This window comes from Oncorhynchus keta, chromosome 21, assembly GCF_023373465.1.
Source record: "Oncorhynchus keta strain PuntledgeMale-10-30-2019 chromosome 21, Oket_V2, whole genome shotgun sequence".
NCBI classification, from domain to species: domain Eukaryota; kingdom Metazoa; phylum Chordata; class Actinopteri; order Salmoniformes; family Salmonidae; genus Oncorhynchus; species Oncorhynchus keta.
Window position 1 is genome coordinate 16,104,479 of NC_068441.1, and position 121,896 is coordinate 16,226,374.

General features: G+C 42.5%; 2 protein-coding genes across 3 annotated transcripts; both read left to right on the forward strand.

The window, feature by feature from the left end:
• Positions 1-48,127: 48,127 nt before the first annotated feature.
• On the forward strand, positions 48,128-67,013 carry LOC118400172 (protein FAM107B-like). 2 transcript variants are annotated; one of them, XM_035796740.2, is made up of 5 exons: positions 48,128-48,354; positions 50,093-50,212; positions 59,351-59,579; positions 65,175-65,337; positions 65,442-67,013. In XM_035796740.2, the coding sequence occupies exons 1-5, from the start codon at positions 48,273-48,275 to the stop codon at positions 65,553-65,555; spliced, it is 708 nt and encodes a 235-aa protein (XP_035652633.1). In that variant the 5' UTR covers positions 48,128-48,272; the 3' UTR covers positions 65,556-67,013. The 2 variants fall into 2 exon arrangements, with proteins under 2 accessions (XP_035652633.1, XP_035652634.1); XM_035796741.2 differs by lacking the exon at positions 50,093-50,212 and having other exon boundaries at positions 48,132-48,354.
• Positions 67,014-83,015: 16,002 nt separating this feature from the next.
• Positions 83,016-121,161, forward strand: LOC118400173 (coiled-coil domain-containing protein 3-like). The gene is made up of 3 exons (XM_035796742.2): positions 83,016-83,730; positions 104,766-104,940; positions 117,915-121,161. The coding sequence occupies exons 1-3, from the start codon at positions 83,375-83,377 to the stop codon at positions 118,197-118,199; spliced, it is 816 nt and encodes a 271-aa protein (XP_035652635.1). The 5' UTR covers positions 83,016-83,374; the 3' UTR covers positions 118,200-121,161.
• Positions 121,162-121,896: the final 735 nt, after the last annotated feature.

The following is a 121,896-nucleotide window of genomic DNA, read 5'->3' on the forward strand; positions in this document are numbered from 1 at the left end:
TAATTACTTCTTGCATCTACACGCTCTCTTCCTTTCACCTTTTCCCTTCGCTTGCAGACTTCAGTGCACAACACATCAGCTGTCTGTGACCAGGTGAAAAACCTTTCCAAGCCAAACCTTCATATCATAATTGCTAACAGCTACACACAGCCTACATCGTTGTCATCATATTCGCTAATGTCAAGTCAACATAGCTACTAAAACGAACGCGTTAGTAAACCTGCTATAATCATGCAGTACAGTGTACAGTTAGCAAGCAGTTTAGCAGTTACACTGGCGAGCTCGGGGGCAATAAATAATAAAAACCAAAACCGTACCTTGATTTGGAAGAGTTCCAGTGCTTGATAGTCCTACCCGCTGTACACTGACACTTGAGAGAAACACGCACCACGATATGGAGTCAGCAGGTACACCCAGTCCTCCATTACCAGTGGAGGAGCGAGTCCAGCAGCACGTGACAATGCTTTAAAATCTTAGCACAGCCATGGATCGCGTGGCACCCCCTGCCGGATGCCAGGGGTTCCTGCTCCAGTTGGAGCTCTACCTGGCGACCGTCCACCCGGCTCCCTCGGGACTTGAGAGCGTGTCCGCGCTCATCTCCTGTTTGTCGGGGAGAGCACTAGAGTGGGCCAACGCAGTATGGGGGAGAGAAGGCGCAGCGTTGGTCCACTACGAGGATTTCACCCGCCGTTTCCGGGCGGTACTCAATCATCCACCTGAGGGGAGAGCGGCGGGGGAACGGTTGTTCCATCTTCAACAGGTGATGAGGAGCGCACAGGACTTTGCACTGCACTTCAGGACCCTGGCAGCCAGCGCGGGATGGAATGAAAGGGCCCTGAACGACCATTACCGGTGCAGTCTTGATCTGGCACCGTGGCATCAGATCCACCTGTGGTGGATGAATGGTTTCTGCGCTCGGAGGAGACATGGGACACTGCCCATGTGCACCTGCAACAGGCCATCAGGTCGTCAGAAGGCAAAACCTACCCCTTCACATGCCCTGCCGGAAGCTGGCTGGAGCTGGGTATTAACCCCTCGTTCCATGTGTCTCTCCTCAGGCCAGTGGTGGCTGGTCAGCTCCAGCTGTCTGAGGTGCGGGAGGTTCCTCCGCCCCCTCTGGACATCGAGGGGGCCCCAGGGTTAGCTGTGTGAGCCATCGTGGACTCGAGGCGTCGGGCGAGGGGCCTTCAGTACCTCGTGGAGTGGGAGGAATACGGTCCGGAGGAGAGATGATGGGTGCCGGTGGAGGACATCCTGGACCCTTCCTTACTGCAGGGATTTCACCGTCTCCACCCGGATCGTCCTGCACCTCATCCTCCGGGTCGTCCCCGAGGCCGGTGTCAAGGGGGGTTACTGTCACGACTTCCGCCGAAGTTTGTGCCTCTCCTTGTTCAGGCGGCGTTCGGCGTTCGACGTCACCGGCTTTCTATCCGCCACCGGCTTTCTAGCCTCCACCGGCTTTCTCGCCGCCACCGATCTACGTTTCTTTTTCCATTTGCTTTGTCTTGATTGTACACACCTAGTTTCCAATACGTTATAATGTATTCCCTATTTAACTCTCTGGTTCTCACATGGTTTTGTGCGTGTTTGTTCTTTGTTAAGTGGTCGTTCTTTTGTGTCGAGCTGGAATATTTTCCCTGTATGGAATTAGTTTGTGATTTATTTGAGTAAAGTACGTTTTTACTCAGTTCTGTGTCCTGCGCCTGACTCCGTCCTACCCGCTGCACACTGACACTATATATATATGTATAGTGCCTTCAGAAAGTATTCACATCCCTTGACTTTTTCCACATTTTGTTGTTTTACAGCCTGAATTTAAATAAAGATTTTTTTTTGTCACTGGCCTACACACAATACCCCATAATGTCAGTAGAATTAGTGGAATCTGATTAGTTGATTTGGCTATTTTAGCCCCCCCCCCAGGTGCTGGCAGGTGTATAAAATTGAGCAAACAGCCATGCAATCTCCATAAAAAAATTGTCAAAAAAAACTGAAGACCTCAGTGACTTTCAATGTGGGACCTTTATAGGATAACATTTCTGTCCTGCTAGAGCTGCCCCGGTCAAATGACTCAGCAGTGAAGTGGTAGGCCACACAAGCTCACAGAACGGGATCACCGAGTGCTGAAGTGCGTAGCGGGTAAACATCACCTGTCCTCGGTTGCAATACTCACTACCGATTTCCAAACTGTGTCTGGAAGCAACGTCAGCACAATAACTGTTAGTCGGGAGCTTCATGAATTGGGTTTTCATGGTTGAGCAGCCGCACACAATCCTAAAATCACCATGCGCAATGCCAAGCGTAGGCTGTGGTGGTGTAAAGCTCACCACGATTGGACTCTGGAGCTGTGGAAACGCGTTCTTTGAAGTGATGAATCACGTTTCACCATCTGGCAGTCCGACGGACAAATCTGTGTTTGGCAAATGCCAGGAGATTGCTACTTGACGCAATGCATAGTGCCAACTGTAAGGTTTGGTGGATGAGCAATAATGGCCTGGGGCTGTTTTTCATGGTTCCTTAGTTCCAGTGAAGGGAAATCTTACGATGACATCATACAATGACATTCTAGACAATTCTGTGCTTCCAACTTTGTGGCAATAGTTTGGGGAAGGTCCTTTCCTGATTCAGCATGACCATGCCCCCGTGCACAAAGCGAGCTCGATACAGAAATGGTTTTTCGAGATTAGTGTGGAAGAACTTGACTGGCCTGCACAGAGCCCTGACCTCTACCCCTTTGGGATGAATTGGAACGCTGACTGCGAGCCAGGCCTAATCGCCCAAAATCAGTGTCCGTTTTGACTAATGCTCTTGTGGGAGAAGTCCCTGCAGCAATGTTCCAACATCTACTAGAAAGCCTTTCCAAAAGAGTGGAGGCTGTTATATCAGCAAAAAACTTCATATTAATACCTAAGAATTTGGAATGAGATGTTCAACAAGCAGGTGTCCACATACTTTTGTTCATGTAGTGTATGTTAAAATGACTAAAATCAAATCAAAACTGCAGAAATCATAATGGACCTATACTCATACAGTTGCTTGGCTGTCCCGCTCGTTAATAATCACTAGACAATCAGGGAACATAGACAATTTCAAAAACAATGGATAGCTGCTGTAGCTCAGACTCACATAACCTCCAGGCTACCATATCACACCCAAAAGTACAGATACACAAACCCAGAGAAATAGCAGAGAGAGTAATTGTCTCATACTATAATTTCACCAGTATTGAGTCATGGTCCAAGTGTGTCTGTTGCTGTAGGCATTGGCATGAGTAAAACATTGAAGGGACTCCACAGGGAACCCCTCATCCCTAACTCCAATCCCCTTCCTCATACAAAAACAAACATATCAAAATAGCCTACCTCTTAACTGTAAACAATCCTGCAGTTAGTTACTTCAAATACATTCCAATTAGATTGTAACCTTTTTCATTCTAATCACTCAGGAGTGGTGTTATATTCAAATTACAATCATTTTGATTTCAATCTCAATTGGTTTTGGGACAAATTACTATGTATATTTGTAAGGACATGGATGTGAACAAAAAAAAAACAATACCTAATGGACACATACTGCTTATGGAATCTCAGAGCTAGATAATCAATTTCTGCTGATGGTCATTGTGACATCTAGCACTCTCACACACAGTACAGCAGTCAACATTGAATGCTTCATAATGGAGTGCAGATGTATGCTCTGTACCTGTATACACTCAGTTTAAAGCTCTTTATTTATAAAGCCATCCCAGCTTTTCACATAAGATGCTTTCCTCACCCGCAGTAACAGAATCATACAGTTTGGTGGGGAGAAGATATAGCGAACACGATTGGAGAGGTAGAGAAGAGGAGAGATAGAGGAGAAGCGACAATAGGGTGATCTACACATCTCTTGCTTTACTCCAATCTCCCAGGAGGAAAAAAGAGTAAACAATGTATAACATTTCCCACGGCATAGTCGTGAAAAAGTTACAACTCATAGTGGATTCCATCCTCACCATGTGATCTTGGTGGTGAGCATTATCTGATCTATAGTTGTGTTATTTACTCTCAGCCTCAAATAACAGTCATGGCTATGAAGATAACTCTGGATCAGCGTTATAGTAAATGTTTATTAAGAAACACTGGTATAAGGCCACACCATGCTGGAGGGCTTGTAAAAGTACATTTAATCAAGGGTAAAAAGCAAGGATGTAGCCCTGGTCAACCATTAAAATGTTACACTTGGTGGACTGTTTTCACTCTGTACCTCTTCACAGCTTTCAGCTAGGTCAATTATTCCCTCACCCCTGTACTTAAGAAAGGCTGTGTTTTTAACCTTTGATTTTGTGTGTGTGCGCATGGGTGTGTCTATGTGCACTGTCTGTTCTTCATCCATATATACTCAAAACAAAATATTTGAAGCCTTTCTCAGTTAATAACATAGTACTGTATGGTCTCAAACACCTTCTCTCCTAGCCTATATAGAGCTCAGGTAAAAATATGCTCCAGGGCTCAGGTGTTAGACATCCAATGCCCAGAGGGACTCTATTAGCTCAACAAATCATTAGATAGGCCAAGCTGACAGCCCAAATATCCCTGGATTTATGTCTGCTGAGACCAGCTTTAACTTTTTGTCTTCTAAGACTTAAAACCTCTCATTGTGTGACTGGTGCCATCCCTGAAATGGAAAACCCTTGTTTCTCACTTTTCTTTGAACATAACATGTGAAGTATAATGCATTTGGTCTTGGCATTTACAATCTGCTCTTCAGGTTGCTCTACATCTGAAGAGTGTATAGGTACTATATAGCTTACTGGTTCGTGATACAAGGTTCTTAAACTTCTGGAGAGAGTTTGCTGCACTGAAAGTAAAGGGGCTGAATAATTTTACACGCCATATTTTTCAGTTTTTGATTTGTTAAAAAAGTTTGAAATATCCAATAAATGTTGTTCTACTTCATGTTTGTGTCCCACTTGTTGTTGATTCTTCACAAAAAAATACAGTTTTATATCTTTATGTTTGAAGCCTGAAATGTGGCAAAAGGTCGCAAAGTTCAAGGGGGCCAAAAACTTTCGCAAGGCACTGTATCATGGCTGAGCTTGGATAGGGCTTTAGTTCCAGGCAGACAGCAATGGACAACCATTCCCCACTGGACAGGTAAATAAGCCTTTTTCCAGTTTTAAATTACATTACGATCCAATGACTTTCTGTACAGCTGAGTAATTGATATGCAAAGTAATGAGAGTTACTATAGGGCAGAAGGGAAACTTAATTTATACATTTTTGCAGAGCTACTTTTAACTGTGTGTAGGTTGCATGGTTGCAGTTTCAGATGGCAGCTTCAGTCATGGGGTATTTTCTTGTGCGTTAAAATAAGTCAGGACATACTTTGGCAGCTTGTAGTTTTACGCATCTTAAATTCACCATCATCTGTTTATTTGATCCCTTAGTCAGAACAGAACATTCTCACGGGACCAAACAGTCAAGATGAGGTTAAAAGGTGAGATGCAACATCATTAGAGTATGTTAATGTGTACATATTTAGCTGTTCAGCAGACAGGGTGAATTGAAAAAGGTTATACTCCACATAGAGGGAATCTGCATAGAATGCCTAGAATTTGTCTACCATCAACAAAATCCCAATTTAACCCGATATGCAGCCAGATATTGCTTTATCTATGTGTTGACCATCCTAATGTCTTCCAGTGTTCAAAGGCGCTGCATATATTGGGGTGCTATTGTCCACACTCATCTTTTTGTGCTTCATCTGGTTCAAGTCAAAAGTATTTGGGTACAGAATTATTTTCTAACACTCATAACAATAGGTTATCACTATAGTCATTTCTTATGACGTCTTAGAGGAACATGGATGGTAAAAAATATTTTTCTTCTTGTCTGCTGCATCACTTTAATTTTTTAGGTGTATTGAAGAGTGAAAAAACTCAAACACAAGTAAGTATAACACCGGAAGTAATCTACAGAAGCATTTGTTTGTAAAATAGAGATTCTGAAAGCCTATAATTACCTACTACTGGAACCAATGCATAAAATTAACAACTGCCAACCGCCAAATGCGGTTGATATAGGTATTGGCGGGTAAGAAATATGAATCCGATATCCCAATTTGCGCAGAAACAATACCTGACAGGGGAGCTGTGCGCCCTGAGTGAAGTGCTGATAGATTCATATTTGGAGGTGTTGTGCACAGGCATAAAAGTTGGTCTAATTTATTCTAAAGTTTACAAAGTGAAACTTTGTCCTCATGTTTCTTGGATATTTACATTGTTAGGTTGTTTCCAAGCTAGGTTGTTTCCAGCTTTAGTTTGAGTCTGTTGCTTCAACTGATAAAAGAGATGACCTACTCAGATCCCAAATCTCACACACACATACAAACACAGGCTCGAGCAGTGTTGCCAACTAAGTTGCTAGAGGCAAGTTGATTTGTTGCTAAAAGTTGCTAAATGACGTTGTGATGTCATTGCGTAATAGAGTAAATTGCGTCATTACGTTGAAAACACAATAACGTTACTCAAATTGACTGGCCAGCTCGGCAAAAAATATGATTTGACATTTGTTCAGGTACAGAACCCCACTCTTTTCTGTACTTCTGGCTGTACAATTTTGATTGAGACATGTTGATTGATGTTGTAAGTTCTGTTCAAGATCAAACATTCGTGAGCAACTATATTCATTGGGTAAACCCGTACTTCTGCTGCTGCAGTCAGCCAACAATGATTTGCAATTTGCTGAAATTGCTGCTGGCCTGCTGCTGCCTGTGCACAAGCTGAGCGCCTGCTGCTGACATCACTCACAATGCTCTTTTGCAGCCAGTGTTGTGACTGAGAGTGTGACAGAGAACATTGTTTTTGTGTAATTTAGAGGGAAATTGCATGAATTTTAGCGTTTGAGTCACTTTTCAAAAGTTGCTAAAAGTTCCAAATACATTTTTAAAAGTAGCTACAGTAGCCGCCAGTCTGCCCAGCGCCGCCAGTGCCGCCAGTCTGCAAGGAGCCGCCAGTGCCGCCAGTCTGCAAGGAGCCGCCAGTGCCGCCAGTCTGCAAAGAGCCGCCAGTGCCGCCAGTCTGCAAGGAGCCGCCAGTGCCGCCAGTCTGCCAGGATCCGCCAGGATCCACCAGTGCCGCCAGTCAGCCAGGATCCGCCAGAGCCGCTAGTCTGCCAGGATCCGTTAGATCCGCCATTCAGCCAGGATCCGCCATTCAGCCAGGATCTGCCAGAACTGCCAGTCAGCCAGGATCTCTGCCAGTGCCGTCAGTCATCCAGGATCCGCCAGTCAGCCAGTATCCGCCAGTCAGCCAGGATCTGCCGGGGGGGGTCACTGTCACGCCCTGGCCTTAGTATTCTGTGTTTTCGTTATTATTTTGGTTAGGCCAGGGTGTGACATGGGGATTTATGTGGTTTGTTTTGTCTGGGGTTGTTTGTAGTAATGGGATTGTGGTTAGAGTAGTACTCTAGGTAAGTCTATGGTTGCCTAGAGTGGTTCTCAATCAGAGGCAGGTGTTTATCGTTGTCTCTGATTGGGAACCATATTTAGGCAGCCATATTCTTTAGGTCTCTTGTGGGTGATTGTTCCTGTCTTTGTGTTTGTGGCACAAGATAGGACAGTTTTGTTTTTTTCACGTTTCTTGTTTTGTAGATTGTTGTATTTTCATCTTTATTAAAGATGTACAAAACTAACCACGCTGCATTTTGGTCCGCCTCTCTTTCACCAGAAGAAAACCGTTACAGTGGGATTCATAACAAACCATTACTAAATGGCCTCCTCTTTTTTTTTTTTCAATATACTCAGTACTTTGATGTTCTCCCATCGGTGAAGGTAACACATTAATCATGACAAAGAAATAATTTATTTAATGAACATTTAATTAAACAAAACTAAATAAATGGCAATGTGATGTCAAGCAGCTGTCCTAATCTATCACTAATGAGCACAGTAATTCCCTCACAGTTGAAATTGACCTAAACTCATAATCATCGCTTATTTATAAATGTAAATAATGCAGTTTTTGTTCTGTCAGTATGAGAAAGATGGCTAATTGAATCTCAATTGATACATTAATACTTCAGGGTGACATGACAACAATTTAAGTTAGACATCCTTTTGTCATTCTCATACATTATTGATCATTTATTCTATCTCTGGGGAAAATAGCCCAATGCCTGCAGGCCATTAGATTTGTAAAGAGTCAGAATGGATAGGGAAAGGCTATCCAGAGTGTTAAATACTTCTGCTAACAGCCCGGATATGAATGGCTTTGCATGTTAAAATGTTTTTACTTATTTATTTAACCTTTTATTTAACTACGCAAGTCAGTTAAGAACAAATTCTTATTTAAAATGACGGCCTACCTAAAATGGCATGTTTTATGTATAAAAACAAATTTTCCATCTCAATAACCAGAGCAAGTTGAACAACCTCGAAAACCAAATGTGTCTTCAGTGAATGTCCACCAACTAACTTTGTCTTGTAAGAAGTGGTGTGGCAAATATAGTCGGACCCAGGATCTGCTTCGATGGCAAGACGTGAGTAGAGAGAGTGAGGTTCTGAGAACAGGCCCATTTTGAACTGGGCACACATCTCAATTTAACTGATGTGTCTGTGCAAGAGTTGAATCAAACACACAGGCTGCAGATGGCAGTAGAAACTCAATTTGTGTCATTGTCGCCCAGTTTGTTGTACTGAGATCCTAGAGCTAGGGCTAACTACAAATGAAGAGAAAGTGTAATTCTGTATAAATGTCTGTGCCCTAACGCTCTTAATTACCTGACTTTCCTCATCTCTCATTCTGCATGACCCTTGATCTGAAAATGAATAAAACAATCTAAAGAAATTCATGATCAAGGTCAATTACTCATCCAGGAAGGGAGTAGAAGAGGGTAAATATACTATTCCAAAGTATTGAGACATAGCCAGGGAATGTATGAAATAGTGTGTCATAGTGTAATATGACACCTTTTAATCTTTATAGCATCATGAGTGGCATTTACAACATCGGAGTTGGGCTGAATATTATCCTTCTGAATGGTGAGTTGCATTAGAGAAGCCCTACTGTGTAATAAAAACATTTACTGTTAAGGCACTATGCCAACTTTTAAGTATTTTAGTAAGTACATTCAAATATCTTTTGTCTTCCAAAGTGAAAGTGGGGAATTTGAAAAGATTGGTTCCTTCAACATGTATTCTGAAAATAAGTGCCTCTGCCCTGTGTGAAAAAAAATAAGCTTGAAATTTGCTGATTCACAAGTGAAATAGCTGTGTTCAGTTGTTGAGCTTAATTTTTTCACATGTGAGGACAATAACATGTTTTCACCTCACGTGAATTGCAGTTTCACATTTGAAAGTTGCGGTTTCACATTGTAAAAACATTCACATGTGAAAATCTAACTTTCACATGTGGAATTGCAAGTTTTCACAAATTTTCACAATCACATTTGAAAATCCCACGTGATGTTTCACATTACAAAACTCCACATGTGAAAATCCAATTTGCAGTTTCACATGTTAAAAAACTCCACATGTGAAAATCTCACTTATACGGTGCATTCGGAAGGTATTCAGACCCCTTGACTTTTTCCACATTTTGTGACGTTACAGCCTTTTTCTAAAGGGGATTAAATAGTTTTTCCCCCCTCATCAATCTTCACACAATAGTCCATAATGACAAGGCAAAAACTGTTTTTTTGCAAAAATGTTGCACTTTTATTGAAAATAAAAAATGTAATACCACATTTACATAGGTATTCAGACCCTTTACTCAGTACTTTGTTGAAGCACCTTTTGCAGCGAATACAGCCTTGAGTCTTCTTGGGTATGACGCTACACCTGTATTTGGGGAGTTTCTCCCATTCTTCTCTGCAGATCCTCTCAAGTTCTTTCAGGTTGGATGGGGAGCATCGCTGCACAGCTATTTTCAGGTTTCTCCATTGATGTTTGATCGGGTTCAAATCCGTGCTCTGGCTGGGCCACTCAAGGACATTCAGAGACTTGTCCCAAAGCCATTCCTGTGTTGTCTTCGCTGTGTGCTTAGTGTCGTTGTCCTGTTGGTAGGAGAACCATCCCCCCAGTCTGAGGTCCTGAGATCTCTGAAGCAGGTTGTCATCAAGGATCTCTCAGTACTTTGCTCTGTTTATCTTTCCCTCAACCCTGACTAGTCTCCCAGTAACTGCCACTGAAAAACATCACCACAGCATGATGCCACCACCATGCTTCAACCTTGGGATGGTGCAAGGTTTCCTCCTGACAGGATGCTTGGCATTCAGGCCAAAGAGTTTAATCTTTGTTTCATCAGACCAGAGAATCTTGTTTTTCATGATCTGAGAATCCTTCAGGTGCCTTTTAGCAAACTCCAAGTGGGCTGTCATGTACCTTTTACTGAAGAATGGCTTCCATCTGTCCACTCTACCATAAAAGCCTGATTGGTGGAGTGCTGCAGAGATGGTTGTCCTTCTGGAAGGTTTTCCCGTCTACAGAGGAACTCTGGAGTCCGATTGCTCATCACATGTAAAAATAGCATTTGCAGTTTCACATGTTCGAAAACAACACGTGATTGATTGTTCATGTGAAACTTTTTTTTTACGGAACCAAATACCATAGGATTTTTTCAGGTGATATTTTTGTAAGGGTGGTATCTGCATGCAAAACAAGAATGCAACATGATAGATAACTTCAATTTAACTTCCTGGTACTATTTCCATGCATCCCAAAGAGACCACTGTGTAATATTTAGGTAATTAACATTTCACATTCTCAAGCAATTCTCAAGTACCTGGTAAATAGTGGACAGTAAAACACAGTATAAAAAGCATGTTTGGTGTATTTCCTGTGGTCTCCTTAGATCATCCAGCTACAAAGTAAGTTGTCAATAAAAATAAGCTGAATTGACATAACTGATCCCAGCTCTGTATGGTAGCTCCAACTCTAGGTCGGGATAGAGACTAATGAAACTTTTCTGACTAGCATGCCATTAAAAACCCGACTAGCCAAAATCGTAAACTGTTTGATGCCATCTCTCAGGATGACCGACACAATCAGGGAGACGTTTGTCAGTATGGGGAGCACTGGGGCGAAGTCACTGGAGACCAGAGATGGCTGAGTCTTTGTTGGAGCAGGTTACATGAATGGACAAAGACCCTTGAAAAAGTACAGTAAGCATGTACTTTTCAATAAAGGTTGTAGAATATCAAATAATGTGTGCACTTTGCTTCAAGGAATCATACATGTTCTTCTTTGTGTTTGTTTGTTTTTGTATTCCTGCATATACTGTAGGCAGTGAAGCACAACGTTGAGACAAATGTATATGATGGCTGGCCAGGGGTGGTGGAGATGGGAGGCTGCATCCTGAGGAAGAGCAGAGAGAGGGGAATAAGATGACTACACGGAAGAGTTCCTTTACAGAGCTGTCCTTATTATTCAATTTGTAAAACATTACATGTTGATGCTTAGTTATTTTTTTCAGTTTACTTCAACTGTATCAGTTTATCTATCCTTTCAGACTTCAAATTAAAGTGTGTGTCTTGTAAACAGTTTAGCAGATATTGTCACGCCCTGACCTTAGAGAGCCGTTTTATTTCTCTATTTGGTTAGGTCAGGGTGTGATTTGGGGTGGGCATTCTATGTGTGGTCCTTCTGTAGCTCAGTTGGTAGAGCATGGTGCTTGTAACGCCAGGGTAGTGGGTTCGATTCCCGGGACCACCCATACGTAGAATGTATGCACACATGACTGTAAGTCGCTTTGGATAAAAGCGTCTGCTAAATGGCATATATTATTATTATTATTATTGTGTATTTCTATGTTTATCGTTGTCTCTGATTGGGGATCATATTTAGGCAGCCCTTTTTCCCACTTTCTGGTGTGGGATCTTGACTATGTTTAGTTGCCTGTCTGCACTAATTTGTTTAGCTTCACAGTTCGTTCGTTGGTTTTGTTGTTTTTGTTAAGTGTTTCATTCATTAAAAGAGAATGTACGCATACCACGCTGCGCCTTGGTCGATCGTGACATATATTATAGCGGGTGCAGCGAAATGCAGATGTTAGTAGCTCCTAACTATGCATTAACGTCAAACAAGGGCACAAATAATACAAAAATAAAATACGGGGGTCACGTGACCCTTGAACGAGATGGCTGCATGAACTGAGAGCTCCACACAAGTAATATCCCATTCTTAATCTGACCTCCACTTCAAGTTAAAACCCCATTAGCTTTAGTCAAAAAGTCATGGCGGATACAAAAGGTGAAATTACATGTGACATTTTTACCCGGACTCGGAGCAATAGTCGTGGAATAAGCCTCCAAGAAACAGCTACCTTCAGAAAAAGCTAGCACCATTTGCCAGGGGCAAGAGGACCCATCCCTTCCCGGGGCCAAACAACTGCCAACCGTCCTCAGAGAGAATAAAGTAGACGGCGTGTGTCAAACGTCTGATTTATGATCCTATGTCTGGATGTCGCGTACATGCCCAAATATGGGCATCCGATCAGGACATCCTGGCGGAAAGGTGTCACATGGTTATACCTATATAAGTGCATCTTGTTCCTGTTGTCACGTGTTAGAGTGTGTGTTATTTTATGGCTATATTGCATCTATTCCTTTGAAGTTGTCATGATGATTGATGTGTATGGACCTCGTTGAACTGGGGGTATGTGTTTGAACATTTCAAAGAGAATGGCCCCACAGCCATCCTATTTTATTGCCCTTAGGGTTGTTGTCTATGAAGCAGCAATGTCCGGGGGGATTGTGTTGGCGGCAGACACATTATAAATAAGGCCCAGAAAAACACATGCGACCCCAGAACACTAGATTTTAAAAATAAAACCCAGAACATTAAACAGAAAATGATGTCTCGTAGGCCAATTCTTGGGGTGCTATGCGTCTCTTGTCCTGAACCTAATGATAAAAGCATCGAGGACATTTTGTATGATGCCCCTGAATGTTTTAAAGGAGTTTTGGATACGAGTGATGGACATATGGCTTACATATTCCAACCTGAGGATTCAACTGTGAAGGTTTTCACAGACGGCGGTCCCAAACCCCTTTATCATGCAAGAGTTTTTCTCCTGCACTGCGTATGAGAGAATGGCTTAAGATAAGGCTAGCGCTCTGTCAAATTGAACAGGCCCTGAGTGGTACAACCCTGCCAGGCTATGCATTGGAAGAGCTTGTGTGCGGGCGCAGTGATTTGAAAGCCATAAGGATCTCTTCAATGGCGTATAGCCCCGACTCCAAAGTGACAATTTTAGCATATGAACAATTTGATAGTACAAATGCAACGAAGTCTGTCAGTTCATATGTATTTTCCAAAGCCTGCAAGGATGTAAACCTTTTATGCCAGTGTTTAGCTTTAGATGGATTGATTACCCTATATTCATAACCCTGATGAATAAGCTGGACAGTCTTTTCCAAAATCGCGAACAATTACATCGCTGGCCGCTTCTATCCTTAAGATCCATGGAGTGAAAACTTACGGAGCCTTGACGGAGCGTGTGTGGGATATCCTGCGAGCAAGAGAGTCTGTCTTGACAATGGTGAATTGGAGACGGATGGATGTATAAACATATAGCCGGGCCCTTTATCTGTAATAAAGGAATAGTAAAAATGTTTAAATAATTATAGCATGTTTTTAAAGGTCTGTACTAAAGATTTAGAATTAAATGGTATTAATGCTATATCTCAGCCCTTAACGAACGTGAATCTCTCATTTTCTCTCTCGCCCCGGTCTGTCGCGGAGAAATGCAATGTCTTAAAAAAAACAATGTCTTATGGAGGAATACCTAGGATAGGGTAAGTAATCCTTCTCACCCCCCCCCCCCTAAAAAGATTTAGATGCACTATTGTAAAGTGGCTGTTCCACTGGATGTCCTAAGGTGTATGCACCAATTTGTAAGTCGCTCTGGATAAGAGCGTCTGCTAAATGACTTAAATGTAAATGTAAATGTTAAATGTCTTATTTTATACGAATAACGTCTTTCCTACAACCGCATGTTATAAATATTTAAAGGTTAAAAGTTTAGTACTGTGTCTGGTAATGATGTATATGTATATGTCGATACATAAAAAACATATGTTCATGTTTCAATATTGCGCAGTAAAAATGTTATAAAAAGGTCTGTACTAAATATTATGAATTAAATAAATGGTTTTAAAGCAGTATCTCACCTTTAACCTGGCTGAAAAAGAAGAAGGAAACATGCCACTGATCCGCTAACTGTAAGACAAACTTCGTAGTGGCTCCACCTGTCCACCGACAAGCCCATAAAACTCGCTCACCGAGCACAATCACCATACGTTTCCTGAGATTCACCGAAAAGGAGTGAGTCCTGTCAGCTGAAATATGCTGAAAGCACTGAGAGTTTGACAAGGTTAAGAAACACTCCATTGACCGAGGCATCATCAGGGGATGATTGAGCTCAGGATTCTTCACCCAGAAGCCCTGCGACACTTCAAAACTCCCGAAATGGCATAACATTTTTTGAAGGACAGTCCTGCCAACTGAGAAATGGAACAATGACTAAAAGCGATTACTGTTATTACTAATGGAGGTAAGACAACATATAGTCGCCATCCAATGACCCACCCGCCCCGCTAAATGTCTTTATAGCCGTCTAATCTTTATTTTATTTTAGCTGAGAGAGGAATAGGCCCTATAGCCTAACCTAGGCCTACTAACGTAACCCCTTTTATGTCAAGTAAGAAAATTAGCCATGTAAAACCTGTTATCTTGTCTGTAGAACAAATTGACTAGTTGGCAGACAAAGTGATCAGATAATGTGAGTTTATATTTGGCCTATTTTTTTTGCTGTTGTTGTATTTATCATTGTCACATAGGCCATCATTTATCACCATTTATAGCCTTTCGATTAAGACACATCTACAGACCTAACGAGAGGCTCAGTGTGTCAATTATCTCCATGCCGCCTAACAAGTCCCCAGGCCCAGACTGATTTCCCAGAGAGTTTTACGAAGCTTTTTGGCCCCAGATAAGCCGTATTTTCATTCCAATGCTGGATGAATTTTGCAAAAACGGAGCTCTCCCAGACTCAGTCCGAGTTACAGTGTTGCTCAAAAAATACAAGAACCCTCTATCCTGATCGTCCTTTCAGCCCATAAACTTGTTGGATTTTGACCAAAAAATGATTACCAGATTGAACACTTTTCTTCCCAAAATAATAAAAGGGGAGCAAACTGGATTTATTAGAAACAAGTACTCTTCTGATAACATTCACTGTTTTTTTCCATATTATAGATCAAGTAAACGCACAGAAGACCCCTGTCCTGCTGGCTTCACTGGATGCTGAGAAGGCGTTCGACAGGATAGAGTGGAGCTTTCTGTTCTCAGTCTTAGAAAAGTTCAATATGGGCCCAAACTGAATCCAGTTGTACGTTAGAATGCTTTCCCTGGGACACTTGCCCGATTTGTGGCAGCTGCTCCGAGTGGCCAAGTTCTCAGACAGGGACGACACCCAGAACCTGGGACTGTATTTCAGTCAGTAAACGAAAGGAATACCTAGGATAGGGTAAGTAATCCTTCTCACCCCCCTTAAAAAGATTTAGATGCACTATTGTAAGTGGCTGTTCCACTGGATGTCATAAGGTGTATGCACCAATTTGTAAGTCGCTCTGGATAAGAGCGTCTGCTAAATGACTTAAATGTAAATGTAAATGTAAATAAGGGCATAAGCGAGGGAACACCTTTCTGGAATTAAATGCAGCTCTAGCAGATCCTGAGAAGGTCAAACTAAAGAGGTGAGAAGCAGAAAAGACCATAACAAACAGTTATAAACTCCCACACACACTCACACACCTAGGCATGGTCCGTCCAGCCCAGTGATTTCCAGCTCCTGGTAGTAGCCAGGGGGATGACTGGAGACATAGCGACAGTGACAACCCTGGCTGGAGCTTCTGTCCCACGGTGTGCTTTCTCCCTGGGTTCCTGCACTGTCAGGTCCAATTAGCATAATCCCCCCCTACTGTCCTTAAGTCTGCTAAGAGTGGGGAGTCATCCAGCAACAGGTGGCTACAGTACATACACTCCTCGCTCTCTCTCTCACACACACACACACACACACACACACACACACACACACACACACACACACACACACACACACACACACACACACACACACACACACACACACACACAGACACATACTACCCAGCCGTCTCATTCTTACTCTCCCTCTCTTTATACAATCTAACTGATAGCATGACCTTGCAATAGTTGAGGTTTGATTTGTGGAGTTATGGATCCCTCCTCAACCAGCCAGGACAGCCAGTCTTGAGGAGCACCTTGTGAACTAGCCTTGTCTGGAGTACAGTACAGCACCCCTGTCTGTTGTTGTCAGCGTGCCAGAGGGAAAGCTGGGAGGCCCCTCTTCTCTACCATTCATCTGATCCCTCCCTGGAGCAGGCAGGCAGGGTGGACAGAGCAGAGCAGAGCTGAGGGAGAGCCTGGAGCCTGACCCTGCCTGGAGGAGTAGAGGGATGTAGGTGAGGGAGTGGTGAGGGAGATTCAAAAGAGCCACATCTGGCCAGGCATACAGACATTTACATTACATTTACATTTAAGTCATTTAGCAGACGCTCTTATCCAGAGCGACTTACAAATTGGTGCATACACCTTATGACATCCAGTGGAACAGCCACTTTACAATAGTGCATCTAAATCTTTTTAGGGGGGGGGGGGTGAGAAGGATTACTTACCCTATCCTAGGTATTCCTTGAAGAGGTGGGGTTTCAGGTGTCTCCGGAAGGTGGTGATTGACTCCGCTGTCCTGGCGTCTACATGCAGGAGCATGGGGGCATGTTATTCAAAGAAAGTAAGTCGGATTCCTCTTCTAAGACGGGCTGGAGTTGCTGTTCAACACTTAATATGTCTTACTATAATGCCTCAATACATCTTGTTTTTGCAGACAATCTCTTTAATGGCTTAGAAGAGACAGAAATACCTGTGTCTGTTTGCTACAATACCATGTTCAGTATAGTAACTGTGGACTTTACAGACTAACAAATTAATTGAATCACTTGGCTGAACATCACACAGAACATAAGCAACTTTTACTCGTCAGCCTTCAGCTGTTTCAATGGCAGGATTAGCAACATTGACCTTTCTATTGTTTACCGTCACACATCCATGCATGAATGTAACTGTGGATAATGCTGGGCATGAAGGCATGCATAGAGAATATAAATTCCACAAATACTCCAGAGGTTGCTGATTAACTAGGGAACTTCATTGTTGGCCATTGAGCAAGCGACCATAATCAAAATCAAATCAAATCAAATGTTATTTGTCACATACACATGGTTAGCAGATGTTAATGCGAGTGTAGCGAAATGCTTGTGCTTCTAGTTCCGACAATGCAGTGATAACCAACAAGTAATCTAACTAACAATTCCAAAACTACTGTCTTATACACAGTGTAAGGGGATAAGGAATATGTACATAAGGATATATGAATGAGTGATGGTACAGAGCAGCATACAGTAGATGGTATCGAGTACAGTATATACATATGAGATGAGTATGTAGACAAAGTAAACAAAGTGGCATAGTTAAAGTGGCTAGTGATACATGTATTACATAAGGATGCAGTCGATGATGTAGAGTACAGTATATACATATGCATATGAGATGAATAATGTAGGGTAAGTAACATTATATAAGGTAGCATTGTTTAAAGTGGCTAGTGATATATTTACATCATTTCCCATCAATTCCCATTATTAAAGTGGCTGGAGTTGGGTCAGTGTCAATGACAGTGTGTTGGCAGCAGCCACTCAATGTTAGTGGTGGCTGTTTAACAGTCTGATGGCCTTGAGATAGAAGCTGTTTTTCAGTCTCTCGGTCCCAGCTTTGATGCACCTGTACTGACCTCGCCATCTGGATGATAGCGGGGTGAACAGGCAGTGGTTCGGGTGGTTGATGTCCTTGATGATCTTTATGGCCTTCCTGTAACATCGGGTGGTGTAGGTGTCCTGGAGGGCAGGTAGTTTGCCCCCAGTGATGCATTGTGCAGACCTCACTACCCTCTGGAGAGCCTTACGGTTGAGGGCGGAGCAGTTGCCGTACCAGGCGGTGATACAGCCCGCCAGGATGCTCTCGATTGTGCATCTGTAGAAGTTTGTGAGTGCTTTTGGTGACAAGCCGAATTTCTTCAGCCTCCTGAGGTTGAAGAGGCGCTGCTGCGCCTTCTTCACGACGCTGTCAGTGTGAGTGGACCAATTCAGTTTGTCTGTGATGTGTATGCCGAGGAACTTAAAACTTGCTACCCTCTCCACTACTGTTCCATCGATGTGGATAGGGTGGTGTTCCCTCTGCTGTTTCCTGAAGTCCACAATCATCTCCTTAGTTTTGTTGACGTTGAGTGTGAGGTTATTTTCCTGACACCACACTCCGAGGGCCCTCACCTCCTCCCTGTAGGCCGTCTCGTCGTTGTTGGTAATCAAGCCTACCACTGTTGTGTCGTCCGCAAACTTGATGATTGAGGTGGAGCGTGCGTGGCCACGCAGTCGTGGGTGAACAGGGAGTACAGGAGAGGGCTCAGAACGCACCCTTGTGGGGCCCCGTGTTGAGGATCAGCGGGGAGGAGATGTTGTTGCCTACCCTCACCACCTGGGGGCGGCCCGTCAGGAAGTCCAGTACCCAGTTGCAAGGGCGGGGTCGAGACCCAGGGTCTCGAGCTTGATGACGAGCTTGGAGGGTACTATGGTGTTGAATGCCGAGCTGTAGTCGATGAACAGCATTCTCACATAGGTATTCCTCTTGTCCAGGTGGGTAGGGCAGTGTGCAGTGTGGTTGAGATTGCATCGTCTGTGGACCTATTTGGGCGGTAAACAAATTGGAGTGGGTCTAGGGTGTCAGGTAGGGTGGAGGTGATATGGTCCTTGACTAGTCTCTCAAAGCACTTCATGATGACGGAAGTGAGTGCTACGGGGCGGTAGTCGTTTAGCTCAGTTACCTTAGCTTTCTTGGGAACAGGAACAATGGTGGCCCTCTTGAAGCATGTGGGAACAGCAGACTGGTATAGGGATTGATTGAATATGTCCGTAAACACACCGGCCAGCTGGTCTGCACATGGTCTGAGGGCGCGGCTGGGGATGCCGTCTGGGCCTGCAGCCTTGCGAGGGTTAACCCATTTAAATGTCTTACTCACCTCGGCTGCAGTGAAGGAGAGACTGCATGTTTTCGTTGCAGGCCGTGTCAGTGGCACTGTATTGTCCTCAAAGCGGGCAAAAAAGTTATTTAGTCTGGGGAGCAAGACATCCTGGTCCGTGACTGGGCTGGGTTTCTTCTTGTAGTCCGTGATTGACTGTAGACCCTGCCACATGCCTCTTGTGTCTGAGCCATTGAATTGAGATTCTACTTTGTCTCTGTACTGACGCTTAGCTTGTTTAATTGCCTTGCGGAGGGAATAGCTGCATTGTTTATATTCGGACATGTTACCAGACACCTTGCCCTGATTAAAAGCAGTGGTTCGCGCTTTCAGTTTCACGCGAATGCTGCCATCAATCCACGGTTTCTGGTTTGGGAATGTTTTTATCGTTGCTATGGGAACGACATCTTCGACGCACGTTCTAATGAACTCGCACACCGAATCAGCGTATTCGTCAATATTTCCATCTGACGCAATACGAAACATGTCCCAGTCCACGTGATGGAAGCAGTCTTGGAGTGTGGAGTCAGCTTGGTCTGACCAGCGTTGGACAGACCTCAGCGTGGGAGCCTCTTGTTTTAGCTTCTGCCTGTAGGCAGGGATCAGCAAAATGGAGTCGTGGTCAGCTTTTCCGAAAGGGGGGCGGGGCAGGGCCTTATATGTGTCGCGGAAGTTAGAGTAACAATGATCCAAGGTTTTACCACCCCTGGTTGCGCAATCGATATGCTGATAAAATTTAGGGAGTCTTGTTTTCAGATTAGCTTTGTTAAAATCCCCAGCTACAATGAATGCAGCCTCCGGATAAATGGTTTCCAGTTTGCAAAGAGTTAAATAAAGTTTGTTCAGAGCCATCGATGTGTCTGCTTGGGGGATATATACGGCTGTGATTATAATCGAAGAGAATTCTCTTGGAAGATAATGCGGTCTACATTTGATTGTGAGGAATTCTAAATCAGGTGAACAGAAGGATTTGAGTTCCTGTATGTTTCCTTCATCACACCATGTCTCGTTAGTCATGAGGCATACGCCCCCGCCACTCTTCTTACCAGAAAGATGTTTGTTTCTGTCGGCGCGATGCGTGGAGAAACCCGTTGGCTGCACCGCATCGGATAGCGTCTTCCCAGTAAGCCATGTTTCCGTGAAGCAGAGAACGTTGCAGTCTCTGATGTCCCTCTGGAATGCCACCCTTGCTCGAATTTCGTCAACCTTGTTGTCAAGAGACTGGACATTGGCAAGAAGAATGCTGGGGAGTGGTGCGCGATGTGCCCTTTTTCGGAGTCTGACCAGAACACCGCCTCGTTTCCCTCTTTTTCGGAGTAGTTTCCTTGGGTCGCTGCATGCGATCCATTCCGTTGTCCTGTTTGTAAGGCAGAACACAGGATCCGCGTCGGGAAAACATATTCTTGGTCGTACTGATGGTGAGTTGACGCTGATCTTATATTCAGTAGTTCTTCTCGACTGTATGTAATGAAACCTAAGATGACCTGGGGTACTAATGAAAAATAACACGTAAAAAAACAAAAAACTGCATAGTTTCCTAGGAACGCGAAGCCAGCCATCTCAGTCGGCACCGGAAGTCTACGGCGCCGACTCAATTCAATACATTTTGAATTAAGGCTGTAACAGCAACAAGTAGAATATGTCAAGTGATATTAATACTTTCTGAAGGCACTATATACTCTGTAAGAGAGCCTTCAATCACCAGTGAGTTAGGTAGATCTGCTTTAAGTTTTTTTGCACCTTACGTGTGGAATGATCTATAGTACACTTTAAAATTGGAGGAATTGGTACATTTCAGACAGTTGTTAGAGGAACTAACATAATTTGTTATGATGGTGTTCTGCCTTTTGTGTATTGCTGTGTATTATAACATGTATTTTAATGTGTATATGAATGTTACTTTAATGTGTTCATTGAATTTAGATGTGTATTGTGTTGCTATACAGGCCTCATCTGGAAAAGAGAACTTGGTCTCAGCATTGACTCCCTGTCAAAATAATGTAAAAAAATCCCTAGCCATCCAATGAGAAAGAATTGGGAAAGATCAAAACAAAAGGGTTAGACTGAACCAATCATGTTACAGTTGGTTGTCTACTGAAGTGTATTCTGTTATGTAACCCGTTAATAATAAGGAACATTGCTTTAAAAATTAATTAGAGCATAATTTCCTCATTATAATGCCCCTTAGCTTCTGTAAAGAGGCACATAATACAGAGTGAGTATGTTTCTTAATGCCTCACTTCTAACGTTGTTTTACAAAAATTATTGCTGCATTTGGGCCATAACACCCAAACACCCATGGGGGTAATTCGGATTGGGACTATGCAGTTAAAATGCTGTGATATTGGGCAAGGTTGAGTCATTTCATTTGTAAAGATGGGAAGAGATAGCGGAAGATACAGTCACACTGTGTTGAGATCCGTGAACGTTATGGAGTAAATATTCTAGTCCTATGATGGTTGTATTTCATCACAGTATAAGACTATTTGTATGTGGTGTGTGTACCTTTTCCCCTTACTTGGTGACAATGGTATGGTAAACATAGCTATGCAGAAAAATCTGCAACAGACTGCAGGTGTCTGATATAGGTGATATTGTAATGTGTTTCTCTTATGACAAACTTCCTAACTTTTGCACTTTTCATATTTATGTGCTGGCTTCACCATAGCTCATAAATAGATACTGTGTGAATTACAGTCAGACATACGCCTATTAATCTGACTCGGTCATAAATTCCCCTTAGATATGACACAGGCCCCTAGGGTGATGAGAGGACACATGCATCCCATAATGCTCTAGTAACCCTCTGGGAACCCCAGCTGTCAGCTGTCATCCACTGGCTCCATGGTAACACAACCTGATCCACACCCAAACAGGCGCGTCCCATCCCATAGTTCAAATGTTTGTGAATGCAGCCCTATGCATACTCTATTGGACATGGTCCTGTGTTCTGCCTTACAAACAGGACAACGGAATGGATCGCATGCAGCGACCCAAGGAAACTACTCCGAAAAAGAGGGAAACGAGGCGGTGTTCTGGTCAGACTCCGAAAAAGGGGCACATCGCGCACCACTCCCCAGCATTCTTCTTGCCAATGTCCAGTCTCTTGACAACAAGGTTGACGAAATCCGAGCAAGGGTGGCATTCCAGAGGGACATCAGAGACTGCAACGTTCTCTGCTTCACGGAAACATGGCTTACTGGGAAGACGCTATCCGATGCGGTGCAGCCAACGGGTTTCTCCACGCATCGCGCCGACAGAAACAAACATCTTTCTGGTAAGAAGAGTGGCGGGGCGTATGCCTCATGACTCGAGACATGGTGTGATGAAGGAAACATACAGGAACTCAAATCCTTCTGTTCACCTGATTTAGAATTCCTCACAATCAAATGTAGACCGCATTATCTTCCAAGAGAATTCTCTTCGATTATAATCACAGCCGGATATATCCCCCCCCCCAAGCAGACACATCGATGGCTCTGAAACGAACTTTATTTAACTCTTTGCAAACTGGAAACCATTTATCCGGAGGCTGCATTCATTGTAGCTGGGGATTTTAACAAAGCTAATCTGAAAACAAGACTCCCTAAATTTTATCAGCATATCGGTTGCGCAACCAGGGGTGGTAAAACCTTGGATCATTGTTACTCTAACTTCCGCGACGCATATAAGGCCCTGCCCCGCCCCCTTTCGGAAAAGCTGACCACCACTCCATTTTGTTGATCCCTGCCTACAGGCAGAAGCTAAAACAAGAGGCTCCCACGCTGAGGTCTGTCCAACGCTGGTCAGACCAAGCTGACTCCACACTCCAAGACTGCTTCCATCACGTGGACTGGGACATGTTTCGTATGCGTCAGATGGAAATATTGACGAATACGCTGATTCGGTGTGCGAGTTCATTAGAATGTCGTCGACGTTCCCATAGCAACGATAAAAACATTCCCAAACCAGAAACCGTGGATTGATGGCAGCATTCGCGTGAAACTGAAAGCGCGAACCACTGCTTTTAATCAGGGCAAGGTGTCTGGTAACATGTCCGAATATAAACAATGCAGCTATTCCTCCGCAAGGCAATTAAACAAGCTAAGCGTCAGTACAGAGACAAAGTAGAATCTCAATTCAATGGCTCATACACAAGAGGCATGTGGCAGGGTCTACAGCCAATCACGGACTACAAGAAGAAACCCAGCCCAGTCACGGACCAGGATGTCTTGCTCCCAGGCAGACTAAATAACTTTTTTGCCCGCTTCAATACAGTGCCACTGACACGGCCTGCAACGAAAACATGCAGTCTCTCCTTCACTGCAGCCGAGGTGAGTAAGACATTTAAACGTGTTAACCCTCGATGCAGGCCCAGACGGCATCCCCAGCCGCGCCCTCAGAGCATGTGCAGACCAGCTGGCCGGTGTGTTTACGGACATATTCAATCAATCCCTATACCATTCTGCTGTTCCCACATGCTTCAAGAGGGCCACCATTGTTCCTGTTCCCAAGAAAGCTAAGGTAACTGAGCTAAACGACTACCGCCCCGTAGCACTCACTTCCGTCATCATGAAGTGCTTTGAGAGACTAGTCAAGGACCATATCACCTCCACCCTACCTGACACCCTAGACCCACTCCAATTTGCTTACCGCCCAAATAGGTCCACAGACGATGCAATCTCAACCACACTGCACACTGCCCTAACCCACCTGGACAAGAGGAATACCTATGTGAGAATGCTGTTCATCGACTACAGCTCGGCATTCAACACCATAGTACCCTCCAAGCTCGTCATCAAGCTCGAGACCCTGGGTCTCGACCCCGCCCTGTGCAACTGGGTACTGGACTTCCTGACGGGCCGCCCCAGGTGGTGAGGGTAGGCAACAACATCTCCTCCCCGCTGATCCTCAACACGGGGGCCCCACAAGGGTGCGTTCTGAGCCCTCTCCTGTACTCCCTGTTCACCCACGACTGCGTGGCCATGCACGCCTCCAACTCAATCATCAAGTTTGCGGACGACACAACAGTGGTAGGCTTGATTACCAACAACGACGAGACGGCCTACAGGGAGGAGGGGTGAGGGCCCTCGGAGTGTGGTGTCAGGAAAATAACCTCACACTCAACGTCAACAAAACTAAGGAGATGATTGTGGACTTCAGGAAACAGCAGAGGGACACCCCCTATCCACATCGATGGAACAGTAGTGGAGAGGGTAGCAAGTTTTAAGTTCCTCGGCATACACATCACAGACAAACTGAATTGGTCCACTCACACTGACAGCGTCGTGAAGAAGGCGCAGCAGCGCCTCTTCAACCTCAGGAGGCTGAAGAAATTCGGCTTGTCACCAAAAGCACTCACAAACTTCTACAGATGCACAATCGAGAGCATCGTGGCGGGCTGTATCACCGCCTGGTACGGCAACTGCTCCGCCCTCAAGCGTAAGGCTCTCCAGAGGGTAGTGAGGTCTGCACAACGCATCACCGGGGGCAAACTACCTGCCCTCCAGGACACCTACACCACCCGATGTTACAGGAAGGCCATAAAGATCATCAAGGACATCAACCACTCGAACCACTGCCTGTTCACCCCGCTATCATCCAGATGGCGAGGTCAGTAGAGGTGCATCAAAGCTGGGACCGAGAGACTGAAAAACAGCTTCTATCTCAAGGCCATCAGACTGTTAAACAGCCACCACTAACATTGAGTGGCTGCTGCCAACACACTGTCATTGACACTGACCCAACTCCAGCCACTTTAATAATGGGAATTGATGGGAAATGATGTAAATATATCACTAGCCACTTTAAACAATGCTACCTTATATAATGTTACTTACCCTACATTATTCATCTCATATGCATACGTATATACTGTACTCTACATCATCGACTGCATCCTTATGTAATACATGTATCACTAGCCACTTTAACTATGCCACTTTGTTTACTTTGTCTACATACTCATCTCATATGTATATACTGTACTCGATACCATCTACTGTATGCTGCTCTGTACCATCACTCATTCATATATCCTTATGTACATATTCCTTATCCCCTTACACTGTGTATAAGACAGTAGTTTTGGAATTGTTAGTTAGATTACTTGTTGGTTATCACTGCATTGTTGGAACTAGAAGCACAAGCATTTCGCTACACTCGCATTAACATCTGCTCACCATGTGTATGTGACAAATAAAATTTGATTTGATTTGATTTGATATTCACTTTCTTTTCTCACCCATCTAAACACAATACCCCATAATAACAAAGTGAAAACATGTTTTTAGAAATGTTAGCTAATTTATTGTTAAATTGGTTTTTGATCATTGCTAGACAACCATTTTCAAGTCTTGCCATAGTTTTAGAAGTAGGTTTAAGTCAAAACTGTAACTCGGTCACTCAGGAACAATTTTGGAAAGCAACTACAGTTTAGGGTTTTAGGTTTTAGGGTTTTAGGTTATTGTCTTGCTAAAAGTTGTATTCATCTCCCAATTTCTGGTGGAATGCAGACTGGACCAGGTTTTCCTCCAGGATTTTGCCCGTGCTTAGCTTCATAACGTTTATTTTTTATTCTGAAAAACTCCCCAATTCTTGATAATTACAAGCATACCCATAACATGATGCTGCCACCACTATGTTTGAAAATATGGAGAGTGGTACTTAGTAATGTATTGTATTGGATTTGCCCCAAACATAACATTTTGTATTTTGGACAAAAAGTGATTTGCTTTGCCACATTTTTTGCAGTATTACTTTAGTGCCTTGTTGCAAACAGGATGCATGTTTTAGAATATTTGTTATTCTGTACAGGCTTCCTTATTTTCACTCTGTCAATTAGGTTAGTATTGTGTAGTAACTACAATGTTGTTGATTCATCCTCAGTTTTCTCCTATCAAAGCCATTAAAATCTGTAACTGATTTCACCATTGGCCTCATGGTGAAATCCCTGAACAGTTTCCTTCCTCTCTGGCAACTGAGTTAGGAAGGACACCTGTATCTTTGTAGTGACTGGGTGTAAATATACACCATACTGTCACGTTCTGACCATAGTTCTGTTATTTTATCTTTGTTTTAGTATGGTCAGGGCGTGAGTTGGGTAGGCAGTCTGTTTGTTTTTCTATGTTGGTTTTTGAGTTCGGCCTTGTATGGTTCTCAATCAGAGGCAGCTGTCAATTGTTGTCCCTGATTGAGAATCATACTTAGGTAGCCTGGGTTTCAGTTTTGGGTTGTGGGTGTTTGTCTTCCGTGTCAGTGTTTGTCGCCATACTGGACTGTTTCGTTCATTTCACGTTTATTGTTTTTTATTTCGTAGTGTTCAGTTTATGTTTTAAAATAAACGTTATGGACACTTACCACGCTGCGTTTTGGTCCTCCGATCCTTCTCGCTTCTCCTCCTCAGAAGAGGAGGACGAGGTTCGTTACACATACAAAGTGTAATTAATAACTTCACCATGCTCAAAGGGATATTCGATGTCTTATTTTTAAAATGTTACCCATCTACCAATAGGTGCCCTTCTTTGCGAGGCATTGGAAAACCTCCCTGGTCCTTGTGGTTGAATCTGTGTTTGAAATTCACAGCTTGACTGAGGAAACTTACAGATAATTGTATGTGGGGGGTAAAGAGATGAGGTAGTCATAAAAAAATGTATGTTAAACACTATTATGCACAGAGTGAGTCCATGCAACTTATTTAGGCTTGTCATAACAAAGGGGTTGAATACTTGTTGACTCAAAACATTTCAGCATTTACTTTTTAATTCATTTGTAAAACTTTAGAAAAACATAATTACACTTTGACATTATGGGGTATTGTGTTTAGGCCATTTTATCACTTGTAAATTCAGACTGTAACACAACAAAAGTCATGGGGTGTGAATACTTTCTGAAGGCACTGTAGATTGTTAAAACTGAATCAGGTTGACCTTACTAAACTCATCTTAATCATAGAGGGGAAGAGATGCATGTAACACCAGGGTCTTTTATTTGACTGCAACCATGATGAGACAGAGCATGGATATGGCTCTCAGTTTCTTCACTGATAGTACTGCATTTTCCCTACTGCTATCTGGGACATCGAGTAGAGTTAAATCTGTCTTGTGCCAAAAATCCACTGAGGCAGATTAAGGCAATCAGAGAAAATCCCTGTCCACATTACCCAATGGGCAGACTAAAAATACTGGCTACCTCTTTAGAAAGAATTTAACTGCAAAGTAACTGGTGTTATGGACTCAGGCATGCAGAGAAACTACAGTATCAGTGCTATGTTTTTTTCACAGGTCTAAAGTTACCCTAAAGCTTGCCATTTGTATTGCACAGTAATGTACACTGCTGGTCCCATGTTTCATGACCTTAAATAAAAGATCCCCAAATTATTCCTATAAGCACAAAAAAACGTATTTCTCTCAAATTTTGAGCACAAAAGTGTTACCATGCTGGGGAATCTAAAATGTGCAGTTTTTTCCAACAACACAATGCCGCAGATGTCTCGGGTTTTGAGGGAGTGTGCAATTCGCATGCTGACTGCAGGAATGTCCACCAGAGCTGTCGCCAGAGAATTTAATGTTTATTTCTCTACCATTTCTATCATAAGAATTTGGCAGCACATCAGAGCTGCCTTACAACCGCAGACCACGTGTATGGCGTTGTGTGGGCAATGTCAAAGTTGTGAACAGAGTGCCTCATGGTAATGGTGGGGTTATGGTACGGACAACAAACACATTTTATCGATGGCAATTTGAATTCACAGAGATACCGTGAAGAGATCCTGAGGCACATTGCCATGCCATTCATCCACCGCCATCACCTCATGTTTCAGTATGATCATGCATGCCCCCATGTCGCAAGGATCTGTACACCATTCCTGGAAGCTGAAAATGTCCCAGTTCTTCCATGGCCTGCATACTCACCAGACATTTCACCCATTAAGAATGTTTGGGATGCTCTGGATCGACGTGTACGACAGCGTGTTCCAGGTCCTGCCAATATCCAGCAACTTCTCACAGCCATGGAAGAGGAGTGGGACAACATTCCATAGGCCACAATCAACAGCCTGATCAACTGTCGCGCTGCATGAGGCAATTGGTAGCCACACCAGATACTGACTAGTTTTCTGATCCACTTCACTACCTTTTTTTAAAGGTATCAGTGACCAACAGATGCAAATCTGTATTCCCAGTCATGTGAAATCGAAAGATTAGGGCCTAATTTATTTATTTCAATTGACTGATTTCCTTATATGAACTTGAACTCCGAAAAATCTTTGAAATTGTTGCATGTTGCATTTATATTTTTGTCCAGTGTATTTTATAGAACAGCTGTAAGCGATTTCTTCCATTGACGGAGAGGCAGACCAAAGCGCAGCGTGGTTGTTTAGATTCATGTTTTAATAAATCACTTCAAATGAACAAACTAACAAAAACAAGAAACGTGCAAACCCAAAACAGCCCAATCTGGTGCAAAACACAGAGACAGGAACAATCACCCACAAACACACAGTGAAACCCAGGCTACCTAAGTATGATTCTCAATCAGAGACAACTAATGACACCTGCCTCTGATTGAGAACCATACTAGGCCGAAACATAGAAATACCCCAAAACATAGAAAAACAAACATAGACTGCCCACCCAACTCACGCCCTGACCATACTAAATAATGACAAAACAAAGGAAATAAAGGTCAGAACGTGACAACAGCACTGTAATAATTCTGCTGAGCAACCATTCGTCTGTTACCTACAAACCCAAATATTTGTAGGTATTTCTTACATAATTGTTTAATTAGACTTTCAGACATAAGACCCGACCCATGCAGAAATGTGGAATGCTGATCATTGATGGGGTTCTTTAGTCACTATTGTCTGTGGCCACAGACAGTGTCTAAATGAGGGAAGGAAGAGAAAGATGGTGGAGGAAGGTGAGAGTTGATGGGTAGTAGCCTACAGGTCTGTCCTCAAAGTTCTGGGTCATGGCTAATTAGGTGCTAAAAGTGTTTAAAAAGGGAAAGCATTCTTAATCCCCAAACAGTTTACAGTCAATTAAACATCTATTCATTTAATTGAAATGTCATGGAAACAACGTTGATTCAAGCAGTGTGTGTCCAGTGGGAATGCACAATGGAATTGGAGTACACTGGGACACTAAAGAAAACATTAACAACCTATTTTGAAATGTATTCAATACTCTTTTTGTTATTTTCTATAGGTACCATTTGATCAGTTGTGGAGCTTTGAGTAAGCAGTCGCAACATTCTCCTTGAGAGTTTTTGGGAGTAAATCAAGGCATTGTTGAGGTGAGGTACGGTAGGTGCGAAAGTATTCACCCCCTTGGCATTATTCCTATTTTGTTGCCTTTTATTTATTTTTTATTTTTTTATTTCACCTTTATTTAACCAGGTAGGCTAGTTGAGAACAAGTTCTCATTTGCAACTGCGACCTGGCCAAGATAAAGCATAGCAGTGTGAACAGACAACACAGAGTTACACATGGAGTAAACAATTAACAAGTCAATAACACAGTAGAAAAAAAAGGGGGAGTCTATATACAATGTGTGCAAAAGGCATGAGGTAGGCGAATAATTACAATTTTGCAGATTAACACTGGAGTGATAAATGATCAGATGGTCATGTACAGGTAGAGATATTGGTGTGCAAAAGAGCAGAAAAGTAAATAAATAAAACAGTATGGGGATGCGGTAGGTGAAAATGGGTGGGCTATTTACCAATAGACTATGTACAGCTGCAGCGATCGGTTAGCTGCTCAGATAGCTGATGTTTGAAGTTGGTGAGGGAGATAAAAGTCTCCAACTTCAGCGATTTTTGCAATTCGTTCCAGTCACATGCAGCAGAGTACTGGAACGAAAGGCGGCCAAATGAGGTGCTGGCTTTAGGGATGATCAATGAGATACACCTGCTGGAGCGCGTGCTACGGATGGGTGTTGCCATCGTGACCAGTGAACTGAGATAAGGCGGAGATTTACCTAGCATGGACTTGTAGATGACCTGGAGCCAGTGGGTCTGGCGACGAATATGTAGCGAGGGCCAGCCGACTAGAGCATACAAGTCGCAGTGGTGGGTGGTATAAGGTGCTTTAGTGACAAAACGGATGGCACTGTGATAGACTGCATCCAGTTTGCTGAGTAGAGTGTTGGAAGCCATTTTGTAGATGACATCGCCGAAGTCGAGGATCGGTAGGATAGTCAGTTTTACTAGGGTAAGCTTGGCGGCGTGAGTGAAGGAGGCTTTGTTGCGGAATAGAAAGCCGACTCTTGATTTGATTTTCGATTGGAGATGTTTGATATGAGTCTGGAAGGAGAGTTTGCAGTCTAGCCAGACACCTATGTACTTATAGATGTCCACATATTCAAGGTCGGAACCATCCAGGGTGGTGATGCTAGTCAGGCATGCGGGTGCAGGCAGCGATCGGTTGAAAAGCATGCATTTGGTTTTACTAGCGTTTAGGAGCAGTTGGAACCTGGAATTAAAATACAAATATTTTTTGGGGGGGTGTATCATTTGATTTATACAAGATGCCTACCACTTTGAAGATGCAAAATATTTTGTATTGTGGAAGAAATAAGACAAAATAACAGAAAACTTGAGCGTGCATAAGACCCCCCCCAGGTGTACAGCAATCTTTAAATCATACCACAGGTTCTCAATTGGATTGAGGTCTGGGATTTGACTAGGCCATTCCAAGACATTTAAATGTTTCCCCTTAAACCACTCAAGTGTTGCTTTTAGTAGTATGCTTGGGGTCATTGTCCTGCTGGAAGGCGAACCTCCATCCCATTCTCAAATATATGGAAGACTGAAACAGGTTTCCCTAAAGAATTTCCCTTTACTTTTTTAAAATTTTTATTTTTTTTACCTTTATTTAACTAGGCAAGTCAGTTAAGAACAAATTCTTATTTTCAATGACGGCCTAGGAACAGTGGGTTAACGGCCTGTTCAGGGGCAGAACGACAGATTTGTACCTTGTCAGCTCGGGGGTTTGAACTTGCAACCTTCCGGTTACTAGTCCAACGCTCTAACCACTAGGCTACTTAGCACCATCCATCACTCCTTTAATTCTGACCAGTTTCCCAGTCCCTGCCAATGAATAACATCTCGATGAAAAACATCCCCCACAGCATAATGCTGAACCACCATGCTTCACTGTGGGGATGTCTTTCTCGGGGTGATGAGAGGTGTTAGGTTTGCGCCAGACATAGCCTTTTCCTTGATGGCCAAAAACCTACAATTTAGTCTCATCTGACCAGAGTACATTCTTCCATATGTTTGGGAAGTCTCCCACATGCCTTTTGGCGAATATCAAATGTGTTTGCTTATTTTTTACTTTAAGTAATGGCTTTTTTCTGGCCACTCTTCCGTAAAGCCCTGCTCTGTGGAGTGTACGGCTTAAATTGGTCCTATGGACAGATACTCCAATCTCCGCTGTGGAGCTTTGCAGCTCCTTCAGGGTTATCTTTGGTCTCTTTGTTGAATCTCTGATTAATTCCCTCCTTGTCACGTCTGCTCCCACTCTTCCCTCCCCCTGGCGCTTGAGGAAGCCAGGTTGCCCTGCATCACACACTCCTGCCATCCATCACGCACTGCCTTCCCTCGTCACACACATCAGCGTTATTGGACTCACCTGGACTCACTTATCACCTGTTTATTTCCTCCCCTATAGTTCCCCAGCTCTGTTCCCCACTGTTGCATTGATTGTTTTTTGTCTTTGTTTTCTGTATGCTGACGCTGTTCCTGTCTCGTTATATGTCCGTTATTTCTTAAATGTTACTCCCCATACCTGCTTCGTCTCTCCAGCGTCAATACATGTGACACTCCTTGCCTGGTCCGTGAGTTTTGGTGGGCGGCCCTCTCTTGGCAGGTTTGTTGTGGAGCCATATTCTTTACATTTTTGAATAAGGGATTTAATGGTGCTCCATGAGATATTCAAAGTTTCTGATATTTTTTTATAACCCAACCCTGATCTGCACTTCTCCACAACTTTGTCCCTGGCCTGTTTGGGGAGTTCCTTGGTCTTCATGGTGCTGCTTTATTGGTGTTGCCCCTTGCTTAGTGGTGTTGCAGACTCTGGGGCCTTTCAGAACAGGTGTAAATATACTGAGATCATGTGAACGATCATGTGACACTTCGATTGCACACAGGTGGACTTTATTTAACTAATTATGTGACTTCTGAAGGTAATTGGTTGCACCAGATCTTATTTAGGGGCTTCATAACAAAGGGAGTGAATACATATGCATGCACCACTATTCCATAATATATATTTTTTGAATTTTTTGAAACAAGTTCTTTTTTTCATTTCACTTCACCAATTGACTATTTTGTGTATGTCAATTACATGAAATACAAATAAAAATCCATTTAAATTACAGGTTGTAATGCAACAAAATAGGAAAAATACCAAGTGGGATGAATACTTTTGCAAGGCACTGTAGGCATGAAGGTTTTAAAACAAATGTTCCCATTCATGGTTAAGGTTGTATATGTTGGCTCAATCAGAAATTACCTTTACAAGCTGCAATGCCTATAGCCCATGATAGGATGGAATCCTGGCATAATTTAGGAAGAACATTTTTGGGGAATAATGCGAAGGGGGATTAGTACTTTTACAAGACACTGTATCTGTAATGATATGGCTGTAGTGAGAGGGTGAGGGTAGGGTATCTTGGGTAGATGGCTACATTGAAATAGGAAACATCCATTAGCTATGTTTGTTGACGATTTGTGGGCCCCTATGTCAACCAGATGAACTGCTTACTTATTAAACACACAGAGGTGGTAATGATGATAGGACTTCTGCCTAAAACCGACTGACAATAAACTTAGAATCTGTAATGTAATGGTTTACTGCAACGCCCTAATGTCCAAGATGCTCCAAAGACCAAGCTCTGGGCAGGACAAATTCCATGCCTGAAAACCAAGTCACATGTTTAAAACTGTGAGACAGAAGACTAGCACTTGCTATTTAAACTGAACACAGGTCAAAAAGGACACTCAATATTAAGGTTAATTAAAGAGGAAGCCACATACTAACCTTTCCCTGACCCTCTGCAAATGCTTACTTATAGGCCCCTACCAGAGGGCAATGCATAATTCCTGTCATAGAGCGGAAATTGTTTAGGTTCCTTGTTTAGGTCCCAACTCTGAAGAATGACGCAGGCTGCTAATACTTATTCACAAATTGAGGGTTGGAACGTTGTGGTGATTTCCACATGGAGTGGAGAAATAACAATGAGTAGGGCATTGACAGCTATCAGTGTAGCTAGCTAGCATATCTAGCAAGCTAATGCTATCTGTTTCTGTTTTTTTTTATGACACCATATTCAAAGGATTAGCTACCTGACTAGGCTATCACACATGGAAAAAGACTATAGTGCATACTATGTTAGGAATATTATAGTTCACTGTAGTGTTTTGCAGACTGAAGTATGGTATACTGTAGTATTTACTATAGTTTTTTTGCAGACTGTGGTGTACCGTAGTATTTACTGTAGTGTTTTGTTATTATCTTTAATATATACATGGGGGGCTTTCTCCTTGAGAAAGCATACTTATGAACATTGATAAAACATCTTATTTATCAATGTTACCAAAATAATTCTGATTCTGCCACAACAGTAGGTAGGTAGGTATAAAGGAAGGACTGGGGTCTGTACATTCAGCACTTCAGCTGTCTTCCATAACCGTAGGGAACACTATATATGGCCTATACTTGGCATGTAGGTTTCTTACTTATGGGTGGCACATATTAGGATATGGGGGACAGGAATGGGTAGGGTATATGCTAATTAAATACTGTAGTATTTACTATAGTTAAAAATATATATATGTTTTTGTGGACTGTAGTGTTTTTGTCAACATTTATGAAATATTGTGTGTGGATAATACTTTAGTATTTCGTATAGTGTTCTACAGTATACTACACAATTCTATACTAAGTACTACACATGATCGAGGGATAGCCTACTACAGTGTGTAGTATAGTATTCTACTTAATTGATAATTCCCGAGAAGCGGGTGTTTGGAGGACATATTGGCACGGATGTTGGTCAAACCGTGCAAATATATCCTCCAAACACCGGTTTCTCGGGCATTATCACAATGGGTTACCAACATATTCAAATAATGATTTATATATTTTAATTTTTTTAACATTTTGATTAATTTATTCACATTATTTCATCCTTCCACAAGATATAGTCCTGAAACAAATCTAGGGTTGCTACCCAAGCCAGCTGATCGTTCGTTCTATTGGTTCAGTTGCCAGAGACGCGACCCAGTTATTTAGTCTTTTTGTTCTGTATCTATGGACGTTCAGTCGTTCGTTCCAAATGTACCATTGCCATACTGGCTAGCAACATTCTCATCCATTGCTTGCTAGCAAGCCAACGACAGCTAACTTACAGTCAGGTCAAATAGTGCAGCCAGAATAACAAAAGTAGCTGCATTTGCATTTGTTTAAGCTGTTTTCTAGTGACATTTATTTGGATACATCCATAACAATGTGCTAATGAGGCACCTGGCATAGAAAATGTGCTCGCTCGTCAGGACGCTGTTGTTCAGGGGAGCTAGCCAACAACACAGCTCACACAATCAATTCAAACTGAAGCTGAAAAGACAAACTAGCTGCACCGTTTAGTTTTACCTTCTTCAATTTACATTTACACTTTGTATATATTCATAAAAATGAGGCCAGCTGTTCCATGATTTCGACTGGCTGAGAAACATTGCCTGCCTGTCTGTCTCTACCTGACTCCTGACATGTTGCTTACTATGGGACAGCTGGAGATCGAATTTGAATATTGAAACAATGTTGCAAAGACAGAGAGCAAGGTTTATACAAATCTCTGCTGTGGAAAACTAAATGTTAGTCTAAAATAAATGTGTGATTGTAACGGTTTTCATGTGGTGAAGGAGAGTCGGACCAAACTGCAGCGTGAAGATTGCGATCCATGTTTAATAAACAACGTAGACACAAATAAACACAAACACTACAAAACAATAAACGTAACGAAAACCGAAACAGCCTATACTTTGTGTAAACTAACACAGAACAAGGACATCAGGACACTAAGGACAATCACCCACAACACAACCAAAGAATATGGCTGCCTAAATATGGTTCCCAATAAGAGACAACGATAAACACCTGCCTCTGATTGAGAACCACTTCAGACAGCCACTTCAGACTTACCTAGAACACCCCACTAAGCTACAATCCCACTACATACATACCACATACAAAAACCCATGTCACACCCTAGCCTGACCAAATAAATGAAGATAAACACAAAATACTTCGACCAGGGCGTGACAGTGATAATGTCTAGATTTATTTTATTGTGGATATAAAGTTTATACATTTCCTGGCTAGGCTGATGAGACAGTGGATTGCACAGTCAGATGGAACAGAGTAAATAGGAATTTTAAAGTCATAAATTTAGCCGGTGGTAACTTGTGGAATAGACACCGTCTGGAATGCAGTTTTAACCAATCAGCATTCAAGATTAGAACCAGCCACTGTATAAAGTATACTACAGTTTACTCTAGAATTCTATAGTAAGTACTGTAGTATTTTGTATGTGGGATAGCTGGTTTTGGAGCAGGATTTGTCATATGCATTTAGGGAAAACTTCGCCACAGTTGGATGGGGAAACCAGCATCTATTGTTATCTCCATAGTTGTGTCATCTTACATATTGCGGATGCAAATATGCCATAGAAATAGAAGGTATAAGATGAAGCTCAGGTAATATGCATAGCCTAACTACTGAACGGTTTGGACTAGAGACAAGTTTTTCTACATTGTAATTTACACAGAGCAACCTTTGGTAGGCTGCTGGCAGGATATTCGGCTGCACTACGGCAATGCTACACTGGACTCGCTAAATGTACAGTAGCCCTTAGGGTTCTAAGCAACTAACAGGTCCAGAACAAATGCTAAGTCAGCCAGTGCTCATACCATGATTCTCAAAGCGAGGGGAAATGGAATGATAGGCTCAATGACTTTGCTCATGATGCACGCCGCAAATGACATGTAACAACGGTCCTTCTGTAGCTCAGTTGGTAGAGCATGGCGCTTGTAACGCCAGGGTAGTGGGTTTGATTCCCGGGACCACCCATACGTAGAATGTATGCACACATGACTGTAAGTCGCTTTGGATAAAAGCGTCTGCTAAATGGCATATATATATAACAACACAGTGAGCTCATCAGACATGAAATGAAACACCAATACAAATGTAACAACAGCACAACAAAACAGAAAACAAGTTTGTGGAATCTTCTTTCGTGGATGCCTTTCCATTATAGGATACACACTTGTGGATTCTAGCTGAACCAATCAAAGGAGTGGGCATCGTCTTTCAGCAAAACAAAAATGTAATAATAATAATAATAATTCCGCTCCTGTCTGCGTTTAAAGGTTCCTTACGTATCAACAGGTGCTCGGGGAGTATCCTTCACCCTTTGTGATACAGCAGGGGGGGAAGACACATGAGAAAGCATGTGTGTTCAAATCTCTTTAGGGCATCTACAGGACTCAGCCCCCTTGATGGTTTGCACATAGTGTTGAGCAGGGGCACAACTTTCACTGGGGACGGTGGGGGGGAAGTCCTCCCCCCACTTATAAAACCAAAGTTGTGCCCATGGTGTTGATTGGGTGCTGTTGGACATGTTGTGGTGAGGAAAGAAAGGGTTGAAAGCACCTCAGACACCAGCCTGGCCTCAGAGCCATACAAAATATACTTATATTTCCGAGGACCTCCAAGACATATGACACCTACTAATGGTCTAGTTACTTTAGCCAGAAACGAAAGTAGGGAGGTTGGTCAGGGAGGATAGGTGGGCGTAATCCACGACGGTCTAGCAATACAAAGGTGAATGTTCGAGTTACGTCGGGGACAACTGTAGCATTTTAGCTAACCCTTCCCCTAACCCTTATTCTAAACTTAACCCCTGCTACGTAAATTGTCATTTTTGTTTTCCTAACCGCCAATGTAAATTTTCCCTGTAATTCTCCTTCGTTTATGGCGCAACAAGCAACCTGGTCTCAGATAAAGATGTGCAATACTATACGTCCTCCAAGAGGAATCATAAGATCGTAAGATGTATGATACTATACGTCCTTTGATTTGTATGATATTGATATTGTATCCATTCATTATGTAACCTAACATAATTTAACTTATCATACTAAATGGATTGCCACATATTTACATACAGATTAATACAAATTGTCCTGAGACCACGTTGCAGACACAGCTTGCCCTGGCAGTATCCGTAAGACTTCATTAAACAGGAGGAATTCAGGATCAGTCTCAGTGAGTACAGAGACGTCTGTGAATAATGGGCTTAAATATGGCCAAAACAGCAGTTTGTGTCCTGTGAATTTCTATATAAGGCAATGTGGAAAATAAAATTATACTTTAGTATACACTTGCCAAAAGTGAATGAGGTGCGATGTGGATGTCTGGATCTGTTGTTATTGTTAAGGTTCACTGAATGTTTAAAAGGAAGGATTGACCATTGCTCTCTGGGCCATGACATTTAGGATGATGTCTTTGATGCATTTTGAGCTGTAACCTTCCCAGGGCCTCCAATCCACCAATCGCCAGTCACTCCCTCAACCATGAAGCCAGTGTGATGCTGTATTTAAACAAAAAAGATACACTCCAAGCAGGAGAGAACACTTATCACAGGGAGAGAAAACAGAGAGAACCATAATGTTGCTTCATTCCCATATCTGAGAAGAACTGGGCTGGACGGAATGTGCTGTAGCTGTGTCTTTCTATTACATATTTTAAAGCTCCTATAGGTTCATGTAACCTACGCTCCTATGATTACATGCTTCTTCAATAAACTATCATGACTATTATTGTTATCAAGAAAACTGACACCATCCATGTTTTGTAATAAACTAAATTGTACTCTATAATATGTTATGGAAACAGTACTGCAATTATGACAGTGCTGCTGATTAAAAAATATTTCACATGTAAACATTACAATGGCGGTTTGTCCTTGAGAACATTTCAGTCATTCTAGAATTCAAAAAATGCACCAACAGCAACAGAGAGAGAGGTTTACACAATAATGTCTGTATCATGGCAATAATGATAAGATCAAAACAAAACTCAAATTCTAAATCCACTTGAGCCCAACCCTGCTGGACAGCCAATCAATACCAAGCTGGCAAAGCAGAAAACCCAGACAACATCATACCAGCCAGGCCTGGTCTCTCACCTGTGTGCACACATTTGGATCCCAGGCCATGCCAGGCTGACGCTGGTGTCAGTGCAGCCTGTGATGGAACTTCAACCTGCCCTGTGTCGTCCGTCCTTGTGTGACATGCTGTCAGACATCTGTCCCTGTTGCTGGCATGTGACCTACAGTCGCCCAGCTGCAGATCCATATGACCAGATGGTGTTTGTGTTTACCTGCATGCTCCTGTCCCCATTACAACTCTTCTGGCTCCACCATATAGGACATTATTTTATTTCTATTTTATTTCACCTTTATTTAATCAGGTAGGCCAGTTGAGAACAAGTTCTCATTTACAACTGATTTGATTTAAAATACTATACCATCCAACAGTTAAAATCCCTCAGATATCGGTTTATTCACCAAAGCTGCAACATGGACCTGAAATGGTACTGTAGCTGTAATGAGAGTAGAGGGCCTCACTTGGACTGGCTCTGAAGGTGCTGCTATCACAATCAGTTGTGGCAGATATATACTGAAAGTACAAAACATTAAGAACACCTTCCTACTATTAAGCTAGCCCTCAGAACAGCCTAAATTTGTCAGGGAATGGACTCTACATGGACTCTGTTGAAAGCATTCCACGGGGATGCTGGCCCCTGTTGACTCCAATGCTTCCCACAGTCAATTTGGCTGGATGACCTCTGGGTGGTGGACCATTCTTGATACACACAGGAAACTGTTGAGCATGAAAAACCCATCATCATTGCAGTTCTTGACACAAACCGGTGTGCATGGTACCTACAACCAAACCACCTTCAAAGGAACTTAAATCTTTTGTCTTACCCACTCACCCACTGAAAGGCACATATACACAGTCCATGTCTCAATTAGGATCATATCTTTCACCTGGATTCACCTGGTCAGTCTGTCATGGAAAGAGGTGTTCTTAATGTTTTGTACACTCAGTGTACAGTAGGTGTGTTTCTCCACTAGGGGGCAGAATCAGTAGTCTCAACAGAGTTCAATCTGATAATGCAAAAATCTGAATTTGTATGACCATTGCATGTTGTGTAGTGTTTCTGTTGTTATTGATGTTGTTGCTGTTGTTGTTGCTATGTGTGTGCGCACATACATGTGTGCGTTAATGTGGGTGTATGTTACAGCCTGACTCAGGAAAGTGAACACTTTGCAGTTTAAAATTGTCTTTAAAAATGTTGTTCTGCCTGAGTACATTAGTTTTCCTTCCTTTGATGACTTGTGGTGTAGAATCCCCTTACTGGGATCCCAGATAGGGGGCAGTGAGAGTAACACTAATGTACTGTCCTGAGGTGTACACTGCCCCTGAGCACTGATCTAGGATCAGGTTCATGGAGTGGTTTTCAGATTTGTTTACTTTCAGTAAACAAAAAAACTGTCTATTCAGGATCCTGACTTACCAAGGAACTAGCTCAACTTCTCCAAGTCCTCAAGGGAGTCGACAGTGGGTTAACAGCAACACTGACTGTGTCACTACCCATTATCAAGGGGCAATGCTGAAGGGCCTGTCACCAGCTGTCCTACTACATGTGTCAGGTTCTAAATCAACATTACAGGTTTTAAATATGCACACTCTCTTGGATAGTTCCCTCTGTCTCTTCCAATGAACTAGTCCTGAATACCTCTGACAATCTCTCTGTTTTTACTGCTCTTTCATCGTATCTAGAAAGCAATGCGTTAAGGAACTCCATATGACTCAGGAGGATCATGTAGGGTACTGTACTGAGGCAATGTGTCAGCCACAAGACTTGATTGTGTAAGATATAGATATTTATATACATGTTTTAAATGGCCAATGATGACACTGCGTCCTTTCAATGTTGAAATATGTAGTAATACTATTCAAAGGGTATAATGCAAACATAATTATAACGTTGTGTAATTATCATGATATACTCACATTGTGGGTGTGGACGTGTTTAACAAAAACACAACAAACAAACATTTCACCAACTAGGGATATTTTGTTAGTCCCAACAAGGTCAAATGCTATTTCTAGGGGGTTTAGGGTTAAGGTTCGATTTAGTGTTAGGGTTAGAATTAGGTTTAGGGTTAGGAGCTAGGGTTAGTTTAAGGGTTAGGGTTAGGGTTAGGGTTAGGTTTAGATTTTCGGGTTAAGGTTAGGGTTAAGGGTAAGGGAAAATAGGATTTCAAATGGAACTGAATTGTGTGTCCCCACAGGTTAGTTATACAAGACTGTGTGTGTGTGTGTGTAACTGAATGCATAACACTGATCTCTAATGGGCCAGCTAACCAGTCCTGCTCCTGGCGATATCAACCAGGCAATATCAAGGTTAGGGTTAAAGTTAGAATTAGTGGTTGGAAGGTGCCATGGTTGTGTACTTCCTAGCAACCCTGCTCTCCCGTCCGGAGCCTCTGCTACCAGCCTGTGTCGTCTGGGTAACCTGAGCACCCTAAGGTGTGAAACCAGAGCACCAGATCACCGGACCAGGGTCCAAATCGATTTGACAAAAAAAGTCCAACCTCTTTGTCTCAAACCTTATTATGGGGTAGAGGCATAGAGGCACTTTCTCAGGATGCTTAATAAAACCTGAGAAAAATCAAACAGGACTCTGAATGGAAAGGTCAAATGACCACTGGTGGTAAGGAGACACTGGGCCAGGGCAATAAACAACATAATATTCTAAACCCAGGTCAGACAGCCTGTAGGCATATAATAAGATGCTTTATGAACACCGTGTTTCCCGCTATCTATTGCTGTTCACTGGACCCTATGATTACTTGGCTACATAGCTGATGCCTGCTGGACTGTTCACTAATCACGGTACTCCATTTTGTTTATTTTGTTTATCTGTCGGCCCCAGCCTCAAACTCAGGCCACGTGTGTAGTTAACTGACCCTCTCTGTCCATTCATCGACATTTTACCTGTTGTTGTCTTAAGCTGATTAGTTGCTGTCTTACCCGTTGTTGTCTTAGCTAGCTCTCCAAATCAACACCTGTGATTACTTTATGCCTCGCTTTATGTCTCTCTCTAATGTCAATATGCCTTGTGTACTGTTGTTTAGGGTAGTTATCATTGTTTTATTTTACTGCAGAGTCCCTAGTCCCACTCAACATGCCTCAGATAGCTCTTTTTTCCCACCTCCCACACATGCGGTGACCTCACCTAGTATAACTAGTGCCTCCAGAGATGCAACCTCTCTTATCATCACTCAATGCCTGAGTTTACCTCCACTGTACCCTACCATACCCTTGTCTGTACATTATGCCCTGAATCTATCCTACCACGCTCAGAAATCTTCTCCTTCTATTCTCTGTCCCCAACGCACTAGACAACTAGTTTTGATAGCCTTCATCCTACTCTTCCTCTGTTCCTCGGGTGATGTAGAGGTTAATCCAGGCCCTGAGTGTCCCCAGGTGCTCTCTTTTGTTGACTTCTGTAACTGTAAAAGCCTTAGTTTCATGCATGTTAACATCAGAAGCCTCCTCCCTAAGTTTGTTTTACTCACTGCTTTGTTCTACTCACTCCGCCAACCATGATGCCCTTGCCGTGTCTGAATCCTGGCTTAGGAAGGCTACCAAAAATTCTGAGATTTCCAACATTTTCCGTCAAGATAGAACTGCTAAAGGGGGGTGAGTTGCAATCTACTGCAGAGATAGCCTGCAAAGTTCTGTCATACTTTCCAGGACTATGCCCAAACAGTGCTTCTAATTTTTTTTTATGAATCTCTGCAGAAATAAGTCTCTCACTGTTGCCGCCTGATATAGACCCCCCTCAGCTCCCAGCTGTGCCCTGGACACCATATGTGAATTGATTGCCCCCCACCTATCTTCAGAGTTCGTTTTGTTAGGTGACCTAAACTGGGATATGATTAACACCCCGGCCGTCTTACAATCTAAGCTAGATGCCCTCAATCTCAAAAAAAATTATCAAGGAACCCACCAGGTACAACCCCAAATCCGTAAGCATGGGCACCCTCATAGATATTATCCTGACCAACTTGCCCTCCAAATACACCTCTCCTATTTTCATTCAGGATCTCAGCAATCACTGCCTCATTGCCTGCATCCGTAATGGGTCCGCGGTCAAACGACCACCCCTCATCACTGTCAAACGCTCCTTAAAACACTTCTGCGAGCAGGTCTTTCTAATCGACCTGGCCCAGGTCTCCTGGAAGGATATTGACCTCATCCCGTCAGTAGAGGATGCCTGGATGTTCTTTAAAAGTAATTTCCTCACCATGCCCCTTGCAAAAAACGTAGAACTAAGAACAGATATAGCTCTTGGTTCACTCCAGACCCTTGACCAGCACAAAAACATCCTGTGGCATACTGCACGAGCATCGAATAGTCCCTGCGATATGTAACTTTTCAGGGAAGTCAGGAACCAATACACACAGTCAGTTAGGGAAGCAAAGGCTATTTTTTCAAACAGAAATTTGCATCCTGTACTCCAAAAGGTTTTGGGACACTGTAAAGAACACAGAGAATAAGAGCACCTCCTCCCAGCTGCCCACTGCACTGAGGCTAGGTAGCACTGTCACTACCGATAAATCGAGAATTTCAATAAGCATTTCTCCACACCCGCCGCAGCTACTTGCCCAAGCCTCCCCAGCTTCCCTTCTCCCAAATGCAGATAGCAGATGTTTTGTAAGAGCTGCAAATCCTAGACCCATAAGCCCTTTATTTAACTAGGCAGTTAAGAACAAATTCTTATTTTCAATGATGGCCTAGGAACAGTGGGTTAACTGCCTGTTCAGGGGCAGAACGACAGATTTGTACCTTGTCAGCTCGGGAGGTTTGAACTTGCAACCTTCCAGTTACTAGTCCAACGCTTTGACCACTAGGCTACACTGCCGCCCCGCTGGGCTTGACAATCTGGACCCTCTCTTTCTAAAATTATCCGCCGCCATTGTTGCATCCTAGTCTGTTCAACCTCTCTTTCGTATCGTCCGATATTCCTAAAGATTGGAAAGCTGTCGCGGTCAACCCCCTCTTCAAAGGGGGAGACACTCTAGACCCAAACTGCTACAGACCTATATCTATCCTACTCTGTCATTCTAAGCCAAGATAAACAGAACACTGACCATCTCGAATCCCACCGTACCTTCTCCACTATACAATCTGGTTTCAGAGCTGGTCATGGGTGCACCTCAGCCAAGCTCAAGGTCCTAAACAATATCATAACCACCATTGATAAGAGCCGTATTCATCGACCTGGCCAAGGCTTTCGACTCTGTCAATCACCGTATTCTTATCGGCAGACTCAACAGCCTTGGTTTCTCAAATGACTGCCTCGCCTTGTTCACCAACTACTTATCAGATAGAGTTCAGTGTGTCAAATCGGAGGGCCTGTTGTCCGGACCTCTGGCAGTCTCTATAGGGGTACCACAGGGTTCAATTCTCGGGCCGACTCTTTTCTCTGTATATACCAATGATGTCGATCTTGCTGCGGGTGATTCCTTGATCCACCTCTATGCAGACGATACCATTCTGTATGCATCTGGCCCTTCTTTGGACACTGTGTTAACAAACCTCCAAACGAGCTTCAATGCCATACAACACTCCTTCCTTGGCCTCCAACTGCTCTTAAACTCTAGTAAAACTAAATGCATGCTTTTCAACTGATCGCTGCCCGCACCCGCCCGCCCGACGAGCATCACTTCTGGCTTAGAATATGTGGACAACTACAAATACCTTGATGTCTGGCTAGACTGTAAACTCTCCTTCCAGACTCACATTAAGTAATATAATATAATAATAATAATATGGTCCTCCTGTAGCTCAGTTGGTAGAGCATGGCGCTTGTAACGCCAGGGTAGTGGGTTCGATTCCCGGGACCACCCATACGTAGAATGTATGCACACATGACTGTAAGTCACTTTGGATAAAAGCATCTGCTAAATGGCATATATTATTATTACATTAAGCATCTCCAATCCAAGCCTCCTTCACTCACACTGCCAACATACTTTTGTAAAACTGACTATCCTACCGATCCTCGACTTGTCATTTACAAAATAGCCTCCAACACTCTACTCAGAAAACTGGATGCAGTCTATCACAGTGCCGTTCATTTTGTCACCAAAGCCCCATATACCACCCACCACTGCGACCTGTATGCTCTCGTCGGCTGGCCCTCGCTACATATTTGTCGCCAGACCCACCGGCTCCAGGTCATCTATAAGCCTTTGCTCGGTAAAGCTCCACCATATCTCAGCTCACCGGTCTCCATAATGACACCCACCCGTAGCACGCACTCCAGTAGGTATATCTCACTGGTCATCCTCAAAGCCAACACTTCATTTGGCCGCCTTTCCTTCCAGTTCTCTGCTGCCAATGACTGAAACGAATTGCAAAAATCGCTGAAGTTGGAGACTTATATCTCCCTCACTAACTTTAAGCATCAACTATCTGAGCAGCTTACCGATCGCTGCAGCTGTACACAGCCCATCTGTAAATAGCCCATCCATCTACCTACCTCATCCCCATATTGTTTTCATTGACTTTTTTGCTATTTTGCACACCAGTATTTATACTTGCACATCATCATCTGCACATCTATCACTCCAGTTTTAAATGGCTAATTTGTAATTACTTCGCTACTATGGCCTATCTATTGCCTTACCTCCTTACGCCATTTGCACACACCGTATATAGATTTGTATATAGATTTTTCTATTGTGTTATTGACTGTACTTTTGTTTATCCCATGTATAACTCTGTTTTGTTGTTTTTTGTTGCACTGCTTTGCTTTATCTGGCCAGGTCGCAGTTGTAAATTAGAACTTGTTCTCAACTGGCCTACCTGGTTAAATAAAGGTGATTTTATTTTTTTATTTTTTTAAGTAGGGGCTATGTCCAGTGCTTACAAAAGGGATTTGGCCCAGGAATCCTCTACTGTAACTGGGATTTCTGGAAAACATGGTAATTTTGGGAAAGGTACCAGAATTTTGCAACCCTAGTACTGAGACAGACCTGTTATAGGACAGGTTGAGCCTGCTTGGATTTGATTGTCCACTTATAGAGGCAAGGCATGAACCTCGATACACTCCTGGGGCAGGAAAATTAAGAGGATAAAGTTATGGACACTCATAAGCACTGGAGATCAATACAGAGCTTACTGTTCATTATTCAGACAGTATGAGTTGACTCATCATTGACAGAGGGGCTTATACAGTGTGTGGCTGTAACTATAGAGGGATTTTATTCTACACTAAGCTCATCTAAAACTCGACTCTATTGTTATTGGCACAGGCTTTTCTTCTTATACCTTCTCAGAGAGCCCCCTGGTAATTGTAATACTGCTTAGAGCAACTCTGTTGTACTTCAAAGCAATGAGAGAAAGCATTAATATAAAGAGCAATGTATTGCAAAAAAAAGTGAATATTTTTTATTATAACTATTCAATTTTACAAAAATGTATTCCATTTACCATGAAAAAAATCTTTAGACATTATCATGACTGAAGCCTCTACTTTGATCACGTCACAACAAAAATGTGTATCATAGTACTTGATACAATCAACAGATATTATGTATTTTCCATGTGAGAACATGTATTATTTATAATTTGTCATATTCACAGAACATTTTAGAGTTGGGAGTACATGAGGAACACCCTGTCCCAAAACAGTGACAAAGGCAGATTTAGTAGAAACCTCAAAACCTTCATCCCCCAACTCTCCATTTCCATGCAAGACACAGAATTCACCCCATACCCCACCAGTGGATTAACAGAAATATACCCACCCCAGTAATGCCAGGATGTGGGTTGGTGGGGGGACTCAAGACAGTAAGGGCCTTGTCACCACACCAAGCCTGAGAAGGCCTCACCTAGCAACCGTAGACGGCAACACAATAACCTTTCACACAGCCGACAGGACGTCCAAAAGGCCCTTTTGAACGGAGCTCAGCTCACCCCTGTGAAGAGGCTGTGCTGCAATGCTTCATTATGAACAACCAGGCCTCTGGAGCCCTGCCAGAGGGAGGGAGGGAGGGAGGGAGGGAGGGAGGGAGGGAGGGAGGGAGGGAGGGAGGGAGGGAGGGAGGGAGGGAGGGAGGGAGGGAGGGAGGGAGGGAGGGAGGGAGGGAGGGAGGGAGGGAGGGAGGGAGGGAGGGAGGGAGGGGGAAAGATGAAGCAATTACAGAATGGAGTAGAGGTATGGGGAAGAACAGGGATAAAAGGTGAGGAGGATGAAGGAGAAAGATGAAGAGAGGAATGGATAGGAGTAAAATGAGTAAGAGGAGTAGAAGTGAGAGGGACGGAGGAGGATGGGAGGGGAGAGAGGGACAAGACACCAATGGAGGAGTGTTTCAGTTCTGTTGTCACTGTGCCAGTGGCCTTCAACTGTTTATAGTCCCCAGACCGGTAATGTCCATTTAAAATCAATGAGGAGAGACACTAATGACGTCACAAACATGGTGGGCGGATATGATCAAAATGTATCGATGTATCGTCTGAACTGATCTCTGCCCCCTCCCCCCTCTCTCTGCAGAAGGCGTACAACATCAACCAACAGCAGCAGCGTGTGAAAACCGGAAAGCACCAGAATGGCACAGGTACGTCTGGCCTTCTAAGTGTGATGAAACAACAACAGACCTGGGAAGAAAAGCCAAGCACCTCTGAGTTACCATCCTGTGTTATCAGCCTTTCCATGTACATAGGTAGAGTAATGGACCTGGCCCACCACTCACCTGTCTTCCACACACTTGGCACATTTGACTGTTTTACTGGTCTGGTTACAGTGTTTGTGTTATGCATGAAAACATGTTTTTAAAGGGTCCAAATTATCCAGCAAGAACCATAAGGGTCTTACAAGAGTCTTACAATTCAGGAACTGTGCTAACATGATAAACTCTGATTGCGTCGATTTTGTGAAATAAAATGGACTATGTGGTACTCGACAGACTTAAGAGTCCAACTTTAAGTCAACATGTCTTGAAGAGTTTTCTTCAGAGTGCTAAAGAGATATTTTTTAAAAATCCCAATCCCATGTCTCACTTTGTTGAAAAACTAAGGATATGTTTAATGAAAAGCAATATTTATAACTGTAATAAATAAGTCAGTGAACAACTTGTCACCCAGTTATCTTTTCCATAGTGGTAAGTAACCCTCTCTTTGTCAGGAGAAAAATATCACAGTGATACTGATAACCCTATGGGTGATGGCAGGCTAGCTCATCATCTCTATGTAGCCTAGCTAATGCTGTATACATTATACATCCCCTTAAAGCAGAGGCATTGGAAATTTGTGTGGAGATGAACAGCCCAGTGTGCTCTTCCACAGTACAGCCAGCCTGTCTACTGTACTACACTCTGCTGAGTATGAAAGCACCCAGATGATTTATGGTTAATATGAGCATTGGGCCAGAGAGCTTAAACTCTCTGCTAATCCTACGAGCTATAGACCATTGAGGATCAGAGAGAGGGGGAGAGATGGAGAGAGACAGTGGGGGGGATAAGGAACTAGAGAGAGGGGGTAGTGAAAGAGAAAGAGAGAAAATAGTGAGAAATAATTTAAAAGAGAGAGAGTAGGGGAGAGGGAAATGGATCATGAGTGGATAGAGGAAAAGTGAGAGAAGATTAAAAAATGTGTAAGAGAGAGCATGAGAAAGGGAGCGTGAGAGGGGGAGAGAGAATATCTAACAGCATGTTAGAGAGGGAAGGGAGAGGCAAAAGAGAGAGTAATAATATTAGAGGGAGAGCGAGAGAGCACAGAGTGGAGGGAAGGAGAGCGGGAGGGGCGGGACAGTGGAATGCCCAGGGTCATGTGACTGTTTACTCTAGCCTGGGCACAGAAGTTTAAAGGAGTGCTGCACCAGCCCTGCCTCTGACGGGCTTCTACACAGAGACATTTAGGTTTCAGAGACAGGACACACTGAGACACCCGGATAGAGAGAGAGAGAGAGACAGACACAGAGAGAGGCATGGCACAGAGAGTCACCCACAGCCACAGCCTGTTACCTCCTGGCCAGTCTGGGAGGCCCAGGGACGTGATGGTCAAGTCAGGTAAGACCCATGCAGAGCCAGACTCCACTCTGTCACTATGGCAGAACAGCAGGGCTGACACAGAGGAATCAGCAAAAGACAGATTTTGCAGGACAGTGTTTTATATGTTATAGACTTTATTTAGGGAAAAGGGGCATTGTGCAAGTACAGAGAAGGTAGTGAGATCTGTACAGCATGTTGATAATACAACATGGTTTCGCAAGGACAGTGGGATGTATTATTGAGGTTAGCTGGTGGGAACTTTGTAGATACTGTATAGATGTTGTTGTCGGTTTCTATTTATGAGGGAGAACGTGTTTCAGACAAATCTAAGAGGGTTCATTGGCAGTGCCTGGAACAGACAAACAGAGCGAAATATACTCGAAGTTGTGACGCAAAAAGCATTAGATCAGTTTCACAGAAAATCAGTTGTGGACAGTTAGCTTATATCTATGACTGATGCAATGGCACAGCAGCACAGATTGTCATGTTAACCGACAGCATAGCAATTGTAATCACCTAATTTGATTATTCTCTAATCCGTAATCCTTGAATAAAGTGTTTTTTTTAATGTAAAAAATCTACTTTATTTAACCAGGTAGGCCAGTTTAGAACAAGATTAAGCAAACCAGTGCGACAAAAACAACAGCACAAAGTTACACATAAACAAACGTACAGTCAATAAATCTATGTACAGTGTGTGCAAATGTAGACGATTAGGGAGGTAAGGCAATAAAAGGTCATTGCGGCTAAATAATTACAATTTAGCATTAACACTGGAGTGATAGATGTGCAGATGATGATGTGCAAGTAGAGATACTGGGGTGCAACAGAGAAAAAAATAAATGACAATATGGGGATGCGGTAGTTGGGTGGGCTATTTACAGATGGGCTGCGTAAAGGTGCAATGATCGGTAAGCTGCTCTGACAGCTGATGCTTAGTTAGTGAGGGAGATATAAGTCTCTAGCTTCAGTGATTTTTGCAATTCGTTCCAGTCATTGGCAGCAGAGAACTGGAAGGAAAGGTGGCCAAATGAGGAATTGGCTTTGGGGATGATGTTTATTTCAGATAGATTAATTTAGATAATGTCCAAGCAGAATTTTCATGTGTGTACCCTTGAGAGTCTTGGGACATTAACATGTGCTCTGTGCAGAAAAGCCTCACGTCCTCTGTCTGTCAATTGGACAGTGCTGGCCTCCTAAGTGCACTTTAAACTGATCAATGGTTGTTCTGTTGTCATATGTTGCTCAAACTGTATGAGACTTCCACCTTTCGCAAGCTATTTTTCTGTGATTTCACTTGCAGTATCTGGATGTATTGTTTATTTAAGTAGAATAACACTGGGTTCACCTCTGTGTTGTAATGGCAGAGTTGTGATCAAGTCAAATAAACTGTATTGCCTGGCGGGCATGTTATCAGAGGGTGTGTGACCGACTGCCCTGCATGAGTATGGCAACAGTAACATACTCTACTTAAACATACACACCATGTACCTTATTCAAGCAGAATGTGTCTACCGTTTTATCTGTATCACTAATTTATCTAGTGACCCTGAGTGAATAATTTGCTTAATTCAACTCTACAGTCACAATTCTAAGTAGCGTACTATATGATTCTGATGGCCTGTCTGGTTAGGCATAACATCCGTCATCCTTGGCTGCTGCTGATACGAGGTTAGACCCCTGCCTTTTTTAATGATAATGACTTCATGGAGCCTCAGTCTGAATTTCATGGTGTGTCGTCAATCTGTATTCACAGTGTATTCTGGGAAAACAACTCTCCCACCCTGCCCCGTGGGAGCCTGCGTTGCCACGACGACAACCAGTGTTCTGTTTGTATACAATCTGAGAACTCTTTCGTCTGATTTTTCCTCCCAAGGTGCGTAGCGTCAGAACTAATAAATTCCCTACCCAAGCCATTTGCATGCACTTCCTAGAATACCAGGGAAGTAAATCTCACTGAAAAACATTAGAATGTGCCTTGGTTGAAAGTCATAAGGAAATAATTGATTGACAGGCCAACATATTTCACCTTTATTTCCTAAAGATGTGTATAATCAAACAATGTGTAGCCTGCTTTCACTACAATAACCACTTACTCAGGATAACATAACTTAGTGGCAAAAAAAGCATTTAAAAGTACAAACAGCGACTCAAACTACATTGCCATAAAATGGTTTGCTGTAGAATGTGGGAGGATGGGGACTGAAAGGGCTCATGTTTCTCTAGCCACTGTAGCCTGAGCCTGCTCTCCTGCCACAGACACCAAGAGGAAAGTAGTATTTCCCATGCTCTTCGAGGGTTTTCAGAGAACCTTCTAAACGCATTGTCCCAATGCAACTGGATGATGGACTCAGGGCACAGAGGTACAATTAACTTACCCAGGGTGCATTGAGATGACATCTAGCTTGGTCTAAATGTCAAATCAATACAACCACAGTCAGGATTATATGATTGAAGGACTATTGAATTCACCCACGTGTCCGTCTCCCACGTGACACTCTGCATCTCGCTCTTGATCTTTTGGGAGTCGTGTCTATTTCACACACACACACACACACACACACACACACACACACACACACACACACACACACACACACACACACACACACACACACACACACACACACACACACACACACACACACGCACACGCACACGCACACGCACACGCACACGCACAATACATACACAGTACACCCATAGAGAGCACATTCCTCTCACTGTATGAGTGGTTGTGTAGAGATGTGTAGAGATCCAGCAGAGAATTGGAGTACAGTAAGCTTCTTTATAAATCGCTACTGCTTTAGAAACAGCCAGAGGTGGGACCAAGTCATTATTACTCGAGTCACAAGGTCTGAGTCTAAAGTTGAGTCCCAGGTGGTGAAGGTAGGAAACAACACCTTCACTTTGCTGAATCTCAACACAGGAGCCCCACAAGGGTGTGTGCCCTGCCCCCTCCTGTACTCCCTGTTCACCCATGACTGCGTGGCCATGCATGCCTCCAACTCAATCATCAAGTTTGCAGACAACACATTGTCGGTGATCAGGCCTACCACTGTTGTATCATTGGCAAACTTAATGATGGTGTCGGAGTTGTGTTTGGCCATGCAGTCATGGGTGAACAGGGAGTACACGAGGTGACTGATCACACACACCTGAGGGGCCCCCATGTTGAGGATCAGCATGGCAGATGTATTGTTACCTACCCTTACCACCTGGCAGTGGCCCGTCAGGAAGTCCAGGATCCAGTTGCAGAGGGAGGTGTTTAGTCCCGGGGTCCTTAGCTTAGTTATGAGTTTTGAGGGAACAATGGTGTTGAACGCTGAGCTGTAGACAATGAAGAGCATTATCACATAGGTGTTCCTTTTGTCCAGGTGGGAAAGGTTCATGTGGAGTGCAATAGAGATTGCGTCATCTGTGGATCTGTTTGGGTTGTATGCAAATTGGAGTGGGTCTAGGGTTTGGGGATAATGGTGTTGATGCGAGCCATGACCAGCCTTTCAAAGCACTTCATGACTACATACGTTAGTGCTACGGGTCGATAGACATTTAGGCAGGCTACCTTGGTGTCCTTTGGCACAGGGACTATGGTGGTCTGCTTGAAACATGTTGGTATTAAAGACTCATTCGGGGACAGGTTGAAAATGTCAGTGAAGACACTTGCCAGTTGGTCAGCACATGCTCAGAGTACACGTCCTGGTAATCTACCTAGCAATGTGGCCTTGTGAATGTTGACCTGTTTAAAGGTCTTACTCACATTGGCTACAGAGAGCATAATCACACAGTCGTCTGGAACAGCTGGTGCTCTCATGCATGTTTCAGCGTTGCATGACTCGAAGCACGCATTAAAAGTCCTTTAGCTTGTCTGGTAGGCTCGTGCCACTAGGCAGCTCACTGTGCATCCCTTTGTAGTCTGTAAAAGTTTGCAAGCCCTGCCACATCCGATGAGCGTCGGAGCTGGTGTAGTAGGATTCAATCTTAGTCCTGCATTGACGTTTAGCCTGTTTGATGGTTCGTTGGAGGGATTCCTTATAAGAATCCAGGTTAGAGTCTCGCACCTTGAAAGCGGCAGCTCTACCCTTTAGCTCAGTGTGGATGTTGCTTGTTATCCATGGCTTCTGGTTGGGGTATGTACGTATGGTCACTGTGGGGACGGCGTCATCAATGCATTTATTGATGAAGCCTGTGACTGATGTGGTGTACTCCTAAATGTCATCGGAAAAATCTGTGCTTGCAAAACAGTCCTGTAGCTTAGCATCTGCGTCATCTGACCACTTACGTATTGAGCGAGACACTGGTACTTCCTGCTTTAGTGTTTGCTAGTAAGCAGGAATTAGGAGGATAGAGTGATGGTAAAAAATAATTGGCAAATGGAGGGCAAGGGAGAGCTTTGTACGTGTCTCTGTGTGTGGAGTTAAGGTGGACTAGAGTTTATTTTCCTCTGGTTGCACAAAAATATAGATGAAACAATCTTGGTAAATAGTATGGTCTACAGCTTATCATGAGATTCTCATGTGAGCAAAACCTCAAGACTTCATTAATATTTGATATTGTGCACAAGCTGTTATTGACAAATAGACACAGACGCCACCCTTCGTCTTACCGGAGGCAGCTGTTCTATCTTGCCAATGCATGGAAAATCCTACCACACTGTCATCGTTCACCGACGACTCTGTGAAAAATAAGATATTACAGTTTTTAATGTCCTGTTGGTAGGATAGTCTTGATCGGAGCTCATCCAGTTTATTATCCAATGATTGCACGTTGGCTAATAGGACTGATGGTAGAGGCGGGTAACACACTCGCCGTCGGATTCTTACAAGGCCTCCCGACCTACGACCCCTATATCTCTGTCTCTTCTTCATGGGGATTTGGGTCTTGTCCGTTGTCTGAAGTAAATCCTTTGCGTCTGACTCGTTAAAGAAATAATCTTCGTACCAGTATGAGGTGAGTATTTAGATATCCAGAATCTCTTTTTGGTCATACGAGACAGTGGCAGAAACATTATGTACAAAATGAGTTACGAATAACGCAAAGAGACACAAACAATAGCACAATTGGTTAGGTGTAACGTCGTTCTTCGTTTGTCGAAAGAGAGTCGGACCGAAATGCAGCGTGGTGGTTACTCATGATCTTTAATGAAGGATCGCGATACATGAAATAACTATTACAAAATACAAAACAACAAACGGAACGAGAAATCTAATTACAGCCTATCTGGTGAACACTACACAGAGACAGGAACAATCACCCACGAAATACACAGTGAAACCCAGGCTACCTAAATACGGTTCCCCATCAGAGACAACAAGAATCACCTGACTCTGATTGAGAACCGCCTCAGGCAGCCAAGCCTATACTAGACACACCCCTAATCAACCACAATCCCAATGTCTACAAAACCCCAATAAGACAATACAATAACCCCATGTCATACCCTGGCCTGAACAAATAATTAAAGAAAACACAAAATACTAAGACCAAGGCGTGACATTAGGAGCCCATAAAACGTCAGCCATCTCCTCTGGTGCCATTATATCAATTACAATCAATAAACTGGTTCTACAATGTAAAAGGTCATTTAAAGATCCTTTGTTACATTGGTACGTTCATCTTAATCAGACTTAATGAATATTAATGATACTTCATACGTTCATGGAACAATCATTTTCTCTTAGTCAACATTCTGACTGCAAAGCGTGGAGTGCAGGCCACGTAGCCTATTTCTATACTCACTGAGGTGCACGCGCTCCTATTACGCACAAACATGAATGACAAGCGACATAGGACACAGACACACGGAACTCCGACATTACCCGGAAAATATGAACAAAGGAAACCATACATTGAGTTAAATAAACATAACTTCTACATGAGTCTTGTGAACGTTCATGTGCACAATAAACGTTACGCCCACTCAGTGGGTAAGAAATGGTTGGCTAAATTCAAATGTATTGTTGGTCTATCAAACATGAAACATAAATGTCTACGTGTTGCACTGCAAGGTACAGGGATGGAATGTTGAAACGCTATAAATTATTGTAGTATTAGATGGAATATAGATTTATCACATAGGGCCGATGCAAACGTGTGAAAGCAAGAACACACATTTCAACAAGAGAAAAATAGCACTCCCCATTGGCGCGAGTTTGGAGTGCGCAAGTGAAGAGCCGTGCCTATGATGGGTCTTCTCCACAGTAATAATTCATTTTAAACAAATTCCAAATGCAAGCTTCATAAGTACAAAAAAAAATTATAATACCAGTAGGCCTATATTAGTAATTGTTGCCACATTGCTGATGAGGTTGCAAACTAAAAAGTTAATATTCTTGAATACCAAACCATTTTTGGAGCTGCAAATGTATTTATTACGGGACTAGCCAATCTGTTGCAGGTTTTTTTGCAAGGGCGATGCTGCGGCTTCAGTCTCTGGCTGCATGTGGAGTAATCCAACTAGACTCTGTGCCACAAAATGAGTGACAAAACATTACAAAACCTGGCCAGATAAGTTCAAGTCATCAGTCTCAAGTCAATGTCGAGTACTGAGTCTTGAGGCTCCGAGTCCAAGTAAAGTCTCATGTTATTTTATTTTCACCAAATTTGTGACTTGTGGACTAGTGTCCACAACTCTGGAAACCGTTCCCTCCATGTACCACCAAGGCTCATTATAGAAGGCATCTGTGATTACAGCGAGTTTGCATTGCTGGACCAGCACTCATAAAAAACAATGACTCTGGTTTTCTCTTTCTGTATGTCTATATTTTTATTAATTTCCATGTATACCTCCCTCCTTTCCTGTGTTGCTCACTTACTTTCTATGAATTTGTTTATCCCATCTCTCTCCCTACTGTACTTCCCTCTCACTCAGCTCTTTGTGTACTGCTCTCTTTCTTTTGATTACTATATCTCTCATATTCTCCTTCTCTCTATTGCTTTCTCTCTTTCTATTACTTTCTATCTTTCCCTCTCGGTGAATTGCATTTTGCATCTCATCTCTGTAGACTGACAGGCCCACACTGTTCAGTGACTAATAATGCCCTTATAATCCTCAGACAAACAGGACCGCCTAGGTCATATACTTCTGCTGTTGTTCTTTACAAGTTACTGCAGGTTACTGCACTGTACACATGTAACGGTTGTCTTCGTCGTCTGACGACGAGTATGAAATATCAGACCAACGTGCAGCGTGGTATCTGTTCATGATGTTTATTACTGAACACTGAAATACAAAATAACAACGTGAAAAAAACGAAACAGCTCTGTCAGGTGCAAAACACACTAAACAGAAAATAATCACCCACAAAACACAGGTGGGAAAAGGCTACCTAAGTATGATTCTCAATCAGAGACAACGAAATACACGTGTCTCTGATTGAGAACCATACTAGGCCAAACACGTATAAAATATAACATAGAAATATGAACATAGACAACCCAATCACCCAACATCAGTGACCGACCTCGCTAATGCTGTTGTGGCTGAATGGAAGCAACAATGTTCAAACATCTAGTGGAAAGCCTTCCCAGAAGAGTGGAGGCTGATATAGCAGCAAAGGGGGTCCAACTAAATATTAATGCCTATGATTTTGGAATGAGATGTTCGACAAGCAGGTGATCACATACTTTTGGTAATTGAGTGTATCTGTGTATGTTCTGATGGGACGATTTACATCCTAACAATGGAACCAACATTCTATGAATGATTCTATAACTTCCATTGAGAGCACTGGAGAGTGACTAAATCCCATGCACTTCCCATGCCACTTAGGTTTGAGTTTTAGTCACCCCACCTTTATGAAGTTATTAAAAATAAAATAAAAAGTCAAAGCTCGGTGAACCTGGCATTCCCTCTGGGGTTTGCTTGTGTGTACAGTCGTGACCAAAAGGTTTGAGAATGACACAAATATTAATTTCCACAAAGTTGGCTGTTTCAGTGTCTTTAGATATTTTTGTCAGATGTTACTATGGAATACTGAAGTATAATTACAAGCATTTCATAAGATTCAAAGGCTTTTATTGACAATTACATGAAGTTGATGCAAAGAGTCAATATTTGCAGTGTTGACCTTTTTTTTCAAGACCTCTGCAATCTGCCCTGGTTGACCACAAGTTCTCAATGGGATTAACTTTTTATGGCTGCAGGGGCAGTATTGAGTAGCTTGGATGAAAGGTGCCCATATCAAACGGCCTGCTCCTCAGTCATAGTTGCTAATATTTGCATATTATTAGTATTGGATAGAAAAGACTCTGAAGTTTCTAAAACTGTTTGAATTATGTCTGTGAGTATAACAGAACTCATATAGCAGGCAGGAGGTGGCAGATTTTCAACCAAGGTCTCATTGAAATTACAATGATCATTTCCTACGCCTTCCACTAGATGTCAGTAGTAAATAGAACTTTGTCTGATGACTCTAATGTGAAGGGGGGTCAATTGACACAGGAAATAGTCACCACAGCCATGAGTGGACCATGCTTTCACCAGGTGCGTTCACAGGGGAAGGACTTGCATTCAACCGCTCATCTGAAGTAATTCTAATTCTCCGGTTGGAACGTTATTCAAAATATATGTAAACAACATTCTGAAGATTGATTCAGTACATTGTTTGACATGTTTCTACTGACTGTTACGGAACTTTTGGACTTTTCGTCACGTTATAGTGGACGCGCTTTGTGACTTTGGAATTGTTTACCAAACGCGCTAACTAAAGTAGCTAATTGGACATAAATAACGGACATTTTCGAACAAATCAAGCATTTATTGTGGACCTGGGATTTTTAGGACTGCATTCTGATGAAGTTCATCAAACGTAAGGAAACATTTATCATGTATTTTCTGGTTTCTGTTGTCTCCAACATGGAGGCTAATTTGGCTACTGTTCTGAGCGCCGTCTCAGATTATTGCATGTGTTGCTTTTTCCGTAAACTTTTTTTGAAATCTGACACAGCGGTTGCATTAAGGAGAGGTATATCTATAATTCCATGTGTATAACTTGTTTTATCATCACCATTTATGATGAGTATTTCTGTTGAAACGATGTGGCTATGCAAAATCACTTGATGTTTTTGGAACTAGTGAATCTAACGCGCCAATGTAAACTCAGATGTTTTGATATAAATATGAACTTTATCAAACAACACATGCATGTATTGTGTAACATGACGTCCTATGAGTGTCACCTGATGAAGATAAATCAAGGTTTGTGATTAATTTGATCTTTATTTATGCTTTTTGTGAATGCTATATTTTGCTGGAAAATGGCTGTGCTTATTGTGGTTGGGTGGAAACCTAACATAATCATTTGTAGTGCTTTCGCTGAAAAGCCTATTTGAAATCGGACACCTGGGTTGGATTAACAACGAGAATAGCTTTAATTAAAATGATATAAGACACGTATGTTTTAGGAATTGTAATTACGAGATTTCTGTGGTTTGAATTTGTCGCCCTCTATTTTCACTGGTAGTTGTCATATCGATCCCGATATCGGGATTGCAGCCATAACAAGTTAAGGTCTGGGGGGTTTCCTGGCCATGGACCCAAAATAGCGATGTTTTGTTCCCCGAGTCATTTAGTTATCACTTTTGCCTTATGGCAAGGTGCTCCATCATGCTGGAAAAGGCATTGTTCATCACCAAACTATTGTGTTGGTACCATTCTTTATTCATGGCTGTGTTCTTAGGTAAAATTGTGAGTGAGCCCACTGCCTTGGCTGAGAAGCAACCCCAAACATGAATGGTTTCAGGATGCCTTACTGTTGGCATGACATAGGACTGATGGTAGCGCTCACCTTGTCTTCTCCGGACAAGCTTTTTCCTGATGCCCCAAACAATCGGAAAGGGGATTCATCAGAGAAAATGACTTTACCGCAGTCCTCAGCAGTCCAATCCCTGTACCTTTTGCAGAATATCAGTCTGTCCCTGATGTTTTTCCTGGAGAGAAGTGGCTTCTTTGCTGCCCTTCTTGACACCAGGCCATCCTCCAAAAGTCTATGCCTCACTGTGCGTGCAGATGCACTCACACCTGCCTGCTGCCATTCCTGAGCAAGCTCTGTACTGGTGGTGCCCCGATCCTGCAGCTGAATCAACTTTAGGAGACGGTCCTGGCGCTTGCTGGACTTTCTTGGGCTCCCTGAATCCTTCTTCACAACAATTGAACCGCTCTCCTTGAAGTTCTTGATGATCCGATAAATGGTTCATTTAGGTGCAATCTTACTGGCAGCAATATCCTTGTTTGTGAAGCCCTTTTTACGAAAAGCAATGATGATGGCACGTGTTTCCTTGCAGGCAACCATGGTTGACAGAGGAAGAACAATGATTCCAAGTACCGCCCTCCTTTTGAAGCTTCCAGTCTGTTATTCAAACTCAATCAACATGACAGACTGATCTCCAGCCTTGTCCTCGTCAACACTCACACCTGTGTTAACGAGAGAATCACTGACATGATGTCAGCGGGTCCTTTTGTGGCAGGGCTGAATTGCAGTGGAAATATTTTGGGGGGATTCAGTTAATTTGCAAGGCAAATAGGGACTTTGAAATTAATTGCAATTCATCTGATCACTCTTCATAACATTCTGGAGAATATGCAAATTGCCACCATACAAACTGAGGCAGCAGACTTTGTGAAAATTAATATTTGTGTCATTCCCAAAACTTTTGGCCGCGACTGTTTGTTTAACAGTTAGCGAAGAGGGTGTAAACTAGCATTTCAGCATCTCAACCCACAGCTCCAAAGAGCCCAAACAGAGCCAAGTGCCTTGCGGATCACCTGCCGTTGCTCAGCTGTTGCTAATGTGTGCCAATCAGCAGGAATATTTTCCCATCTCCTGTTTTGTGGATGCAGCGGCTATTGCCGCTTTATGGGTATGTGGAACCTATGGCCACCTTCCTGTTTCCCTCGCTCAAGCCTCAATTGCTAGTATGTGATTACCCTGTTTCCCTTCGCAATCACTAACGCTGGTATCTTTCTCTGTTCATTCATCCTGTCCCACCCTCTCTTCTACTCTCTGTCCTACAGCATCGGCCTATGCGAACCTGCAGTGGGAGCAGCAGCCCAGGCAGGATGGGAGCCACCCACCTCAGGACTACCCTCACAGGGACCAGCCCCCAGTGGCTGGCTACATCCCCCAGCCCAATTACATGGAGGGAGATCATGATCTCATCAAGCCCAAAAAGCTCCTTAATCCAGTGAAAGCCTCCAAAAGCCACCAGGACCTCCAACGAGAGCTGCTAATGAGCCAGAAAAGGTACAACTCCCACCCAACAGAGTCCCATACAAAATCTTGTATGAGACAGCTGATTGAGGTTATTATCCAGAAATCTAGCTATCAGTGTTTTCCAGCTCTTCTGTGTCTACATCTGTGTGTACACACAGGTCAACCTGACAAGGCATTCAGCATCCTTAGCCAAGCCCTCTGTAATGTTTTGCATCACTAATACTAATTTTAGATGAGATGGATTTTCCTACAGTAATGCCCCATTACAGATCCATATGATGACATTAAAGACACATACCCATATCAAGGCATTACAAAATTAAAGAGATCCAGGATTACTCATAATCACTATATGTACCTAAACATGTACGGATTTACATAAAAGGAGAAGTACATTCTAAAACATAGACATCATTAGTCACGAAAGGTCAGATTACAACTGATCGTAATATTACAATGGTGTAATCCCACTTCTCAATTATATAAACCAAAGGTACTTTATTGTAACAACATAACAAACAGAAAGGATTGGATTTAAAAAGGGTCATAATGATTGAAACAAAGTGTTACAGCATAGGCAACATTCCCATTTCCCCTCTCTCCCTCTCCTGACTAGAACCCGATAAACTGCCCCTCCAAAATGATTTCTGAAAGGGGTCTTGGAGATCCACTCACAACATATGCTGGTAACTATACTTAAAAGTCCCCCAAAACAATTGTTCCCAGGAGGCAGGATATTTTCAACATGCCAGGTTGGGTACACTCTTATAAAAAAAGGGTTCCAAAGGGGTTATTCAGAAAACCCTTTTTGTTTCAAGGTAGAACCCGTTTTGCTACCTATAACCAAAAAATGGTTCTTCAAAGGGTTCTCCTATGAGGACAGTTGAATAACCCTTTAAGGTTCTAGATAGTACCTTTTTTCTAAAAGAGTTTGGGGGAGATGGGTGTTAATCTCCCCCACCCACTATTTAAAGGGTCTCAAATAGGAATTCTAAATGACTACAGAGAATCAGCTGTGTTTGGATCTTGGGATGAAAAAAATGAAACGATTTTTGCTTGAAAAACAAAAAAAGCGACAACAGTTCTGTTTGTTCATCTTGAGATGCCGTAGCCAGTATACACTTCCTCAAAATAGTCAGAATTAATTAAAAAATAACTAAAGAAATCTGTCAATAATTTAGACGTTATTGCAGAGGAGATCATAGTTGCGCAATTTTACATTAAGATGTTTGTTGCAGTAATTCTCTAGTGAAATTTGCATAAAAGGAGTCGTCTATCATTGTATGACAACAAACACTTCATTGAAGAATCCCTAATGTTGACCAATGGCCGACGAAGGGGCAAGGACAATTTTTGTGTGCACGAACAGCCCAAAAAAACCTTGCTGAAGACCAAAACGGACAAAAACGTCTTAAAATGTTGTCATAATATGCACGAACTTGCCTTAAGGCATATAAAATAGCGACTAACCAAACAGAGCAGTGTTTTCTCTCCATTGAAACCTGTCGTCTGTCTCTCTCTTTCTCTCAACATTCAGATCTCTTTAATTAGCAGGCCAATTAGAAGCCAGTTATTGCTAGGTGACAACCCCTCAAGACACTGTCCCAATCACTGAGTTGTTTGGAACTGGGCAAATCCCCATGGCTCAAGCACTCCAACCATCCTTTAGGGGACAGTGGGAACTCAAGCCTTTAACTTCTTACGGCTGCAGGGGCATTATTGAGTAGCTTGTATGAAAGGTGTCCAGAGGTACCCAGAGTAAACGGCCTGCTCCTCAGTCCCAGTTACTAATATACGCATATTATTATTGGTAGTGGATAGAAAACACTCGGACGTTTCTAAAACTGTTTGAATATGTCTGTGAGTATAACAGAACTCATATTGCAGGCAAAACCCTGAGAAGAAATCCAAACAGGAAGTGGGAAATCTGAGGTCGGTCGATTTTCAACCCAGCCCCTGTTGAATACACAGTGGGATATTGGTTATGTTGCACTTCCTAAGGCTTCCACTAGATGTCAACCGTCTTTAGAAACTTGAATGAGGCTTCTACTGTGATGTGGAGTCGGATGGGAGCTGTTTGAGTCAGTGGTCTGGCAGAGAGCCAGGTCCTGGTCACGCGCATTTCACATGATAGCAGGTGATAGCGACCTGCATTCCATTGCATTTCTACAGACAATGGGATTCTCCAGTTGGAAAATTATTGAAGATTTATGATAACAATACCCTAAAGACTGATTCTATACTAAGTTTGACAAGTTTCTTCAACCTGTAATATAACTTTTGAAGCTTTCGTCCGACGTTCGGCTGGACCTGCACAACCTTTTGGATTTGTGTACTAAACACGCTAACAAAAGTAGCTACTTGGACATAAATTATGGGCATTATCGAACAAAACAAACATTTCATTTATTGTGGAACTAGGATTCCTGGGAGTGCATTCTGATGAAGACCATCAAACGTAAGGGAATATTTCTAATGTTATTTCTGATTTCTATTGACTCCAACATGGCGGAGCATTTTTTTTCTGAGCGCCGTCTCAGATTATTGCATGGTTTGCTTTTCCGTAAAGTTTCTTTGAAATCTGACACAGTGGTTGCATTGAGAGGTATATCTATATTTCCATGTCTAACAATTGTATTTATCGACATTTATAATGAGTATTTCTGTAAAATGATGTGGCTCTCTGCAATATCACCGGATGTTTTTGGAACTAGTGAACGTAATGCACCAATGTATACTGAGATTTGTTTTATATAAATATGAACTTAATCAAACAAAACATACATGTATTGTGTAACATGAAGTCCTATGAGTGTCATCTGATGAAGATCATCAAAGGTTATTGATTAATTTTATCTCTATTTGTGCTTTTTGTGACTCCTCTCTTTGGCTGGAAAAATGGCAGAATTTTTCTGTGAGTTGGTGGTGACCTAACATAATCGTTTGTGGTGCTTTCGCTGTAAAGACTTTTTGAAATCGGACACTGTGATTACCTTTAAAACGGTATAAGATACATGAATGTTTGAGGAATTTTAATTATGAAATTCCTGTTGTCCCAGGAAGATAGAATGCAGTACATAACAGTGACATACCTCCCCTATCTGCTCTTCTCTTTCTGTAATCAATCTCCAGTATGTTAATTAATTTTCATGGTGTATCTGAACTTGATTACACTGTAGGTAGTCTGTTAATCAATCAGGTGCTAAATAGGTTAGAATAACAACATCATCATACAGGAGAGCCAGACCAATCGTTTATAGCCCACTAGTCTAGTAATACATAATTCACTCTAAAGGAAATCTGTTAAAGAAAGGACATGCATGTCTCACCTGCATCCTCTATTCTAGTAATATGACCATTATTAAATATGTCCACCGTCCAGTGTTGATATGACAGAGAGAGGAAAAACCAGTACACTAAACATGGAGTGTTCTTAGAGTGAGAAATTGGAAGAATATAAAAACATAGAAATTAATTGATAAATGTAGCAGGAATTTCCGGTCTAACATACAGTATTCCATATATGTGCTTGGGGCTATGTAAGGTTATCTTTCACTGAGCCTGCTTTGGTGCTTCTGTCAATGTTCATCTAGAACAAACAGACACCACATCGAGGGACCCATTTGGCCGTGATCAGCAGATTATTATATTTCCCTTGAGATGCACACAAATGCATTAGCGTCTGCTTTTCTACAGGCAGACAGGCAGGCAGATACTCAGAGGTAAGCTGGCATGGCACCATACTTTCAATTAAGCATTTATCTGCAGGGCTTGGGTTGGCACTGCTACTGGTGCTAAGAGGGGTATGGCTGTGAGAGTCAAAGCCCAAAAGAGGCAATCTGTGTTGGGCACCATGACAGAGAGAGCCCTAACAACGCTGGGAGATAAGCCACACCACAGAGGTGGGGGTGCAGGAATTAGGTCATCAAACTGAACAGTCTCTCTTTCTAACTGATTGGTCTCCACTCTCTTTTCTCTGATTGCTTTTTCTCTCCTCCTCTCATTCGCTCTCTCGCTGTAGATAAGGCTTTTTATATCATTGAGTGGCATTGATGGCTGGGAGATCTGAGGGGGCGGATAGAAGAGAAAAGAGGGACTAAAAAGCATTGACAACAACACACAGAGAGAAAAAACATGTTTGGGTTCAAATGTCACTCCAGTTCACAATGCTGCGTAGCTAGGAAGGAAACAGGAGCCTATCTATGGATTTCTAAGCAGTGAGGAGGTATAGAGGAGTCAGTGGTCCCAGGGTCATGAGTATAGACAACAGAAACCAGAAAGTAATATAGTGGGCTCAGATATCAGCCCTTTTAATGTGCTATGCTTGTCCTATGGTTGGCCAGCGAACTATACCTTCCATAGATTTCTTGGGGAAAATAGATTGTAGTCAATTCATAGACAGGCTGCTGCTATACACAGCAGTCTAGTAGTGTGTGCATGAGAGTGTGTGTGTGTGTGTGTGCGTTTAGATACTACTGTACTGTTGGAGCTAGCATTTCGCTACGCGCGCAATAACATCTGCTAAATATGTGTATGTGACCAATAAAATGTGATTTGATTTTTATTTGTTTTGTGTGCAGAGAAGCGGGTGAATGCCGATGAACACAGAATCACTCTATTTTAATCACCTCCATGTTTGTTTGTGTACACCTCTCCGACTTATTCGATGAGCACAGACAAAATTAATGAAAACACTAATCACACCTCCCATAGCAGCCCTCCCTCTATCTGCCACGTAATACAAACCTGTGACTGCACCTCCCTAAGGAAGAAGAAGGCACTACATTGATTTAATTAGCCGTCTCACAGAGGAGAGCTGAGAGGAGGATTGCCAAGAGTCCCACTGTTTTGATTTACATTTGGTTGAGTTGTCAACTAACATGAGTTAAAAGTGAAACCAACCAAAATGTCACCATGTCATTGGATTTAGGTTCAAAGTTAAATCCACCTAAAAGTTGGATTTAGGTGGATTTTTGCAAATCCAATACGTTTTTCACATTGATTCAACGTAATCACGTATTTTGGGGTGAAATGACGTGGACACAACATGGATTCAACCAGTTTTTGCCCAGTGGAGAGTTCAATACCTATCTTATCCTGAGTGTAATAGCTTGTCACTCTGAAGTTAGCTGATGTGAGATATTGAGGGTAGAGATTGAATGTATTCTTTATCAGTTTTAGAGGCCACGTGCAGTGATTGAGTAAATTCAAAGCATATTAACAATTGAGAAGGATGGTTTTTTTGCCATCCTGATAGAATAAAGGTCCCACAAAGGCTTTTTCTATCTAATTTGAAAAGAGGCTGCCAATCTAAATGGATTAGCATCACCATAGAGATTCAGAGACACACACAAAAACACAGCTCGTGGATCACCAGTCCCTAGTCCCTAGGAAATTTTGATTTAGGCTACTTCTACGCAATTGTTGTTTCCTAAACTGCAACTTAATCCTTTCACGTTTGGTTGTATCAATGGGTGAGGACAGGATATCAGATGACAGAGCAAAATCAGAATTTAGCATTTGGCATGATAAGAGTGACCTCTGCTGGAGACAAGATGAAAACATTGAAGTTAAATTCAAATGCATATGACCTTAGTAAATACCTTCTGTCCCGCCGGCTCATAGGGGTGGCGTTGTTGGTGTGGAGTCTAAGCCGGAGCTGCAGCGAGTGTTAGAGGCCAGGAAGAGGGAAAAGGTGATAAAGCAGAGGAAGGAAGAAGATGAGGCCAGAAAGAAGATCTCTCCTCTGGAACAAGAGCTCCTCAAGAGGAAGGATAAGCTAGAAGTGGTAGGAATCATCAATCGGTCAATACAATTATATTGCTATAGAACATTTTACAAAGGCATCAGTCAAAAATTGATTGAATAAACTCCCTTGTGTTTCTGATACAGTTGGAGAAGGAGCAGGAAAAACAAGAGGAGACAGTGAAAGCCCCAGAGTTTGTCAAGGTCAAGGAGAACTTGAGACGTACGTCCTTTCACAGTAATGGAGAGAAAGAGGTGTAGAGACCAACCGGTCCAGGTATACAATTTAGTTGGAATCTGCTGGAGTTTGCACGCATGTGTGTGTTATACGTGTGAATGGACAAAGAACTGCTGTGATGTGCTCCTCTGACTGCACAACTCAGACAACAGCAAGGAACTTCTACCTGTTACAAGGACTGGTCGACAAGCCATGACACAATGCCTTCACTATCCTCCTCAGAGCAGAGACACAGAGAGAGACAGAGAAGGACGGTTGACTCTGCATTGGGCTACTGTTACAGTCAGTAACATAGGCCAAACTACAGCTGTGATATCTCAATCCAGAGTAACTGGCATGAGTGTGAGGGACAAAGAGGGGAGCAGCTATTCACTAGTGGACATAGTGTTCCGTATTGCAACGACTCTAGAAATAAAGCCAAAGTGGGTGTTCTTCTACAGTGTCACAGCAGTGGCTTCTTTTCATTTTAAGCTGTGTATATCCAAGAGTCATTCTCTAGGATACAGTATAAAAAGCACACTGTACCTGCACATACAATCAATAATAGTGTTAACAGGAAACAATCCTATTAACTTAATGGCACATTCAAAATCTTCTCATGCAATTTAAGGTCACGCATCTCAATGTGAATTCTCTCACAGAGAAAGTTCCTATCCCTAACAGTGCCTTCCTAGTTGCATGTCATCATAATCCAAAAGTTCAAAAAAAGAAAAGCTATCATTATAAAACTGTATACTATCAATCATTTAATGTCACCTGGGCATCATACTGTATGTAGGTGAATGTGAGTGTTGGTGTGATTTTGAAGAGACACGAGGCACAGATATTTATATTACCTCCAACCCCATCTCACCTTTTTTTCGGGAACATTTACATATTTTGGAAAGTGATATTTATGTTTTGTGCTAAAGGTGTGAGACAAGGTAGATATTCTCACATTTGTAATTCTATCACAGCTATTTTTAAATAGTATTATGTAGCGATACACAATTAAATGCAATCAGTTGAATAATTTTATTTAAAAACGGCACTTTAGAAAATTAAATGATGTATCTGAATATGTATTTTAGTGATCAAATATGTATTAGTCATTTTTTAAATAATGTCTTCTTAAAATCCAATGATTAAGTTTGAATTTGTTTTTAACCTGATTGCGTATATTTGTATTTTTGTGTTTTTTTACACCACATATTGTTCTCTGCCTTTACTGACTCCTGAACCACTTACAATGTTTAATGGTATAAAACTGTACATGATATAAACATGAAGACATTACTTCTCGTTTATTTTTCAGTCTCTTCATTGCATAAAAGTACGTCTCTATTAATGCATGATTATTTCAACAGCTTTAATAACAGCAATATGATTGTTATGAATAACAATAAAAGATCAAATTACTACATATCTGAGAAGGGAGGTACAAAGGGCTTAAGTAAGATTGCTTTTCTTTCTGAGAAAATAAATAAAGGACTAACAATGCATTGATAGTAGTACTGTGACCATTCATTTGGATGGAGAATGTCTAGACTCATTGGAAGTTTATTGAATGCTGTTGAAGAAGAGATTAATATCTGGTGAGCTACATTAGAGAGACAAACACACCACTGATCCAGCCTACTACCATCATGGCTGAAAGTTCTAGAAAACAAAGTTCCATCAGTAAGTTCGCAACAGTGTATCGAGTTTAGTGTCCTTATTGGGTCAATTTAGGCAAAGCCAGGAAGCTGTCTCTTGTGCCAAACAACCAGAACACAGGGCACTCACTACAGTGCCACTTCCCATGGAATGTTACAAACCAGAGAGTAAGATGCTGAGCAACAATTCATCAAGGCTGGAATTCTGGACCGGTGACACCTGAACAGGTAAACAAGCCAAAGCCTGGGAGAGAGTGAGTGGCAACTCTACTAAGCCTTCATTAAGAAAGGAAGATTGTGGCAGTACAGAGTACATTGTCACTGAAATTCTAAAGATGTGTCTGTCTGTGACATTTTTGTATCGGTTTGAGCCCTCAATGTAATATCCCAACTTTGACCAAACATGCAAATTCTCCAAGGTATCCAATGGAATGGTTTCATGAGAGTAGGATTTTTGCCCTGAGAGAATAGTGAAATGCACAAGAGAATGATTCAGAATCAGTCCCTGACCTAAGAATACTTGATGGCTATGAGTAATACAGACAGAATATCTCGTTTGAAAATTATTTTTATGGTGATTTTTTAAATTATGCTAATTATATTTCCGCGGGGGTGAGGACATCGACTCTAGGCGTTTTGCTAAGCATTGCGAGACACCATTAGACATAGTCCCCTGTGCCCTCACTAAATTCTTTGGCCCCATAATTATGGGGGTAGAGTAATGCGACACTGCATCACAAGAAGACTCTTTGTCCTCAAACCACTATCACCCTCCTGTGTGCTTAATCCTAAAGAATCTTCAGGATCCGATTTGTAGTGCTCCGCTACACAAGAGCCAAATTGTTTCAATGTTGCCTTGGTGAACCTGAACTGAAGGGTAGAGCGAATGGAACACCTATAATGAAAGTGCCCACATTCAGTCCTGACTCCTGAGTAAGAGCTGAGTAATAGAATTTGCTATTCTTAACAAAGTGACTAAATACAGCAGTGGAAGTATCCTATTTTAGATTATACTATAGAAACGGATAACTACCGATAAGTTCAGCCAGATAAGCAATTTCTACTTTTTAAATAGAACACAAAATAAATGTTACTTACAACTAGTCTGTGTCATAACTGTTGTGGCGATGGGGATTGACATGGATACACACCATGTTACATTTGTGTCTGCTCTTCAGGTTGATTAGTGCAGTGATGTGTGATTGTTTATATATTTGTCCTTATTGAACAAGCTAATTTGACCTGAAATTAAGCTGCTCGTGGCGCATCCATAAGTAAATGCTTAGAAATAGAGCACCCTCTTTGGCCTTGTTCCACCTGTCTAGATTCTACACAGACACACATATACACATGCTCACACACACACACACACACACACACACACACACACACACACACACACACACACACACACACACACACACACACACACACACACACACACACACACACACACACACACACACACACACGATGAACGATGTTGTTGAGGTGCTTGGGGGGGGGCGTGGTGTTTTCTCAGGTAACATACAAAGAGCGAGGGCTTTTAGGGGCATTGTACTTTGCTTGTTGAGAGGCAATGAGGCTGTGTATGGATATTGCTGTGCCACTGCTGGCTATGGTGCACATGACCTACATCTGTGAAGCAGGTAAGAGTTCATATATTATCTCTATTATAAGTATATTTAATCCCGTGAACTGGAAACAGCTCAGTTGCAGGTGTTTCAAGAACAAATAATGGAATTTGTCATTTAATTGCCACATGAGGGTTTCAAAGCACCATATAATGGCTATAGAAGTAAGTTATTGTAACATCTGTCTCTCTGCAAGACTCAGAGCTGGTGATCGATATCAAAGTGATGGTGATGCAAGGACAAAAGATAAACAAATATATGGAGTAAAAATTGACTCATATTTAATTTGATATTATTTGACTTGGTTCTATCACTATTTTCACCATTGTCATCCGGTACAACATTTGACATTGATATTTGAGTTACTTAGTACATTATTCCTACGGACATTAAGTACTGTGTGTTGGTGCAAATATTCCTCTGTGGGTTTTTTATTGTTTTTGTAGCTCTGCTGAGGAAATCCACAGCGGCTGACTTCCTAAGACCAGTAAGAGAGAAGCGTGCTGCAGAGTGTTTCCCTGCAGGCTGCAGTATGGAGGACAGTGATGTTGAGGAGCTACTGGAGGCCAACTCACACTACGTGAGTTCAGGCTAGCAGACACACTGGAGTATAGACAGTAAATATGGGTCACTCAATATCAGTGTTCCTCCTTTTAGGATCACTAAATCAAAGCTAGAACTGATTAAATCTGTTTCAGCTAACTGGGTCTCTACTGAAATGTTTTATTTTATCAATATATACGGGTCACAGACTGAGAAACACGGCTCTGTAAGTTGATCCTCCAAGGCAGTGGGGCATCTACCACTACTGCACTCTAACATACAAGAGAACAAAGACAAGTCAGGACATTGACCCTGACATCTGTTTCATTTGCACCAACTTGAAATATCACATTTCTAGTATGAGAACTGTTACTAGACCTGAACTTGAACAACTCTGACTAACTCACCAACAGACAGAAATAATATGCAGTACTTTATATTTTGTAAAACCATAAAGCCATCTATGTGTAACGCAATTTGTGAGGATTACATAACTTTCTGAATTCGCAGAAGGACAGTCCGAAGATGCTGTTGAATGGTGGCACTGGGGCAGGGGTGAACTCTGTAAGTTCCAAATTTCCACGGTTTTTTTAATGGAAAACAAGGTGCACACAGTCCATAATATGTAGTTTTCTGGTTCTTGTTTTCAGAGTCCTGGTAGTGAGGCTACGGTGGAGGAAGGCTCAGGGATGTAGCCCTGGGATGTACTGTAGCATCATCAGGCCAACACCAGAAGAGCTGCAGCAGACAGACAGGAGATGCATGGGTCTTATCTATAACGAATAACAAAATGCAAGGCCAAATATTCCACTTTATTAATCATTATCTTTTGGGATGAGTGGATTTATAAAAACTTTAAATAATGGAAATATAGAATTCCAAGGTCTTTGTGAAAGATGGATTTATTATAATATTGTTATTGTCTCTGCTTTGTCAAACCATTTGATTTATGATTTGGGAGTCTACTAAGATTTGTTTCACAGTACTTCTTGATATTTAACAAAAAACGGCTAACACTTGTTATATTAGTTAAAGAATCATATAATTGCCTACCTTCATAATGGTGCTTCGTAAGAATGGTGCTCAGTACCTCATTTATTTTGCAAGTTATCTTTGTAGAATCATAGATCTTAAACTGCATAAGTACAGCTCTTTATAAGCCATGAATTGTCCAAAGGAAATATTACCCACTTTGACAGTTAAGAATGGTAAAACCTGAACTATGAGAAGTAATTGAAGTTGATATACTAAATTACATTATGTGGAGCAATGGAAAATATTTGTATAATATTTTGACAATGTACTTTTTAAAGATTTGCAAACAAAATGTTTTTACCATTTACAACTAATTTTACAATATTTCATTGTAATGTCCCTACTCCCAAGTCAAAAATGATAGGGAATTATCCCTGACCTGTATCACCTGTATTTAAATATCCAACTTACTGATTTAGAAATATATAGGCAGGCCTACTTTAGAAATGTCTGTGTAAATATCTCAATAAATGCATATTTTAATCAATTGTTGTTCGATAACTTTTGTATATGTGGTATCCAAGACATTACCAACATAGATTGGGGAAATGAAAATATGTGCTATTAAGTGTGAGGCAATATTATTTCACATGAAGAGATCGATGGAAACAGATATGTAAGCCTGTGAAGAGGTAATATAGAATGAACCATCTGTACACCTGGGAAGACAAAGGGCATTTTTGACAAATGTGTAAATCTGAACTATCTGTGTATATCAAGCCTCTGCTTCCCTCCTCAGGTAAAATATGAAACCTCAGGCAAAAGATGAAACCATGCTTAGAAACATGACTCAGAAAGGAACATCACATATTACTGATTAGATAGAATAACTATCCAAAACAATACATGCATGGAATCTTCATTCCATGCATGTAAGAGATCACTCGTTCACAATGGAAATTCATTTTCCTACCAGGAGAGAGAAACTGCATGTGAATCTAATTCTATCTGCACCTGTCCATTGTCCTCCCCAGCTCTAGCAACTCAGTGAAAGCATGTTGACAAGGGGTGGCTGGGCTGGTCCATACAAGGCTATCAGGGAGAACTACAGTATGGACACCAGACACCGTGTTCTGACACTGTTCCTACCTGTCCCTGGTGAGATGTTGTTAGGAGAAGCCAGGCAGGGAAGTATGGAGGTCTGTCAGCTATACCGTGGGAGAAGAAACGCTCCAGCGAGTCGGAAAATTGATCATGTCGAGAGCTGGGCTTGGGAAAGGAATGGGAGAGGGGTTGTAAGAATGGAGGTCTGAGAAAAACGGAACACCAGAAAAACCAACAGGACAGACAAAGGGTACTTTGATTTTCTAGAATGTAAACTGCTGGAGCTATTGTTAGCCCTCTGCTTTAGTGAGTTAGGGTATTCATCCTTGTAAATAAGAATTTGTTCTTAACTGACTTCCCTAGTTAAATAAAGGTCAAATAAAAATAGAAATCCCATGAGCTAGATAGTAATAAGGACCGGAGCACATAAAACGACGTTGTACATTTGTTTTTTAAGTAATCTTATTGTCATGCAGGATCTTTTCATGCTCAATGTCATAAAGCAAAAGTAAACTATATTTTGATATGGCTCCAGAAAAACCAATGGATCAATGTGACTGAGTGGGTTCAAACCAAGGTCTCCTATGCACCACAAACATTGGGCTCGTTTGAGTGGTAAGGCTGAAGCAACCGACTGCAGACGAGAGTCGAAGAGTAATGTCGGGGGAGGTGCATTTGCAAAAGGAAAAATGCATCATGGCAGTTTGCCATTGTTTATAAAAGTGTTTTCTTTTTCATGTTGAAACCCCCATATTACACACTCACAAACTGTTAATATATGTGTGTGCATTGTACTTGGAATTCAATTGGTGAGGGAGCTTCACATATCACATTCAGTTGTACATTGAAGTCTACACAAAGCTGGTTCCCGTTTCAGTCAAGTCTTTGGTCAAGCTCGCGTGAGTAAAACAAAAACACCCTATATAGAGCCTTCCACAATGCAGGCGCTGGCTGCAGGAGGAAGTTAATGATGAGCAACAGCAGAAACTTGCAGTCAACTGCAGTCAAAACTTCATGACCTTTGATCACTTGGTTTTTGTAAAGTTTATGTTGTTGTCAGGTAGACGACACAAGATGGACAATTTATTTGGAAGGTGGTGACCGACTTTGTGTTAGACTGCTGAGCAAAAGTCTAGGGCCAAGATTCAATCAGATCAAGCGGTGTTGGAGGTGGAACTGCATTGGAGGTGGGAAATTGGTTAGCAGCTGCTCTTGTGATTATTGTCACGAAGCTCCACTCGCGTTAGAAGTTCAGAACGATAATGTGTAGGCTATATAGAAATAATTATGCTCAAATGTAAAAATCATTCAAACTAAATAATGAGGATTTCTATCATCTTAATCGAGGTGTACATTGCATCTCTCATTCCAGTGTTTGTCACACTTTGGTCTTAGTATTTTGTGTTTTCTTTATATATTTGTTCAGGCCAGGGTGTGACATGTGTTATTGTGGTGTGTTTTTTGTCTTGGGGTTTTGTGGGGCGTCGACGTAGTCTATGGCTGCCTGAGGCGGTTCTCAATCAGAGTCAGGTGATTCTCGTTGTCTCTGATTGGGAACCATATTTAGGCAGCCATATTCTGTGAGTGTTTTCGTGGGTGATTGTTCCTGTCTCTGTGTAGTGTTCACCAGATAGGCTGTAATAGGTTTTCGCATTTCGTTTATTGTTTTTGTATATTATAGTTATTTCATGTATCATGCTATTCTTTATTAAGGAACATGAGTAACCACCACGCTGCATATTGGTCCGCTTCTCCTTCAACTGACGAACGATGTTACAGAATCACCCACCACAGACGGACCGAGCGGCGTGGTAACAGGCAGCGACAGCAGGAGCAGCGAAAAGAGGAATGGACATGGGAAGACGTGTTGGATGGCAAAGGTTGTTACACTTGGGAGGAGATACTGGCCGGAAGAGATCGCCTCCCATGGGAACAGGTGGAGGCACTTAGGAGAGCAGAGGCAGTCGGAGATAGGAGCCGACGATACGAGGGAACACGGTTGGCAAGGAAGCCCGAAAAGCAGCCTCAAAAATGTATTGGGGGGGGGGCTCAGGGAGAGTATGGCAGAGTCAGGAGACAGACCTGAGCCAACTCCCCCTGTTAATCGCGAGGAGCAGCGTTCAAAGGACTTCTGGATTCGGGAAGAGATATTGGACGGAAACGGACCATGGGCACAGCCTGGAGAATATCGCCGCCCCAAGGAAGAACTGGAGGCGGAGAAAGCGGAGAGGCGCTGGTATGAAGAGGCAGCATGGCGACGCGGATGGAAGCCTGAGAGTCAGCCCCAAAAATGTATTGGGGGGGGATTACAGGGAGTATGGCTATGCCAGGTAGGAGACCTGCGCAAACTCCCTGTGCTTACCGGGGGGCTAGAGAGACCGGGCAGGCACCGTGTTACGCTATGGAGCGCACAGTGTTTCCAGTGCAGGTGCATAGCCCGGTGCGGTTCATACCAGCTCTTCGTATTGGCCGGGCTAGAGTGGGCCTCGAGCCAGGTAAGCTTGGGCAGGCTCGGTGCTCAAGAGCTCCAGTACGCCTGCACGGTCCGGTCTATCCAGAGCCACCTCCAAACACCAGTCCGCCGGTGGCAGCTCCCCGCACCAGGCTTCCTGGGAGTGTCCTCGATCCAGTACCAACAGTTCCAGCACCACGCACCAGGCCTTCAGTGCGCCTCGCCTGTTCAGCACAGCCAGAGACATCCTTCTCTCTAGCGCTGTCGGAGCCTCTCGCCTGTTCAGCGCAGCCAGCGTTTTCCTCCTCTCCTGCGCTGTCGGAGTCTCCTGCCTGTTCAGCGCTTCCAGAGCCTTCCTCCTCTACAGCGCTGCCGGAGCCTCCTGCCTGTTCGGAGCAGCCTGAGCTGCCAGTCTGCATGGAGTCTGCCTGTCTCCTGAGCTGCCAGTCTGCCTGAGCTTCCTCTCAGTGCTGAGCTTCCTCTCAGTGCTGAGCTTCCTCTCAGTGCTGGGCTTCCCCTCAGTGCTGAGCTGCCTCTCAGTGCTGGGCTTCCCCTCAGTGCTGAGCTGCCCCTCAGTCCCGAGCTGCCCCTCAGTCCCGAGCTACCCCTCAGTCCCGAGCTACCCCTCAGTCCCGAGCTACCCCTCAGTCCCGAGCTGCCCCTCAGTTCCGAGCTGCCCCTCAGTCCCGAGCTGCCCCTCAGTCACGAGCTGCCCCTCAGTCCAGTGGGGTTCTGGGTGAGGACTACTAGGCCATGGTCGGCGGCGAGGGTGGACTATCCCAGGACGCGAAGGGGAGGAACTAAGACATTTATGGAGTGGGGTCCACGTCCCGAGCCGGAGCCGCCACCATGGACAGACGCCCACCCTGACCCTCCCTATGGTTTTGAGGTGCGTCCGGGAGTCCGCACGTTAGGGGGGGGTTCTGTCACGCTTTGGTCTTAGTATTTTGTGTTTTCTTTATATATTTGGTCAGGCCAGTGTGTGACATGGGTTATTGTGGTGTGTTTTTTGTCTTGGGGTTTTGTGGGGCGTCGACGTAGTCTATGGCTGCCTGAGGCGGTTCTCAATCAGAGTCAGGTGATTCTCGTTGTCTCTGATTGGGAACCATATTTAGGCAGCCATATTCTGTGAGTGTTTTCGTGGGTGATTGTTCCTGTCTCTGTGTAGTGTTCACCAGATAGGCTGTAATAGGTTTTCGCGTTTCGTTTATTGTTTTTGTATATTATAGTTATTTCATATATCATGCTATTCTTTATTAAAGAACATGAGTAACCACCACGCTGCATTTTGGTCCGCTTCTCCTTCAACTGACAAACGACGTTACAGTGTTGTAACTTGTGAACAAGGCTGCATGGGATTTCTGTTAATGTGACTCCGTGCAGCAAATGGCAATGTCTGCTTTAGGTGTAATGCTGAGAGCCACTTGTGGATTTGACAGCTCTAATGCAGTTCCACCTCTGACACCACCAAAACAACTGCGATTCGGATGTTGGCTAAAGCGGATCTGATAGAATCTAGCCATAGCCCTAACTGTGGGTGTGTTCCAGTGGTAAGCCTAACAAAGCCGACTGTAGACGAAAGTCAGTGAGTGAAGTTGGGGGTGTTGCATCTGTGATCAACATTGCTGCTATTGTTTACATACATTTTTATTTTCTTCTAAATAAACTTTTCTATACTCACATATCACACACTCACAAACTGAAAACATAATGTGAAAACAATTAATTGGTCAGATCTCGCTCAAATGTCACTTTCATTTGTAGCTTTAGAATCGCAGAAAAGTTGGATCATGTTTCAGTCACGTCTTTGGCCAAGTTCAGGTGGGTCAAACAAAAACACCCTAATCATTGGTTGACAAACAATGCCTCCCACAATTCAGGTGATGGCTGCATGGTGCAGGTGGTGAAAAGCAACTAAAGCGACTTTAAGGTGAATTCAACTAAACAGCATGATTTTTGTAAAGTTCATGCAGTCGACATATAGTCAAAAGTCAGACAATACTTTTACCCATAATGCAACACACTTTGAAAGGCAGTGATCAACATCTTGACAAAAGTGATCCACTCCAACGTGCCCTGCCTGAAAACCATATAACATGTTTGGCTGCCAGTGGCTAGGTTTCCATCCAATTGGAAACCGATTTTAATGCGAATATTCTAAAATAATGTGCTTTTTCAACCAGAGATGTGTTTCACCCCAAAAAATTGCAGACCACAATATATCATCGCTTAGATCCAAACTTACTTTGACATGATGGTTATTATCAAATAAATGTTTATTTATGTTCATGTTGTCACATGCGCCAAATACAACAGGTATAGATAGACCTTATTGTGAAATACTTACTCATGAGCCCTTAACCAACAATACAGAAATGTAAGTAAGAAATATTTGCTAAATACACCAAAGGAAAAATAGTAACATAATTAAATAACAATAACGAGGCTATATACACTGCTCAAAAAAATAATGGGAACACTAAAATAACACATCCTAGATCTGAACGAATGAAATATTCTTATGAAATACTTTTTCTTTACATAGTTGAATGTGCTGACAACAAAATAACACAAAAATTATCAATGGAAATCAAATGTATCAACCCATGGAGGTCTGGATTTGGAGGCACACTCAAAATTAAAGTGGAAAACCACACTACAGGCTGATCCAACTTTGATGTAATGTCCTTAAAACAAGTCAAAATGAGGCTCAGTAGTGTGTGTGGCCTCCACGTGCCTGTATGACCTCCCTACAACGCCTGGGCATGCTCCTGATGAGGTGGCGGATGGTCTCCTGAGGGATCTCCTCCCAGACCTGGACTAAAGCATCCGCCAACTCCTGGCAGCCCAATATACCATTTTGTTTTTATATGCCAGCTGATTCATGATTTTGACTGGCTGAGAAAAGCTGCCTGCCTCTCTCTTGTCACGACTCCCAACCCCTACACGTTGGAGATTGAATTTGAATATTGAAACAGACAGAGAGCAAGGTTTATACAAATCTCCACTGTTGAAAATTAAATGTTAGTCTAAAAGAAATGTGAAATAATGTCTACATGCTTTTTATATTGGAGATCAAATTTGTAACTTCCCTGCCTGTGATGATGAGACAGTGGATTGCGCAGTCAGATGGAACAGGATAAATAGGCATTTTAACGTCATCGATTTAGCCGGTGGTAAACTTGTGGAATAGACACTGGCTGGAATACACTTTTAACCAATCAGCATTCAGAATTAGACCCACCTGTTGTATAAGTACGCTCTAGATAACAAGTAAACAGCCTAACCAGCTCTGCTAGGGTAAGTAAAATGGTCAGAGATCATCCTGCCGGGCTATATTACCGCCTGGTATGGCAACTGCACCACCCTCAAGCGCAGGACTTTCCAGAGGGTTGTGGGGTCTGCACAACACATCACAGGGGGCAAACTACCTACCCTCCAGGACACCTACAGCACCCAATGTCACAGGAAGGCCAAAAAGATTGTCAAGGACAACAACCACCCGAGCCACTGCCTGTTCACCCTGCTGACATTCAGAAGGCGAGGTCAGTACAGGTGCATCAAAGCTGGGACCGAGAGACTGAAAAACAGCTTCTATCTCAAGGCCATCAGACTGTTAAACAGCCATCACCAGCACAGAGAGGCTGCTGCCTCGGTACAGACTTGAAATCATTGGCCACTTTAATAAATGGAAAACTAGTAACTTTAATAATGCCACTTTAATAATGTTTACATATCTTGCATTATTAATCTCATATGTATATACTGTATTCTAATCTATCTTTTGCATCTTAGCACATGCCGCTCTAACATTGCTCATCTATATATTTATATTTATATATTCTTATTTCATTCCTTTACTTAGATTTGTGTGTATTAGGTATTTGTTGTGGAATTGTTAGATATTACTTGTTAGATATTGCTGTAGTGTCGGATCGAGAAGCACAAGCATTTTACTACACTCGCAAAAACATTTGCTAACCATGTGTATGTGACCAATAAAACTTTTTTTTATTTGAGGTGTTCTCTCATTTGTGTCTAGAAGTAGTTAGCAAGCGAGACAACTTTAGCCAGTTAGCTTGGGTGCTTGACTACCTTTGTGAAAGACGCTCGGATCAACCCTACTCCTCAGCCAGCATGTCCCATGTCAATAGTGTAGAATTCGCTCTGAAATTACAAACAGACCATCTGACAAAGGTCTGAATTTATTTACAACCCAGAGCGCCCTGTGACACACTGGAGTCCATTTCTGAACGCACCCTTGGTTATCAATTAAATGTATTTTGCATCAATCAAATGGGAGGGCAGGCAAGCTCCCATTAAGATGTTAAAATGTAGGTTGGGACAAACATGCATTGGCAGGCAAGCTGCAGAAGGACAAGCAGGCAGGCCATTATTCCCCATCGTTTGTTGAAACCTTGTCTAAAAGCATTTTATAATATTCTCGACGTTTATCGGAGACACTCCATTTAGTATAATTCAGTGCATTTGGAAAATCATCAGACCCCTTTATTTTTGTTCCACATTTTTGTCTGCTAAAGCCTTCTTCTCAAATTGATTAAATGTTCAATCTACATACTACATACATCTACATACTTCATAATGATGAAGCAAAAACAGATTTATATAAATTCTTGCAAATTTATGAACATTTTTAAATGGAAATATCACATTTACGTACTGTAAGTACTCATACACTTTACTCAGTACTTTGTTGAAGCACCTTTGGCAGCGATTACAGCCTCAGGTCTAGTTGGGTAGGACGCTACAAGCTTGGCACACCTGTATTTGGGGAGTTTCTCCCAATCTCCTATGCAGATCCTCTCAAGCTCTGTCAGGTTGAATGGGGAGCGTTGCTGCACAGCTATTTTCAGGTCTCTCCAGAGATGTTCGATCGGGTTCAAATCCAGGCTCTGGCTGGGTCACTCAAGGACATTCAGAGACTTGTCCCGAAGCCACTCCTGCGTTGTCTTGGCTGTTTGCTTAGAGCCGTTGTCATGTTGGAAGGTGAACCTTTGCCCCAGTCTGAGGTTTTGAGTTCTCTGGAGCAGGTTTTCATGAAGGATCTCTCTGTACTTAGCTCACTTCATCTTTCCCTCGATCCGGACTAATCTTCCCGTTGAAAAACATACCCACAGCATGCTGCTGCCCCCACCATTTTTATTTTATTTAACTAGGAAAGTCAGTTGAGAATAAATTCTTATTTACAATGACGGCTTACCGGGGAACAGCGGGTTAACTGCCTTGTTCAGATGCAGAACGACACATTTGTTTTCACCGGCAGGATAGAGAAGTTACGTCTGTGTAAACATTTGTATGAACAGAACAAAATTCAACAACTGAGACATAAACTGAACAAGTTCCACAGACATGTGACTAACAGAAATGGAATAATGTGTCCATGAACAAAGGGGGGATCAAAATCAAAAGTTACAGTTAGTATCTGGTGTGGCCACAAGCTGCATTAAGTACTGCAGTGCATCTCCTCCTCATGGGCTGCACCAGATCTGACAGTTCTTACTGTGAGATGTTAATCCACTCTTCCAACAAGGCACCTGCAAGTTCCCAGACATTTCTGCGGGGAATGGCCCTAGCCCTCACCCTCCGATCCAATAGGTCCCAGACGTGCTCAATGGGATTGGGATCTGGGCTCTTCGCTGGCCATGGCAGAACACTGATATTCCTGCCTTGCAGAAAATCATGCACAGAACGAGCAGTATGGCTGGTGCCATTGTCATGCTGGAGGGTCATGTCAGGATGAGCCTACAGGAAGGGTGCCACATGAGGGAGGAGGATGTCTTCACTGTAACGCACAGCGTTGAGATTGCCTGCAATGACAACAAGCTCAGTCTGATGATGCTGTGACACACAGCCCCAAACCATGACGGACCCTCCACCTCCAAATCGATCCCTCTCCAGAGTACAGGCCTCGGTGTAACGCTCATTCCTTTGACGATAAATGCGAATCAGACCATCATCCCTGGTGAGACAAAACCGCAACACAAATGGTTCCTTAACAGCTTCAAACCCCCAAGCCATAAGACTGCTGAACAATTAATCAAATGGCCACCAAACTATTTACATTGGCACCGTCCCCCGCATTTATTTTTTTACACTGCTGCTAAATTACCTCGACTAACCTGTACCCCCGCACATTGACTCGGTACCGGGTAGAGTTCAGTAGAGATGGTTGTCCTTCTAGGAGGTTCTCCCATCTCCACAGAGGAACTCTGGAGGTTAATTAGTGAACATCGGGTCTTGGTCACCTCCCTGACCAAAGCCCTTCTCCCCTGATTGCTCAGTTTGGCCGGGCGGCTTGATCTAGGAAGAGTCTTGGTGGTTACAAACTTCTTCCATTTAAGAATGATGGAGGTCACTGTGGTCTTGGGGACATTCAATGCCGCAGACATTTTTTGGTAGCCTTCTCCAGATCTGTCAGTTATGAACAAATTCTTATTTTCAATGATGGTCAAGGAACAGTGGTTTAACTGCCTTGTTCGGGGGTAGAATGACACATTTTTACCTTGTCAGCTCAGGGATTCAATCTTGCAACCTTTGGGTTACTATTCCAACACTCTAACCACTAGGCTACCTGCCACACCGATTCCTGTAACATATGATGTGGTTAGCTGATATGTAAAATACTTATCCATGCATTGTAAGATCTGATATGTGTCAGCAATTCCTGGGTTGCAGAGGAACATGCCCATGAAGAGTTACTAGAACAAGGACCGGAACGAGGAGCTCCACCCCCTCTCTTTGCAAGTTACAGGCAAGTCTATGGGCCAAATGTCCCTTTCCCTTACGAAATTCGAATGACCAGTGATGGAAAACCCTATGCCCAGGAACTATTGCTGCTCCTTAGCTATCGGTGGTCATAGTATAAAGGCAAATCTACGGTACCATTTATGTTTACGTAGTCTGCCCATGAGAGATTACTAAAGAACCAGGCAAACCTGCCCACATTGGCCCCATGTAGGCTGCCCACATAAGGATAATGTGCCTTTGCTTATCGGCTCCACATGTTCTCTGTGTGAGCAGCCCATCTCTGGTGAGAGCGGCCCTCACTTTGCCTAAATAAGACCATCTTTTCCCAGCAAACATGCCCACATTGGCACGATGTGGGCCAAATACAGACTCAAATAATGCCCCTCCGGTATGTACTGTAGGCAGCCCACATTGGGCCAATGCTCCTTTTCTATTTTGTTTATGTATTTTTTGTACGTTTTACACTCCTTTCTCTCCCCAATTTCGTGATTACGATCTTGTCTCATCGCTGCAACTCCACAACAGGCTCAGGAGAGGCGAAGGTCGAGTCATGACCCACCAAAAACATGACCCACCAAACCCGCTTCTTAACACCCACTCACTTAACCCGGAAGCCAGTCGCACTAATGTGTCGGAGGAACAAAGTCAGCCTGCAGGCGCCTGGCTCACCGCAAGGAATCGCTAAAGCGCGATGAGCCAAGTAAAGTCCCCTCGGCCAAAACCTTCCCTAACCCGAACGATGCTGGACCAATTGTGCGCCGCCCTATGGGACTCCCAGTCACGGCCGGTAATGACACAGCGAGGGATCAAACCACAGGCTGTAGTGTCGCCGCAACACTGCTTTTTAATAGGAATTAGTTTATTTATAATTGAATTATTATGTTTATGTATGGCACAAACGCAATCAAATTTCCTTCCCCAATGACATCAGTCGATTGGTCCAACTGCAGAGAAGATGGACCGGAATTAATATTTTTTCAGCACTTGATCAACAATATCAACGCCCATGTCCTCGATCATACAGCACACTATGTTATTTGACAATGGTACCATCTTCAGTGCATCAACTGCTGTCTTATCAATCATAGTTTCTGCGAGGATAACAGCAGCAGGCACACTAGCGCACAGAGCAAATGATCACGTGCACTCGGCACAAGCAGAGGATCAACCATTGACCCAAAGCTCGGGCGCGCAGTAGCAGAAACTCTAGTTTCAAAATAGGCCTATAAATATAAAATAACTAGAGATCTCACACCAGTGACCTCAGTAAATGTTTTCCTGCCTATTAAGATTTAAATAACTTGAACATATATTTTGTTGGTAATATTTTTCCCAATATCTTTTTTCTTCACATTTAAAAAAAATCTTCCCACTTACTCACTGGGGACTGTCCGTGTACCCCCAGTTGGGAAACACAGAGCTAGCCTATATGTTGGGTTTAGGCTGACCCATGTCTGGCTGATGTGGGATTGATATGGGCTAGCCTGTGTTGAGCTTGTTGTCGGCTAGGCTGTGTGGGGCTGGTGTGGGTTTAGTGTGGGATACCCCTGCCCACCGAATAACAACATATGGGTCATGTTTGCTGGGTAATCTCGTTCCTGGATGAGGTTACTAAAGAGAAGACAACTGGGGGCTCTTCTGCTGGGAAGGACATTCCCATGACAGAGGTGCAATGCAGGGACACAGACATGATGTTACATGTCAATGTATGAGCCTACTGTTCTGCCTGGGGCTTTTGAACCGAAGACACTTGGGAAATATACAGTATTCTTGACCTCTGACACTTAGCAGCAAATCATATATTTTTCATTTACCAGACTGATTAGATAGTTATCTGGTGGTCTAACTTGCTCTTATTTGCCTAATTTGTGACTGCACCCTCAACTTGTTATCACACGTGGAGTGACCCCATGACCCCATAAGACATAGTTTGTGTCTGTGATAAGGTTGCTGTTGTGAGGGGCTGAAAACAAATTTCTTTTAGTACATTTTACAAGGCTTATTGTGATCGAAGAAATACAGAAGTACAGAAATAAACCCAATATTATGTGATGTTGGAAATGTATGGCAGTAGACCATGGTCTGCAATTTTGGAGGATTATTTAAAAAAAACATTCGATAGGCTCTCAATTTTAAGCAATGGCACTGTTGATAACCCCAATCAATCAATCACATGTATCAGTAGATGTCAAAAAGGGCCGATACAGAAACCCAAACAGCAAGCAATGCAGCTGTAGAAGCACGCTTACCCCATGCATGTGTAATTGCGAGAGGTTAAGTATTATAAAGTGTTAGGTAATAGACAAGGTGTTCTCTTGGCTAGTCAGAATAGCCTACTTTAGTGCGTGTCAGATGTCAAGCGCACAGAGAGCCTCTACTCACAGGATCCAGGGAAGCTGCGCGTAATTTTAGATCAGCACTCACAGTGTAGCCTGGCGTGCAGGAGGGGATGAGGGAAGAGGGTTTAGCATAAGTAACTGCTATTGTATTTGAATGCAACAACTTACTTTATGTCACTTTCCTGCTGTTATTTATAAAGAGAGCCTACTTGTATGATACCTGTCACATATTGGTGTTGCATGCGCTGACAAGCCCATGGAATACAGTCGTGCCTGACAGTTTGATGAGAAGTCAGTGGTCCTGGTCCTGTAACTCTCACCAGCCCGCACACCCTTCACTGCCCGGAATTTGTGTTTCATAGTGGCTGCAATCGAAACCCGCAGTTGACAGATATGGGTGCTATTTTTGCGTTGATTCTGGCGACCTGTCTGAGCGGGGTTTGGGGATGTCAGTTGGCCCACGACTGGAGACCCCAGACTGAGGCGTGCCGTGCGGAGCTCGCGGAGATCATCGTGTTCGCCAAGGTGCTTGCGCTGCACAAGGACTCGTACAGTGTGTATAACTACCTGCCTTGGCAATATGACACGGACCTCTTCTTCTCCGCAGAGATCGAGCTGCAATGCGACCAGGCGTGGGGCAGCATGCTGGAGGTCCCCACTGGCTCCCGGTTCAATGTCACCGGGTTGGGTTACTTCCCCTGTTACTCCTACAGCGTCGTGGAGAACAGCTCTTACTATTTCTTTCTGAGGTAAGAGACGGTGAAGTGCTGGTGTTGATGGAGGAGCGTTTATCACTTTCAAGCAAGTTTAAATACTGAAATAGCACAAGTACAATACACCAGAATATAGACATATAATGATGTATTGTTTGTGTCTAGATATAATATAACCCTTACATTTCCAGCGGTGTTAACCTTTTTACAGTTTAATGAGACACTTTTGTCTGATGAATAGACACTAGGTGGAATAGAGTTGAGTGCTGGGTCTGCCCTTGGGATTGTCTTGGGATATGTTTTAGACTTTGGACGACCCAAGTGGCAAGCAAACACAGCAGGAAGAATAAACCAAACCGTGGGTGTATGTGTGGGCGCAATGTTATAGTGTGTCATGTTGTGTAGCTAGATTCCACACACCGTTTTCTCATGTGAGATAAATATCAACAGATTGAAAAGATGATCAGATTCGGGTCGTTTAGAAGTAACCCCTGTATTTTATTTGTTAGATCATTTATAAACAGCAGGTGTAGATTAACAGTGAAATGCTTACTTACAGGCCATTCCCAAAAATGCAGAGAGACAAATCTAGAGAATATTATAACAAAGGGAATCAATACACAATGAGTAACAATAACTTGGCCATATACACGGGGTACCAGTGCCGAATCAATCAATGTGCCTGAGTATGAGATAATTGAGTTTGATACAGTGCCTTCAGAAAGTATTGACACCCCTTGACTTTCTCCACATTTTGATGTTACAACCTGAATTTATAATTGATAAAATGTTGATAAATGTGTCACTGGCTTACACACGATACCTCATAATGTTAAAGTGAAATTAATAGAAAATTAAAAGCTTAAATGTTTTGAGACGGTGAGTTCGCCTCTCCCGAGTCCGTATGGGACTTGAAGCGATGGGACAAGACTGCAATTACAAATTGGATATCACGAAATTTTTTGGGGAAAAGCCCCACACCCACCGCCCTTTGTTATGGCAAGCCTAAATAATTTCAGGAGTAAATAATTGCTTAATAAGTTGCATAGTATCACTCTGTGTGCAATGATAGTGTTTAACATGATTTTTAAATTGATTACCGCATCTCTGTACTCCACACATGCAATTCTCTTTAAGGTCCCTCAGTCGAGCAGTAGATTTCCAACACAGATTCAACCACTAAGACCATGGAGGTTTTCCAATGCCTCACAAATAAGTGCACTTATTGGTAGATTGGTACAAAAAAAATCAAAAGCAGGAATTGAATATGCCCTCCATAATTATTGGGACGTATTCTTCTTTCGGCTCTGTACTCCAGCACTTTGGATTTTACATTATACAGTGACTATGAGGTTAAAGTGCAGACTGTCAGCTTATGTATATTCATTTATGTATATTAAAGTAGTCAAAAGTTTAGTATTTGATCCCACATTCCTAGCTACAATGATAACATCAAGTCTGTGACTATAAACTTGTTGGATGCATTTGCTGTTTGTTTTGGTTGTGTTACAGATTATTTCTACTTAATGTGAATGCTACCATGATTACGGATAGTCCTGAATGATTCCTAAAAAGTGATGAGTTATAAAGTTACAGATGCACAAATCATGCCCCCTCAAATTCTAACCCCTCCTGTTATTGTAATGGTGAGAGGTTAGCATGTCTTGGGGGTATGATATTTTTTGTTGCGTCTGTAACTTTCTCACTCATCATTATTCACGATTCATTCAGGACTATCAACAATCATGGTAGCATCCACATTGATGTAGAAGTGTTTAGAAACATATTCTATTATTATTTATGATAAAAGTGACTCCAAAATTACACATGTGGAGTACATTTTCTATTTCTCTGTCCCAATAATTAGGGCGGGCACTGTATCATTGAGCATGGTGAAGTTATTAATTACACTTTGGATGTTGTATCAATACACCCAGTCAAAGATACAGGCATCCTATCAGAAAGACTTGAAAAGCAGAGATATTATATATCTTACTGAAACCTGTCTGGATGTTGACACTATGCATGTAGTACTTGGTGGAGTCTCCATACAGCGGCAAGATCATATGGCTGCTTCGGGGAAGTCGAAAGGAGGTGGAGTGTGTTTTTTATAACAACTGGTGTTCATAACAACTGGTGTTCTGCTTCAAGTGTGAAGGAAATCTCAAGCTTTTTCCCACCTGATATAGAATACCTCTGTCGTGCCTGCTCCCGCTCTCCCTCTCCGGCGCTGGAGGGGCCAGGCTGTACTTCATTTCGCACACCTGTCACCATCATTACGCGCAGCAGTGCTCATTGGACTCACCTTCACACTGCCCTCTCCCACCTGGATAGCAGGGTGAGAATGCTGTTCATATATTACATACAGCTCAGCCTTCAACACATTCCTCTGCAACTGTATCCTGGACTTCCTGATGGGCCGCCTTCAGGTGGTAAGGGTAGACAACAACATCTCCACCATGCTGACCCTCAACACAGAGGGCCCTCAGGGGTGTACTTAGTCTCCTCCTGTACTTCCTATTTACCCAAAACTGCGTGGCCACGCATGACTCAAACACCATCATCAAGTTTGCTGACGACACTAGGATGGTAGGCCTGATCACCAACGGCGATGAGTCAGCTTACAGGGAGGAAGTACGAGACTTAGCAGTGTGACACAAGGACAACAACCTCTCCCTCAATGAGCTGATCGTGGACTATAGGAGAAGGAAGGGAGAGCATGCCCCCATTCACATTGAGGGAGCTGTTGTGGAGTGGGTTGAGAGCTTCAAGTTCCTTGGCATCCACATCACTAAGGACAAATTTAACATGGTCAACACACACCTGCACAGTCTTGAAAAGGGTTTGGCATGGGCCCTCGCAAAGCTCTACAGAGAATGGTGCGGACACACCAGTACATGACTGGGGCCGAGCTCCCTGCCATCCAGGTCCTCTTTATCAGGCGGTATCAGAGGAAGGCCAGAAAAATTGCCAAAGACTCCAGTCACCCAAGCTATAGACTTTATAGACTTTTCACTCTGCTACCATCCAGCAAACGGTAATGGAGCATTGGCTCTCAGACCAACAGGCCCCAAGACAGCTTCTACCCCCATGCCATAAGACGAAATAGGAAATTAATGGTACCTGACTATCTACACTGACTCTGTCTTGCACTGACCCTACGCACACTCACTAGACTACACATTTCGCTACAGTCGCATTAACATCTGCTAACCATGTGTATGTGACAAATCAAATTTGATTTGATTGATTTGATACAAACCATATACACACTCACTCACACACACTACATTGCCACTCCCAGACAAAACCCACACACATTTTCATATATTACGTATGCACTCACACACACACACACACGCATACTGACACACTTTTACACACATCATTTGCTGCTGCTACTCTGTTCTTTAATTTACTCTTATTATTATTATTATCTATCCTGATGCCTAGTCACTTTACCCTGCCTTCATGTACATATCTACCTCAAATACCTCGTACCTCTGCACATTGATCTGATTCTGGTACTCCCTGAATATAGCTCCATTCTTGTATATTTTATTTATTTTATTCCTTGTGGGTTACTATTTTTAAACTCTACAATGTAGAGATGGGTTCACAAGCAAGCATTTCCAGGTAAGGTCTACACTAGTTGTATTCGGCACATGTGACAAATAACATTTTATTTGATTCGATTTTTGTTATGCGTATGCTCGTCATCGGACTAGGGAGTTTTTTTTAGGATAAAAAGCAACGGAATAGAGCAAAGCACAGGCAAAATCCTAGTTGAAAACCTGGTTCAGTCTGTTTTCCAACAGACGATGGGAGACAAATTCACCTTTCAGTAGGACAATAACCTAGAACACAAGTCCAAATATACACTGAAGTTGCTTACCAAGACGACATTGAATGTTACTGAGGCCTAGTTAGAGTTCTGACTTAAATCGTTTCGAAAATGCATGGCAAGACTTGAAAATGTCTGTCTAGCAGTGATCAATAACCAACTTGACTGAGCTTGATGCATTTATTTAAAGAATAATGTGCAAATATTGTACAATCCAGATGTGAAAACCTCTTGGAGACTTACCCAGAAAGACTCACAGCTGTAATCGCTGCCAAAAGTGAATGTAACATGTATTGACTCAGGAGTGTGAATAGTTACGTAAATTATTTATTTCTGTATTACATTTTTTTATAAATGTGAAAAATGTTTTCAATTTATCATTATGTTGTATTGTGTATAGATGGGTGAGAAAAAATTATTTCATCCATTTTGAATTTAGACTGTAAAACAACAGAATGTGGAATAAGTCAAGGGGTCTGAATACTTTCTGAAGGCACTGCATCTCCCTTGGTGTTAGAGGGGAACAACACAGCAGTCAGAAAAAAGTGGCATGGCTTTCCAGCTTGTGTAATTAGAGGCTGACAGTTCCCAACCTCTTAAGGGAGACCCTCAAAGCTAGGAGTTTAAGCTGATGGTGTTATCTCCACACCAACTACAGGCTGGCTGGGAAGTCTTTTGTTTCCCAAACATGGAACAACCCTGCTGAATAACACCAGCCTTCTGTTCTGGGAGATTAACTTGTGCCGACATGTTTAACTGATGTCTCAAGTATTCCTGTGTTCCTTTCATTCTCAGCACCTAGAACAGATAAGTGCACAGTCATTCAAAGAGTCTTTCAAAGGCATTCCAGTGTGGCGTGTTCAGCTATCCCGCATGGAGGTTCACCGCCAAGTACAATAGTGACCGTGTGTTTAGATAGTCAGAGGGAAAGAGTGTGTGTGTGTGTGTAGATGAGTTGGATGGCCAGCTGCATTTTCAATCATTTTTTGAAGATCCTAGGTTCATAGGCCCCCTGCTGCCAGTCCATATACTCAAACACACGCACACACTCCCACATGAACACACAGACATTAACACAGACTACATGCACGCACGTTTTATACGCACACAGGAAATTGTGTGTTCCGTTTGAGAGGACAGGTTGATGGAGTCATGATGTAGCCCTTCTCCATTATTGGGAAATCCTAAAGGCATTATTGGGGGTTTTGCTGATCTGAAAGGGTCCTCAACTACAAGCCGTGGGGATTAACCTTGCAATCAGCCAGCTACTATGGGAGGAAACAGCCTAATAAGGGTTACAGTAAGACACAGACATATTTAGGGTGCAATGAAAACTAGAATAAAACAGCCCGAGACATTGACATTTAGTGTGCTGCGTTAAACTGTCACTAAAAGTTCCTTAAAAAGCCTATATAAGAATACTGTATACCTCCTCTGATGCATCTCTGAACTACAGTTGTAGGAAATACACATTTGTAGTGTATTCAAGGTTTAAAAAGGCTTCTAAAGTTTGTAATTTCCACTTTAAAAGGTCAGACTTTATGTGCCCTAATGAAAATGTATCATCAAAAATCTATTATATACAGTATAATCCACATAATAATTTACATTTCCTGTTGCTTCAGGATAATTTCCCTGCTGTAGCAAACGGGCTCAAATAAGATCCTACATCTGTGCCTTCCTTCATTAGGATGCTGGGATGGAGGGGGATGTGTCTGCCTGAGCCTCTAGTGCTGCTCTGCAGCTTCTCAGCTAATCTCAGACCTCCGTCTTAAACTTTTAACAGAGGAGTCTCCAGTTCCAGTAAGCATTGTTCTCGTCATTCTGCAAACATGGTTCTCTCAGGCTTTGAATCAGCAAGCCAGTGCTGAAAAGTTTCCATCAGAGTCTCCAGTGAGCTCCCATTTCCTGTTAAAGCCCCCCCAAATGACACAGACTGAAACAGCCTCCCCTAATCAATTGTGACTATGAGTGCCCAGGACAGGACTAAAGGATAGTTTAGCATAGGAAGAAATGAAATAAGGAATCTCCCACTGGACCCAAACTGTAGAGTGGTTGGTCTGCCTGTCTGTGCCAAATGTAGCAGTCTCACTCCCATAACATTGTTGCTGGTCTGCTGTTTAACAAAGTGAAGGGACAGATTAATATTCTTGGAGTAGAATGTGTGTGAAAATGCTTTACAGTTAATATCATGGTTAGGACTTAATAGTTCATCTCTTGCTTTCATCTAACCATGACTAACGGGACATGGTGTGATGAAGGAAACATACAGGAACTCAAATCCTTCTGTTCACCTGATTTAGAATTCCTCACAATCAAATGTAGACCGCATTATCTTCCAAGAGAATTCTCTTCGATTATAATCACAGCCGTATATATCCCCCCCCAAGCAGACACATCGATGGCTCTGAACGAACTTTATTTAACTCTTTGCAAACTGGAAAACATTTATCCGGAGGCTGCATTCATTGTAGCTGGGGATTTTAACAAAGCCAATCTGAAAACAAGACTCCCTAAATTTTATCAGCATATCGATTGCGCAACCAGGGGTGGTAAAACCTTGGATCATTGTTACTCTAACTTCCGCGACGCATATAAGGCCCTGCCCCGCCCCCTTTCGGAAAAGCTGACCACGACTCCATTTTGCTGATCCTGCCTACAGGCAGAAATTAAAACAAGAGGCTCCCACGCTGAGGTCTGTCCAACGCTGGTCAGACCAAGCTGACTCTACACTCCAAGACTGCTTCCATCACGTGGACTGGGACATGTTTCGTATTGCGTCAGATGGAAATATTGACGAATACGCTGATTCGGTGTGCGAGTTCATTAGAACGTGCGTCGAAGATGTCGTTCCCATAGCAACGATAAAAACATTCCCTAACCAGAAACCGTGGATTGATGGCAGCATTCGCGTGAAACTGAAAGCGCGAACCACTGCTTTTAATCAGGGCAAGGTGTCTGGCAACATGACTGAATACAAACAGTGCAGCTATTCCCTCCGCAAGGCTATTAAACAAGCTAAGCGTCAGTACAGAGACAAAGTGGAATCTCAATTCAATGGCTCAGACACAAGAGGCATGTGGCAGGGTCTACAGTCAATCACGGACTACAAGATGAAATCCAGCCCAGTCACGGACCAGGATGTCTTGCTCCCAGGCAGACTAAATAACTTTTTTGCCCGCTTTGAGGACAATACAGTGCCACTGACACGACCTGCAACGGAAACATGCGGTCTCTCCTTCACTGCAGCCGAGGTGAGTAAGACATTTAAACGTGTTAACCCTCGCAAGGCTGCAGGCCCAGACGGCATCCCCAGCCGCGCCCTCAGAGCATGCGCAGACCAGCTGGCCGGTGTGTTTACGGACATATTCAATCAATCCCTATACCAGTCTGCTGTTCCCACATGCTTCAAGAGGGCCACCATTGTTCCTGTTCCCAAGAAAGCTAAGGTAACTGAGCTAAACGACTACCGCCCCGTAGCACTCACTTCCGTCATCATGAAGTGCTTTGAGAGACTAGTCAAGGACCATATCACCTCCACCCTACCTGACACCCTAGACCCACTCCAATTTGCTTACCGCCCAAATAGGTCCACAGACGATGCAATCTCAACCACACTGCACACTGCCCTAACCCACCTGGACAAGAGGAATACCTACGTGAGAATGCTGTTCATCGACTACAGCTCGGCATTCAACACCATAGTACCCTCCAAGCTCGTCATCAAGCTCGAGACCCTGGGTCTCGACCCCGCCCTGTGCAACTGGGTACTGGACTTCCTGACGGGCCGCCCCAGGTGGTGAGGGTAGGCAACAACATCTCCTCCCCGCTGATCCTCAACACGGGGCCCCACAGGGTGCGTTCTGAGCCCTCTCCTGTACTCCCTGTTCACCCACGACTGCGTGGCCACGCACGCCTCCAACTCAATCATCAAGTTTGCGGACGACACAACAGTGGTAGGCTTGATTACCAACAACGACGAGACGGCCTACAGGGAGGAGGTGAGGGCCCTCGGAGTGTGGTGTCAGGAAAATAACCTCACACTCAACGTCAACAAAACTAAGGAGATGATTGTGGACTTCAGGAAACAGCAGAGGGAACACCCCCTATCCACATCGATGGAACAGTAGTGGAGAGGGTAGCTAGTTTTAAGTTCCTCGGCATACACATCACAGACAAACTGAATTGGTCCACTCACACTGACAGCGTCGTGAAGAAGCGCGCAGCAGCGCCTATTCAACCTCAGGAGGCTGAAGAAATTCGGCTTGTCACCAAAAGCACTCACAAACTTCTACAGATGCACAATCGAGAGCATCCTGGCGGGCTGTATCACCGCCTGGTACGGCAACTGCTCCGCCCTCAACCGTAAGGCTCTCCAGAGGGTAGTGAGGACTGCACAACGCATCACCGGGGGCAAACTACCTGCCCTCCAGGACACCTACACCACCCGTTGTTACAGGAAGGCCATAAAGATCATCAAGGACATCAACCACCCGAACCACTGCCTGTTCACCCCGCTATCATCCAGAAGGCGAGGTCAGTACAGGTGCATCAAAGCTGGGACCGAGAGACTGAAAAACAGCTTCTATCTCAAGGCCATCAGACTGTTAAACAGCCACCACTAACATTGAGTGGCTGCTGCCAACACACTGTCATTGACACTGACCCAACTCCAGCCATTTTAATAATGGGAATTGATGGGAATTATGTAAATATATCACTAGCCACTTTAAACAATGCTACCTTATATAATGTTACTTACCCTACATTATTCATCTCATATGCATATGTATATACTGTACTCTACATCATCGACTGCATCCTTATGTAACATATGTATCACTAGCCACTTTAACTATGCCACTTTCTTTACTTTGTCTACACACTCATCTCATATGTATATACTGTACTCGATACCATCTACTGTATGCTGCTCTGTACCATCACTCATTCATATATCCTTATGTACATGTTCCTTATCCCCTTACACTGTGTATAAGACAGTAGTTTTGGAATTGTTAGTTAGATTACTTGTTGGTTATCACTGCATTGTCGGAACTAGAAGCACAAGCATTTCGCTACACTCGCATTTAACATCTGCTAACCATGTGTATGTGACAAATAAAATTTGATTTGATTTGATTTGATTTGATTTGAACCAGATTAAGTGAAGGGGTCATGACAGCCATTCTTTCTGAACTCACAAGTGTGTCTTCACAAGTTACTGTAGGTCAATAAATCTCAATGCAGTGGTGGTACTCTGACTAGCTTTAAGCCTCAAGACACTCAGCTGCCTGCCCCTAGGGAGGGCTACTATACTGCTCAAAAAATAAAGGGAACACTTAAACAACGCAATGTAACTCCAAGTCAATCACACTTCTGTGAAATCAAACTGTCCACTTAGCAAGCAACACTGATTGACAATACATTTCACATGCTGTTGTGCAAATGGAATAGACAACAGGTGGAAATTATAGGCAATTAGCAAGACACCCCCAATAAAGGAGTGGTTCTGCAGGTGGTGACCACAGACCACTTCTTAGTTCCTATGCTTCCTGGCTGATGTTTTGGTCACTTTTGAATGCTGGCGGTGCTTTTACTCTAGTGGTAGCATGAGACGGAGTCTACAACCCACACAAGTGGCTCAGGTAGTGCAGCTCATCCAGGATGGCACATCAATGCGAGCTGTGGCAAGAAGGTTTGCCGTGTCTGTCAGCGTAGTGTCCAGAGCATGGAGGCGCTACCAGGAGACAGGCCAGTACTTCAGGAGATGTGGAGGAGGCCGTAGGAGGGCAACACCCCAGCAGCAGGACCGCTACCTCCGCCTTTGTGCAAGGAGGAGCAGGAGGAGTACTGCCAGAGCCCTGCAAAATGACCTCCAGCAGGCCACAAATGTGCATGTGTCTCCTCAAATGGTCAGACACAGACTTCATGAGGGTGGTATGAGGGCCCGACGTCCACAGGTGGGGGTTGTGCTTACAGCCCAACACCGTGCAGGACGTTTGGCATTTGCCAGAGAACACCAGGATTGGCAAATTCGCCCCTGGCGCCCTGTGCTCTTCACAGATGAAAGCAGGTTCACACTGAGCACATGTGACAGACGTGACAGTCTGGAGACGCCGTGGAGAACGTTCTGCTGCCTGCAACATCCTCCAGCATGACCGGTTTGGCAGTGGGTCAGTCATGGTGTGGGGTGGCATTTTTTTGGGGGGCCACACAGCCCTCCATGTGCTCGCCAGAGGTAGCCTGACTGCCATTAGGTACCGAGATGAGATCCTCAGACCCCTTGTGAGACCATATGCTGGTGCGGTTGGCCCTGGGTTCCTCCTAATGCAAGACAACGCTAGACCTCATGTGGCTGGAGTGTGTCAGCAGTTCCTGCAAGAGGAAGGCATTGATGCTATGGACTGGCCCGCCCGTTCCCCAGACCTGAATCCAATTGAGCACATCTGGGACATCATGTCTCGCTCCATCCACCAACGCCACGTTGCACCACAGACTGTCCAGGAGTTGGCGGATGCTTTAGTCCAGGTCTGGAAGGAGATCCCTCAGGAGACCATCCGCCACCTCATCAGGAGCATGCCCAGACATTGTAGGAAGGTCATACAGGCACGTGGAGGCCACACACACTACTGAGCCTTATTTTGACTTGTTTTAAGGACATTACATCAAAGTTGGATCAGCCCGTAGTGTGCTTTTCCACGTTAATTTTGAGTGTGACTCCAAATCCAGACCTCCATGGGTTGATAAATATGATTGCCATTGATAATTTGTGTGTGATTTTGTTGTCAGCACATTCAACTATGTAAAGAAAAAAAGTATTTCATAAGAATATTTCATTCATTCAGATCTAGGATGTGTTATTTTAGTGTTCCCTTTATTTTTTTGAGCAGTGTATAATCTGGAAGAAGTTCCTTCTCTATTTTCTAATTACTAGAATGACTGATCTGAGAAGATAGAATAGGTGAAAGCATTGTCTGAGAGCAATAAACACTTGATCTTGTCTACTGCAAGGCTTTTGTCACAGTGCTATAATATCTCCATTGTGTTCAGTTCACTTATGTAAGTACAACTTGGTAACAGGCCCGGTCCTGGCTGATATGCCGCCCTCCCCCCAACCCAGCAAAGTAAAATAGTAGCCTAGTAGCCTGCAATGCATTTTTACGAATACCATACATGTGCAAGTTATCGTTTGTTAAACAGGCTGTTGCATTTACTTTATAGTCCTGATACCTGACAAAGACCAATCCTTTTTTTCTATTCAAGCTCTGAATTTCAACTACTGTACCATAGGAAGCACATCTTAAAGTCAATTGAAATACATTTGCCAAAATTATATAATTACTCCTCTCTTTACAGAAATAAATACAATCATTTCAAAATAGTTCACCAGAGAGCATGACTTAGCTGCAGAGCATTATTAGCTTCTTAAAAAGAATTGCTGTGGTTTGTTTCAAATCACAAGAACGTAGGCCTATGCTTTGTTGGGAAACCAGCAATTTGGGCAGCATGCATGGCAATAGCCCTCACTGATTATTGAGTTGGGACTGTCAGGGAAAAGCATTTAAAATGCACGTATGTGTGAAGATAATGTCATGAGTGTATTGTGAAATCTCTCTCCAGAATGCACTCAGCACTCCATCCAATTCCTGCACATTTAATTCCCTCTTGGCACAGACGTTCACCATATATTCCACGTTGGTTCAACGTTCATTCAACCAGTGTGTGTGCAGTGGGTTATTTCATTGTGTGAATTCCTTTGATTGTTTATTTTAATAAATTCCCCATTACATATGTAACCGGGGGTAAATTTACCGTTAATCCCTAATAATTTGGTTACATTCATTTCTGTTCATTTTCAGAGTGGAAAAGGTATTTGCAGAATTCACATTAACCTGCTACAAAAGCTGGCACTTTCATCGTTGCAACGAAATGCCAACTCCTGATTACCTAGGTAGCATGTAGTATTAATTAGCTAGGTCTTTCAAAATCTCACGGTTCTCTTTTTCCTTTGCACAGTGCTGATGTTCAATAACTGTTGTTCATTCAATGTCAAATCTATCCGTGAGCTGACAAATGTCTTAAGAGCTATTGTATCTGGCTTTGGATGTGAGATACTGATTACTCATGCTTGAGTGCTATTGGCAAGTTATTTAAGTCACAGTAACCAACTCAGTAGAGTTGGTTCCTAGCAGTGCAGCCACAGAGCCAGTCTTTCCATTGATACCACTCAAATTGAAAATATATTTGTATTTTCTGTCCTTTCCTTTGATGTAGGTACCTAAACTCAGCCTAGGGAAAGGTATCCTCGAGTCATTTATATGCTAATAGATAGACGGTAACAACATAATATTTTCATGCCGGTGATGCTGTCACCGTTACGGTGCAACCAGCTGTCTGCGTTGCTGAATGCTTGCTGATACGTTTTGATATTTGCTACCAGAGCCATAGCTATATTTGTAGTAGACAAGTACCATCCTTCATTTATTTTTGCCCTTGAAAATACACAATAAACTCTTATGAGAACAGGCATGTTGTTTTGGGTTAGCAGACGAAGCCCCGAAATGCTAGCTACCCAACTTGCAAATCCGTGTCAGTTATCATTGTCTTTGTCCGACTTGAAATTAGTTGGCAAGCTAGCTAACACATTAGCTAGCCAGTTCGAGTTGAAATATTATTGAAAGCAAGCTGGCTATATCCTATGATTCGTCAGCAAGCTCGTGTCCAAGTGCTTGCCCTGTATTAACCCTAAATGCCAATGGGCTACAGTTAGCTGCAGTTAGAAAGGTAGCAAGCTAATGTGAGCTATGCACATCTCCCTCTTATATGCTACATCACATGTTAGTTAGCTTGATTTATTTAGCTATTTACAGTATATTTCCCCTTTCATCTGTGATATCATAGCTTGCCTGGCTCGCTAGCATTAACAAATATTATACAACGGGTGGGTCTAATCCTGGATGCTGATTGGTTAAAACCCGATTCCAGCCAGTGTCTATTCCAAAAGATACCACCGGCTAAGGCTATGACGTTGAAATGCCTATTCACTATTCTGCAGTATTAGCCAAACCAGGCAATTTATAAACTTGATCTCCACTGTAAAATCATCTAGACATTATCTCCCATTTCTTTCAGACTAGCATTTCATTTTCAACTGCGGAGATTTGTATTAAGCTTTCTTGACAGGCAGCAGAAGTAAACATGTCTGATATAATCCATTCCTGGCCATCTGGCAATATTGTTGAAATGCATTGGAAGTTTACACCAACTTTATGAAAGTCCATTTTATTACATGTTTTACTTTTTATTCCAAGTACAAATTACAAATATCCGGCACAAATATTTGTTACACAGATTTTCAGCAATCAACAATTTACATCACTACATCAAACATGTCTCCCACAAAACAAAATGCATAGTTAAAACAAGAAGAGACCTTAATAAAAAATATACAAAAATTGTGCAATTGTCCTTACACAAAAAAATGTATTATACAAATTCTAGGACCATTTTTGTTATTAACTAGGGATTCAAATCAATCAGAAATATTATAGCTAGTATAGCTATAATATGATATAGCTAGTATAGCTTTCTGGAATTTTCGTTTATGTTTAATGTATTTTGTAACAATATTACAATTGTAACATACAATATCGTTCATGTCAACAACATTGGTAGTGTTCAAAAATCTAAATATGTACTCTGCAAGGTTTTCTCCAAAAGTCCATCATAGATTTACATTTTTAGAAAAAATGCATCAGATTTCCACCTTTTTTTGCAGAAAACACATATATATCATCAACATCAAGAAATGTGGACACCGTGGAATTATATGGATGTATAGTATCTTATGCATTAACCCTGCTTTTTTTCCAGACAATGTCAGGAATTAACATGTTCCAAACAAAATGTACCTCTAGGCATATATCTCTAGGCATATATCTATCACCTCTTTAAGGAATACCTAGGATAGGATAAAGTAATCCTTCTCACCCCCCTTAAAAGATTTAGATGCACTATTGTAAAGTGGCTGTTCCACTGGATGTCATAAGGTGAATGCACCAATTTGTAAGTCGCTCTGGATAAGAGCGTCTGCTAAATTACTTAAATGTAAATGTAAATATTTGTTCCTTGAATGGGAAGTGTCTTTATGTATTTGTTACAACAAGATTTCTCAAGTAAGCCCACGCCTTACAGGCTAAGTTCTGGATAAGCTCTGTGATCATCACCAAAGCTAAGATTAGTTTTCCTTAGCGTAGTCAGACCACTAGGAATGGCTTTGATCACAGAAATAAACTCTCTGAAAGGTATTGGAAACTCATTCAATGTAATAAATTGTTCATATGAAAGAATATTACCCCTGTTGTCGAATACATCAAGAACTAAGTTAATATTTATTTCCTGCCAGCTAGGGTAGAACAATGACTTACTCCTTACAGTTATTTTGGAATTATTCCACAAATGAGCATTATGCAGGGAAAAATTGTGTAGGGAAAATATTTTCCCAAATATTTAGCGCAGTCCTTTACAGGAATATTGTATATTTATTTATCATTAGAGTCATATACTGCAAACATAAGATTTCACATTTAGATACATTAAGTTTTAATCCAGACGCAATAGAGAATGCAGTGATGGCATTAAGGGAATGGGCGATCTGGTCTTTGTCTCTTAAAAAAAGATTAGTTTTGTTAGCCAGCTGGTAAATTTTTATATCTCAGTCAAACATTGATAAGCCATGCAAATTTGCATACCAAAATGAATAAGAAAGGTGAAGACAGACATCCATATTGATATTGACTCTTTTGGATATATTAAGTTTTAGTATCACAGAACACTTTAGATCTTTGTAAAACATGTGAATAACTTTGATCACAATTTACCGAAACCGAAAGAGAAATTAATGTTCAACTGTGTCAAAGGCTTTACAGAAGTCTAAACATAATATAACAGCATCTGAGTCAATTGCATCTGAATTATCTGTAAGGTCCAAGACTAAACTAATGTTGAAACTTAACATCTAGTGACTCCCCATCCCGCATGAGGGAGCGTAATCATCGACTGACACTAATTAGCATAGCGCAACGGACATAAATATTCCTAGAAAATATTCCTATTCATGAACATCACAAGTGAAATATATTGAGACACAGCTTAGCCTTTTGTTAATCACCCTGTCATCTCACATTTTCAAAATATGCTTTACAGCCAAAGCTAGACAAGCATTTGTGTAAGTTTATCGATAGCCTAGCATAGCATTTTGTCCAGCTAGCAACAGGTAACTTGGTCACGGAAATCAGAAAAGCAATCAAATTAAATCGTTTACCTTTGATGAGCTTCGGATGTTTTTACTCACGAGACTCCCAGTCTCCCAGTTTTTTCCGCCGGTTGACTTTAGCTTGGGGTCTGAGGTAAAGCGGTTGCAAGTATCTCATCCTGGTCCATTTCCTTTTTTGCTTGCTTGAGCTTGCACCATTTTGTGGGTCCATGCTGCTCGAGCTGTCATCGTTGCTATCTAGCATGCCTGCTATCTTCTGTGAGACTTAGGTATGTCGTCTTCTGTTGTCTTTCTGTCGTGTTCTGCCCATTCAACTTGAGGAAAACAAACTCTAAACTAAACTTGCCATATATAGCTAAAACCAGTAATAGTTAGTTTAATGGTACATTGATAGCAAATATTGGACGAGTGAAATGTGCGTGCATTGCACTCATATGCAGACTTGACGATAAATGTACACATGGCAGCTGGGGTCAGATAAAACATGTTGTCTCTGGGCAATTGGGTGTCATTGGCAAAAGTGGGTATGTAAGTAATCCATACTAGAGGTCTTCACGGATCCACCTTTACCCAAATACCCAAGACCCAAAATGGGACCCGAGAGGGTCCGGATCTGATATGATTGTCATGGGTCTCGGGTATTTATAATTTTAACTGACTTGTCCGGAAGCGTCCATACAGGTCCAAACGCGTCTGCTGCAGTGGAGAGAAAGAAATTGTATAATTTATGCCACTGCTCTTGCTTTTCACAAGAGTGGAGCATGGCACTTGTAGCTTGTTGGCCAATCATAAGTCATCAAAGCAGCAATAGGCAGTCATAGATGATGAAACACAGAGAGATGAAAGATAGATAAATTATTATTAGAATTCTTTGGTACGTTTTGGGGAGAAGGCTGGCTTCCCTTGGCATCCAAGAATACACACCACTGAGGCTACAACAACCAAGAGCCAACAGGTAGGCAGGCTGCTACTTAATATTCTGAATTAAGTGATTGGTAAATGTAGGATGATAAAGCTCATGCACTGCAGTCTCAGTTGGCAAACTTAACTAGATTTTCCCAGTTTGATGCAGTCCAAGACAGGTACTACGTAATCATATTGGTGCTAAATAACCTAGCGGTGGCAGCTATTAGTCTACTGTAGCACAAGTCGGCTTGGTTGGTTGCGGTCTCTCGTATCTCCCTCCCTCCTCCCCGTGTCACTCGCTCACAGTACGGCCCCTCCCCCGCCTGCTAGAGCGGCACCTCTCTCATTCTCTGGCTTTAACAGCTTTGGTTAATAAAGTAGCTTAAAAAAATGACTTTTCTGCTGCTCTCCTAGCTCAGACCTGGTCTGGATCTGACCAGGTCTATATGGAATGGATCTAGTTGGCCTCATGTACGTTCGTAACGGGATCCGTGAAGACCTCTAATCCATACCCAACCCTCCAGTAAATTGTGACGAACTCAGTTACAAAACTCAGTTTGACAAGACTGACTTTATGACCAAAATTATGCTATTTACACTTTGTAGTGAATTTTGACAGTAGAATTAATGTTGCTGACTCATATCGATGCCACATAGGCCATTTTAAAACCAGATAAGTTGGTTCTAAGGGGCAGTTTACCTTTCATATAAGGAATCTGATTTATAGCATTTACTTTGACTTAAGCATGACAGTTTAGTACTTTTTCCACCACTGTACTTAAGTACATTTAAAACCAGATACTTTTTGACTTTACTCAAGGTCATTTTCACTTGAGACATTTTCTATTACGTTTACACAGATCAGATAGACAAGTGTGATACCTCAGATTCAAGGGTGTTTATTTAAAACAATAAAGAAAAATTAAAGAAATAGGTTTCCTCCTGGTCACCGCATTCTGGGCTCCAGGGAATGCTGTCTCCTCTGGGGTAGATCACCGAGCCCCTCGGATCTAGCAGACCTTGAGTACGTCTATCCGGTAGCAACCTCTCACAATCTCCATCCCTCCCGTGTGCTGCCCTCATGGCAGCTGTATAGAGTACGGTGGTGCTTCATGTTGCGAGGTAGTGCCTGTAAGAACTGATCCATGACCACTTTTTCGGTAACGGGGAGGGTGGTTACGTCGATTAGGAGCAATGCCCTGGTGATGCGCAGTAGGTAGCTCATCTGGGCTCGGGGGGAAAGCGTCGGCCACGAACCTCCAGTCATGGACCAGTTGGGCCTGACGGGCCAGGCTGTACCGGTAGTGGCTGAGTACCTCCCTCTTGAGATCATCGTAGTTAGCCACCTGTTCGCTTGTTGGGCCCTAACGAACTGAGCTATCAACTCGTCCATGCTGATACCGCGTAAACGTCAACCTTGATCCGACCACGTTGTCAAATGCCTCGTTCTCCACCACTTGTGGCAGATCAGTGGGTTTGACTTACTCACCAGCCTCAATCCGCCCCAATTAGTCCTGGCCAGACCCGTCGAGACCTGGCACATCCAGCAGAGGGAGCCACCACCGCTTGATCTAGACTCCGTCTGTCACCTGGCTTCAACGAGTCTCCCCCTGGTGGCTGACCCGCTGTACGCCACATAATGTAGCGTAACTTTTATTCAAGTATGGCAATTGAGTACTTTTTCCACCACTGTGTGACCGCATCATGAACCAACCAGCTTGTTCCATTTTGGTAGGGCAAAACTCACCAGTCAAACCATCAAAGAAAAGCTAAGAAATAGGAGAAAGGCTGCATTAATTAAACCAACATGCTTTTGACTAAACAAGGTTATGACGAGAGGACAAGCTTTCCTATGAAGGAACAGGGTTTTATGTGGAGGGATGAGAGAGAGAGGGAGGTGAGCTGTTTAAAGTTGGGGAATTTGAGAGGGGATGTGAAAAGGGGTCTGAGGCTTTGAAACAAAGGATAATCCCTATAACTGCTGTCCCATTGACTCTACTGTATGTAGTTGATACCTTATGCTGAGGGTGTAATGTAGATGATAAGTTGGTTTGGCAGAACTGCGACAATATAGCTAGCTAATACAGAAAGCGCAACTAGGATATTACTTAGCTAAGCCAGCATTTTTTTATACAACCATTGCCTGGGAAACTGTTTGGGAATGTACACAAGTGGTTGGGGCTTAATTATGTTTCTGCTAAGTGCCATGGAATTTGTAGAAGCTGAGTAGAAATTTAAACCAGTGGAAACATTGGCCTGTATTTACTAGTGCTGGTTGACATTACTGTGCCCTCTGTGAGTATTTGATTGGTTTATACATCAGCTTGTAATCCAATAGGAACCAAATGTCCGGAGACTTAGGCTACATGCTAGACTTGAGAAGTAGGGGAAACACTGGCCATTTGCAACAGAGCAAAGAGTGAGAGAGGAATGGATGGAGGAAGGGTGAGAGAGATCAGGCAAGGGATGGAGGAAGGGAGAAAAAAGAGGGACAAAACGTACTGTTCATGAATGATGTGGTATAAAACAATCCACAAAGCCATGCTTGTCAGGATGGGAAGTATCCATGTCTCAGGAGCATGGAATGAATTAAAACCAGTGCATCAGTTATTGTTTTGAGGGAGATATTGGTTCCAGCGTTCTTCAAAATATATAGTTAAATTAATTTCAAAGCTATTGAAATGAGTACACACAGACATTCTCAGTGGTCTTGTGTATTGTGAGTGTGTTATTGTGTCTGTGCAAAATAGTTAGTTAGAACCATATGCATTTTTAGGGGGGCCAACACAGTCAAACACAGTGTTATTCCCGCCGGATCCTCTCTCACCAGCCACATACAGTGCCTTCGGAAAATATTCAGACACCTTGAATTTTTCCACATTTTGTTACATTGCAGCATTTTCTAAAATGTATTAGATAGTTTTTTTCCCTCATCAATCTACACACTATACCCCACAATGACAAAGCAAAAACAGGTTTAGACATTTTTTGCTAATTTATTAAAAATAATAAACAGAAAAATTACATTTACATGGGTATTCAGACCCTTTACTCTGTACTTTTTGAAGCACCTTTAGCAGCGATTACAGCCTCTATTCTTCTTGGGTATGACGCTACAAGCTTGGCACACCTGTATTTGGGGAGTTTCTACCATTCTTCTCTGCAGATCCTCTCAAGCTCTGTCAGGTTGGATGGGAAGCGTTGCTGCATAGCTATTTTCGGGTCTCTCCAGATATGTTTGATCGGGTTCAAGTCCGGGCTCTGGCTGGACCACTCAAGGACATTCAGAAACATATCCCGAAGCCTCTCCTGCTTTGTCTTGGCTGTGGGCTTAGGGTTGTTGTCCTGTTGGAAGGTGAACCTTTGCCCCAGTCTGAGGACCTGAGCACTCTGGAGCAGGTTTTCATCAAGGATCTCTCTGTACATTGCTGTGTTCATCTTGGCCTCAATCCTGACTAGTCTCCCAGTTCCTGCCGCTGAAAAACATCCCCACAGCATGATGCTGCCACCACCACGCTTCACCGTAGGGATGGTGCCAGGTTTCCTCCAGGCACGATGCTTGGTATTCAGGCCAAAGAGTTAAATCTTGGTTTCATCCGACCAAAGAATCTTGTTTCTCATGGTCTGAGAGTCTTTCGGTGCCTTTTGGCAAACTCCAAGTGGGCTGTCAAGTGCCCTTTACTGAGGAGCGGCTTCCATCTGGCCACTCTACCATAAAGGGCTGATTGGTAGCGTGCTGCAGAGATGGTTGTCGTTCTGGAAGGTTCTCCCATGGAAGCTGTTGATTGGAGAAGATACTGTAACATTTACTTTACGTAATATACTTTTCTGTGCTGACCGTCATTATTTGTACCTAACAGAATGCATGAGAAAAGTTCTCTCTGAAGAACACTGGTTCAAGCATCTGTCAGATGTTGATTGCTTGAATCATTTGAATAACACAGCTTTTTAACTCCTGATAATCACATTAAAAAACTATCTGTTTGGACAAACACACAATTTCCTTCCAGCTTTATAATTCAAAATGATGTCATACCAGCCCATTGAACATTTTCCTGCATTAGGAAACAATCCATGGAACAACTCACTTGTCCTTCCTTCACCGCAATGTAGGCTTGATTATTACTTATAATAAACTCTGCAGGCCATTATGTGATCTATTCTCTGTAAATGAGTAGCACAAACATAAATCTGAACTTTTCCTCAGGCTTGCCCTTGGAAAGCAGCCAAAGCTCACAGTAAAGAAAGGAGCAGTCCCTTTAACGAGGCAGACCAAATAAGTGTGTTATTTCTCGTCCTTTTATGCCGGGTAACCATGGCCATCTTGAGAGATGCGATAACAGACTTCCTTCATTTGATGGGAGGTGTGTGTGTGTGTGTGTGTGTGTGTGTGTGTGTGTGTGTGTGTGTGTGTGTGTGTGTGTGTGTGTGTGTGTGTGTGTGTGTGTGTGTGTGTGTGTGTGTGTGTGTGTGTGTGTGTGTGTGTGTGTGTGTGTGTGTGTGTGTGTGTGTGTACAGATGTCTGCTTGGAGAGGTTATGAGTGACATGGTTTAAACACCACAATTAATAAAAACAACAGAACGAAAGAAGAGAGCATGTGAGACAGAGAGAGAGTATACCACTTAGTTTAGATGAGTTTGGATGTGAACTTTCATCAATGTTTCACCTGGAGGTAAATGTAATTGTGCTGCCAAATGCATTTGTAATGCTTAAGTGTTTCTGTGTAGCTGCTGAAGAATTGTCAGAATATTTTACTGCAGGTGCTCTAACTGTTATGCTACAGGTATTCCCCTGTCACACGATTGGAGGTTTTATTAGACAGCTGTGGCCCAAAGCATAGTTGAGATAAACAGATACCAAAGCCACATACTGAGGAGGATAAAATACACGTTATTTTAACCCTGTCTGACACCCCAACAACAGCAGCATCACAAAATCTGCCACACTTCAGTCTCAAAGCCTTACAGTATGAGTGAGTGTGTGTGTGTGTGTGGAATTCAAATGTAATGCATCTTGATCCCCTGTCTCTCTGTGTTCCTCAGGATGGATGAGAACTACAACATCATCCCCCATGGGGTTAACTTCCAAGACCCAATCTTCCCAGACACACCAGAGAACCACCGCATGTTCGCCAGCCTCTTCCAGTTCTCCAACTGCACGGCCGGAATCACAGTCCACACCTACACCCCAGAGTGGGAGGCTTTGGAAGACAGCCGGGTATGAATTAATCTTATCTATCGCTCTTGTTTTTGTGTGCCTTTGTTACAAAAGTCTTAACAGCATCGCTTAAACAGCAGCTCCTAAACCACCAAAGACCAAGACCGGCAAAGAAAAACAACCTAGGTTGGAAGAATCTCATCAAAACACATGCAGGAAACCTTTGACAGACACACTATAGACAGCTGATCTCATTGCCATTCCCCATGGCTAAGGTAGCATGCAGCGTTGCATATTGTAGCAAGTCTTCCATGATCACGTGCACTTGATAGACAGGAAGTTTTTAGTAAAAGATAGCGCTGCATAGTATTATGTTTAACTTAATTAACCTTCCCTTAAAACTTCTTAGGGCTGATATGACAACAGCCAGTGAAAGTGCACGGCACCAAATTCAAAACAACACAAATCTCATAATTAAAATTCTTCAGACATACAAGTATATCACACCATTTTAAAGACTTCTTGTTAATCCAGCCACAGTGTCCGATTTCAAATAGGCTTTACGGCGAAAGCACCACAAACAATTATGTTAGGTCAGAGCCAAGTCACAGAAAAACAGCCATTTTTTCCAGCCAAAGAGAGTCACAAAAATCAGAAATAGAGATAGAATTAATCATTAACCTTTGATGATCTTCATCAGATGACACTCATAGGACTTCATATTACACAATACATGTATGTTTTGTTCGATAAAGTTCATATTTATATGAAAAAAAATCTCAGTATACATTGCCGCGTTTTGTTCACTAGTTCCAAAAACATCCAGTGATTTTGCAGAGAGCCACATCAATTTACATAAATACTCATCATAAATGTTGATGAAAATACATGGAACTTTTGGTACACTCCTCCTTAATGCAAACGCTGTGTCAGATTTCAAAAAAGCTTTACGGAAAAATCAAACCATGCTATAATCTGAGCACTGCGCTCAGAGCCTAAACAAGCCAAAAAGATATCCTCCATATTGTGCAGTCAACAGAAGTCAGATATAACATTATAAATATTCACTTACCTTTGATGATCTTCATCAGAATGCACTCCCAGGAATCCCAGTTCCACAATAAATGTTTGTTTTGTTCGATAATGTCCATCATTTATGTCCAAATATCTCCTTTGGTTAGCGTGTTTGGTAAACAAATCCAAACTCACAAAGCGCGTTCACTAGGAGCAGACGAAATGTCAAAAAGTTCTGTTTACAGTCCGTAGAAACATGTCAAACGATGTATATATAATCTTTAGGATGTTTTTCACATAAATCTTCAATAATGTTCCAACCAGAGTATTCCTTTGTCTGTAGAAAAGCAATGGAACAGAGCTCGCTCTCACGTGAATGAGCGTCACGAGCTCAAGGCATTCTGGCAGACCTCTGACTCATTCCCCTCTCATTTGCCCCCACTTCACAGTAGAAGCATCAAACAAGGTTCTAAAGACCTGTGACATATAGTGGAAGCCTTAGGAAGTGCAACGTGACCAATATCCCACTGTATCTTCAATAGGGAATGAGTTGAAAAACAACAAACCTCAAATTTCCCACTACCTGGTTGGATTGTTTCTCAGGTGTTTGCCTGCCATATGAGTTATGTTATACTCACAGACATCATTCAAACAGTTTAAGAAACTTCAGATTGTGTTCTATCCAAATATACCAATAATATGCATATATTAGCAACTGGGACCGAGTAGCAGGCAGTTTACTCTGGGCACCTCTGGGCATCTTATTCATCCAAGCTACTCAATACTGCCCCCAGCCATTTTAACCCCCAATTAGGGAACAGTGCCTATAATGAAACAGAATGCAATAGGAGCAGTGGTGTTTTGAACCCCACATTTTTAGCCCCAAAAATATGATTGATACTTGAGTTAATAAAGCCGCCATACAAACATGGTCTTTTTTTTGCTTTCTTGAGTAAAGCAGCTCCAAAATGCAGGTGTTTCAACCTATCTCAGTGCTTTCTGTGGTAGTGGGGCAGCCAGCGGAAAATGCGGAGTGTAAGGATTGGTAATATTCTCTAGTTGCGCCGTGATTGGCTTAGTGTTCTGTCACACATGGGGACACTACATCACTGACAAATCTAAGGGTAGAGCTACAAAATTCAAGCCCCTTGGGAGCTGCCATAGAGTTACATTATAATAGCCCATCCAAGAAAGCTCAAGGTCATTGGCCACAGATAAAATGATGTCAAATCACGTTATATCTACAGTAGCTTTAATTGGACATACTTTCAAAAACTTAGCCAGAAGTCAAAGGGTAGGTAACACATTCGACACGCTGATCCTCAAGCACCGCCAGGCACGGCTCCAACACCATCATTAAGTTTGCCGATGTGTTAGTGTAATTTAATTATGCCAATGTGCTTTCATCAATTGAAAACCCTTAATCTATTTTATGAGAATTTATAAGATTCTTGTTTGCATAAAATAGACGCAGACCAGTCTTTCAATAATAGGTAACAGAATCTATTCTCGGAGCGCGCTGCCATTTAACCACGAACAACAGTTTATATACAGATCATGACGTCATTTCATTGCTTTAACAGAATCCCCTCCTCTCGACCGGGACAAAGTGAGGTGAAAAGTTCATTCTAATTTACTAACACACTCCCAGATAACTTTTGACCCCTCAACATTATCAATCACCACTGAGCTGACATTTCTAATTAATAGAAAACTTAGGAATGCACTCACTGTCTTATCTAAAAACCCCAGAGCTAAGTTTCTGTAGGGTCAACCATAGGCTAACGACCTTGTTTGTTTACACAGTCCCCAACCCATTTGTTTCTTCCAAGTTGGAATGGTGTTCATTAACTTTAATTACTCCTTGTCCGTGTCACACAATCCCTTCTTATGAACTCATATTGTTAATCAGATATAATAAAACAGAGTATGTTTACTTAGTTACAATTCTATTTGAAATGGGGATATTGTTTATTCATTTATTCATAATAATCCCACCACAATGACACAACAGTTTGATTTGATTTGAGCATCATGAATCAAGTCAACAATCTACAGGCAAATCCTTTTTAATCCTTGTCATATGAAGCAAAATAATTATAGATAAAAAGTATCGGTGCTCATCGGGCATTGGACATAAACATTATACAGCAAGTTGGAAATCGCATTTTCAACAATGAGTGGTTTGGAAGGAATCAGTGGCTAACAGTAAGCATTGCAAAGCAATCACTAGCCTGTTATTCATTGGAGTGGGTACGCGGTCCCAATTCTCAGTTTAAGGTTCGCTTTTCCAAGCTTAAAATTATAAACATTCAACATTGGCCATGCTGTCAATCCAGCATGATTTCTGTCGCACTCGTAACAAGTGTTAACTCAGAACTGGGAAATCTGACTTCAGTGAGTTCAAGACAACTGGGAACTCAGGAAAAAACTAGCTCTGACTGGGAAAATGCATTTTGAACGGTCAACTTCCAAATTGGAATTGTAAATTAGGAACTCGGGCCTCATTCTAGAGCTACTCCCGGAAGATCACTGACATCATCATGATTCAACCTTGTTTTTTTCCGAGTTCCAATATGTTTTGAAAGCACCATAATCCAGAGAATGTCACACTTTGATGATAAAGTTTGACAAAATTTGCCAACAGAGGACCGCCGCGCCTCCTTCCTGGTCAAGTGAGTACAGCACAACAAGGTGAGTCCATAAATGTCTTGAATGCTGCTGCATAAATGATGTAATATGCCAGGGAGATATGTATACTGTAGCTAAGAAAGTAATACTAAGTGTATGTTGTGTAGTAAGCTGTTAGTAGCCCATGTGCCTCACCCTAATAATATGGTCTATTTTCCCCTCTGAATTTTGCCTACCATTCTGACTTGTTGGTGCACATGTAGCCTATAACCTGTTTTAGAGAAACATAATCATCAAATATTGTAAGTGCTTTCATTGTTGGCTTATATGCCCCCTTTATTTATCATACTTTTCTGACTTGATGTACAGGGTGAACACTGTAAGAATGTTCTGAACAAACAGTTATATTGACTAAATCCGTCCTAGCTTGCTCATTAATGTCTTAATCGAAATTACAGATTGCCTCTTATCCGCTTGTCGTCCCCTTATGCCATAGTTTGTACATCTCAATTGTCAATAGAAACCATATTTGTTTAAGCATGTCAGCCATATCAGATATGTTGTTTTAAAAAGGCAGTACATTTTTTTTATCTGATTTCCCACTAGCTGATCATTGTCTGCAGCCAGCTCTGTGCGTAGTGTAATGAGACAAACAGGGAGAAGTGGTCAAGTCGATTATCCACGCTTATAAACATAGGGTTGCTACAGTTATTGTTATTTGTGGTGGTAATCATTCTTTTTGAGCACATTTATGAGGGGAGTGTGTAAATTGTTTTTACAGTACAAGGGGATGGCCATGTGAAAATATTTTTTACATCCCAAATAGTGACTTTGTAGTCAGGGCTAACCACAATCTTCAAAGGTCCACCGAGGAGAGTCTTATAAGTGTAATTTGTTCTTTGTGGCTGGGAGACCAGAATTCTTTAGGTGGTGGATAGAGGCCTTACTCTGATGGTCCAGACAGTCAGACTCCCCTTGGTTAGAGCTCGCTGTGCTTCTCTCTCTAAGTGTCAATGCAGAATCAAGTAAAATCAAATAAAATGTTATTTGTCACATACACATGGTTAGCAGATGTTAATGCGAGTGTAGCGAAATGCTTGTGCTTCTCGTTCCGACAATGCAGTAATAACCAACAAGTAATCTAGTACACAGTACACAGTGTAAGGGGATAAAGAATATGTACATAACGATATATGAATGAGTGATAGTACAGAGCAGCATAGGCAAGATACAGTAGATGGTGTCGAGTACAGTATATACTGTACATATGAGATGAGTATGTAAACAAAGTGGCATAGTTAAAGTGGCTAGTGATACATGTATTACATAAGGATGCAGTCGATGATATAGAGTACAGTATATACGTATGCATATGAGATTAATAATGTAGGGTATGTAACATTATATTAGGTAGCATTGTTTAAAGTGGCTAGTGATATATTTTACATCATTTCCCATCAATTCCCATTATTAAAGTGGCTGGAGTTGAATCAGTGTCAGTGTGTTGCCAGCAGCCACTCAATGTTAGTGGTGGCTGTTTAACAGTCTGATGGCCTTGAGATAGAAGCTGTTTTTCAGTCTCTCGGTCCCAGCTTTGATGAACCTGTACTGACCTCGCCTTCTGGATGATAGCTGGGTGAACAGGCAGTGGCTCGGGTGGTTGTTGTCCTTGATGATCTTTATGGCCTTCCTGTAACATCGGGTTGTGTAGGTGTCCTGGAGGGCAGGTAGATTGCCCCCGGTGATGCGTTGTGCAGACCTCACTACCCTCTGGAGAGCCTTACGGTTGTGGGCGGAGCAGTTGCCGTACCAGGCGGTGATACAGCCCGCCAGGATGCTCTCGATTGTGCATCTGTAGAAGTTTGTGAGTGCTTTTGGTGACAAGCCAAATTTCTTCAGCCTCCTGAGGTTGAAGAGGCGCTGCTGCGCCTTCTTCACGATGCTGTCTGTGTGAGTGGACCAATTCAGTTTGTCTGTAATGTGTATGCCGAGGAACTTAAGACTTACTACCCTCTCCACTACTGTTCCATCGATGTGGATAGGGGGGTGTTCCCTCTGCTGTTTCCTGAAGTCCACAATCATCTCCTAAGTTTTGTTGACGTTGAGTGTGAGGTTATTTTCCTGACACCACACTCCGAGGGCTCTCACCTCCTCCCTGTAGGCCGTCTCGTCGTTGTTGGTAATCGAGCCTACCACTGTTGTGTTGTCCACAAACTTGATGATTGAGTTGGAGGCGTGCGTGGCCACACAGTCGTGGGTGAACAGGGAGTACAGGAGAGGGCTCAGAACGCAAAATAGAGGATGTTGACGGGAGAGTAGGATGTGGGACGCGGCTGAGAGACAAGGAGAGGCATACAGGTTTTTTATCCATCTATTGAGTTTTCTACAATGAGCAAAGAACAGACATTTATTAGACTGTACTTCTTGTAATGGCTATTTGACCAAGAAGGAGAGGGATGGAGTGCTGCATCAGATGAACTGGCCTCCACAATCACCCGACCTCAACCCAATTGAGATGGTTTGGGATGAGTTGGACCGCAGAGTGAAGCAAAAGCAATCAACAAGTGCTCATCATATGTGGGAACTCCTTCAAGACTATTGGAAAGGCATTCCTCATGAAGCTGGTTGAGAGAATCCCAAGAGTGTGCAAAGCTGTCATCAAAGCAAAGGGTGGCTACTTTGAAGAATCTCAAACATAAAATATATCACTTATTTGGTTACTACATGATTCTATGTGTTATTTAATCATTTTGATGTCTTCAGTATTATTCTACAATGTAGAAAATAATCCAAATTAAGAAAAACTCTTGAATGAGTAGGTGTGTCCAAACTTTTGACTGCTACTGTAGGTAAAACATTTTAGTAAAACTTTATTTGGGTAGTCCATCTGTAGATGCTCTACAGGCTAACCCTAACCCTTATTCTAAACCTAATCCTAACCGTAACCTTTGCTTGTTTGTTGATAGTAGGACCATCTTTAGAGCATTTACAGATGGACTATCTGGACTGTTCAAATGAAGTGTGACCAAATTATTAGATCAGTTTCAAAGCCCTGTCCCGCAGTCCTGATTTGAAGTAGGTTGAGGGAAAAGTGTGCCTCATACGCATTGTAAGATACTGAATGCTAGTAAACATGCTGATGACTATGAAGGCTACACATTTCTCCATAACCTATCCATGGTTCACCTCAGAGTTTCAGTGTCAAGATCAACGCCAGTGATTGCATCATAGAGTCCTGTACGGTCCCTTTATAGAAGCGAAAAATCTGCCATTTCAACGTCTTTAGACGCCATTCATTGAATTCAAGATTTACATCAGTCTTCTCTGTTTCCAATCATGTGCTGACTGCACATAAAAACATTATTTCACGGTGAAGGAATAAGAATTGGCTTATGTTTCCATTAATGACCACATCTCAGCTCAAATCTGTAATCAGAGGCAAAGCCAAGGAAATGCACAATGTTTTTCTTATGATTACACTCGTATTACAAAATAACTGAAAGGAATGGCTAGGCCCACAGGCTGGACTGTATGACAGCACAACGCAATCATATACTGTCATCATGCCACACAGGCATGACTGTTACTGCTGTGTAAGAATGACATTCTAGGGATTTCACATGTAAAACGAATGATAATTACCCAACACACATGCTGTAATGATTATAGTCATCAATTTCCTGCACTAGACTGAACACATCATGCCCATGGAGGTATCTTCAGCTGGGACCCACAGCTGTTTTTCCTCAAAAACCTTTAAGATGTCCCTCTGATAACATGGGCAAATGGCTGGAAATAAAGGTATTAATGAAGAGATGAGTGTCAAAATTGCATGGTATGTCAATGATTCAATGGAACCTGGGTACCTACCATTATGGCCACAGTGATACATCATTCATCTGTGATTAGTATTTTTTGGTTTGGTTGCGTAAACAGTTGAATGTATCAACATTTTTCTAACTGGGTTGGCTGCCGGGTCAAAGATATGATTAGGATAGCATTCAAAGATGTCTATGACTATTATGTAGCTGTGGTGCATGTGTGGATCATACATTGGAGAAAGATGCACAGATCACAGTCCAGATTTTTCAACTCCAGACATTTTCAAGGGCAATTAAATAGGTATGTGTCCACAATGGAGCTTGTTCTGGAAAACCATAGCATTTACAATAACAATGACAGAAAGATGTGGAAATGGGGACTTTACTGTGGGTACCTCTGGTCAGAATGAAACACAAGCTCCATCTCTCCTTCCAAATGTTTTGGTTACCTGGAATTTTTTTTTATTTATTTTATTTCACCTTTATTTAACCAGGTAGGCTAGTTGAGAACAAGTTCTCATTTGCAACTGCGACCTGGCCAAGATAAAGCATAGCAGTGTGAACAGACAACACAGAGTTACACATGGAGTAAACAATTTAGCAAGTCAATAACACAGTAGAAAAAATGGGCAGTCTATATACAATGTGTGCAAAAGGCATGAGGAGGTAGGCGAATAATACAATTTTGCAGATTAACACTGGTGATAAATGATCAGATGGGCATGTACAGGTAGAGATATTGGTGTGCAAAAGAGCAGAAAAGTAAATAAATAAAAACAGTATAAAAACAGTATGGGAATGAGGTAGGTGAAAAAGGGTGAGCTATTTACCAATAGACTATGTACAGCTGCAGCGATCGGTTAGCTGCTCGGATAGCTGATGTTTGAAGTTGGTGAGGGAGATAAAAGTCTCCAACTTCAGCGATTTTTTGCAATTTGGTCACAGGCAGCAGAGTACTGGAACGAAAGGCGGCCAAATGAGGTGTTGGCTTTAGGGATGATCAGTGAGATACACCTGCTGGAGCGCGTGCTACGGATGGGTGTTGCCATCGTGACCAGTGAACTGAGATAAGGCGGAGCTTTACCTAGCATGGACTTGTAGATGACCTGGAGCCAGTGGGTCTGGCGACGAATATGTAGTGAGGGCCAGCCGACTAGAGCATACAAGTCGCAGTGGTGGGTGGTATAAGGTGCTTTAGTGACAAAACGGATGGCACTGTGATAGACTGCATCCAGTTTGCTGAGTAGAGTGTTGGAAGCCATTTTGTAGATGACATCGCCGAAGTCGAGGATCCAGGATAGTCAGTTTTACTAGGAAGCTTGGCAGCGTGAGTGAAGGAGGCTTTGTGCGGAATAGAAAGCCGACTCTGGATTTGATTTTGATTGGAGATGTTTGATGTGAGTCTGGAAGGAGAGTTTGCAGTCTAGCCAGACACCTAGGTACTTATAGATGTCCACATATTCAAGGTTGGAACCATCCAGGGTGGTGATGCTAGTCGGGCATGCGGGTGCAGGCAGCGATTTGAAAAGCATGCATTTGGTTTTACTCGTTTAGGAGCAGTTGGAGGCCACGGAAGGAGTGCTGTATGGCATTGAAGCTCGTTTGGAGGTTGGATAGCACAGTGTCCAATGACGGGCCGAAAGTATATAGAATGGTGTCGTCTGCGTAGAGGTGGATCAGGGAATCGCCCGCAGCAAGAGCAACATCATTGATATATACAGAGAAAAGAGTCGGCCCGAGAATTGAACCCTTGGCACCCCCATAGAGACTGCCAGAGGACCGGACAGCATGCTGTTTTTGCTGTTAAGAGTTACCTGCTGAGTGGCCTGGCTGGTCTAGCAGTAATGACGCAGCCTCCAGCACATACTGTATATACTATATACTGTATACAGTGTCGGCATAGGTTCTAATCTGGCCTACTGCTATTTGACAAAACCTCGTTGTTTTTTCCCTATTTACTCAGTGATTGATAGAGCTATTGATACCATATCTTATGACAAACAACTTACAGTGCCTTCAGAAAGTATTCATACCCCTTGATTTTTCCCACATTTTGTTACATTACAGCCTTATTCTAAAATTGATTAAATAAAAAACGGTCCTCATCAATCTATACACAATACCCCATAATGACAAAAAAAAAAGTTTTTTATACATTTTTGCAAATGTATTAAAAATAAAAATATTAAAATAAGTATTCAGACCATTTACTCAGTACTTTGTTGAAGCACCTTAGGCATCGATTACAGCTTTGAGTCTTCTTGGGTATGACGCTACAAGCTTGTCACACCTGTATTTGGGGAGTTTATATCCTGTTATGGCGAGGAGTTCCCCTTGGGGAACCCCCTCCCATTCAGCTGAAAAGGTGGCGCAGGGAATTCAAAAAGATTATTTTGAAATATTTAACTTTCACACATTAACAAATCCAATACAGCAAATGAAAGATAAACATCTTGTTAATCTACCCATGATGTCCAATATATTTTAAAGGTTTTTCCAGCGAAAACACAACATATATTTATGTTAGACCACCACCAAATCAAAAGAAAAACACAGCCTTTTTTCCCAGCCAAAGAGTCACAAAATCAGAATTAGAGATAAAATGAATCACTAACCTTTTGATAATCTTAATCAGATGACACTCATATGACATGTTACACAATACATTTATGTTTTGTTCGATAATATGCATATTTATATCCACAAATCTCGGTTTACATTGACGCCCTGTTCAGAAATGCCTCCAAAATATCCGGAGGAATTATAGAAAGCTGGTTCTTAATGCAACCTCTGGGTCAGATTTCTTTTAAACGTTACGAAAAAAGCCTACCATGCAATAATCTGAGACGGCGCTCAGACGTAAACATATTTCTCCGCCATGTTGGAGTCAACAGAAATACGAAATTACATCATAAATATTCCCTTACCTTTGATGATCTTTCATCAGAATGCAGTGCAAGGAGTCCTAGTTCCACAATAAATCGTTGTTTTGTTCCATAATGTCCAATAATAGTGTCCAATTAGCTGCATTTGCTAGCACTTTCAGCTCACGTGCCCAAAAGCTGACGCTGGTCCAGGAGTACTCGGACGAAAACCTGCAAAAAGATATATTCCAGGTCGAATAAACTGGTCAAACTAAGTAGAGAATCAATCTTCAGGATGTTATTTTCATATATATCCAATAACGTTCCAACCGGAGCATACATTTTCATCTGCAGCCAAATGGAACGATGGTGACATCCACAGACAAATGCGCCACAGGGAAATTGCATTCTGCCAGGACAGTGACTATTTCCCCTCCCTTTCGGTCAAAGTTCACACCAGAGGCTCCATTCCACATTCTACTGAATAAGGACATCTAGTGGAAGGCGTAGAAAGTGCTAACAGATCCATATCTTATTTGGAAGGGAAGAGGCGATTAGAATTAAAATTAGACACGCATTCAGAATTTCACTTCCTGTTTGGAAGATTACCTGCCCTATGAGTTCTGTTATACTCACAGACATAATTCAAACCGTTTTAGAAACTTCAGAGTGTTTTCTATCCAATAGTAATAATAATATGCATATATTAGCAATCTAGGACAGAGTAGGATGCAGTTCACTATGGGCACGCAATTCATTCAAAGTGAAAATACTGCCCCCTATCCCCAACAAGATTTCATGCTTCTCTGCAGATCCTCTCAAGCACTGTCAGGTTGGATGGGGAGCTTCGCTGCACAACTATTTTCAGGTCTCTCCAGAAATGTTCAATCAGGTTCAAGTCCGAGCTCTTTTACGCCCTCTTCCAAATGGTAGCTATAAATGCAGAGGTTGCGCACAGTGCAGCAATATGATGAAGTGTGAAAGTTTCTGCCACCCACATAGAGGAAAACACTTCCAAATAAATGACATTGTTATGTGCTCCACCACCCATGTTATCTACATGTTATCTACATGATTATATGTCTATGTAGGCTGTGTTATGTAGGTAAAACCTCTTGTTCTCTGAAACAGAGAATTAGTGAACATCAGGAGAAACGACAGGGATTTTCCAGTCGCAGTACATTTTAATGACCAAAAACATGACATTTCTACCATTTATATTTTGTGGCACAGAGAAGATATCAGACAGGGGAGGGGATATAAATAATACTCTGAGCGACAGAGAATGTTTCGGGATTTTCACTCTCCAGACATTATTTCCTGAAGGTCTTAATGATGAAATGCCCATGCATGTTATTTTGTAAATGTGAACATGAATTAATGCCACCACTTCAGATGACACGTTTTTCTTGCGCTGTACCCAATGATTTACGAAAACTTGCTTGCTGGGTCGATGTCCTCATTGTGGTTTTACAGATGTGTTTAATACGTTTTATGTTCACACTTTATTTGAATATTTATGAAATGCGCATTGTTATATTTGGTAACACTTACTTATTTTCCCTCGACTCCAACCACATTCGATGTATTGAACGGATGTGGGTGGAGCTATGTCTACATAAAGGTGCTAATTTTTAAAAACTCACAAAAGCTTTGACGGAAGGCCGATACATAAAGCTTAATTAATAAAGAACAGTGATACTATCAAGAGCAGTGTGCGGGGTTCTTGTTTTTTTTTCTCATCTTATTCAACTGTTACCATGTAGCTGCAAAAAAGCTAGCTCAAATGTGCAAGTGTCTTTTGAATTTTACAATTCCTGGCTAAAAAGTATCCAAAAGAACCAGGGAATCTCTTTAAATACAAGTAGACTTCACTGTTGGTCTTAGAAGATTTAACACTATCAACAAACGTGATAGGTTACTCTCCTCAGTGCTACCACTGTTAACTGATGACACCTGTCATCATTCTGACGAAATGACCTTGTGTTTATCGTTAATCATTACAGTTGTGCGTCGTGTGTCTTGAATGAAGGGAATATTCTTCAGTTGGATAGTATGTTCACCTACAACTTAGCTGTAGAAGTTTCTCACTCGTTCTCTTGGAGATGTACTTTATCTCATTCCAACCTGATATTTTTTAAGCTAAAGAAAAAACACAGTAAATTAGCAGATATCTCTCATCCTGAATCTCAGTGTATTCGCTTTCAAAGGATTAGGTCTAATTTGTGACATATGAGGTGAAAATTATTAGAATCTGTCTCAGACCTTCCATCACTGAAGTGGAACAGTTTCTAGATTTTGGGTTTTCAATCTCTATTGTTTGGCACAGAATAAATAGTGGCTTGACATGGCCATTTTAGCATACCCCCCCCCTACAAGGCAAGCATTTGTTTTCTGAAATATGTTTCAAAGAAAGCAGATGAATATCTTTGCCTTTTGAAGCCAATTATAGATTTCCAAACATTAAGACTGTATCAGGCACTTGAGTAAGCATACGATCTAAAGATTCAGGACTGAATTAGTGTAACAACTTGGTTGGGGATTGTGCAATGGATCATCAAAGGTCTAAAACAATGATGGGAGCAGCATGCTAAAAAACAGCCTGAGACTTTATTCTCTGAACTCACACATCATCTGAATCAATTATGATCAACTTCAATCTGGTAAACTCCAGGACTGACTTCCTGCTTCCTGTTTCTTCCAGCTGCTGTGCTCGACGGTGCAGAAGGCCCTCTTTGAGGAGGAGGAGCGTGTGAAGACTCTCTCCCAAAAGGTGCGTTCTCTGGAGAAGGCCAACAGCCATCTGCGGGACAAGGTGAAGAACATGAAGCGCCTGATACGCCAGGCCAAACGAGACACCAAGGACCAGAAGACCCTTCCAATGAAACAGCTGCACAACCTCGAGACCCCCCACCCACACCAGGACACCACACAGGACCAGAAAAGACCCGCCCTCAAAAAGATCCTCACCAAGACGCTAAAAATCTGAGCCCAAACCCGCCCCTACCACCACCACCTGTTGCACTGCAGACATGGACAGGCTTAAAAGGATATAAGAACTGTATAGAATGTGACATCAGGAGAAGGAGAAGTAGGCTATAGACAGGTATTGTATGTAATAGTGTATCATGTCAAAAGCTATGGAGATAGAGGAATTGCATACCCTTAATGTGATGCAGACTAGGCACACCTCTGTTATAAGAAAGTGCATTCAGCAAATCAGAAATGTTTTGTATGCTGAAAAAAACAACGATGCAGTGAAACAACGATGGAGGTTTCTTAATATTTTTACCTTCAATAATATAATACTATAGAATAGCCTTCGTAATTTCTAAATATAAATCAAGTTATTTCATACACATATACACTGTATGGATCTATAAGGAATGCCTACACTACAATGCGATAAGCATTTATTGTCATTGCAATCACATTGTGTCACTCTGTTCTTACCACAGGAAGAGTAGCAGGACAATTTGAGGAAACCCAGCTAGCAATGAGGAATCGGCCCAGAAACGGCCCTCTTCCGGGGGGCTGAACTGATCGAATCGGCTGCCCAGAATCGGCCGAAGTACATCGGGCCGTTTCTGTCTACCGGAATTCAGCTGACTTTGACGGGATCTTACCAGAATCCCCTCAGAAGAGGCCTGATGCAAATGTAAATAAATGTATTAAAAATTACCCAATTTTGTAATTTTAAATATTACTATTATACATTTTATACATACAAATTATACCCATTCACAAAAAAACACCATACACCTGGTGACCATGTCAGCGAAGTCGCTACAGCGCGATGGGACAAGGACATCCCAGCCGGCCCTCCCCTAGCTCGGACAACGCTGGGCCAATTGTGCATCACCTCATGAGTCTCTCGGGCACGGGCGGCACAGCCGGCACGGGTCTCAAATCTGTTGCAATGCAGTTTGCACTGCGATGTAGTGTCTTAGACCGCTGCGTCACTCGGGAGGCTCCATCCACAAAGTTTTTAATGCTTATCAATTGCCTTGCACAAAGTATCAAAATACTAAGCTACTACACAGGACTCTTTTTTTTATCACAGAAACAATGAGAAAATATGGGGGAAAAATTACAATGAAATGTTAATTATATAAAGCAGCCCGTGTAATCATCTGCCAGAGAGTAGCCCCAATCGGCCTGAGCCCCAAGTAATACATTTGGGCCAGAATAACTCTAGGCCCGAGCTCAATCTCCGCATCCTAGCCATAAGTAATACTGCCAAAGGCTGCCCAGACTCAGGCCATATGACGTCGGCCACATGACTCTTAGCCGAGTGCCTCGACTCTCAGCCGGAATCGGCCCAGATTCACTGTGCTAGCTGGGAAACGTTGTCTTGGATCAAATGTGATTTCCGCACACAGGCTGAGACGGCACTCTTGCTTCATTACAACTCACTGGTTATAGAACAGTGAGAACAAAACAGACGGGGGTTCGCTTCGATTGTTGACAACATGTAAGCTGTATTTAGTCTCCAAATGTTTATTGAAAACATAAATACATTTGTACAATGAGGACTTCTTTCAAACACATCGTTACACTTTTTGGTTAGCAAGCTAGTGAATTTTAGCCATTTTGGTATTGACATGAAATCAATGAAAACACCTCAAAATAAGATATGGTATCAAGAACAAGATAAAACTAGCTGAAACGAGCCAGCTACGAATCGCAAAATGACATCTTCTTGTCATTTCTTCTAGCTATCTGATCATTCAGAATCATAACAAAGCAAGGCCACATTGATGCACACTCTTCATTTCTGTGACATTGTCAGCCAACCCGTCTATACAACTGCTTTGTTACAAACATGTATGCTGGGGGATATGGTAATCACAAAGTCTCATCCCACCGGGCCTTCCTGACGCCCTATCTCATCCAAACCTTGCTCCCATATCCCCCCTTTCCTAGGTCCCCTCATCTCAGTACCATAGAGTAGAGATCAGTGCTGCCTCTTTGAAGCCTTATCCTCCTGTGAGGGTATAATATTGAACAAATTAATAACATTCTGATAAATAAGATTGGGTGTTTGAGCTATGTTGGCAGGTCAAAGTCTCGCGCTGTAATTTTACACACCTCTCACACCCCAAACATGCCAAGGCAAAATACTGTGCCTTCCCCAGAGTGGAGTTCGATGCCAGTCTCCATGCCAGGTGAGATGCTGCCATGGTAGCTGACACCTTTTGGAGAACTAGTGGGAAAGTCAAGGAAAGGCCTACAGGTGTGCTGGCAAAACCATGCCAAAGACCTCACACTGCTGCCCTGAGGATGCGAAACCCAAAACAGTCATACTGGTTAAGAACATCTGCTAAATGACTTGAGTGTTACATGTAAAAGGTTACATTCTGTCCTTAACAACTGATGCTGGATCACCTCCACAGAGTACAGGAAGATTGATTTAGTGACAACACAGACGACAGACAACACAGATGCTAAACTCTTAATACTGAATCTATGGCTCTGATAAGCTCTCCCGACCCTTCCCTTCTCTCCCCAGTCCCAACTATAACCATTACACACTAAACAACAAATTCTGTTGAAATCTAGATGTTTCTCATTTTGCCAGTTATATGGTTATTATTAATCAATAATAACTTTATCCCAAGGGCTTCCGGGTTAATTTGTTATTTTTTTAAGATCCCATCTTTTTGTGGGTGGTTTTATACATTTCTATTGAGTGAAACATGTGTTTTTATATTTGAAACAGGGTGCTGAGCACTCAATAAATACAACCACTAGCCAATGAGGTGTAATGTGGTACAGTAAAATATTTTTCTGTGTCAGAACTGAGAGGAGTCCCTAGTCTCCTATTATGTGTTGTACTTGGCTTTTATGTTTGTCCTCTTCAAACAATACTCATTTGGTTGCCTTTAACCTTAGTATATTCATGTATGACAGCAAATAATGAAAAAAATAAACTTTTTTTTTTACATTTGTATCGCCATCTTGCAGTTTCTCAATAGCATGAGCTTGTAGTTTTATTATTAGCGAAAATGTTATGATTGACTTCCAGGCATCCATATCTACTGTAGCATCGCAAAGATCAACCTTGATCGTTCCCTAAATCTTATCCTTGCCACATACAGTATCTCATTAAAGACCAGTACTGATTAGTAACAAACAGATCACTGCATCCCGATGGAACAAGATTGTCATAATCGAGCAAAGAAATTAAATTCAATGCCTCTAGGACGTTATTATTTGGCACCCTTCAGACAGATTGAGGCTCTTACGATATGATAGGTGTTTGTTAGGTCAAGCCCACACTTCTCGCAAACACAATATATACAAAAGTATGTGGGCACCACTTAAAATTAGTGGATTCGTCTATTTCAGCCACAACCTGATGTATAAACCCGAGCACACCGCCATGCAATCTCCATAGACAAACACTGGCAGTAGAGTGGCCTTACTGAAGAACTGTCATAGGATGCCACCTTTCCAAAAAAGTACGTTTGTCAAATTTATGCCCTGCTAGAGCTGCCTCAGTCAACTGAAAGTGCTTTAAGTGCTGTTATTGTGCAGTGGAAACATCTAGGAGCAACAACAGCTCAACCACAAAGTGGTAGGCCACACAAGCTCACAGAATGGGACCGCCGAATACTGAAGCGCCTGTTCTCGGTTGCAACACTCACGACCGAGTTCCAAACTGCCTCTGGAAGCAACTTCAG

What these genes read in the sequence shown, in the direction of transcription:
- LOC118400172 (XM_035796740.2), top strand. Translation starts at nt 48,273, where the DNA reads ATGGCACAGAGAGTCACCCACAGCCACAGCCTGTTACCTCCTGGCCAG. An exon ending in GTCTGATTTTTCCTCCCAAG is followed by an intron (nt 50,213 to 59,350) that starts GTGCGTAGCGTC and finishes TCTGTCCTACAG; the next exon opens with CATCGGCCTATGCGAACCTG. An exon ending in GGAAGGATAAGCTAGAAGTG is followed by an intron (nt 65,338 to 65,441) that starts GTAGGAATCATC and finishes TTTCTGATACAG; the next exon opens with TTGGAGAAGGAGCAGGAAAA.
- LOC118400173 (XM_035796742.2), top strand. Translation starts at nt 83,375, where the DNA reads ATGGGTGCTATTTTTGCGTTGATTCTGGCGACCTGTCTGAGCGGGGTT. An exon ending in TCTTACTATTTCTTTCTGAG is followed by an intron (nt 83,731 to 104,765) that starts GTAAGAGACGGT and finishes TGTGTTCCTCAG; the next exon opens with GATGGATGAGAACTACAACA. An exon ending in AGGCTTTGGAAGACAGCCGG is followed by an intron (nt 104,941 to 117,914) that starts GTATGAATTAAT and finishes TGTTTCTTCCAG; the next exon opens with CTGCTGTGCTCGACGGTGCA.